General features: G+C 36.4%; 2 protein-coding genes across 3 annotated transcripts; one reads left to right on the plus strand and one right to left on the minus strand.

Moving 5' to 3' along the window:
- Positions 1-6,102: 6,102 nt before the first annotated feature.
- On the plus strand, positions 6,103-14,057 carry LOC136027316 (uncharacterized). The gene is made up of 2 exons (XM_065704436.1): positions 6,103-6,803; positions 8,389-14,057. Exon 2 carries the CDS (start codon positions 8,870-8,872, stop codon positions 10,457-10,459), a length of 1,590 nt encoding a protein of 529 aa, XP_065560508.1. The 5' UTR covers positions 6,103-6,803; positions 8,389-8,869; the 3' UTR covers positions 10,460-14,057.
- A 24,250-nt stretch (positions 14,058-38,307) lies between these two features.
- Positions 38,308-113,904, minus strand: LOC136027317 (17-beta-hydroxysteroid dehydrogenase type 6-like). Of its 2 annotated transcripts, none has more exons than XM_065704439.1 (6): positions 113,792-113,904; positions 94,073-94,326; positions 88,449-88,592; positions 63,534-63,686; positions 43,161-43,362; positions 38,308-38,659 (listed from the first exon to the last, which is right to left on the minus strand). In XM_065704439.1, exons 2-6 carry the CDS (start codon positions 94,281-94,283, stop codon positions 38,344-38,346), a joined length of 1,026 nt encoding a protein of 341 aa, XP_065560511.1. In that variant the 5' UTR covers positions 94,284-94,326; positions 113,792-113,904; the 3' UTR covers positions 38,308-38,343. The 2 variants fall into 2 exon arrangements, with proteins under 2 accessions (XP_065560511.1, XP_065560510.1); XM_065704438.1 differs by lacking the exon at positions 113,792-113,904 and adding an exon at positions 111,254-111,489.
- Between the last annotated feature and the right edge of the window lie 4,101 nt (positions 113,905-118,005).

Consider the following 118,005-nt stretch of genomic DNA (forward strand, 5'->3'; position numbering starts at 1 on the left):
TAAAATAAGAGCTCTGAGCCACGATATCCTTCTAAATATCAAATTTCATTGAGATCCGATCACCTGTTCGTAAGTTAAAAATACCTCATTTTTTTTTCAGAAATACCCCCCCCCCCCAACTACCCAAAAGAGAGCGGATCCGTTTCGTTTATGTCAATCATCTATCTAGAACTTGTGTTTATTTTTCCCACCATGTTTCATCCCGATCCCTCCACTCTAAATGTTTTCCAAGTTTTAGGTTCCCCCCCCAACTCCCCGCCCCCATCACCATATCCGGTCGGAATTTAAAATAAGAGCTCTAAGACACGATATCCTTCTAAACATCAAATTTCATTGAGATCCGATCACCCATTCGTAAGTTGAAAATACCTCATTTTTCTAATTTTTAAGAATTACTCCCCCCCCAACTACCCCAAAGAGAGCAAATCAGTTCCGATTATGTCAATCATGTATCTGGGACTTGCGCTTATTTTTCCCATCAAGTTTCATCCCGATCCCTCTACTCTAAGTGTTTTCCAAGATTTTAGGTTTTCCCCCTCCAACTCCCCCCAATGTCATCAGACCCAGTCGGGATTTAAAATAAGAGCTCTGAGACACAATATCATTCCAAACATCAAATTTCATTAAGATCCAATCACCTGCTCATAAGTTAAAAATACTTCATTTTTTCTATTTTTTCCGAATTAACCGGCCCCTACTCCCCCCCCCAGATGGTCGAATCGGGAAAATGATTATTTCTAATTTAATCTGGTCTGGTCCCTGATACGCTTGCCAAATTTCATCGTCCTAGCTTACCTGGAAGTGCCTAAAGTAGCAAAACCGGGACTTTAGGTTTTCCCCCTCCTACTCCCCCCAATGTCATCAGATCCGGTCGGGATTTAAAATAAGAGCTCTGAGACACAATATCATTCCAAACATCAAATTTCATTAAGATCCAATCACCCGCTAATAAGTTAAAAATACTTCATTTTTTCTATTTTTTGCGAATTAACCGGGCCCCCACTCCCCCTCAGATGTTCAAATCGGAAAAACGACTATTTCTAATTTAATCTGGTCCGGTCCCTGATGCGCTTGCCAAATTTCATCGTCCTAGCTTACCTGGAAGTGCCTAAAGTAGCAAAACCGGGACCGACAGACAGACCGACAGACCGACAGAATTGCCGACTGCTATATGTCACTTGGTTAATACCAAGTGCCATAAAAAAACACGCATCCGTTATCTGTCTTCTGGCAAAAAAAATACAAATTCCACATTTTTGTAGATAGGAGCTTGAAAATTCTACTGTGGTGTTTTCTGATACGCTGAATTTATGATTGTCGTTAAATAACTTTTAGGGGGTTTTTCCCCCTTTTTTTTAAAAATAAGGTAAATTTTCTCAGGCTCGTAACTTTTGATGGGTAAGACTAAACTTGATGAGACTTATATATTTAAAATCAGCATAAAAACTGTAGCATAAAAACTGTAAATACTGATGTAGCTATTGGTATTAAAATTCCGTTTTTTAGAGCTTCGGTTGCTATTTAGTTGGGTCGCTTCTTACTACAGTTTTACGATCTGTTTCATTAGTAAAACATGAGAAATTCTGAAGTTGTATTTAAGGAGTATTTCCTGGTAAAGAACAGAGCCTAGGGAGATATTTGTGAAAACCATAAAAATGATTGAAATAAATCTCTCTGGCATGGACTGTCCCAAGACTTAGACTTGTGTGGTGCAATGTTTTCAATTTAACCTAGTAGCGTCTTGGTTAAGTATGGTTAAGTGTGGTAATTTAACCATACCTAACCATATGTTATGGTAACTTATTTTTTTTGCTGCTTGAAGAAAATGTACCCTTGAAGACTTAGGGTAGCAACATGCCACCTTCACTTTTTTTCAATGAGTGTACAGTATCCATTACAAAACCATTTTCAAGAACATGTGTTCAGATATCTAAAGAACACATTTACGCTTGTGTTTTTCAAAAATGTTCCAACATCTCTTTCCCTTGAAGGGTATTACATGCCCATTAACTCCGTAAATGTAGCACCCCCTCTTGCCCCCCAATAAAAATGTTGGAGCTACACTACTGCCAGTTATTAAGAATATGTAAGAAATAAATTTTTCAGAATCTGTAGTTCACCTTGAAGCTCAAAATTACTTATGGCTTTCTGGGTATTAATTCTTAAATGAGTTCTTCTTAAATGATTTTCACTTGATTTGGGAAAAAGGGTTCCATCTTTGCTCTCCCCAGGATTTGACGAAATTACGTCCCTGCAAGAGAGTGGGGCCGAACTGCATCTTCAATAAAGCTTATTATTTGACTTACAGTCAATGAAACGAGGTCCGTAACCTTTTGGAAATGGAGGTTCTTATTCTTTTCTTATCTTTGCAAACATAACAACTTGTAGGGTGACAAAAGGAAGAATTGATGCGTAATAAAAAAGAATACATGAATTGCGTCATTGCAGACAAAGAAATTGCGAAACATGAACAGGTTATAAATCAATGAGCAAAACATGAGAAAGGCTGAAGTTTAAAATAACGTTTTGTTTCGAAGGGCAAAACAACTTTAGCATGTAGGTGTCCAATTACTAAATATTTCTAAGTAATTGTATGAGGGTCGCTGAAGCAAATGCTATGGGCATGTCCAGAGATGTAGCTAGAGAGGAAGCCGGTTTTAAAGACCTCCTCCCCCTCTGTCTGAGGAACTTAAAAAAATAACGAAAAAGGAGGGGAAAAGAAAACGAGAAAAACTGCAGATTTGACATTTTTCGAAAGGAAGGTCCAAAAGACCCACCCTAAGGAATGCTTCGTTTTTTGTCTTATAACTATAAGATCTTGCTCCGAGAAAAATTATTTGTAGGAATAGCTATATATGTTTCTATAAGATCATTTTCTATAAGAAGTTTCTATAAGAATGATGTCCAGGCCAGGATTTACACATAGGCCCACTTGACCTGGGCCTAGGGGCGCACAATCCCTAGGGGCACAAAAAAGAAGACAGAGCGATTTTTTTCTCAACAAAAACTGGCTAATGTGATTTATAGTCAAAGTGTCAGGTGCACTTTGCTGCTGCGCCACCTATTATCAGAAAAGTGAGTTTAAAACAATACAGGAATTCCGTCGCCACTTATACACTGTCCCCCAAGAATGGCAGCTGAGAGCTCGGTATCCCCTCTCTCTTGCATTACTTTTGGCTCATCACTCATCGGTTGCCTTCTGTTTGGCACTTGCACTATCCCCGAATTTTTGGGAATTTCCCCATAACCTTTGTGTCTTCCCGAAAAAATTACTTGGGCCTAAGGGTACCAAAGATTTAAATCTGACCCTGATTCTGTGTATGTTCTATGAAACAAGACATATCAATAGAGTGGCTTCTGGAATCACGGTTCACCTGATTTTCTGATGATTATCTTCAAATCTTTCTTTATGACATCCTTCCATCCCAACCGTGGACGACCTGCTTTCCGTTTAGCCCTAGACGGTTAGCCAAAAAGGACAATCTTTAGCCACCTATCATCCTTCATCTGCAGATTGTGTAACCTAACCATGTCAACTTTTTTCTCATTATAGCCTTGGAAAGCAGGATTAAATCAGACTTTTCCTACAGCCTACTGTTTGAAATATGATCCGTTTGAAATACGTAGGCAATTTCTCTGGAAAACATGTAGCAAATCTTTATCTGCTTTTCGGAGTGCCCATGCTTCAGAGCCATACTTGAAAACTGTCATCACTGTAGCTTACAATATTCTAATCTTAGTTTGCACACTTATCTTCCAATTTTTCCAAACTTTTTTTATTGTCAACAAATGCCCTGAGTCTTGGCTATTCTACTTTTAACATCTTCACTGCTCTCACCGTCTTTACAAATGATACTACCAAGGTAAGTGAAGCTGCTCACCTGATCAATCATTTCGTTGCCCAACGTCAACTTTTCATCTTCACTTATTCCTAGTTATTTAGTCTTCTTAACATTTATTTTCAAACCTATTCTAGCTCTCTGAACTCGCAAAACCTCAAAAAGTTCATTCATTTTGCTCACACTTTCATCTAGGATGCTTAAATCATCAGCACAATCTAAGTCAAGAGGAATTTTTCCTTCCCATGTTGATTCGTGGTCTCCTATTGCCTTTCATGTGCTTCTTAAGACTAAATCCCTCCATATTATTTATATAAAGGAGGATAAAACACAACCTTGCTTAATTCCTGATTAAACACGAAACCAGCTGCTTACCTCATTTACTACCTTAACCACAGCAGTGTTATTCACGTACATAGCACTGATCACTTTAATGTATTTGTCTGGTTATACCATACAAGGATAAAACCTTTGCTAAAGCTCTTCTATCAACAGAATCAAAAGTTTGCTCCTGATCTCTAAAACTTAGGAACAAAGGTGTTTGATAACTCAGGCACTTCTCAATTATTAACCTAAGAATGGAAATTTGGTCGACACATACTCTACCTTTTCTATAACCGTACTGTTCTTCTCTTAAAACTTTGTCTACACCATCTCTCAGTCAAAAAAGTCTTTCAGTCTTAGTATCTCTCAATCATATTACTAAGTAATCTGCTACCTACAGAGAACATACTAATGCCTCGACAATTACCACATTTACTCTTATCACCTGTATTATAGAGTGGTTTGATTAAGGTTTTTCTAAAATCGCTAGGTACTTCCTCTTTTTCAAAAATCATATTCTTAATGTTCAGAAACTTATTTCTAATCTCAGAGCCGCCATATTAAGAAACTTATTTACCACATTATCAGCACCTAGAGCCTTATTGTTCATCAATCCATTTAGTATTGTCGCTAATTCTTCATCACAAAACAAATCTTCCTTCACATCCAAAGTATCACAAACATTTTTACTCTCCTCTATATCTTTTTCTGTAACTCTACCTGATTTAGTAAAGTTTCCGCTGAAATCTAGCGTAAAATTTCCGCTGAAAAAAATCACTCCCTTCAAACATCCCTCTTCGTGAAAATTATCCCCGAGGAAAATTCACCAGTAGAAATCCCCCCCCAAAAAAAAAAACATGTATGCATGTAAACTTCCCAATAACAAATGCTATAGCCTACGCAAGCAATAGGCAAATTTTTTAACTTACAGACCTATCCCCAGGGGCTGTGGCAGGGTCATGATATCCCCAAAAGCATAGTTATTCGGCTTTTCAACTATGCTCAACAAAATTGTTATTTCAAAATTTTGATCGCGACAATTTTGAGAAAAAAGTGGTGTGGGAGAGGGCCTAGTTGCCCTCCAATTTTTTGTCACTTAGAAAGGGCACTAGAAATTTCAATTTCTGTTCGAATGAGCCCTTTCACGATATTCTAGGACCATTGGGTCGACACGATCACCCCTGGAAAAAATAACAACAAATAAACACTCATCCATGATCTTTCTTCTGACAAAAAATTCAAATTTTCACATTTTTTTTAGATAGACACTTGAAATTTCCACAAGAGGGTTATCTGATACGTCGAAACTGACGGTGTAATTTTCATTAAGATTCTATTACTTATTAGGTTTTTTTCCCCTTTTCCAAAAATCAGACATATTTTCTCAGGCTTTTAGCATTTGATGGGTAAGATTACACTTATTAAAGCTTATATAGTTGAAACCACCATAAAACCCCGTTTCTTTTGATATGGGTTAATTAGAGGGTTAATTGATAAACATTAGTAGGTTACCCTTTTTAAACAATAAAATGCCACAACGAATTACCATGTACCAGCATTTTGGCGTGTAAAACAGTAATTTAACGTTAAACAGGCCAAAAATTATCATGAAACAAAAACACTGGGAAATGTTGAAGGTGTAGTTATTTAGCCCCTCCGCCCTAGTCTCAGAGGCCAAACCGGCGTGCAGTATACCACTTTACCCTAAACATAAATGCAATGCACCAAAACGTACTTAAGTCCCAAACAAGTATTTTAGGAGTTAGTTGATGATCTTGTGGAGAAGAATAAGCACAAGATAGTAGGTTGAACAGAACATTAAGAGAATATACCCTGCGTAATTGAAAGACTCTATCTTGATAAATCGCTCACTGAATCAATAATTGTGTCCTGGGAATTATTCCGAATGAAATTCTATCGTTCAAATGGCATATTTAAGGCTAATGGTCTTAATTTGTGTCCAATGCTATTTCTCCTATGATAGAAAATCATGAATAACTTCTGCGATTTTGGTGATTTTGAACTGATTTTTTTTTTGATGACTCTCGAGTTAAAAAGGAAAAAAATGTTGGTTTCACTTTTTCTGTATATGCTTTACCTATTGTGCAAAAAAAAGAAATCAAGTTATTTTAGTTTGGTGAATAAAAATTTAGTGGATGGGAAATGACGGTAGATTTTTTTTTTAGTTCATCCTGCCAGTATTTAAAAAAAAATGTTGGTTGCAGAATTGTTATATTTTTATTTTTAACGGTGCAAAAAATTATTTTAATTTTCAACATTTTTCTTGCTAGAAGGTATGAAGTTGGCTCCAGAGGGTAGAATTTTGGATCATATGTAGATTTTATAATCTACAACCATTACAGAAAATTTCTGATGTCTATCATAAATAGTTTGAAAGCAAAATCAGAAAAATACAATTTCAAAATGTGCTTACTTTTTACTTATTTTACCCCTGTTTCCGGCTTAATAGCGTTGTTCATCAGCCAATAGAAAAAAAGGCGGGATTCTTATCCAATTTTAGGCATTACGCCTCCAAGGCATTGTGTCTCTGATTAGTTGACTTGTCAACTGAAGTCAATAAGACATTTGAGATATGAGGAAGAAAATTATCAACAAAAGGTGGCTGAATTTAAAATACCGGTAAGTAAAAATTACATATACAAGTTTCATTCCCTCTTGTCCATTAAATAAAAAAAAACAAGTTTTTTTTAACTGCATGTAAGGAGCGACATTAAAACGAACAAAAATTATTCCGTTTATGAAAGGGGGTAGTCCCTCAATGTCCCGCTCTCTACGCTAAAGTTTGACTCTTTCTCACAACTATACTTTTTAAAACAATAAGAAACTTTAGCGTAAAGAGCGAGGCGTTGAGGAGGGGACTACCCCTTTCATATACGGAATAATTTCTGTTCGTTTTAAGTTTTAATGACGCTCCTTACTTGAAGTTAAAAAAAAACTGTTTTTTTTATGTAATTTCTGAACGTTTTTAAATTAATGCATGTTTTGATTTGGCTAACCGTTCAACGAAATTTGCATATCTTTTTTTGTCTAAATGGCTTTCTCATATTTTCGTTCTGACGATTTTGAAGAAAATGGGGTGGGGGAGGAGGTCTAGTTGCCCTCCAATTTTTGGTAACTTATAAAAGCACCTAGAACTTTGTATATTTGTATTACATATATGAGGGGGTTTGCCCTTTCGTCAATACCTCGCTCTTTACACTAAAGCTTAAATTTTCTCCCGGTTCTTTAAGAATGACCCTAGAATCACCAAGTCCGTAGAATATATAGTTGAAATTACTTTAACGGAAAGAGCGAGGTATTTAGGAGGAGATGAACCCCTCATATGCGTAATAATTTCTGTTCGTTTTATGTTTTAATGCTGCTCCTTACTTTCAGTTGAAAAACTTCTTCATTATTATTTTTTCAGTGTTTTTTTTAATAATGCTAGAAAATTCTATGCCCCTTCATTGAATTTCTTTTCCCCCGTGACAAATTCCTCTAAGTAAAGATCCTTCAACGTAGCTCCCTCCCCTCTACCCCCCCCCCCTCAGCCAAAACCCCTCAACCGTTGACTTTTAATTAAAAGGAATAGTTGTGGGAAAAGTCAAGTCATGGCCAATTGTAGAAAAAGCCAAGACAGATTGTCCAATTAAGTGGGCATCAGGTCAGGGTAAACACTGATCAAAGTTTATAACTTGTAGCCCCTCCCCCGGGAACTATGGGGGAGTAAGTCGTCCCCAAAGACATCTTATTATGTTTTTTGACTATGCTTAAGAAAATGGCTATCTCAAAATTTTGATCTGTTGACTTTGAGAAAAAAAATGAAAGTGGGAGGGGGCCTAGGTGCCCTCCAATTTTTGGTTGCTTAAAAAGGGCACTGGAACTTTTCATTTTCATTAAAATGAGCCCTCTTGCGACACCCTAGGACCAATGGGTCGATACAATCACCCCTGGGAAAAAGAAAACAAAAAACAAATAAACACGCACCCTTGATCAGTCTTCTGGCAAAACAATTCTATGACTTTTAGGGCGTGTTTCCCCCTTTTTTCCAAAATAAGACAAATTTTCTCAGGCTCTTATCTTTTGATGGGTAGGAATAAATTTAATTAAAATCCGATTCTTTTGACGTATTTATTAGTATCAAAATTTCGTTTTTTAGACTTTTGTTTACTATTGAGCCGGGTCGCTGTTTTGTTTTTCTATGGTTCTTTTCATTTTTTTTTAGAAAGGTGCTGCTTGGAGAACAAGATAAAGATAATTTGTCAAATGGATCGAAAATTTCAGAAGAATTTTCAGCAAATCCTCTCATAGACGATTCAAATAAATTGGGAAACGGTAGTGGTTCTCACGGTGTTGATTGCCCCGATACGAATACTGAGATAGACTTATCTGGAATTCCAGATGGAAACTGCATTGTGAATCTAAGGTATTTCCTTGCTGAAGTAATTTCAGCATTCAGACACAAATCAGTTGCGATCACGGAAAATTGATTATAAAGCAATTAGAAAAGAAAGGCCTGAAAACTGAACTGAAAGTTAAGTGTAATAAGTGTAACTGGGAAAAGAGGATTAAAGGTGAACCAGAATGTCCAGCAACAAGCGTAAAAGAATATCTTTCAAGTTTTACGGACCAGACACAGGTTGCTTTTTCCGAAAAAAAAATCAAGTCTTAAAGGCTGCTTGAATTCGAAGGCTGTTTGGGGAGCCATGGGTAGTGGAGGAGGGTATTCTACACTGTGTGAATTCTTCGGGGTGCTTGGAGTGAAACCAATGTCACGAATAGTTTATTCCCGTATTGAAAGGCAGCTTGGTAATGCTTGGATGAATAGTTTATCGGAAATTTTACTAGAAAATGGACGAGAGGCCTTAAAATCAGCCATTCATGATGATAGGTATAAGGAGGACTCATACTGGACAAAAGTGATATGTGATGGAGGCTGGAATAAGCGTAGCAAAGGACACGATTATTCGGCCAAAGGATGTGTTGCAGTTATCATAGATGCATTTACGAAAAAACTGTTATATGTTGGCATAAAAAATAAATACTGTTATATATGTTTTTCTTCTGCAAATGCCAAAGTAATTCCCAAAGATCATTTCTGCTTTCTGAATTATAACGGAAATTCAAGGAGCATGGAAACAGATATTCTAGTTGAAGGCTTTCGTTCCAGTGAGGAGATGCACGGATTACAGTTTTTAGAGTTTATCGGTGACGGTGATTCCAGTGTTTTTTATAAGCTAAAACAAAGTGTTTCCTACGGTTCCAACATACGGAAACATGAATGTGCAAATCACGTCACAAAAAACTATACAGCCCATCTATATAATTTGTGCAAAAATAAAAAAGGTTTGTACACAAAATGTCTTCCCCGAGGAATTATCCAGCAACTGACAAAAAATTTAAGGGGTGCGATAAAAATAAATTCTGAAAATAATGGAACAGCAGAAGAATTGAAAATCTTGTTAAAAAGAGGTCCGTACCATGTTTTCGGAAACCACACAAAATGTGATTCTGGATGTCCTAAGATTGCTGAATTGACCGTGAATAGTAAAATAGAAGATCGGTGGAATAATTTTCCCCTGCACGTGTTTGAAGATGTTATGACAGAGGTCGATATTGTGTGTCGAAAAGCAGAGCAGCTTCGAAATGACGCAACTACAAACTTAGCTGAAAGCTACATGTCAGTTGTTGCTAAATTCATCGGAGGAAAGCAAATAAGCCGGTCTAAACGAGGTTCATATCATGCAAGAGTTCATGGAGCAAGTCTTGCTTATAATTCAGGTCCAAAATGGCATCAATTAGCTTGGAAAAATATTTTTGGGCTTAGTCCTTCTAGCGTAACAAAAAAATATTGTAATAAAACGGCTAAACTCCGTGTAATATCTAAACGAAATTTGACCAGTTATTATAGTGCTCTTGGAGGAAAACACGTTGCTAAGTTAAAAAATAGAAACTATAACTTTGGTAATCGTGACTATGGACCAAATTGCAATAAGCCAGACATGACTTCTGATGAAATGAATTTGGCCATACAAAAATATACTGACGAGAATTTAAAATTGGATTTTGCCAGTATAAGCTGTTTGTTCAACAGTACCAAGGGCCAATCCAAAAATGACACTTGTGTTGAAGAAAGATCTAAGAGAATAACTAGTAGTTACTTCCACAGAATTGCAACCAGAAAAAACAGCACCAGAGTTGCCCCAATTGTTAAGCAAATTCGAAACTTGGGACCTAGATTATACTCAGCCGCAATGAAAAAGGGCTTTAGAAGTAATGGCACTAGAAGCATATGAAAACAAATTCAACTTAAAAGTCGTAAAGGGAGATCAAATAGGACTCAGTGTGCATCCACAGTATCAGTATCTTGCTGCATCTGTAGATGGGCTGCTCCCTAATGGCACACCTATAGAGATAAAAACGGTGCATAATATACCAGAGTTCAAAACCATTTATGATGTGGCCCAGTCAAAAAATTTAGTTAAAGCATTTTTTCTTGAATTATCCAGTGAAGGTCTTCAGCTAAAAAAAAATCACAGGTATTTCGCCCAGATACAAGGCCAACTCGAGATACTGGATAAAATGGTATGCCACTTAATAGTTTATAACTCTATTGAGGATTGGGAAATAATTACAGTTCACCGATCGAAAGACTACTGGGAAAAAATATTTCCGAAGCTTGAAGCCTTCTGGAATGAATCCTTACTTCCTGAAATTTTAGACTCAAGGGTTGCAAGGAATATGGAAATCAGAGAACCTGTGTCTGTAAAATGTACAACAGCCCACCAACCGAAGGACTCAAGCTTGTCTCAAGAAATAAAAAGAGGAAAAAAAAGAAGGTTGAGTCGAGTTGAAGTGAACAGCAAGAAAAAAAAACGCACAGAAGGGATCGGGGGAGAACAGTGAATTTACCAGGAACTCAATGCATGAAAACAGTGATTTTGAAGAAATAATTTGGTCTGATTTGGAATAGATAAATCTTCGTGTTTGATAAAAAAAAAATGTGTTAAAAAATATTGGCAAGGAAAATTATTTTTTCCTCCATAAATTTCTGTCTCATTCTTCGTCAATGTCCAAAAATAATGAAGTTTCTTATCTGGTCTGAAGTATATTAAATACATTTAATACAAACAATTTAGTTTTTTTCTTATAAATTTCTTGTATGTTACTTGGGCTTAGTATTTGTGATTTTTATAGTTTTTCCTACAATTATTACGTTTTCTGTACAATTCGTTCATTTTTGGTATTTAATTAAAGCGTCTTTAAGTTTTTTTCCGAAATCTTGTGCATCTCGCCCTAACACAAAATAACGTTAATGCCCTAATCTTATTACAAGGAAAATAGCTTTCATCTTATTAATTCCAAAATACTGACAAAAAAAAACCACTATAAAAATCAAGGTGACTGGAAAGATATTGAAAATGAACTGAATGTGTAATGTATAATTATTTAGTGTTTAATATACTAATTACAGGAAACATCAACAATTAAGGTTTACAGATTCTATTTAGCGACAATTTTTTATTTTGGTTTACGGTTAGAACGGAACTCTAGTCGAACTCCTATGGGCAGTAATTTGTGTCCTTTTTGGTTTAACTTTAGCACTCATTTTAATTTTTAATCGTTTAGGATTTAATTATTTGTATATAGCAGTACCCATTTCTTTTATGTTTGGTATAATTATTTATTTTTATTTCTCTTCATTTTCAGTCAATTATGCATAGACAGTAATGTTTGACCGTTTCACATTTAGATCATTGAAGGATTTTATTTTCTGTCCGTCTGTTTCAAATGGCTCTTTAATTTTCAATTACTTAACTCACTAGCCTAATTGTATAATGTACATTCCCAGATTGCTATGAAATCACGATCTTGTATCAGACTTAGCAGACATCTGCCATGCTTGGGATACTTATGTCATGCTTGGCACAGATCATTCACTCTTAGTACTGTTCTCACAGTTCCGCTATGCTTGGCACACTTCTGCCATGCTTGGTACTAGCCACCTGAGGTATATGATTTCTGAGAGTGAAAAACCTCTCAAACATTCATCCTTTTTCTTTGGGTAGTTTACTTTTGCATGTGCGGACTGTTTGTTTTCGTTGTTGTATTTTAATGGGGGCAGATACGATGGACAAGGGTTTTTAAATTCCTTTTGGGAAATCCCAAACTTTTTACTGTTATCGCTTTTCTTCTATTTCAATAAAAATTCTTTTTTATTTGCTTTAACCCGTATGCGCCTGAGAGGCTATATTTCTTCCAAAATAAGTTCATTAGTACGGGTATGCATTGAGTTTTTCGTTTTACACAAACTTTTCCTCTTGTTATCTTCCCAATAAATTAGTTTTATTTCCATCAATTCTGTTTATGTGCTACTTTTTCATAGTAAATTTATGATGGAATGGCGGATTAGTCTTCTTAGTTATTTAGCAGGATGAGATTGAGGAGCACAAAAACACAAACGTACGCAAACACAGGAACAAGTCTACACACACACATCAAATTACCAATTACGCACTTATTGTTTGATGCAAGCTGTGCTAGAGTTTTGTTCGCAGGAATTCTTCAATTCAATTCAATCATATATATTTAAATAAAAACACATAATTACATGTACATAATCTGCCAGTCAAGCACAAAAGTGCTTGACTAGGGCAGAAACTTAACTAAAGAATAATTAAACAATCAACTAACAGAAACAACGAATCAACTGGATTTATCAAAAAAGAAAAAAAAGAGAAAAAAGGGGAGTGACGAAGAGAAAGAAAAGAAAAAAAAGAAAATAAAAGAAAAGATCGAAAAGAGGAGGACCGCATGATATTCAAATCTAAACAGTATTTCTGGAACGACCCTTCACTGCTCGCTTGAAGGTAGTAAGTTTATTTGAGTTCCGGATTTCCAAGGGGATTGAATTCCAGATAGCTGGTGCATATCCGTAGAAAGTCCTTTGCGAAAGCCAAGTTGGGTATCGCACAGAAGATTCTACTCCTGGAGGTAATCATACATTCTTTCATGGACTACTTTCTCATAAATCTTCGAAAAAAAGGTAAAATAGAAATGGATCGGTAATTACTCGGTTCATTTTTTGACTTCCCTTTGTGAAGGGGTAGCACTCAGGCTAATTTAAGTCTTTCTGGAAAAGTTCCCTCTTCAAGTGATAAATTAATCAGATGAGTCAAAATAGAAATAACAATTGTTTTTGTTGCTTTAACGATACTTCATCTACTCCACAGGATTGTTATTTCATACACATAATTATTTCATTTATTTCATTTTCATCACAATTTGTAAAAAGGAATTCAGAAGTAACATGACGAGGTTTAAGTTTGGGGACTGGTGGACTTCGAGAACTGAAGATTAAAAGAAAATAGCCAGGTGGGTGTTTCACCCACCTGGCTAACTGCTTGCAATTCTCAATACCCAAGGGTTCTCCCAATAGCCAAACAATTTTCATTTCCAAACGGACTCGGTCTCGGTTGAGGTTTGGGAGAGTTCACGCTTTACATTTCAAAACAGACACCCATCTCGAAAATAAAAGATTTGTCTACTTTTCGTACAAGTTCTACCATTTGCATTCAATGCACATCGAATCAAAATCTCTGAGCGAAAAAATATAGGATTACCCTTTAAATTGATGTGCAAAAGAAAACACTATTTTTAGCTCAGCAGTGGGTATATTTTCTTTTACATAACCTGTTCATTTAAATTAATCTCCGTAGAATCTAACGTGCTTTTGCTAAACAAACATCTTTTGTTTTTTTTCTCCCACTTGTTTATGTTTTTGTCAAGTCTCATAAACGAGTTTGCTATCGAATAGATACTAGCAGTGGCGTTATTAAGATTCTTAGAATCTGTTTCAGAAATTGGGCGGGAACAAAAAAGACCATTAGCCTTAAGTGATAGGTGTCAAAAGCTCTCGTGGATTTTGATTCATCCGAAAATTAAAGCGAGTCTTTTCTTGTCTATACTGAGGCATTAACTCTTCTCTCTTATTCATCATTATATGTGTTACTTTTCGTCTGTGTGGATCTCTACATTTCCTTTTTTACTTGTATCTGTCTTTCATCTTCAAGAGAAAGTGGCAAGTCCTTCCGTCAACTACGGTGGCCGGCGCCTCCCCCTGGAAGCTATCCCCCGTGGAAAATACCCCCCCGCAGAAAATACAAGCCCTCCCCCCGGAAAATACATCCGTGGAAAATAGCACCCCCCGGAATATACCCCCGTGGAAAATAAGGCTTTCCAAATTATGAGAATTTTATTTGAGTTTTTTTTTTTATTTCCGTAGGGGGAAGAAATTTTGGTGCTTCTGTATAATGCGCCGCTCACTCGAGTTTACGCGGTGTTAAAAACTCGATAACAAACCGGTTTTTTCGTTAGTTTCTTCGTTGCTTTAGAAACAAATTTGGGCTATCGATTTGCACATTAGGGGGAAGGATATAGCGGTTCTGCATGTAGAATGTGTTATGTACAATTATTCTATATATTATGAAGTAAGAATTGTTTTCTGATTTCAAAATATCCAAATAACTTATCCTTCCCCCCCCCCTTATATCCAAATATATATTCTGTCAATTGTCGTTGTCTTGTCTCGCGCTGTTCTGGAGTTTTACACAGCGTAAACTTGAGTAAATGGCGCATAATACACAAGTACTAAAAAAATTTTCCCCTACGGATATCAAAAAACAGAACTCGAATAAAATTTTCAAATTTGGAAAGTCTAATTTTCCACGGGGTGGGGGGGGTATTTTTCGGGGTACATTTAAACGGGATATTTTTCGGAGGGGAGGTTTTTCCGATGGTGGTGTATTTTCTCCGGGGAAGGGTATTATCCGCGGGGGTATCTTCAGGGGGTAATCTTGGGAGGTGAACTCCAAGGACCGTCAACTACACACACTCCTGTGGTCTCCTGAACATGAAGAATAATAACATTTTATCCTTATCTTCGCTGGGATATCAAAACTTCTACTGAGAGCTCCAATGCTGTTTTTCTGGACTTCTTAACTTGTAATGGAAGTAAATCTGAACACAGTTCCTTATGGATAAAGTGTACTGATTCCAGCTACTCCCTCAGTTCGTTAAGACTCCAGTCTGAGTATGGCCGTGACTGTGGGGCGTGCTAGGAACTTCATTCCTGCTGAGATCTGGCAGTAAGAACGCTTGGTCCCTTTAAGAATGGGATGAAAAGTTCTTTATTAAGAGTAAGTATTAAGTAAGTTTTAGTTATTTTAGCATTTTAACATTTCTTAGGTGTTATTTAGTCGGCGCTGGATCCTCGATGACGTAGTCAAAGTTTAAATTTTGATTTTGATTTTTAGGTGATGGGAAGATCGCCCTAATCGTGGGAAATGTCACTGAGTTCATTTCTTATTCCTTATCGATTTAAATTCAGGCATACTTTAGTATGAATATGCCCATCTTTATTGTTAATTAGCTATTGTAAGTTGTATCCCAAATAACGGGTCATTGAGCCCTCTAGGATATTGTTTTTGTTATTGCTTTTTTATTGAAATAAATGGAACTTGAACTCTGCCGTGCTCCTCCATTTATCGACTAAAACTTAAGTTACAAGGACTACACAAACCGAATCAAAAGAGTCGTAAGGTAGTGGGTAATGGTTGATTCGAATAAAAACTGCAAGCTCCAGCCCATGTTTTGTATAGTGCCCATTCTGGAGTGTAACACTGCCCCCTCCTGAAAGTTTTGACTTGGGGTCATATTCTGGTCAAACTTGGTGTGAGATTGAATATCAGAATTATTTTTCCAAAGAAACAGATGGAAAAAAGCAGGAAATTATTTTCTGGAGTCAAATTCTCAGAAATATCTTGGACATGACGCAGAGAACAAACTGAAACGAATTAAGAAATTAAATAAGCATTCCACCTTTCAATTGGATCGAACGAGCAGCATTAGAACTCAGAGCGAAGGGAAATTGGCCTGTATATGAGTGAACTGCTGCTCTCCTCAACTCACTACTATTTACACTAAAGTATAACTGTTTCTGTCAATAGTCCAAGAATGGATGTTCTAACACAAGAGTAATATCAAACAGTTCGTGGTAACGAACTGTAAGTAAGGAGCGACTCGATCCAATAATAACCAAAACTCTAAAAGCAGAATTTTAATAACAATAGATACATCAAAAGAAATTGATTATTAACCTAATACCAAATACATTAAGCTCATTAAGTTTCATATTGCCCATTAAAAGCTACGAGACAGAGGAAATTTGCCCGATTTTTCCGAAAAGGAGGAAAAACCCCTAAGTAGACAAGTAATTCCAATGAAAATCATACCATCAGATTAAGCATGTCAAAGAACATGACTCTAGAGGTTCCAAGCTCCTATTCCACATTAATGATGAATTTTATTTGTTTTGACACAAGAAAGATTACGGATGCGTTTTTTTTTTTTTTTTTCCAGGGTTGATTATCCTAAATAAATCTTCCTAGAAGATCTGAAGAGGGCACATTCAAACAGAAGTCAAAATTCCTAGTGGTTTTTCTAAGTGACCACAAAGATTGGAGGGACAATTGTCCCCGTTTCAAGCCTCTTTTTTCTCCAAAAAACATATGTTCAAATTTTTGAGATAAACGTTTGATCTAGCATAGTTGAAATAGCCAGCAACTATGCTTTTGGGGATGACATGATACCCCAGAGTACTTAGGTAAGGGCTGTGAGTTACGCAGTTTGCGTAAAAGGTATGTATTGTTTGGAAATATATGGATTTTTTTTTTTGGGGGGGGGGGTATTTTTACGGGATGAGGTGGGGTATTCCGCAAGTAGAATTTTCTATGGGAAGTAAGGCTACCTGGGGGAATTTAAAACTTAAGGGAATTTTCTGGCATGATTTAAAAAACAGTCAGAAGTTAAATAAGAAACAAAAGTTTTATTCCGTCGAAAGTAAGGAGTTATATTAAAAATTAAAACGAACAGAAATTGTTTCTCATATGATGTGGACCTTCCCTCCTCAAACGTCGATATTTACGCTAAAGGTTGAGTCTTTGTCATAATTCTTTAAGAAAGACTGCTCTAGCAAAAATTTGAATGAGAATAATTTGAATGAGCTTTAAGACTTCTGCGTAAAGAGCAAGGGCTGAGGAGGGGGCAGCCCCTTTCATATACGGAATGATATCTGTTTTTTGAAGTTTTAATATGCTCTTTATCTTGAGCTAAAAAAAATTGTTCTTTTTTTCATTTTCAAACAGGTCGTAGTAACGAACTTGTAGTAAGGAGCGACCCGGCTCAACAGTAACCAAAACTCTAAAAAACCGAATTTTGATACCAATAGTTACATCAAAAGAATCGCAATTTAATGCTGATTTTAAATATATAAGTTTCATCAAGTTTAGTCTTACCCATCAAAAGTTGCGAGCCTGAGAAAATTTGCCTTATTTCAGAAAATAGGGGGAAACACCCCCTAAAAGTCATAGAATCTTAACAAAAATTACACCATCAGATTCAGCGTATCAGACAACCCTACTGTATAGGTTCCAAGCTCCTATCTGCAAGAATGTGGAGCTTTGTATTTTTTGCCAGAAGACAAATCATGGATGCGTGTTTATTTGTTTGTTTGTTTTTTTTTGTTTTTTTTTTCCCTGGGTGATTGTATCGACCCAGTGGTCCCAGAATTTTACGAGAAGGCTCATTCGAATGGAAACGAAAAGTTCTAGTGCCCTTTTTAAGTGACCAACAAAATTGGAAGGCACCTAGGCCCCCTCCCACGCTCATTTTTCCCAAAGTCGTCGGATCAAACTTCTGAGATAGCCATTTTATTGAGCATAGTCAAAAAATCTTATAACTATGTCTTTGGGGACGACTTACTCCCCACAGTCCCCGTGGGAGGGGCTGCAAGTTCAAGATTTTGACCAGTGTTTGCATATAGTAATGGTTATTGGGAAGTGTAGAGACGTTTTCAGGGGGATTTTTTGGTTGGGGGGGATGAGAAGAGGAGGCTATGGGGGGGAAATTTTGCATGGAGGAATTTGTCATGGGGGAAGAAGATTTCCATAAAAGGGACGCAGCATTTTTTAGCATTTTTTAAAAAAACAATGAAAAAATAAATATGAAAAAGTTTTTTTTTCAACTGGAAGTAAGGTGTAGCATCAAAACTTAAAACGAACGCATATAAGGGGTTCACCTCCTCCTAATACCTCACTCTTTACGCTAAAGGATTTTTAGTAATTTCAACTATTTAGTCTACGGCCTTTGTGATTAAGGGTCAAAATTTAAGCTTTAATGTAAAAAGTTATTGACGAGGTATTGAAGAGTGGGCGAACCCTCTCATATACGTAATAAAAATATACGAATATAGAAGTTTGTTACGTAAGCTAAATCGTAAGTTACGTATATCTTTTACTAATGAAAACGTTCGTAAAAAACTAAAAGTTCTAGTTGCCTTTTTAAGTACCCAAAAAATTGGAGGGCAACTGGGCCTCCTCCCCCTCCTTTTTTCTCAAAATCATTCGATCAAAACTATGGGAAAGCCATTTAGCCAAATACATAAATATGCAAATTTCGCTTTAATCATTCATCTGTGGAGAGCCGAAATCAAAACATGGATTAACTAAAAAACGTTCAGAAAAAAAACAAAAAAACAAGTTTTTTTTAACTAAAAGTAAGGAGTGACATTAAAACTTAAAACGAACAGAAATTACCCCGTATATGAAAGGGGCTGCTCCCTCTTCAACGCCCTGCTCTTTACGCTAAAGTTTTTACTGTTTTAAAAAGTAGAGTTGACAGAAAGAGTCAAACTTTAGTGCGAAGAGCAAGGCGTTGAAGAGGGAACAGCCCCTTTAATAAGTTCAAGTTCAAGTTCCTTTTATTACCAATATCCATCCATTTATAAATGAAAAATATCCCAAAGGGCTCAATGGCCCGTTATTTGGGAAAAAAAAACAAAACAAAACATAAATAACTATTAATTACATTCACACTTAAAATATATTTAGAGTCTACTCACCAATCCTCACCCGAGTACAACCGGTCTCCGCACCACCTACTTACAAAAAATAAATAAAAAAAAAAAATATATATATACATCGAGGATCCAACACTCACACCACCCAAATCTAAATAAATAAATTCAATCTAAATAGTTAAATAAATAAATTAAATCTTGATAACTAAACAATATAAATAACTGATCAATATTATAATTTAATTTATTTTTTTTTTATTAAAAAATTCTTCAACCGTTTCTTGAAGGATCCTATGGTACAGGACCGTCGAATCCCAACAGGAATGGAATTCCAGGCACGTCCGACAGCAACTATCAGACCAAAGTCCGAGCGCACTGCAGGGGTGGATGGCACTAGCACATCATCCTTGTTTCTAGTTTCATAAGGACTGACATTTCGAACAATTTCAAAAAGCCCGGAAAAACTTGATGGAAGGTCTCCACGGAAATACTGAAACGCAATGAAAGAGAGGTGTAATGTATGAATATCTTTAATCTTCAGAAGTTCAACAGAAATATGGGTGGTAGACTGAAGAACTTTTGCTGCTTTCAGTTGGAGATTATGTAAAGGTGTAAGTACAGATGGAAATGTTGACATCCACACTGACGAGCAGTAGCATAAATAAGGGTAAATAAGAGAGAAATATAATAGACGAAGGATAGAGAAAGGAAAGACTCGCTTCAGCTTTCGAATAATTCCAAGGCCTCGAGAAACCTTTAATCTCATTGACTCAGTATGCCGTTTGAAAGATAGATTTTCATCCAGAAGTATCCCAAGGAATCGAATAAACCGGTCAGCTGGGCGGGATATGGATCCCTTAGATGTTTTAAGCTCTGTCACTGTAGGGCAGCTTTTGCCTATGCGGGAGAATATAAGAAGAAACGATTTTTTTACATTCAAAGCTAACAAATTTGCATCAAACCAACGATATATATTTTCTGCCATCAATTGTAGCTTGAGGATAAGAGATAATAATATACAGGGCAATTTCTGTTCGTTTGTTGCTCCTTTTTTAGTTTGCTCTAAGTTTTACTGTTGCTCCTTACTTTCAGTTAAAAAAAACTTGTTTCGTTTTATTTAATCAAACAGTTCGTGGTAACGAACTGTAGTAAGGAGCGACCCGGCTCAATAGTAACCGAAAGTCTAAAAAATGAAATTTTGATACCAATAGTTACATCAAAAGAATCGCATTTTTATGCTGATTTTAAATATATAAGTTTCATCAAGATTAGCCATACCCATCAAAAGTTCCGAGCCTGAGAAAATTTGCATCATTTTAGAAAATAGGGTGAAACACCCCCTAAAAGTCATACGATCTTAACGAAAATCACACCATCAGATTCAACGTATCAGAGAACCCTTTTGTAGAAGTTTCAAGCCCCTATCTACAATAATGTGGAATTTCGCATTTTTTGCCAGAAGACAAATCACGGATGCATGTTTATTTATTTTTTTTTTCTTTCCAGGGGTGATCGTATCGACTCAGTGGTCCTAGAATGTTGCGAAAGGGCTCATTCTAACGGGAATTAAAAGTTCTAGTGCCCTTTTTAAGTGACCAAAGCAATTGGAGGACACCTACGCCCCCTCCCTCGCTCATTTTCCCCCAAAGTCACCGGATCAAAATTCTGAGATAGCCATTTTATTCATCATAGTCTAAAAACCTAATAACTATGTCTTTGGGGACGACTTACTCCCCCGCAGTCCCCGTGGGAGGGGCTGCAAGTTACAAACTTTGACCTGTTTTTACATATAGTAATGGTTACTGGGAAGTGTACAGACGTTTTCAGGGGGATTTTTTGGTTTGGGGGTAGAGTTGAAGGGGTGGGGGGTTACATTGGATGATATTTCCATGGAGGAACTTCTCATGGGGGAAGAAACTTTCAATGGAGGCGGCGCAGGATTTTCTAGCATTATTTAAAAAAACAATGAAAAATAAATATGAAAAGTTTTTTCTACTGAAAGTGAGGAGAAGCATTAAAACTAAAAACGAACAGAAGCTATTACGCATATGAGGGGTTGACCTCCTCGTAATACCTCGCTCTTTACGCTAAAGTATTTTTAGTAATTTCAACTATTTATTCTACGGCCTTTGTGATTCAGGGGTCATTCTTAAGGAATTGGGACAAAATTTAAGCTTTAGTCTAAAGAGCGAGGTATCGACGAGGGGTGAGCCCCCTCATATACGCAATAAAAACATACGAATATAGAAGTTCGCTACGTAAGTTAATTCGTAAGTTACGTATATTTTTTACTTATGAAAACGTTCGTAAAAAATATAAAAAGTTATAGTTGCCTTTTTAAGTAATCCAGAATTGGAGGGCAACTAGGCCTCCTCCCTCGCTCCTTTTTTTCAAAATCTTCCGATTAAAACTATGAAAAAGCCATTTAGCCCCCAAAAATTAATGTGCAAATTTTGTTTTAATTATTTATGTGCGGAGAGCCAAGATCAAACATGCATTAATTAAAAAACGTCCAGAAATTGAACAAAAAAATAAGTTTTTTTCTCCGTATATGAAAGGGGCTTTTCCTCGTCAACGCCCCGCTCTTTACGCTAAAGTTTTTTACTGTTTTAAAAAGTAGAGTTAAGAGATACTTTAGCGTAAAGAGCGGGGCGTTGAGGAGGAAAAGCCTCTTTCATATACGGAGTAATTTCTGTTCGTTTTAAGTTTTAATCTCGCTCCTTACTTTCATTTAAAAAAAAACTCGTTTTTCTGTTTAATTTTAAAAAGGAACCACAATGCTTCGACAACAGTAGAACATTTGCGATGTAGCAAAACAGCTATATTTTTGCACTCTAAATACTTTTAATTAAGCGCTAGTTAAGCTATAACATATTCAGACGTGCTAGGTTGAACATGCCACCTGGTGTACGGGGTTTCTGAAAGTGGGCGCTCCTTGTTTTAATCCAGGCATATACACATATATAAATTTTGGTTCAAATTTTGGTCCAAATCGTGAAGGCAATAATGAAATTACACCATTGTGTGGATTGATTTATTATATTTTGTTATCAATAACCTGTGTAATAAATAAGAGTCATGGCCATATCATGCTATAGAGACCCTCGTGGATTCAGTTAGCAACATGCGATTAAGATGCAGTTCACAAAAAATTGATTTTCTTATCATCTCGAAACAAAGTTGCTAAATTGACGCTTTTGGTGCATATGGCACTTTTCGGACTCCTTATTCAAAAAAAAAATGCACCTTAAAAATGCGCCTTCATACAGGATTAATAATTGCGCAAGCATCATAGGTTGGAGGTAGAACTAGGTATTTAAAAAAAAATTCAATGCCCTAATTTTAGCAGAATATCTATTCCGTAAAATTTTATTCTTATGTAACATCTTTCCTAGACAGTAAAAAGATCCTAGACTGTATATATTCCATTTATATATTATATATTCAAAAAACAAAAAAAAAAACAAAAAAAAAACACCAAGCTGCAATGATTGTAAAATGTCATGTGCCAGTTTGAAACAGTACGTCAAACAAGCTCTTTTTAAGTTGCTCGAGGGGATTCCCGTCTTGTTGGAACCTAGTTTTCGGAGTTGTCCATGATCTGTACTTCGTCGCACTCAATTGCGCAATTCATTTCTTTTTGTTGCGCAAGAGAATAAGATTCTAAACCGGCTCTAAATGTTCAAACTTGACATGATCCCCAATTTCCTATTTTGAAAATACTCTTCTATATTGTGCTTATGTCTTATGAGAAAGACTAGTACAGAACAATATTAAACTTAAGCCGGCCCCTCCAGGTTCAACCGCAAGGCGGACGGAGCTGTTACATCCATCCTCCCAGCTATTGACATGTTTTCAATGTTTCTATAAATTTTCTTTTAATATAACATCTCTAGTTTTTTCTTTTTTAGATCCCCCCCCCCCATTTTTTAGATTCCTTTCTCCCAGTAAAAATAACAAACTACTGTCACTCCCCCCCCAACATAGATTCCTGTGTATGCGTTGTGTCCCAGCCTATGTAATACCAGACTTTTATACTTAAGTAAAACAAATAAAGAGGTGTAGGTTAAAACAGGACACAAAACAGTTATTCAGCCAAGTAGGTATTACGTAAAATCACATTGTCAAGAGGGAAGTGCAGGGTTGCCACCTCTAGTGATTGATCACTATTTCTAGTGATTTTTGTGCTTCTAAAACCAAAAATTTCTAAATTGGCGCACAAATCACTATGTTATTGAAGAAAATCACTAAATCAACCGGAAAATCACTTAAATCTATTAATTTTTTGTAACCGGGCGGCAACCCAGGTGAAGTGATTCAGAAAAAAAAAAAAAAAAAATGAAAGCACTAGTTATGCAAGAGAGGCCTGCATTTATAGGTGAACAAAATAATTCAAGCCCCCAAAAATTGAGGAACTATAGACCTACAATAAAACAGGGGAAAAAAAAATCTTGACATTTCAGAGTCCCGACTCCCCAACAGTTTGGAAAAAAAAAACTATAACCTATTAAGTAGCTTTAAAACTATTGCTTGTTTTAAGAGTCAGATTGGCTCTTTATTTTGAGCAGATAATTTTTTTTTATTAATAAGTGTAAGAAATTAAAGTAAAAAAATAAATGTAAAAATTAATAATTATTTTTTAAAATTGATTTAACCTAAGCAAAACGAGAAAAATAGCTGCCCATTACGCTTCATCAAATGTTCCTTATGAATATTTTTCCAAATATACCGCCTTTGAAACCTTATAATCAGGTAAAAATGAGGGCCTAGTTAATAACAAAATTATGTGTGTTCAAGGCTTCCTGTTTCGCCACATTAGCTCAGGTCATTTTTTTCCAGATATTTAAGGTGCTTTTACTTCCTAAAATCTATTAGTTCAAGATATGATTCTCTTGTTTTAAAACTTTAAAAGTGGAAATGAACACACCCTTTACATCTGCAAATAGGAGAGAAATGGATTCATTAAAGAATAAGAAGGTAGATATACAGTTGATATAATTTCCTGAATGAAAAAGAAATCATTAAAACACAAAATAAGACTTAGTGTTTTTTATGATAATATTCGCACTATAAATATACAGGTAAACTACAACCAAATCGGTTGTAGTATGGTCATGGAATTTGGTAGGGTGGGATCCGCTCCAGGAATCATTTAATTCCTTTAGTTTTTATATTAAGCATTTAATTGAAACTCCAATTTTCTTATTTGTCAGTGAAATGCCTAATAAGCGCTGATAAAGTCCTATTCCTTGCGTTTTGGATTTACGTACTGACGCATAAATATTGAACTGCCTCTATGTACAATACCATGCTGACTTCTAGCTATTTTTGCTTCTCTAAATATTTCTTTTAACTACCTCCAAAAAGACTGATATAAATGTGCTAAGAATTATGCCTGAAATTAGTTGAATTTCACAGAACCCCAGCGCCACTTTTGAAACATTTATCTCTGCATCAGCATGCTGTACGAAATATCTGCTGAAAATAGAATAAAGCGAATTTAGACAAAATATGTCTATTTTTCTCACAATTTAGAAAATTCGTGAGCACGTATAGTCGGTACCAATCCATACTTTTTTTTATTGTTCAGTTTTATCATGTCGCTCAAGGAGACCAGGCTTTACTTGTGAACTGATTTATGGACATACAAACGATATTAAGTGTAACCCCCTCAGGAATTGTGTACCCTCCATACCCTGATTTACAAAAGCTAAATTTTTACGTAATACTTTATAGAATAATTTTTTTTAAACAAAGATGCAAAGGGGAAGGTAATTTTCAAACTCTAGGAGTCAATTTTCCCTTCCAGTTGGCATTCCTGGCAATCTCTATATATAAAAATAAGTTGTCTGTCTGTGTGTCTGTCTGTCAGGTGACGTCATGTTTCTGTGTCGAATGACGTCATGAAGTTAGTTGTCGTCATTTTAGCTATGACGGTGACGTCATTAAAGATATTTAATCATGAAGTTAGTTGTCGTCATTTTTGCTATGACGGTGACGTCATTAAAGGTATTTAAGACATATATGTTCACGTAGAAATCTATTAATGTTTAAGTTTAAAATGACAGATGAACTTACAATGGCAAAAGCCGATGAAGATGCTCAAAGAATCTATGCCAAAAAACTTGCTGCTGATAGAGAAAGTCAGAAAAGAAAGCGTGCCGAGGAATCAAAAGAACAGCAAGGAAACAGGCTTGAGGCTGATAGAGAAAGAAAGAACAGAAAGCGTGCCGAGGAATCAAAAGAACAGCAAGGAAACAGGCTTGAGGCTGATAGAGAAAGAAAGAACAGAAAGAGTGCCGAGGAACTACCAGAGCAACGCGAAAGCAGACTTGCTGCTAAAAGAGAAAGTGAAAAAAGAAGGCGTGCCGAGGAATCACAAGAACAGCAAGAAATCAGGCTTGCTGCTGATAGAGAAAGTAAGAAAAGAAAGCGTGCCGAGGAATCAGAGCAACCTGAAAGTTATCGCCTGGCATTCAGGTACAGCCCAGTCGATGATTATAGCTTGAGTAGATGTGTTCAAATTGGGACAATGTCTAAAATTTGTCCCTATTGCAAGGCCTTGAAATTCAATGGTGAAACAATGGGAATGTGTTGCGCCTCAGGAAAAGTTAAACTTCCTCTATTGGCTGCACCACCAGAGCCATTGAAGACTTTCCTTACTGGAACTACGTCAGAATCAAAGCGTTTTTTGTCAAAAATCAGAAAATACAACTCATGTTTCCGAATGACGTCGTTTGGAGCCCAAATCGAAAATCCAGATCAATTTTTGTCTACTTTCAAAGTAAAAGGGCAAATTTATCATAGAGCAGGGTCCCTTCTACCATTCTCAGGCGAGAATCATAAATTTTTACAATTGTACTTCATCAGTGATAGAAATTCTGAATTGAATGCACGTTGCGAAATTTCTCCCAACGTTGAAAGGACAATCGTTTCCCAATTGCAACATCTTTTCCACAAAAATAATAATTTAGTGCGTCTGTTCAAAACAGCCATCGATTTGATGCCTACTGATACGCATAAAATTGTTATTTCCGCTGACCAAACGCCTCCTGACCAACATGTGCGTAGATACAATGCTCCAACTATCGACGAAGTGGCAATCGTTATGGTCGGTGATCAGTTTTTACCTCGAGATATTATTCTTCATAAGCGAAACGCTCAGTTGTTAAGAATTGCTGAAACTCATCGATGCTACGATGCCCTACAATATCCTATAATTTTTTGGGATGGAGCCGACGGCTATCACTTTAATATTAAATTGATGAATCCAGCCACTAACAAAGAAATGAATAAGAAATGCAGTGCAATGCATTATTATTCCTGCAGACTAATGATTCGGCAGGATGAAGAAAATTATATTTTAAAATACCGAGAATTGTTTCACCAATTTGTCGTTGATATGTATGCTAAAATTGAATCAGAACGTTTGCTATATATCCGCCTGAATCAGACCAAGCTCCGCTCTGAACAATACATTCATTTGCGAGATGCAGTTATAAATGACGGTAATACCACAAACGTTGGAAGATTAACAATTTTACCTTCGTCATATGCTGGCAGTCCCCGTCATATGCATGAATATGCTCAAGATGCTATTGCGTATGTTCGTCTCTATGGTCGTCCAGATTTATTTATTACATTTACATGTAATCAATCTTGGGACGAGATACTGCAGCTTTTACTTCAAGGACAATAGGCATGACATTACGGCCCGTGTCTTCCGGCAAAAGTTGAAATCACTGATAAACTACATAGTAAAACTTGAAGTGTTTGGGTCAGTGCGATGCTGGATGTACTCAATGGAATGGCAAAAACGAGGTTTGCCACACGCACATATACTAATCTGGCTACATAAAAAAATTACTTCGAACGAAATTGATGATGTGATTTCCGCTGAAATACCTGATAAAAATGTTGATAAGGGGTTACATGATATTATTGTAAAAAATATGATACATAAATTTTTACAATTGTACTTCATCAGTGATAGAAATTCTGAATTGAATGCACGTTGCGAAATTTCTCCCAACGTTGAAAGGACAATCGTTTCCCAATTGCAACATCTTTTCCACAAAAATAATAATTTAGTGCGTCTGTTCAAAACAGCCATCGATTTGATGCCTACTGATACGCATAAAATTGTTATTTCCGCTGACCAAACGCCTCCTGACCAACATGTGCGTAGATACAATGCTCCAACTATCGACGAAGTGGCAATCGTTATGGTCGGTGATCAGTTTTTACCTCGAGATATTATTCTTCATAAGCGAAACGCTCAGTTGTTAAGAATTGCTGAAACTCATCGATGCTACGATGCCCTACAATATCCTATAATTTTTTGGGATGGAGCCGACGGCTATCACTTTAATATTAAATTGATGAATCCAGCCACTAACAAAGAAATGAATAAGAAATGCAGTGCAATGCATTATTATTCCTGCAGACTAATGATTCGGCAGGATGAAGAAAATTATATTTTAAAATGCCGTGAATTGTTTCACCAATTTGTCGTTGATATGTATGCTAAAATTGAATCAGAACGTTTGCTATATATCCGCCTGAATCAGAGCAAGCTCCGCTCTGAACAATACATTCATTTGCGAGATGCAGTTATAAATGACGGTAATACCACAAACGTTGGAAGATTAACAATTTTACCTTCGTCATATGCTGGCAGTCCCCGTCATATGCATGAATATGCTCAAGATGCTATTGCGTATGTTCGTCTCTATGGTCGTCCAGATTTATTTATTACATTTACATGTAATCAATCTTGGGACGAGATACTGCAGCTTTTACTTCAAGGACAATAGGCATGACATTACGGCCCGTGTCTTCCGGCAAAAGTTGAAATCACTGATAAACTACATAGTAAAACTTGAAGTGTTTGGGTCAGTGCGATGCTGGATGTACTCAATGGAATGGCAAAAACGAGGTTTGCCACACGCACATATACTAATCTGGCTACATAAAAAAATTACTTCGAACGAAATTGATGATGTGATTTCCGCTGAAATACCTGATAAAAATGTTGATAAGGGGTTACATGATATTATTGTAAAAAATATGATACATGGACCTTGCGGTGCACTGAACGAAAATTCACCATGCATGGCCAAAGGAAGGTGCACAAAGCAATATCCTCGACTTTTAGTATCAAACACAATTACTGGCAATGATGGTTACCCACAATATAGAAGAAGATCTACTGAAGATGGCGGTAAAACAGCAATAATAAAGAAGCGTAACGGTACCACCATCGAAGTAGATAACCAGTGGGTTGTTCCATATTCCCCATTATTATCAAAAACATTTAATGCACACATAAACGTTGAATACTGTAACTCCGTAAAGGCAATCAAATACATATGTAAATACGTCAACAAAGGCAGTAACATGGCAGTTTTTGGCTTGCAGCCCAAAATCAAAGATGTCGACGAAATCGTACAATATCAGGCTGGAAGATACATAAGCAGTAATGAAGCTATTTGGCGAATTCTTTCATTTCCGATACATGAACGTAGTCCAGCTGTTGTTCACTTAGCGGTACATTAACAGAATGGTCAACGTGTTTATTTCACGGAAACCAATGTGCAACAAAGAGCCCTGAATCCACCGGATACAACATTAACAGCTTTTTTTCGCTTTGCAAAAATGATACTTTTGCAAAAAAAACTGCTGTATACTGAAGTGCCTTCGTATTACACGTGGAATACTAAAAATAAAGTATTTGAACGTCGAAAACAGGGTAAGTCAGTCGACGGCCAACCTACCATCTTCAAAGATACCACGATAGGAAGACTCTACACCGTTCACCCCAATCAACATGAATGCTTCTTTCTACGCCTGCTTTTGGTGAATGTACCCGGTCCGACATCCTTTGAGTATGTGAGAACTGTAAACGGTACTATACATGACACTTACCGTAGTGCATGCCAAGCTCTGAATTCATTGGAGAATGACCAACACTGGGATAACTGCATCAATGACGCGTGCGAAACGTCAACCCCAAGTCAAATTCGTGCATTGTTTGGCATCATTTTAACAACTTGCTCTCCATCAGCTCCTACAGAGTTATGGGAAAAATATAAGTAAAAAATGTCCGAAGATATACTCCATCGAAAACAGTTAGAGACGTCAGATATGACTTTTGATTTTACATCAGAAATTTATAACTACACTTTAGTTATTATAGAAGATTTGTGCGTACGTATGGCAAACAAACCTCTTCAGGATTTGGGAATGCCTTCACCTAACCGTATCGCTGCTGTTTCGACATGGGTAGAATTGGATCGTGAACAAAGTTACAGTACGAGTGATCTATTGTCGTATGTACAAAATAACATTTCCAAGTTAACGTCGGAACAAAAAGACATTTATGATACGATAATGCATTGTGTCGATAACAACGTTGGAGAAATTTTCTTTTTGGATGCGCCAGGAGGTACTGGTAAAACGTTTGTGATAAAACTGATTCTGGCATCAATTCGATCAAAAAATGATATAGCGTTGGCAATTGCGTCGTCCGGAATAGCCGCAACATTGCTGCCTGGTGGAAGAACTGCTCATTCCGCTTTGAAATTGCCTCTGAATTTGCATTCTACAGAAACTCCCACGGGCAATATTTCCAAATCATCTAGGATGGGTAAAGTATTGCAGCAATGCAAACTTATTATTTGGGATGAGTGCACAATGGCACACAAAAAATCGCTCGAGGCTCTGGATCAATGCTTGAAAGATTTGAGAGGGAAGTCGAAACCCTTTGGCAGCACATTAATATTGCTTGCGGGAGATTTCAGGCAAACATTACCTATAATACCTAGATCAACTCCTGCAGACGAAATGAATGCTTGCCTGAAAAATTCTAATTTATGGGCACACGTAAAAATATTAAAATTAACTACAAATATGCGTGTCCGATTGCAAAACGATGACTCTGGTCAAACATTTTCAGATCAATTGCTGGCAATTGGAAACGGAAAGCTCCAAGTAGACTCATTTTCAGGACGTATACAACTACCTGCTGATTTCTGTAATTTAGTGACGTCCAAAAATGAATTGATTGAAAAAGTATTTCCGAATATTCTAAAAAATTATAAAAATAATAAATGGCTAAGTGAAAGAGCGATTCTCGCACCCAAAAATATAGACGTCCACGAAATCAACAATATTGTTTTGACCAAGATTCGAGACCAGGCAGTCCTTTACAAGTCAGTCGACACAGTTTTGGAACCAAATGAAGCGGTTAATTATCCATCTGAATTTTTAAATTCCATAGATCTTTAAGGGTTTCCACCACACGTGCTACAACTAAAAATAGGCGTACCAATAATACTTTCAAGAAATATCAACCCACCAAAGCTTTGCAGTGGCACGCGACTTGCCGTAAAAAAAAACAATGGAAAACCTAATAGAGGCCACAATCTTGACAGGGCCTTTTGAGGGTGAGGCTGTTCTTATTCCTCGCATTCCCATGATTAAACCTTAATAAATTTAAGGTTTCTGCCGCAATATTGCCAAGATTTGTTCAGATTTTCTGAATATTCTTTTGTCAAACAAAACCCAACGGATAAGTTAATAATTCTAACTTATCTTTCCAATACTTTCAAATTTAAAATACGGTCGTTACTGAATTGTGGGGTTATGTCACAATATAATGTCTCAAAATCGGAACTATACTTTGACTTATGCTGTATCTTTACTTAGCGCTATTGTGCTGCCTATGATTTTGTTTCAGTCTTGGCCCGCTGAAATCAAGACTATTTATTAATATAAATCGAAGAACCCCAGAACAATTCAATTGAATAAAAAATCGTAAATGATAATTCAAAAAATCACGTATATTAAAAATCCATTCAAGATTCAAAATCCAGAGTCAAAATCCATACATGATTCCTAGGAAATGAATAGCGTGATACCCGGGGTAATTAAAACAGAGCTTAGTTCAATTATGAGATTGAATAAAAAAAAAGTTTTTTCTACTGAAAGTAAGGAGCGACATTAAAACTGAAAACGAACATAAATTATTTCGTACATGAAAGGGACTGTCCCTTCTTCAACGCCTCGCTCTTTACGATGAAGTTTTTTTTTTATTTTAAAAAATAGAGCTGTGAGAAAGAGTCAAACTTTAACGCAAAGAGCGAGGCGTTGAGAAGAGGGCATACTTTTTCATACACGGAACAATTTCTATTCGTTTCAGATTTAATGTCGCTCCTTACTTTCAGTAGAAAAAACTTAGTTTTTTTTATATTTAATTTCTGATCAGACGATTTTAATCAGACGATTTTGGGAAAAAGTGGCGGGGGAGGTCGCCTAGTTGCCCTCCAATTTTTGGTCACTTATAAAGGGCACTAGAATTTTAAACTTCCTTTCGAATGAACCCTTTTCTGATATTCTAGGACGACTGAATTTTTACGGTCCCCCGTGGGGAAAACAAACAAAAAACAAAAACAAAATAAAACAAATGAACACGCATCCGTGATCTTTCTTTTGGCAAAAAAAATCACAAAATTCCACATTTTTGCAGCTGAAAACATACAATATCTTTGGTTTATTATCACATAAAATCATAGTTAAGATGCTGCTTAAGATAATATTAAATGCTAAGATTTGTCAAAAAATAGCACAAACAAATTATTGTTTATATCGGCCATTATTTAACAAAATTCAAATTTTAGCGTAAAGACCGAGGTACTGACAAGGGGAGCAAAATACCTCACATACATAATGTGAGGGGGTTCGCATCCTCGTCAATACCTTGCTCTTTACGCTAAAGTTCGAATTTTGTTCCAATCCTTTAAGAATACCCCTGAATCCCAAAACACATTTAATTAGAATAACAGTTCTTTTGAAATTACTAAAAATACTTTAGCATAAAGAGCGAGATATTGACGAGGAGGCGAATCCCATCGTGTACGTAATAATTTTTGTTCATTTTAAGTGTTAATATTGCTCCTTACTTTCAGTTGAAAATACTTGATTTTATAATTTGATTTCTAGCATACATACATTATTTAAAATACAATACATTTTAGTTTTTTAAATAATGCTCAGAAAAAATAGAAAAGATTTTTCAACTAAAGTAAGGAGCAAGTTTAAAACTTAAAATAAATCTAAATTACTCTGTATATAAGGGTGACTGTTCCCTTCTCAGTTTGTTCATGAACCAAAGTATTTTAGTGCTTCAAAAAATCTTTTTTTCCAATTGTATATTTTCTTACAAATTTGGAAAAGAGCCAAACTTCACAGTAAAGAGTAGGGAACTAAGGAGGAGACAGCCCCCTCTTACAAAGAATATTCTGTTCAAATAGGTTCCAAATCTGTTCCTTACTTTCAGTTGAAAAAGCTCTTTTTTTATTTAATTTCTTATTGCTTTCCAAATCATACCCAGGCCTAACTAAGATATAATTTGAGGCATCTGTTCCTTGTACCGCCTTACGTTTAAATTTGCGATTTCAATGTTGGATAAAATTTGAATACACTTAAAAAATTGACGATTAATGTTAATTTTGGTGAAAAGTCGTTGTTAATATTAATACTAAAGAATGTCTGTTGGATGAAAAAGAGTATTATTGTTTGTATGGATGGAAATTTTTTGAGACTTCTGATCTTCTACATAACTAAAGCCAGAACAACCTCTAATAGAGGATTTTCTTATCGATAAATACACTACATACATTCGTTTAAAATACATTCAAGTACTTCATATAAATAAAAAATATCACCATTTAAAATTGCTGAAAACTAAGTTCTTAGCAGTATTTGCCACCCCAAAGAAATTTCCTGGCGGGGCTAATGATGACCTGCCTTGCCTTTGCCACCTATGTGCTTTTAGATATGGGAATTTGACATTTTATCTATATAGAGAAACATTTTAATTCATTCCTACTCTCCCTACCTCTTTCAACATTTATCTGAAGCCTCAGGAAGAGAAAGCGGTTTGTCAATTAAAATATACTTTTGTAGGAATCTAACCTACCCTTACCTAAATAAATAATTAGCCCCCCATATCGTAATAGTCTTGCCACCATTTGTGTATTACTGTATTACTTCTTTTGCAACTGGGAAGCCTAAAATATAGTTGTTGATAACTTTAAACCAATTAGCTTCTCAGAATTTCAAGTTGATTGCAAGTTCGTCCTCTTCGGGGTAAAGTCATGCTTTGGTGCCCTAAACCGCACAAAAACTGTAACCCAACCACCACTGCTATTTTGGCGTCTGCCTTCCCCTTGGAAAATTTTCTGCCGGCGCCCTTGTTGGCAAAAATTTCTCAAAATTGTATGAAAATAATTGATTTCACTTTTTGATAGATAGTCCATAATCCATCCTAGGACAGTACTAAGGTAGATAATCATAGAGTAAGGATAAGTCAAATAGTCTATCTGTTCTCTGAGCCATTTGAAGGCCATTGGTTAGGTTACCCCTTATGTTAGGTAGCCTACGTTACAAGTACAAAAAACGGTTTATGATTAGTCGGCTGAAAATAATCAAACAGTTCATGGTAACGAACTGTAGTTGATAACGAACTGTAGTTGATATATCAAAATTGAATTTTGATATCAATAGCTACATCAAAAGAATCGCATTTTAATGCTGATTTTAAATATATAAGTTTCATCAAGTTTAGTCTTACCCATCAAAAGTTACGAGCCTGAGAAAATTTACATTATTTAAGAAAATAGGGGGAAACACCCCTTAAAAGTCGTAGAATCTTAACGAAAATGACACCATCAGATTCAGTGTATCAGAGAACCCTATTGTATAAGTTCCAAGCTCCTATCTACAAAAATGTGGAATTTTGTATTTTTTGCCAGAAGACAAATCACGGGTGCGTGTTTATTTGTTTGTATCATTACTATAAGAAAACAATGAGAAATAAACATGAAAACTTTTTTCAAAAGAAAGGAAGGAGTAGCATTGAAACTTAAAACGAACAGAGATTATTACGCGTATGAGGGGTTCTAAAAATACTTTAGTATAAAGAGCGAGGTATTTAGGAGGAGATAAATACCTCGCTCTTTATGCTAAAGTATTTTCAGTAATTTTAACTATTAATTCTACGGCTTTTCTGATTCAGGGGTCATTCTTAAAGAATTGAGACAAAACTTACGATTTAGTGTAAAGAGCAAGGTATTAACGAGGGTACAAACCCCCTCGTATACATAACAAAAATATAAGATTATGAGAGTTTGTTACGTAAGTTAATTCTTAAGTTACGTATATTTTTATACTAATAAAAACATTCGTTAAAAATTAAAAGTTCTAGTTGCCTTTTTAAGTAACCGAAAAATTGGAGGGCAACTAGACCTCCTTCTCCACCCCTTATTTCTCAAAATGGTCTGATCAAAACTAAGAGAAAGCCATTTAGCCAAAAAAAGAATTAATATACAAATTTTATTTTAATAATTTATGTGCGGAGAGCCAAAACCAAAAATGCATTAATTCAAAAACGTTCAGAAATTAAATAAAAAAAACTAATTTTTTTAGCTGAAAGTAAGGAGCGACATTAAAACTTAAAACGAAGAGAAATTACTCCGTATATAAAATGGGTTGTCCCCTCCGCAATCCCTCACTCTTTACGCTAAAGTTTGACTCTTTGCCATAATTCTACTTTTTAAAACAATTAAAAGCTTTAGCGTAAAGAGCGAGGGATTGCGGAGGGGACAACCCATTTCATATACGGAGTAATTTCTGTTCGTTTTAATTTTTAATGTCGCTCCTTACTTTCAGCTAAAAAATTAGTTTTTTTTTATTTAATCACCATTCAGAAACAAGGTTACAGTCCTAGAAACCCAATGAGAGACCAGCATTAATATACACGACTTAGGACTAATAATTATAGATGGCAGTAAATAACAAGGCTAATATGCTATCAATAATAATGATAAGTAACCAGAAGATTGTATCAGCAGAGGACCCCAATCCGTACACATATACACATTATGCCTCTTTTAAGCCTTTATAATCCACGGTTGTACTAACTTTGCGATTTAACGAGCTTTAATTTGTTTGCGTGTAAGAGTGTCAGAGTAAGTGATAGAGTAAAGGGAACTGTCAGTATTATTTCATGAATGAGTTCCATTACAAGAAAAAAAAATAGACATATAAGTGTAGAAAAGGTTTTTCGGTGGGGAGGGAGGAACGGCTCATTTGGTAAACTGACAGTTCTGACAAGCTTCAGTCGATGGATTGCTCTGGGCACACTCTTCCGTAGGTAGAACCTTTCCAGATTTAATCTTCCAGTCGTAATTTTGTTTGGTTTCTATCATCCTAAGACCACACTGTAAAAAATAGTTTTTGGTTAAAAAAATATTTTCTAGTTTTTTCACTACGAGTTTTTGCGCTGAATGCAAAAAACTAATCAAAATTTCTTAATTTTAGTTGCGTTACCGTTTCTTAACGTTTTTCGGCATAATTTAAGTATTTTGCATCAAAATAAAAATATAAAAAAAGTTTTTACTATTAAGTGATTCGTAAATTTGCATTTCGCGTAGTAAAAAAGAAGAAGTATCTGAATGAAAGTAGAAAGCGATCTTAAAACTTAACAAACAGAAATTAACCTAAGAACGATGGGGCTATTATCGCACCAATAACCTCATTCCATATGAGAAAGTTTAGCTTGTAATATACTGAAAATGTATTAGAATGTAAATAAACGTAGTGAGTTAGTAATTGAAAGTGTTTGAATAGTATTACATCCGAATTAAAATTATAAATACAATAAAACTCAACACTTTGCTCCAAATACAGGTAATTGAGCATAATTATCCTCTGTGAGCTCAAGTAAAAAAAAGAAATTGAAAACAAAAAATAAATGTAAAAGCACAAAAATCTAAATTAGTTCCAACGAAACGCAAGTTAAACATTAGTGTAGGAGCACACATCTCTTAAATTTGTAATTAAATGTAAAAGCGGGAAAGGGTAGTGGTATTCAACTCTTCATTATCTGTCCCAAATGCTTATACTGAACATACTACAAAAAATTAAAGGGTAACTTTATACATATGCTAACTAAGAAGCTTTCTGGCGCGCAAACAAACCCTTGCATCTTCATAGAGGATAAAAGTGGGATTGGTGCTTACCAATTAGGTAGATGTCCAAAACTGTTGTAGCGAATATCTCTCAGATGTTCTGAACCAGGCAATACCCCATGAGCCACTGTTGGTCCCTGACGTGCCCCTATTTAACTTGGATATCTATTCGGGCCCCATCCTCTTTCGAAAGTTGTTATAGCCCTGAAGTTACTAAAAAATGGAAAGCAGCCAAATGTGATGGTGTCCCTCCAGAGCTGTTGAAATATGAAAAAAAAGCTCTCGCATGACCACTATTTAAGCTGCTTGGTAAGGTGTGGGACGACGAGGCTGTCCCTCCTGACTGGAATAAAGGCATTATCGTGAAACTTTTCAAGAAAGGTCGAAAAACATCATGTGATAACTGGAGAAGTATCACACTCCAGTCAGCCAGAAGTAAAGTTCTATGTCAGATTATGCTTAGTAGAATTCAAACTAATGTGGACAAAATTTTAAGGAATGATGAACATGGTTTCCGCCCAAATGTCCTTGCTGTGACCTGATATTTTGCTTACGTGTTCTACTGGAGGAATCAAACAAATGGCAAGTGCTGATTATTTTAGTGTTTATAAACTTCTTGAAAGCATTTGATTCTGTGCACCAAGAGGCAATGTGGAAAATTCTCCTAGCGTATGGAATGCCTCCGAAAATGTGACTTTGATTAAATCCCTGTATGCTGCACAGGTTTGTGTAGTCCAGAAGGAAAATGGGCTGTCAGAGTGGTTCCCTGTTGAGTCCGGTATGCGTCAAGGATGTTTACTATCTCCAATATTATTTGCAATACTTATTGATTTTGTTCTTCGAGCTTGCCACTTTAGAGGAGGCATGCAACTAAGCCCTGAGTGGCAAATACATGACTGCGATTTCGCTGACGATATTGTTATCATAGCTCACTGCCAAGAGGTCATTAAACGTAATCTTAATGAATTAGAAGCACAGCTGCCCCTAGGGGCCTGAAGATTAATATAAATAAAACGAAAAGTATGTCAAATGCAGTTGTGACGACGATTGCAGCTGGGATTCGAAACGAAGGCACTGATAGAAGAGGTCAGAGAATTTAAATACCTTGGTAGTACAATTACCCAAGATGGAAACTTCGAAAAAAAGGTCTTGCTACGCGTAGCATATACAGATGGAGCATTTTCTCAGTTGAAGAATATTTGGAGATGCGGATACTTCTCTCAGAAGTTAAAATTGCGATTGTTTAAGATTAATGTACTCTATGTACTTTTATATGGATGCGAGTCCTGGAGCCTTTCAAAGGATGCTGAGAAAAGACTACTTGGATTCGGGAATAATTGCCTGCGTAGAATCCTTGCGGACCGATAGAGTAATAAATGCCCAGATTAGGGCTGATACCGCAAAACAACTGGTGACCGACTAGATAAGAATGAGAAGATGGAAGTATTGGGTGCACAAGACCCACATGAGCGAAGGACGCCTCTCACACGATTTATGGTATTGGACCCCACCCGGCATTCGAAGGAGTAGAAGACAACGCAGAACATTTGGTAGATTCCTGGAGAAAAAGCAACGAATCTCCGAACCACTCTGAATGAACTTTGGTCTTTGGCACAAGATCGGTCAAGTTGGAGGTCAATCGTCGCTGCCCTATGCACCCCAGATGTGGGAGGATCTAAGTCTAAGTAAGTCTAATAAACACCCATACTCAACGACCCATCCAACCTTGATTCGAAAGACGCTTCATAAAAATGAAACATATTGACCCAAAAAGGGAAATCTGAACTTTAGAGACCCTCCGAACCAAGAAAAAAAAATTCATCTCCCCTCAAAAGCTGATGTGCAACTATGGAATGCTATAAAAAGGATTCACGTACTCATAGAAGTCTTTAAAATTAATAACGAATACTTTATATATTTTATATAACTAGGCATTTCCAAGCTAACTTGGAAATGCTCTGATATTTTGCTCTACTAATTGAAGCAAGTTCAGATTAATGCATGTACTATTAGGCTCAAATTTTTATTCCCCTATAGGGAGCCCTTTAGACTAAGCTTAGTGGGATAAACTTCATTTATCGTCCATGTATGGAAATACAAGGACTTCACTACTTAAAAAAAAACAGATACTGTAAAATTAATTTTGTTCATGTCTTTACAGAATATAGAGTTATAAGATGTCTGAAAGCAGGTCTTGTAACTATATTTTTATTATTAAAGTAACACATAATCAAACAGCACTTGTACACAATACATTTTCGTTATAAAATCTTTTAGTATAGTAAGAAGAAATAAAAGGTACAGTTTTGAGCAGAACCCGTTTGAACCTGGCGCCCAGTCCAGGAGCACCAGAATAACGTGCCAACGGCTTTTTGTCAAGAATTGCACACTCAAAGGCGTCAGTTATATATTCTGGTATTGGTATGGATTCATCTCTGTCATATTTATCAATACTCTTAGCCATGTTATTGTGATATGCAACAAAGAATGGTTCGTTTTCCTTCCTTTGTTCAACTGTCATACGGTCCCACATCTCGTTCATTTCCCTGTAAAGAAACAATACCCGTTTTACATAACAATTGTATTAAGAAAGCAGAGAAAATAGAATTAGAATAAATATGCAACTACAGACGTTTCTTTAATGATAGTTCTGATTGTTCGAATTTGAAACCAAAATTTATATATGTGTATATGCCTGGATTTAAACAAGGAGCACCCACTTTCAGAAACACCGTACACCAGGTGGCGTGTTCCACCTGGCACGTCTGAATATGTTATAGCTTAACTAGCGCTTAATTAAAAGTATTTAGAGTGCAAAAATATAGCTGTTTTGCTCTACCCTGTGAGGAAAAGAAATGAAAAAAAAGAAGGTTTTTTTTAGGAAAACTAAAAACGGATATGATATACTTAAAAAACTACTATAGAATAAACATCCCTCACAACAACCTCAAGAGAAAGCAACAAAACGCCTGATAAAAGGTGGCTACAAACATTTCACTCTCAACTGATTGTTTATTCATTTAAATAACAACAAAACCCTCTATCCCATCATACCTTTTTCAAATAAAAAACCAAAATAGTAAACTATATTTCTTCATTCGACAATTACTCCTTTAATGTATTTTTGGGTTCTTACAAAAAAATAACATTTTTTGTAGGCCTAGTTTCTAACTTAAAACAATGAATCATTTGAACAGTATAAGACTAATTTAAGACAGAAAACTGTAAAGTGGCTAATCAAAACGTCTCATTCCTCTATGAGCAGGAACATCCATTACAAAGAATATAATTTCACATGAAATAACCTATATTATCTCAATATTTAAGATAACTTGTTAAGAAATTACACATGGTAATGTTCCCATAAATTTATTACCATTTTTTTTTAATATGAAAATGCTTTACTAGCCAAAATAGCAACGCTATTGCAGGTATATCAAGTATACAGTCAAATGAAAACTGTAGCATTCAAAGACAAACATCACGCGAATCCGTGTAATAATCATAATCAAAAATTTCCTAAAGCCTTATCATTTAAGTTTTGATTTAAATAAAGGACAAATGATCCACAATGTCTCTCGATACTAGAAGCTGGGTAAATAGCTAAATGTGGACAATTCTGATGGATTTGTCGGAGTCAGTCTCGCGTTTGGTCCTACAGCGGGGGTGTCCAAGGACGGGTAATAAGCCATAATGAATCGGAGTCCAAAACGATGCATGAACTAATGTCTACGACAATCAAGGGAATTTAAGCTGAGCCTTTTCAGTACATCATCGAATTTTGAGTAGTTTTGTCCAAGTATATAATCTAGATACAAAGATCAGAACAATACATAAATACAAAAAATAAATAAATAAAAACTACAAAACAAGAACAGATGAACATGGATTGTTAGTTTAATATACATATACAAATATTTATTCCTTAAAGTCTCAATATTTTTTTATTTATTAAAGTTAAGAAAGTGTACATTCAATATGTATTTTGCTTTCAGTAAAGGGCAAATTATGTTCTGGTCTTGAGAAGGCATGGGGGTTGTCAACCCGACTCATGTTATTTTCTCCTCATTTTGAGTGTGACTCGGTTATTTATTGTAATTTCTGTTCGTTTTGGGTTTTATTATTTGTATGAGGGACGATCTACAATGTCTCCCGGTACTACAAGGTGGGTAAATAACTAATTGTGGACAATTCTGATTGGTTTGTTGGAGTCTAGTGTTTGGTCCTACAGCGGGGGTGTCCAAGGACGGGTGATAAGCCATGATGAATTGGAGTCCAAAACGATGCATGAACTAATATCTCAACTATTATGAAGAGCTCAACTATTACAAGTATTTTTATCGTTTTTCCCGTCGGTGGTAAGGAATGATAGGAAGTGTGGCTGTCAACTTTTGGGGAAGAAAAATTCATGGAAGAGCACTTAGAAGAGCTCAGGTATTCTAAGTATTTTAAGTGTTTTTTTTTTCATTGGTGGTAAGGAATGATAGGAAGTGTTGCTGTCAACTTTTAGGGGGGAGAAAAATTCATAGAAGAGCACGTAGAAGAGAAAAAATCATAGAAGAGCTCAATTATTACAAGTATTTTTAGTGTTTTTTCCGTCGGTGGTAAAGAAGGACAGGAAATGTGGCTCTCAACTTTTAGGAAAGAATAATTCATGGAAGAGCTCTTAGAAGGACTCAAGTATTCCTAGTGTTTTAAGTGTTTTTTTCGTCGGTGATAAAGAATGATAGGAAGTGTCACTGTCAACTTTTAGTGAAGAATAATTCATTGAAAAGCACGTAGAAGAGAAAAAATCATAGAAGAGGTCAATTATTACAAGTATTTTTAGTGTTTTTTCCGTCGGTGGTAAAGAAGGATAGGAAATGTGGCTGTCAACTTTTAGGAAAGAATAATTCATGGAAGAGCTCTTAGAAGGGCTCAAGTATTCCTAGTGTTTTAAGTGTTTTTCTCATCGGTGATAAAGAATGATAGGAAGTGTCACTGTCAACTTTTAGTGAAGAATAATTCATTGAAAAGCACGTAGAAGAGAAAAAATCATAGAAGAGGTCAATTATTACAAGTATTTTTAGTGTTTTTTCCGTCGGTGGTAAAGAAGGATAGGAAATGTGGCTGTCAACTTTTAGGAAAGAATAATTCATGGAAGAGCTCTTAGAAGGGCTCAAGTATTCCTAGTGTTTTAAGTGTTTTTCTCGTCGGTGATAAAGAATGATAGGAAGTGTCACTGTCAACTTTTAGTGAAGAATAATTCATTGAAAAGCACGTAGAAGAGAAAAAATCATAGAAGAGGTCAATTATTATTAGTATTTTTAGTGTTTTTTCCGTCGGTGGTAAAGAAGGACGGGAAATGTGGCTGTCAACTTTTAGGAAAGAATAATTCATGGAAGAGCTCTTAGAAGGGCTCATTTATTCCTAGTGTTCTAAGTGTTTTTTTCGTTGGTGGTAAAGAATGATAGAAAGTGTCGCTGTCAACTTTTAGTGAAGAATAATTCATTGAAAAGCACTTAGAAGAGCTCAAGTATTCCAAGTATTTAATTTTTTTTTTCATCGATGATAAAGAATAATAGGAAGTGTGGATGTCAACTTTTAGGGAAGAATAATTCATGGAAAAGCTCTTAGAAGAGCTCAAGCATTCCAAGTATTTTAAATGTTTTTCCGTCGGTGGTAAAGAATAATAGGATGTGTGGCTGTCAACTTTTAGGGGAGCATAAAAGAGCTCAAGTATTCCAAGTACTTTAAGTTTTTCTTCCGCTACTACATCATGATTGCAGCGGTAGCTGCAACCTAGTAAGAAACGAATCATGGCCCATAGTAACCAAAAATTGAAAAACATGTTTTAAAAAAACTGGCAAGTGAGAAAAATTTCCATTCATATAACTATTACATTTACATTGTTATTGCATCATTTCTTTAACTGAAAGGTAACTATTGTCGAAATTAATCCTGATAGTAGAATGTTAGTTTAAAAACAAACTAAGGGGAATTCCGGAAAATGGACTGAAATCCCCTACAAAATGGCGTCGGATTGAAACAAAAAGTATCCCACCGGTATTGCCATGGTCGAAAACTCTATTCAGAAAACTTACACTTGCCTGGCTTGAACAAAAAGAAAAATCAGTTTTTTGCATGGATTTATAGTCAAGACTTTCAACAGCCTCAACTGTGCCTGTGAATAATGCCTCAAAAACACTCCGACATTGCCTCGATATTTTGCGCACATTGTTACCACGTTAAGGCTTAAACGTAATTTGACGTTTTTTAGTTCTACTAATTTCAGCGGAGATATGTCTAACAGGAGGCACGTCTCCGACTCCACTAGGTATACCCTACAGCTAAGGTATCGGACAGTTCAAATTTTTTTAATATCAAAATTCTCAATATCGGCAAGATCCATAGGTTCTTCTGAAGAAAACACTGTAATAACAAAAAAGTAGTACCTTTTGGTTCCCCAGTCAACATTCTTTCCTAATATAATGTTTACTACCGTGATAAAAGTTGCCCCCTTCCCTAGGGGAGCCATATACGGCCGTAGATTATATGCAAAACTACAATATTGTGATTCCTACTTTTTAATTTGCAGAAGGTTTCTATTAATTAGAGTTTTAAATTTCTTTCTAATTCACCCACGTTTTAAAATGATTTTAACTAAAATATTTATTCAAATACTCACATTATTTCACCATGAAGTGAGGTATTAGACCAAATTAAGAATAAAATGCCGGTAATGAAAAGGTGCGCGATGATTCACAATGAAAAACAGTGCATAAATATATTATTTAAGGTTTTATCTGGCACTGTTGGGAGGGGGAGGCATATGGGTTTCAGTTGTCATGATATCAACAGGTCTATGGGGAAAGGACGTTTATTGAGCGGAATTGAATGTTTCTGCTTTTTTATTATTCTATTGTTTCCTTTAGAAGATGTTATGCACTGCAATATTACCAAATTACCAAAAGGAGGCAGCATTAAAAGTAAACCCTCTAAATTTTAGATTTAAGTTTTAAAGTCTGGAAGTTACCAGCACGTGCACAAATCAATCACTGAACTCACTTTTGACGTGCACCAGAGAGCCATCTTTGGGCAAGACATTCTAATCCTCCGGGTCGTACGATAACGACATCTATTTTTGCTTCCATATACTCATGTCGCAATGCCTGGGAAAGTGCCTCAACACCTTGGGCACTAGCACTGTAAACCGGAAGTCCTGGTAATCCCCTACTCCCGGTAATGCTTCCAATGAAAACAATTCGTCCTAAAAGAGAGATAAGACATATTTACACTATAAATATATATATATATATATATATATATATATATATATATATATATATATATATATATATATATATATATATATATATGTTTCATTATATGTACATGTTATCGTGAATATCCAAAAATTGTGAATATCGACATTCACCGGTGAATATCCGAAACACCTTTTTTCTCCTTGGATTTAGTCAGCGTTGCAAGTCGACTTTTTCCGTTCAATACAAGGTTCAGTTAAGAAGAAGAAGAAGAAGATTTGATGATAACAGGTTAGGTTTGGTTAGAATAGCTCAGGTTTCTAACCCATTTATGATTTTCCAAATTTAACCTGACCTAGCCTGAACAAACATAATCTAACCTAACTTTAACCAGGTTCCTACAAGTGCTAGTTTTCCATCCATATAAAACTACATTTATTCCTCGGATTCCTCCAACTCCTGATAATAGGGTGCTAATTTCTGACTACGCTAAACTATTAGTGAACAGAACCTATAATAAGGATAAAATTGATTATTTTATATGTGAATATTTATAAAGTTACAGATTTTTCTTGCATTGTAATTAAAAACAAAATGTTTATGTTTTGTGCATCTAAGAAAGGGCATCTTTAGGCTAGTAAATATAGTGTGCTGACAAAGCGTTAGACAAAAGAATCCATTGTTTCTTCTAGCAGTGTTGTAGCATTTTGACGTTTAGCCAAGACTAATTAAAACTTTAGCAACAACGTCGAGGTTTGATGGATTGGCGGTAAACCTCATTTTCAAAATTAATTTTTATTTGCATAAAGTCTGGTCATTCAACATTGGTTGATTCTTGCTTGGTGTAGATCTCCTTTTTTTATATCCTGGTTTGTGAAAAAAAGAAGATAAAATACTGGAGATTATGATATTTATGCACAGTGAGGTCACTAGGAGAAAAATATTCAGTTTGATCAAGAATTCTATTTATGCTTCGTTCCCATCTATATTTTTCATTAAATTGGCAGAATGTTCTTTTGACTATCATTTCTTTTGCAACCTTTTGGGGTTTTGGGTCGAAAAAAAAGTAAATTGTCGTTGTTTCTTAAAGTTGCGTAATTTAGTTTTTTACATTAAGGTTGATCAGATGATTTTTTGACATCTAGAATTTTGTGCAGTTTTATTTTGCAGTTTTTGGGTCGAATTACTGTCCTTTCAGAAAAAAAAAACTACTTTAAAATTATCATTGGAAAACTGTGAGTAAAGGACAAAAATCTGATCTGTCTTTTTAAATTCAGCGCAAAATTTTTATTATAATCACATGTTGTAAGTTCTTGAGCAAAATCAGTGGCTCCAATTTACGAAAATCTTGTGAGGTTGGGGGTTTTGTTTTCTTTCAATCTTTTCTAATGAAATTAAAGAGAGAGAGAGAGAGAGAGAGAGAGAGAGAGAGAGAGAGAGAGAGAGAGAGAGAGAGAGAGAGAGAGAGAGAGAGAGAGAGAGATGAATTTGTGATTTTCCGCGATCTCTTCTTAAATTACGGGAATAACGGGAATATAACGGCAATACCGGCAATACGGGAATAAGTGTATATATTGCTTTTTTTTTATTTTGTCAATGAATCAAGTCCAGTCAAAATATTGGGGGGGGGTAGGAGAAGTTATCCAGGGCAGTTATTCCAGGGGCTAGGAGTCTGAAAAAATTACCGCCTCTAGTTTTGAGTTTTCTCAAGGAACCCTTTGGATCAGTCTAGGCAGGGATGGTTCAAGGGGGGGGGGGTTAGAGGGAATTATTCATCCCCATATTTTTGTTAAGTCATATAAGTCGTTTATTTTGAAATAATCGAGGTCCATGATGCTCAATTTAGAGATAGTATAAGTTGTACTTTCTTTCTCCTTGAAAGACTTTTGCATGTTTAAACTTCTCGGTAAAGAAATGCCTAGCTTCATTCGTAGATACCGAAAAGCGAATTCACGTGTAAATGGAATAGAGTTGTTTTATTTTATCATTTAATTTTTGTTTCTAATAATGTCGGATTTAAACAGAGTCGTTTAAATTAAACCAGGTTTAAATAGACTGGACTGGTAGCCTACCAGTTCGCCTTAAATACCTGTTTAAACTCACATACATTTATTTCTGTCGGATTGATCAATAATTTAGGAAAATTCAAGTGACGCCTGACTAGATGATATGAACAAACCAAAAGCAAGATACGAGGTTACCTAGATAAAGTGTGGGTGGAACAACTTTGGCTACGAGTGAAAAGAAGGCATGAAATTTTCAAAAAATGGAAAAACAATCCATTTTTGGAAAAAGTCCCGCGAGAAACTTTCAAAGCAAACTTTAAAATCCAGGACACTGGAAAACGCGATTACAAAATGAGGCTCAGACGGACGCAACGCTTGAGAAGGATATGCAAGATTTGGCTATGTACCCAGTTTGTTTCCCAGGACAGGAGGGCTTTTTAAGAGTTAGCCCATTGAAGTCGGGAGGTTTGTTTTGTCTAGGACGAACTAATAAGTAATCTTGGAACTTATAACAGACACAAATTAGAAAAGGAATTATTCCAAATGTGTGTAACCGGTTCCTTACGGTAATTTTTTATGTTACACCATCAATCAACACAAATGATGAGAAGGAGTCAAATATAAGACAAGACATCTTCGATCAAAGACTCAACAAGACATGCGTTAAAAAACTGGAAGACATGTCTATCAGTAGTTGCTGGTTCCAATGCCGTGTTTAAGACTATCTGAGAAAATTCTGTGTTGAATCCAAGACATATATTGGTGGAAATACAATCAACATCATCTCCTGTCTTTGATCTATGTAAAGAGCTAACAGCCGATTGTACTGAAGATCGTCTTAACATTTTACCAATTAATTGACTTGTAGAAAGTTAGTGACTATTCTCAAAGTATAGTTCACAAGGGTCTAGGAATAAGGGCTTTTGGTCTGGAATGGTATGAAGTATACCAGTTCTTAGAGTAGAATATCGAGAAAGATTCTTGTCGCTTGGAGTATTTCCTTTTCTTCAGTAGTCCCGGGAGAGACCAATTCAAAAAAGCCTGAGTGGAAAACTGTGTGCGACGATGACACAAAATGAAGAGAAAAGTAAAGACGAAGAAAGGAAAACTGGCAAGTGATTTCTCTGCCGAGTCACACATAGCAGCTTTGTCTGATTTTTATCACTTTGCAAACAAAAGCCGTCGTGTAGATTTCCTACTCGATAAAAGTACCCGAACTAAAATTTGACAGCAAGCAAAAGATGAAGAGACAAGTAGCAAAATTCAGATTTTTTGGGGCATTTCAAGGACCCTAGCGAGAAAAGGCATTGCCCTTAGGAGAACCGAGGAACAAAATGGCAACTTTGTTCAAATTGTTCAGTTTCTAATGAGATGTGTGGCTGCTTTTGAAACTCAATATAGACCATACCAATGTGCCTATTTAGGCACAATTTCTCAGAACAAGCCAATTTACTTGCTTTCAGTAAAAGTCATGGAGAAGATCCTTGACACTGTCTTGGATTCAAAATTTTATTCTGTGATGGCCAATACGACACCAGAATGCTATCTTAATAAACTTGCGGTCGTAACATGCACTATCAGCTCAGAAGGGACATCTAGAAAAAGACTATTGCAAGGCTAATGACAAAACTGAGCACGGTATGGCATTAAGTATATTAGGGACATTGTCAAGGAGATGAATTTCTTAGGATAAACTAGCTTTCCAATCTTATGACCAATCTTATGACAATCTTATGACAAGGCCAATGTCTGGTCACTCTAATGGAGGCCAGCAGAAAGAATATGAATTTCTTGATTGCTTTGTGCCTTATATTCCCTGCCAGGCCCACAGAATAAACACCGTTATAGAACATAGTACAATCTATGTCTTGGTGGACTGCACTGGCTGAAACCATAAAAGCAGTAGTTATATCGATTGAAGCAATCGTTTCAACCATTGACGAATTTAAACATAAACGCCGATACGAAGACGAAGGCACAGGCTACCTGCCTTCTGAAAAGGATTCTAAACTAAAATTTTATCACGTGTCTCATGCTTATGAAAAATACAATTTACAAGGTCAGGATAGCAACAGACAAACTTGAAGAAAAGGAGATAAACATCATCGATTCATTCGAGATGCTTGAAGCTATGAAGGAACTTTTCGAAAAAATATTGGAAGATGAAATCAATGATTTAATTGACAGTGCAGCTATGTTTCCCAGATGGATGAAATCCACTCAAGGGTAGATTTCATCACACATCTTGTATAGACAGCAGAGCTCAGAGTCAAGCCAAGATCTCAATGTATCATTTCTATAGACAACGTTATAGAATCCTGTTTGATAGGATGACTACAACGATGGGAGAGAATCTCAGAGATTACCTTGTCAACTTTCAGCCATTTTGCTCCTTACTTCAGGTTCCTTTAAAAAAAAGAACGATTTCGGTTGCCTGTGTTGATCTAGCACCAACGTTGTTTCCAAAACCAAGAAAGAACTTCAGATACTACTACTTTTTAAGTAGAGATTGAAGTTCTGTTTCAGTTTTGCCACAGCGCCACTTGCTTCAGACACATCATAGGTGAAGGAAATCACCGGCAACATTAGCATAAGCAAGCTAATCGTCTTTGTAAATTGGCCGATAAATTGGCTAATCGCCTTGTAAATTGGTCTGATTCGAGTGTTTGTGAAGTGAACATTAAGTTAAGCTCTATTCAAAAATACAGCAAATCAATATAAAGCCTGGAATTATACAACATACCAATGGGCCCCATGTCCCGTGAATAGATGTCCTTTTTATTCATCCCACCAGTTGGTGCTTCAAATGGCAGTTCCATTTCAAACACTGGCAGTCAAATCGTCTCACAAGATGTTTTGCATCAATATACCCATTGGACGAGTATCCTTAGTCCTATGAATAGATATCCTTTTTTTGCAGCTGAAGTTTCTGCTCCAGACCAACACAAAACCAACAAGTTTTTCTACTCATCCAAGCACTAAGATCGTTGTCTCTACTGGAAGAGGACCATATATCGAGTCTTAAAATTCCGCTAAGTGTTGCCACTGCTTGACTCTCCCTGTCTAGTGTTGCCACTGCTTGGCTCGAGTCCCAAAGCAACTATTGTGATATGTCGAAACCAAAAAACTATTGTCCCGAGTGCCGACTGCTGGTAACCATAAAATCTGTCCAATGCGTGTCAGGATGCGGCCGTTGGTACCACGCGGGCGTTAATAAATGCGCCCAAATAGGACTAAAGGACCATTCCGGCGAATGGTTATGCATGGAGTGTTTTGCAAAAAAATACCCGTGACTCCGAAGCCGCAAACATCTCAACCCCCACAAAAGCCTAGTGCGAAGAGACCTGTAAGAGGAAGCGGAATCGGCACCTCTTCACCACAAATTATTACGGGACCTAAAACTAACTCTGATATACCGAAAGGGACTAAGCCGTCTGTGGTAAGTGTAGACATTCCCAACTATGAATCCGAAACAACCCGTCTAAGTGAGAAAATTAAGACCCTTGATGCAAGTTTATTGGCATGTAAAGCAGAAAATCTAGAAATCCGGACAAGGCACTCAACGTTTCTGTCAGAAATGGAGGAAAACAACAATCAAATTAAAGTATTGACAGGCCATTTGGAGGATAATTTTCTTATAATTTTCTTATTATAAGACTTTCTTATAGCCCAGCTGAAACAAGAACTCTTGGTGGCTATCGAAACCCGCCCTTGTGACCCTTCGCAAATCCCCCGTGACCAAGTTACCCAGTCAACGCAAACGGACAAAGATATCGCTGTTGCTAACCGAAATGCACCCATTGATAATAAAGTGCAAAACATAACATCTAGCCCAAGCCTAGCCCACGACTGTGCGATCTTGTCAGACGAAATGAATCCTGGTGATACGTCATCAACTAGTGCAAATGCACCCCCTCCGACGCTCGTGGAGAAAAGTGACGTAAGAACTCGTAAATACAACATGTTTTGCCGGTTCTTTGAACGAGGGTTTTGCAGACTAAAGGAAAAGTGTCGGTTTTTGCATATATGCTTAAATTTCCGATCAAAAGGTTGCATCAAAAATGATTGCAGTTTTGACCACGTAGATTTGTGTAGTGTCTTAACTTGTAGCAACAGAGAATGTTTTTTCGCTCATGTCACTCCTGACTTACGGAAAACAAGAGGGTTGTTTCGGAAAACAAGCGCCTCCTCCCTGAATACCCCTACTTCAGTATCCCCTTTTAGTTTCCTCCCCCTCCCATACACACTTTTCCTCCACCAAAAGTAGATGATGTTAATTCTCCTCCCTGGGGCCCTGTTCCAGTGTCCCTGTCCAAAGATAAAAATTGTAAGAGGCACTCATCTCCCTTCCGCCGTCCTTTTTTAGTGCACCGCACTCAAGCAAAAAATTCTCATCAAAGTTCATCAGGCACAGCTCAAAAATTGACAAACCCTTCCGGATCCGGAATTCTCCTCCCTTATCCTTTTCTACCTCCTCCCCCTCCCCGCATACAGAAGTCCTATTTCCTCCCCCCTCACAGTATGCTGCCCTATACCCTCCCTACTCTGCCACAAACCAGCAATTTCTTGACGGACATGAATCACTATTCCCAACTAGACCCCCTTTCCCAGCACCTTACGAAACCCCACCCCCAGCCCATTCGTTTTATCCTTCGTGCCTCCCCTGTCACCGTGATTCAGGTCTGAGACTTTTTAATTGTCTTATAATGAATCCTAATTGTTCTCCTCGTACTTCATCCATATCATTGCCCGTCCCCCCACCCCCAAATCCCCAAGACAAATCCTTTTCTTACTCTGATAATTCATCTTTCGATGTTGACCCTAATAGTCATCCCAAATGTGCTCCATTGGTCCCCTGTTCTGACTACACCACACCCCCTGCACCCATTTGTAATTTAAATAAAGTTAAGTGTAAAAATGGTACCTTTGCAGGTCGTTTTAAATTTCCCACACTTTTGTTAAGCAACGCTGAAAGTTTTAATTTTGAAAAACTTAGTGAATTAGACTCCTTTTCTAAAAATATATAGATTAGACATAATCGCTATTACTGAAGTACACGCTCAAAATACACACATGTTAAAAATGAATAATTTCACCCAGTTTATTAAACTCAGACCCGAAACCCAGCCTCTGGGTAAGAAAGGGGGTGGAATTCTTTTCTTTGTTCGTAATGATTTTTATCCTTCAGAAATATTAGTTCCTTGTCTTACTCCCTTTGATGGAATTTTGTGGGTTTGTGTTCGACCTAAAGTCTTACCACGTCCTTTCAATTTGATTGTCCTGTGTTGTTTTTACTACTCTCCTGGGCAGAGAGCGGCTGAAAAAATTAATTTTATTGAAAAATTGCATGACAGTGCCGACTATGTACTATCTAAATACCCAAATGCCGGAATTTTCCTCTTAGGTGATGCAAATGAATTAAAACTTGAGTCTACATGCAATACTTTTAGTCTAAAGCAAATTGTAAAAGTCCCTACTACCAAAGGCAATTCTACTCTTGATTTAATATGCACCAATATGTCAAATTTCTACAGACCCGTCACCATTCTTCCCCCTCTTGGAGGTAGTTACCACTTTAGCCTACTCCTATCTCAACTAGCTACAGTTAAACATTCCTTTACTATTACTGAAACCGTCTTTAGACCTCTAATTGACTCAGGACTCTACAATTTTGGCTCTTGGATCACTAGTGAAAATTGGTCCCCTGTGTACCAAACAAATGATGTCGACTTCAAGGCTTTGTCCCTCCAAAATTTATTGAGGAGTAATTATGAAGCCCATTTTCCGGTGAAAAAAAATTAAAATATGCTCTACCGATAAATCTTACATTACTGCGACTTTTAAAAAACTAACAAGGAAAAAAAAATCAATTTGTTCAAGCAAGGACATATCACACAGGCTAATGATCTAAGAAAGTTCCTGAAGAGAAAACTGAGAAAGGCAGCTTCTGGGTATTACAATAGTAAGGTTAAGGATTTGTATTCTAACAAACCCAAACAATGGTACAGGAAAATTAAAGAGATTTGCGAAAAAACCCTGTTGAAGTTAATTTTCATCTCCCTGAGCCCCCTTACAAGATAGCCAACGATTTGAACCTGCATCTTGCGTCCATAGTACAAAGTCTCCCCCCCCCTTTCACTGGCTCAGGTCTAACTATTCCTCCCTCCACCTCTTTTCCCCAAATTTCTCCCTCTGATGTTATAAATAAAATCCAAAAGCTCAAAAAATCAAGTACTTGCCCCTTAGACATCCCAATTGACTTGATTAAAGCCTTTTCAGACACAATTGCTAGACCTTTACCTGATATTTTTAACCAAATTACAAAATCTAGTAAATTCCCAAGTTGCTGGAAACTAGGTTTTATAACACCCATCCCAAAGAAATCTTCCAGTCTGACTATAACCAACACGCGTCCTATTACACTCACTCCAGTTTTTTTTAAGCTTTACGAAGGGTTCCTTTGTGACTGGCTTAAAATTAAAATTATACCACGCATTGACATCCGACAGTTTGGTAATTTAAGAAAAACCTCCACCACCCATTACCTTGTACACTTGATTCACACGATCCTAAGTGAACTAGAGAAACCAAATGTTTGGCTAAACCTGGTTTTAGTCGATTTCCAAAAAGCGTTTGACTTAGTTGACCACACTATCCTAATTCGCTTACTACATGATAACTTTGAAATTGACCCATTCTTAGTAAATATTGTTATATCGTTCCTTTCAGACAGATCACAAGTTGTAAAATACAAAAATACCTTCTCTAACCCCCTCCCTAGATACTGTGGAATACCTCAAGGAACCTTATTGGGACCACTATTATTTCTTGTCATGATTAACGAAATTGGCAAGGAATTCTCCCGAAGATGGAAATATGTTGATGACTTGTCGATCCTTGAAGTATGTCATAGGAACATTTATGTCATAGGAGTATGTCAAAAGTGACCCCGTTGAAATCCTAGCCCAATATTCGGATGAATCCAAGAATCTAAATATGACAGTAAATCCCACTAAATCACAGATAATGACAATCAACTTCTTGAAATCTACTCCTGCTTTTTGCGATCCGATCCCAAGCGAAATGTTAGTGAAACATGCTAAGCTTCTTGGCGTCACAATTTCTAATGACCTTAAGTGGGACACAAATGTTTCCAACATTGTTAAACAAGCAAATGTTTCACTATCCATTTTTAAGCTACTAAACAAATTTAATTGTCCTAAGATACATTCCCTCCGTTTTTACTTATCCTTTATCAGGCCGTTATTGGAATATGCATGTCCGGTCTGGCATTCGCAACTTTCAAATGAACTTAGTGACAAAATCGAGTCGGTCCAAAAGCGTTCGCTCAGGATCATTTACAAAGAAGGCAAAATTCCATACTGTTTCCTCCTTAAAGCTGCGCGCATTACCACCTTAAAAGAAAGGAGGGAAAAAATTTGCCTGCTTTTCGCTAAACCAGTCATTTCCAATCCCCGTACTGAGGACTTACTCCCTGATTTTCACAATCCCATTAGACTCCGACTCCTTCGGTCAGCCTCCTTAGCAATCCCAACTTACTCTCCGATCCATGCTGTTACAGAAAGGTTTCGCAAAAGTTTTATACCCTTTATTCTAGAACACCTTAATAATAATACGTGATTATGTAATTGCCAAATTCCCCTTTTCCTCTATTGCCGTTTTTATTCTTTTTTTATTTACTGCAATGTTTTTGTAATTTAATTGTTAAGTTTACTGATTTGCCCTTTATCTTTGATGATTTTGCTTTTTAATTTTAAGTGTTTGACTTAATGTACTGTTTTGAATTTTTTTTTCTTCTTAGCCTTTAGTGACATATAAAGCGAATTCGGCTCTATAGAGCTTGTGATAGTCTTTTGCAAATAAATATTATCTTATCTACCTGCTGCAGTTGCTGCTGCCCAAAGAACATTTAGCAAGCTGAAGTTTATTAATAATTTGCTGAGAACCGTCACGGTTGATTCTCGACTATATTTCCTCTTGTTGTTGGAGAATGAGAAAGACCTCACCGATGCCATTGACTTAAAGAAGATTGTCGAGCGATGGTCCACTTTGAAGAAGAGGCGAATACAAATTTAGCTGTTCTTAGTTGAACATTTGCACATGAAGTACTCCGCTATAGTTCATTGTTTGTCTCCATAAATAAGCATAAATGATAAAAGATTACTGTGTAACAAATTTTCATGAGTCGCATAATATGATCTAGGAGTCGTTTGAATTAGAGGATCTCCCCCCCCCCCTGGGCTGATTGCTTCTAGTCACCCCTCTGTCTAGGAGGGGGATGGGAAGTCCCCTTGTGTGCAGGTACGATTATAGGAAGTACCCCGATCATACTAATACTGAAAATTATGTTTCTGTTGTTGGGGCTTAATAGTGTTTCAATATTTTAAAAACCTTGGAGGATATCAAGAATCGACTAATTCGCGAAAAAATTTATTACATATTTACGATGTTGTTTTTGGCAGCGTCTTGAGGCCAGTTGGTCATGCTCAGCCCCAAGGGTTTTGGTAAGGTTATAATTAACTCCTTAATGATGTAAATTAACAGACACGTCTTCTTTCACATGATAATGTGGATAGGAACCTGTTAATGTTAAACCTGTTATCTTTAGGACTGCCTCACTATTTTGTATTGTTGCTGTGCGAAATGTATAAGTACGTGAAGTTAGTAGTGAGAGTGGCGGGAAAGTGCTCAACTCTAGTGCAATCTTTATTGGGTTTAAAGCAGGGATGTGTGCTGTCACCGAAATTGTTTAGCCTTTATTTAAATGATTCCAATGAATCTTTCGTTAAGAACAATGCACCAATGATATCGATAGATTTTCTTAAACTGTGCTTACTACTATTCGCTGACGACATCGTATTACTGGCTGAAACAAAGGAGAAACTGCAACAATTATTAGAGATTACGGAGGTTTATTTGGAAGAGAAGAAGTTAATCCTGAACACATCGAAGTCAGTGGTGATGGTATTTGGTCGTAAAGCCATGGAAAGTGAATATGTGAATTTTTTCTTTAAAGGTGAAACTATACCAGTGAATAATGAATTTGTTTATCTTGGGGTAAAGTTTACTAGTAATGGGAAATTCAGTGGGCATCTGGATCAAGCGAATGCAAGGGGGAGGTATATTAGCGGTGAAATAGCGAGGAGTAGTCTTAGACGGGTGAGAGACATTAGAGTACATAAGAGGATTTGGACAAGTAAGATAGTACCGGCGATGCATTATGGAGCAGAGATCTGGGGCTATCGGAAAGGTCCGAAACTTGAGGTGGTTATGATGAGATATTATAAGAGGATGTTAGGACTATCGGATTCGTTTAGTAATTTGGTAATCCAGGGGGATTTAGGGCTAGTATCACTGCGATTTATGAGGCTAGTGACCATGGTGAGATATTGGGTTAGGATACTGGGTATGCAGAGATTTACGGTAGCAAAGGCAGCATACTTAGAGGCGTTGAGACAGAACAGTAAAACAGGGTGACCGGCGGAGATTAAGGATATCTTAGATAAGTGTGGATTAGGGGAATGGTGGAATGAAGGAAAGGGGATTATGGCTATGGAGGAAATAGTAATAAGGGAGGTACAAGAGAGGTTGAAGAAACAAGAAATACAGATATGGTGGGCAAGTCTGGGTCGTTCAGGGTCGTTAAAATTGTATAGACAGATAAAGGGTAGTTGGGGGGAGGAGGTATTTTGGAAGTCTGGGTTAAGTAGAGAGGATTTGAAGGCTTATTTGGATTGGAGGGGAAATGGATTTTTGATTGGGGAGAAAAAAGTATCAAGGGAGAAAAGGGGAGAAGGTAGAATCTATTGCTTGTCCTATGTGTGGATCTCAGGATAAAAGTTTAATACATTTTTTGTGTGAATGTGTCGAATTGAATGATTGGAGGCGAAAGATGTATGGTAAAGAAAAATTGAATGAGATATGGATGGTAGATAGAATGAACGAGACAAATTTCCAGAGTATTAAAAGGATAGCAAGATTTGTAAAGATTGCAGCGGCACATCGGGAGCGTTTTCATTAAATAGTATTAATTTAAATTAGTTAATTTGTTGTTTGTTTTTTGTTATGTAAATTTCCTATGGCCCACGGGCTTTTTCTGGAATAAATTATTATTATTATTATTATCATTATCATTATTATTGAAAATCCTTTTACTAAATACATCTTATCAGAGAACCATTAGACCATAGAGGTTTCAAGCTCCAATCTTCAACGTGTGGAATTTCGCTTTTTTTTTTTAGAAGAAACATCATCGATGCATGTTTATTTGTTTGTTGTTTTTTTTTTCCCAAGGATGATTGTACTAAACCAAAGGTCCAAGATAATTGGGAGGGAGCTCATTCAAACGTAAATTTAAAGCTCTTTTTTAAGTGACCATGCAGATTAGGTCAGGAGAAAGTCTTGTTTTCTGCCATTTTAAGACACCAAACTACGACTTTATCCCAAAGAGGACGAATTTACAATCAATTTAATATTCTGAGAAGCTAACGAAGTCACTACTGGATTCAACGAAGTTGATTTGCTTTATTTATAATGAAATTAGGCTGTGTTTGATGATTGTAATTGCGTATCAGCTATAATGAGAGGGGGTGAGTAACTCTTTAGGTTAAGGGTGGGATAGATTCCTAAAAAGAAGATTTTAACGGACGCACTGCTTACTCTTCTTGAGGTATCAGTTAAACGTTGAAAGAGGTAGGGCGGGAGTAGGAATGAATTAAATTGCTTCTCATACAGCTAAAATGTTACATTCTTATATTCACCAGCACAGAGGTGGAAAAAGCAAGGTAGGTTATCATCAGCTCTGCCAGGAAACTTCTTTGGGATGGCAAATACTGCTAGTAACTTAGTTTTCAGGAATTTTAAATGGTGTTATTTTCTTTTTCTATTTGTATGAAGTACTTTGATGTATTTAAGGGATGTGCGTAATGTATTTACCGATAAGAAAATCCTCTTGTAGAGGTTGTGATGGCTTCAGTTACGTTGAAGATCAAAAGTCTCACAGAATTTCCATCCATACTAACAATAATACTCCTTTTCATCCAAACAAAATTCTTTAGCAGTAATATTAACAAAGAATTTTTACCAAAATTACCATTCACTGCCCTTGGCTTTTTTTTTAATTTTACAGAAAATTTGCGATCGGAAAGATAAGATTTCTCAAAGCACTACAAAATTTGTTTAATTGAGCAAGGTGTTGAGAAGGGGGCAGTAACCCTTATATACGAAGTAATTTATAATTGTTTCAAGTTCTAAACTTGCTCCTTAATTTATTAAAAAAAACCTTTTCTATTTGTTTAATTACACATCATGAAAAGGTAAAGTCTTATGAACACAATACCTGTGGTAACGCAGAAAAGTTATTAGCAAAAAATTGTAATGAGTGAAACGGCTCAATAATAACCGAAACTTTAAATGACGGAACTTTGATACCAATAGATATACAAAAGAATTGGTTTGATATGCTGATTCCAAATATACAAGTTTCATTAAGTTTAGTCTTACCCATCAAAAGCTACGAGCCTGAGAAAATTCGTCTGATTTTCGAAAAAAGGGGTAAGGACCCCCTCAAAGTCATAGAATTTTAATGGAAATCGCAAAATCGGATTCAGCGTATCAAAGAACCCTACTGAAGAGGTTTCAAGTTCATATCTGCAAAAATGTGCAATTTTGATTTTTTTTTTTTTTTGCCAGAAGAAAGATCACAGATGTGTGTTTATTTGTTTCTTTGTTTTTTTTTCAGGGGTAATCGTATCAACCCAGTGGGCCTAAAACGTCAAAAGAGGGCTAATTCTAACGGAAATGAAAAGTACTATTGCCTTTTTCAAGTGACCAAAAAAACTGGAGGGCAACTAGGCCCTCTCCTATGCTATTTTTTTCCCAAATTCGTCCAATCAAAATTTTGAGACAGCATTTTTCTTTAGCATAGTTGGAAAGCCCAATAACCATGTCCTTAGAGATAAAATGACCCCCAAAAGCTCCTGGGGAAATGTCAGTTATCAAATTTGCCCGTTGTTTACGTATAGTATTTATTATTGGGAAGTATGCATACATTTTTCAGGTGGGGAAGAGAGGACGAACCTTCTGTGGGAGGATTTTCCATATAGAAAAAATGTTTGTCGAAAACTGGAAAGAGGTCACTCAGTCACAAATTAGAACTTATGTTTTCCTTATTAAGGGTAAAAATCTATTGGTCGGCAGCCAACAACGGAGCAGGACACATTTTTTTCATGGGTTTTTCCTATTCAGCTCTTTTTCCTTTGGCTTCCTTTGTCCAACCCGTTATGCCACCCTTGTTTTCATCCATATCCATAGATTCTCGAAAGAAAAAAAACACTTTCTAGGTTTTAGTCCATTTTGAAAATAAGTCGAAATCTATTTTTATATTTATTACTTTCGACTTTTTATTCTTCTTTACGACTAAAAAGTCTATAGTCATCTCTGAGACAAAAATTGTCTTATCTACGGTTTGAAGTTTAGCTACCACAGCCACAGGCAAGTGTTTTTATCGCTGCACAATCAAGCCTTGTGTAATTGTGTTATTTTTTTTTATTTCTTGTTGAATTAATAGAAGCAAAGGAATTACCTTTTCTGCCACCTGGTGTACGTCTCAGAACTGCATATGTACCACACAGTTCCAATACGCTTGGTACAGTTGCAGTGGTGGAAGCCATGCTTGGCACAATTCGGGCCACGTTTTGAACCCTTCCGCCACACTTTGCATGCTTCACCTGCTGTACTTCAGAAACCAGGGATATATCGTCCATGTTATCAGGCAATAAACACGTATGATTTAATTAAGGAATGAAAGAGGATTCTCTGTATTGAACCAATGAGAAAACGTTTAAGCCTTCGTAAAATAGCAAAGTTGTTGCAAACCATCATTACCATATATTACTTAACATGCTTTCTCTGTCTGTCTGCTGGTCGCCAATATTTGAGATGCCTATTTCGACCCCTTCCTCACATCTGATTTGGCTCAAAATTTGCAAAGAGCTTTGCTTTACCTAGTATTTTAGTATTTTGATATACTTGAATCTAAACAACACTTAGTTATCCTACAATTTAGTCACAATTTAATGATAACAATCAACTCGCGATAAAAGTACTTGGACAAGTATTCTTGTCTTTAAGCTATTTGCATGTAGGAGTTGAGACGACAAAGAAAATAAAGATTCAAACAGTTCGTGGTAACGAACTGCAGTAAGGAGCGACACGGCTCAATAGTAAACAAAACTCTAAAAAACGGAGTTTCGATGCTAAAAGATATATCAAAAGAATCTAATTTCTATGCTGATTTTAAATATATAAGTTTAATCAAATTTAGTCTTTGTCATCAAAAGTTACGAGCCTGAGAAAATTTGCCTTATTTTGGAAAATAGGGGGAAACACACCCTAAAAGTCATGGGATCTTAACGACAATCACACCATCGCATTCAGCGTATCAGATAACCCTATAGAAAAAAATTCAAGGTCCAATCTAAGAAAATGTGGGATTTCGTATTTTTTGCCAGAAGACAAGTCACGGGTGCGTGTTTATTTGTTTGTTTGTCTGTTTTTGTTTTTTTTCCAGGGGTCATCGTATCGACCAAGTGGTCCTAGAGTGTTGCAAGAGGGCTCATTCTAAAAAAAAAGAAAAGTTCTAGTGCCCTTTTTAAGTGACCAAAAAAGTTGGAGGGCACCTAGGCCCCCTCCCACGCTCATTTTTTTCCCAAAGTCAACGAATCAAAATTTTGAGATAGCCATTTTGTTCTGCATAGTCGAAAACCATAATAACTATGTCCTTGGGGATGACTTACCCCCCCCACAGTCCCTGGGGGAGGGGCTGCAAGTTAAAAACTTTGACCAATGTTTACATACAATAATGGTTATTGGGAAGTGTACCGACGTTTTCAGGGGGATTTTTTTGGTTTGGGTGTGGGGTTGAGGGGAGGGGGCTATGTGGGAGGATCTTTCCTTGGAGGAATATTACATGGGGGAAGAGAAATTAAATGAAAAGGGCACAGGATTTTCTAGCATTACTATTAAAAAAAAATGAAAATATAAACATGATAAAGTTTTTTCAATTGAAAGTAAGGAGAAGCATTAAAACTTAAAACGAACAGAGATTAATACGCATATGAGGGGTTCTAAAAATACTTTAGCATAAAGAACGAGGTATTTAGGAGGAGATAAATACTTCGCTCTTTATGCTAAAGTATTTTTAGTAATTTCAACTATTTATTTTATGGCCTTTCTGATTCAGGGGTCATTCTTAAAGAATTGGGACAGAACTTAAGATTTAGTGTGAAGAGTGAGGTATTAACGAGGGGACAAACCCCCTCATATATATAATCAAAATATAAGAATATAAAAGTTTATTACGTAAGTTAATTCTTAAGTTATGTATATTTTTTACTAATAAAAACGTTTGTTAAAAATTAAAGGTTCTAGTTGCCTTTTTAAGTAACCAAAAGTTGGAGGGCAACAAGGCCTCCTTCCCCACCCCTTATTTCTCAAAATCGTCTGATCAAAACTAAGAGAAAGCCATTTAGCCAAAAAAAGGATTAATATGCAAATTTCATTTTAATAATTTATGTACGGAGAGCCAAAATCAAACATGCATTAATTCAAAAACGTTCAGAAATTAAATAAAAAAAACAAGTTTTTTTTTAAATGAAAGTAAGGAGCGACATTAAAACTTAAAACGAACAGAAATTACTTCGTATGTGAAAGGGGCTGCTTCTTCCTCAACGCCCCGCTCTTTACGATAAAGTTTTTTACTGTTTTAAAAAGAAGAGTTGAGAGAAAGAGTCAAACTTTAGCGTAAAGAGCGAGGCGTTGAGGAGGAAGCAGCCTCTTTCATATACGAAGTATATATATTTCTGGTCGTTTTAAGTTTTAAGTTTTGACGTTCGTCAAAGGGTTCATTCTTAAGGAATTGGGACAAAATTTAAGCTTTAGTGTGAAGAGCGAGGTATTGACGAGGGGAGAACCCCTTCATATACGTAGTAAAAACATATGATTATAGAAATTCGTTACGTAAGTTAATTCGTAAGTTACGTATATTTTTACTAATAAAAACGTTCGTCAAAAATTAAAAGTTCTAGTTGCCTTTTCAAGTAGCTGAAAATTAGAGGGTAACTAGGTCCCTTCCCCCACTCCTTTTTTTCTAAAAATTGTCCGATCAAAACTATGAGAAAGCCATTTAACCAAAAAAAGAAGATAATATGTAAATTTCGTTTTAATTATACCTGCGCGGGGAGCCAAAATCAAAACATGCATTAATTCAAAAACGTCCAGAAATTGAATAAAAAAACAAGTTTTTTTTAACTGAAATTAAGGAGTGACATTAAAACTTAAAACGAACAGAAATTACTCCGTATATGAAAGGGGTTGTTCCCTTTTCAACACCCCGCTCTTTACGCTAATTTTTTTTAATGTTTTAAAAAATAGAGTGGAGAGAAAGAGTCAAACTTTAGCGTAAAGAGCGGGGCGTTGAGGAGGGAACGGCCCCTTTCATATACGGAGTAATTTCTGTTCGTTTTAAGTTTTAATGCCGCTCCTTACTTTCAGTTAAAAAGAACTAGTTTTTTTTTTTATTTAATCATCATAAAAACCGTCGCAAATTCCTGAAACGGCTACTGGTCTTCAGAGTGCTTTTGATACACATACTTTAAAATTTTCTGAATATTTTTAATGTGATGAACTCTTCTACTCAAACTTGTTAAAATTTCTAAAAACTTAAACCTGTTGCGCATATCACTTAAATAAAGAACTGTGGATTTTTCACGCATAGCATTCATAAAATTTTTCTTGTATGATGAATAGATATCAGTAAATAGTTAACTGAAAATGTGCATCACGTTTAAAATTTTTACAAGTTTGAGTAAGAGTTCACAACATTTTAAATTTTCCTAAAATTTTGAAGCATATAGCCTATATCAAAAATATTCTTTAGAAACGAAAAACTTATTTTCCCATATATTTATGAAGATTCATACCCAATGACCTGAAGGATTGCCAGTATTCCGTAGGTATATCTGACAAATACCAGTTTTCATATCTTTTTAAAAATTCATTTTGATGGTGCTTAATTGTGAGAAAGTGATGGTCATCAACTGAATAAATATCGACAAGCAGGAAATTGAGGTTCAGTCACCGATAAGTTCCACTGGGTTAAATTCTTAGAATCACATACTACACAAGCATTGAAACTGTCCAAAAAATTTTTATGCTTTACGCCCAAGCCACAGAACATGTTGATAGAAAGTTAAGATTAGTGAACAGTGTTTAATGAACAGTATTTTTTTTAAAGTGTTTTAATGAACAGTGTTTATTCTTTTTCATTTTAATATTACACTTATACTACACAAGCATTGAAACTGTCCAAAAAATTTTTATGCTTTACGCCCAAGCCACAGAACATGTTGATAGAAAGTTAAGATTAGTGTACAGTGTTTAATGAACAGTATTTTTTTTTTAAAGTGTTTTAATGAACAGTGTTTATTCTTTTTCATTTTAATATTACACTTATACTACACAAGCATTGAAACTGTCCAAAAAATTTTTATGCTTTACGCCCAAGCCACAGAACATGTTGATAGAAAGTTAGTGAACAGTGTTTAATGAACAGTATTTTTTTTTAAAGTGTTTTAATGAACAGTGTTTATTCTTTTTCATTTTAATATTACACTTATACTACACAAGCATTGAAACTGTCCAAAAAATTTTTATGCTTTACGCCCAAGCCACAGAACATGTTGATAGAAAGTTAGTGAACAGTGTTTAATGAACAGTATTTTTTTGAAAGTGTTTTAATGAACAGTGTTTATTCTTTTTCATTTTAATATTACACTTATACAACATAAGCTGAAAACTGTAATGGCATCTTATACGGTCCATTATACAGAAAAATTTCATTACTCTTAATAAATTTTGAAACAAATTGTACTGAATAAATTTCATTTCAAGCTTCCATCTTTTTTAATAAAAAAATAATTCATATGATTAATCAATCATAAAAATTCATGCGTGAAAGTTGAACTTAGCCCAATTCAATAAATTACGCACAAAAAAATTGGCGTTTCCTTTTTATTTACAAATGTGACTATATTCTGGCTCTGACATTAGTCAAAGACAATACAAGTGCCGTCAAACTCTTCCCTTAAAAATCATACACTTTGTACATGTCAAACACATTAATCATGGATTTAATTTACTTAAGCTGTTACTGGATTTAATTTATTTCAATTGAATTTAATTTAAATGGATTTAATTTACTTAAGCTGTTATATTTTATTTATTATCTTTTAATTTACTTATAATGTGTTAAAGGTAATTAGTCAGTGAGAAAAAAGAAGAAAAAAAATACTGTTTTCCTACATTGATAATTAAGACAGATATGCACTTGAAAAAGGCCTAATCCAATAACTAACCACCCATCCAATCACCAAGGATAAACAGTACAACCAAACGCAATAAACCAAAAAGAAGGGTCTATAGACATGCAGCGTTGTCATTAGTAAATGTAAGCCTTCATACATTCTAATTCAATTCAGAAAATCTCAGATCTAATTAAATATTCCCAAGTGATCACTTTCGGCCATTGCTCATCCTTGAATCCGGTTTTAACTTCTTTTAATTATATCTAATAAAATTATCAAAATATTTTTTTTTCAAGGCCAAGGGATGAAATTTTGTGATTCAAATTACAAGCTAGCGGTGATTTTATCGTTAATACTATAGACGCAGAATTCAGTTTGGAAGAGGATTGTGCCATCAAAACCATCAGTTAATTTCTTTAAGTTAGGATTCAATAGATAAGTTGGTTACGAAATAGAATTAAATAAAATACTTGGGATGCGGGGAACATCTTTTGTGTCGTCACTACAAACAGTGCAACAAACAAAGTTTTTTGCCGAGGGGTTGCCCCATGCTCCACCACATGCTTTACAAGTTGGAGCACCGAACATGGAACACTCATATACTCCCCTCTTTTTCGCAACATGTTTTCGCACTGCGCATTGTACATTCCTCCGTCTACCCCTTGTGACAGGTGCCAAAAGGGTTTGCACCCAAAAGGGTGCAAAGGGTTTTATAAATCATACTATAAAAAATATTTCACATTTATTACATACATAGTAAATTTTATATAGAAAGATTCGGATTACCTGATTTAGATTTTAGCAGGGGAGCAAATATTTTGGCCACTTTCCAAGCACTATTCAAGTTCACATCAATTTGTTTTTGACAATGTTCAAATGATTGCCATTGAAGGTTCCCTTGAACACAGTCAACCGGAGCATGTATCACAGCCCATAACCCTGAAAGAAAACTTTATAGTCAAAGTCCATCAACTAGGATATACTGTGATTTACCTGTTCAGTATCAAGTGGATCAAATCCATTTTTTACATTTTCAAAGTCGGCCTACCATCAGCATATCTGAAAGCGTAATTCATGATTTCTAAATTGTGGCTTGGTCGAGACTTTCTGCAGTATTTAAAGATCTTTAAAGTACAAGATTTTCTTTCATAACAATTGGGGACGTATCCAAGGCTTTGTTTGTAATTTTTGATCTTAGATTTTGCAGGTAATCACTATACTATTATTGCAAATTGGCTTTATACTAGTTAACTTGCCTTACAAAATTATAGCCAAAAGTAACAGGTTTGATTTGAATATTGAAACTTCTGGGAACATGCCTCAAAAGTTACTTTTCTTCGTATTACTATTATAGTAATGTTCTATTCATATTACAATTATAGTAAATGTTCTATTCATATTACTATTATTATGATATCGTTCTGTTTATATTTCGTATTCATATTGTTCAATCCCATCACCAGCACTTAAAATAACAAGGACAGTGAAAATAGAATGTGATTTTTTGATCGATTAAGTGAAAAGTTTCATAGCCTTCTATATCTTAAAATTTTTTTTTGAAAAGACCGGGAATTCGACTTTCAATGGTAAGACTGTTATATACAGTATGTAGTTTGAGGGAGCAAGGGCACTAACTAGAAATAATGATAAAAAAACGCGGGTGAAAACCAGCATAAAATAAGCTGAAAGCATGGACAAATTTTTAGGAAAGACCAAGAATTCAATCTTCAATGGAAAGACCTTTATATGCAGTTATGCAGTTTTTGGTAACAAGGACACTAAATAGAAATAATAATAAAAAACGCCGGTGAAAACCAGCATAAATTAAGCTAAGGGCGTAAAAAAAAAAATTAGGAAAGACCAGGAATTCAATTTTCAATGGAAAGACCGTTAAATGCAGTTATGTAGTTTTTGGTAGCAATGTCACTAAACAGAAATAATAATAAAAACGCGGGTGAAAACCAGCATAAAATAAGCTAAAAGCATACGGAAGCAAAGGCTTAAGATGTTGCTTTCGGAAGTTAGCAGTTCGTTAGTGTTTCAATGATATGAACGAAAAGTGTTTTCAGTATCGATTTCAACATAATTTATTAAACAAAATAAAAGAACTTAAACTGAGAATTTTGAGAAAGGTCCAAACATCAGAGAATGATGCGTGGGAGGAAAAGGTAAATAAATCCGCAAAAAATCCTTTCAGCTCAGAAGGCATTATTTGGAAAAAAAATTAGCAATAGTAGGATATATCCTTCTACAGTTAAGAAAACACTAAAATCCAGCTTCCTTCCTGACATGCACTACTGAGTGAAAAAAGACAAGAAAAAAAGAAAAATAATAATTTGGTTAATATTCTACCAATTTTAAAAGCAATCAAATGGATCCCCAGAATCAGACAGAAAATAATTCATTTTCTAAAAAGCTTTCAAATTCAATTGCATTACAACTGTTTGCACTGTTTGCAGTCGGCCACCTAATGAATTTCTCAATTAGGAATCTACCAAAGAAAACACTGACCTAAATGGGTCATTATCAAATTTAACTAATCAGTTTGGCTTATTCATTTGCATAGTTTAGCGTGGCGACAACGACAAAAATTTGATGCAGCCTTAAATACTTGACAATTTTAAACAAATAAAAGAAAAATCTCAAGAACCGCGCATTTTAAAATCTAAGTTTGAACAGTTGTAGTTTAAAGTAATAGGGTTCGATAGAAAACAAAGGATGAAAAACAGATGAATAACCTTATTTTAGACCTTAGTCCTTCCAGTGCCTCTGAAGGCACACAGGGCGATGTTGAGTAGCCCCCAATCCTCCCTCATGTGAGCCACTGCGTATATGTCTTCACACTCTGGAATGAGACTCGTCTGGAGGGCTCTTGTGTCACGTTTATACGTCCAGTGGAGCGTGTTCTTTGGTCTTCCTCGGCGACGGGTGCTTTCCGATGGCCAGTGGAGGAGCATTTTTGGAAGACTGTGATCTGGCACGTGGGGGATGTGTTCAAGGTATAGCCATCTACGTTGTCGTACAGCGGTTGCGATACCTGACTGGCCTGTGCGGGTACGGATCTAGGCGTTGCTGACACGGTCTCTCCAACTGATTCTAAGGATTCGACGAACAGTTATTCTCGAAGGCGGCATGGCGTTTCTCCTGTTCCGCAGTTTGCTTACATTCTATAATGTAGCTCAGGATAAACAGTACATTACTCCGAAACAACCTGAGTTTCAACTTTAGCGAATATACGGTGGATTTTTAGACTGGTTGAAGTCTTTGAAATGATGCGTTGGCCAACTGAATGCGTTGGTCGCTACTGGAAGTGACTGTACTCCCTAAGTACTTGAAGTCAGTCACTTATTCGATGTCTTCTCCTCCTAGTTGGATTCCCATGGGTGAACTGCTGATCTAAATAGCTTTTGTCTTTGGGGCGTTGATGTGTAGTCCGAATTTTTTAGCCTACTCTGCGAGTTTGTTCAGGAATTCCTGATGCTTCTGCTTGTCGGCTTCTATGAGCCCAACATTGTCGGCAAAGTTGACGTCCTGAAAAAGTTTTCCTGCAATCTGGATTCCATGCCCATTTATATGTTTAAAGATGCAGTCTACAACTAAGACGAAGAGAAGAGGTGCCAGGACACAGCCTTGCTTCACACCAGACATCACCTTGAAGCAGCGTGTGTTGCCGTCCGATGTTTTAACCCAGCATTCCGTCTCTTCCTCACAAGGCAACTATTAGACGGATTAGCTTCTCGAGAATGTCGCAAACCGTAATACTATCCACAGGGTTTGACGATCTACCCAATCAAACGCCTTTTCAAAGTCCACGAACATTATACACAAGCGCTGTCTGCATTTGCTAGATTCCTCCAGCATGGTGCGGATGGTAAAAATAAGGTTGGCACAAGATCGTTTTGGCCAAAATCCATGCTGTTCTTCACGTAAGTGAGGATCAAGGACAAATTAGTCTTCTTAATATTATCTTCGTGAAGAGCTTCGCGGGGATCGAGAGAAGATTGATTTCTCTATAGTCGCTGCATTCTTTCGCGTCTCCTTCCTGAGCAGTTTGACTAAGGTTCCTGTTCTCCAGTCTTTGGGAAACTTGTGGGTCTGCCAGAGGAGCGAGAAGGATAGCCAGATGACTGGTATTCTACGCAGGTTGAACTTGATCATTTCAGCTGAAATGCGATCTCTACCAGGAGCCTTCTCATTCTTAAATTTTTTTTAGCTACTGAGTATAACTCGTCAGCTATCGGCTTTTCATCACTGATGTGAAGACTGAAGAGAGGTTGGTCTGGTATATCCGGCGGGACCACATGCGTTGGGCGATTAATTAAGGCTTCGAAATAACTCGCCTACCGTTCCTTTTGTTCTTCCGCATCTGTCAGGATCCTTCCATTTTCATCTTTTACCAGGCATTCTTGGATACTTGACTCACTTACTATTTCTTTGGTAAGGCTATACATAGTTCGTGTGTCTCCACGGCTCGCTGCTTCTTCGGCTTTTCTAGCCTTTTCGTTCCTGTATTGCCGTCTGTCGGATCTGGCACTTTTCTTTACATTTATATCAGCTTCTTTATAGTTCAAGCTCTTGATCGCCTCTGAGTGACCATTTTCCCCAAGGGAGCTCGACTTCAGTTTCCTGCGATTTTCTATGAGATCCCAGGTCTTCGTAGATATCCACTGTTGCTTAGATGGTTTTCTAAACCCGATGGTTTTCTTCGGCCATATCCGTGTAGCTTTTGCGGATCGTTCTGCCAAGCTTCTTGGACGTCTTCTGGTAGGTTATATAGGGCTTCAAATTTATTGGGCAGTTTGATGTCAAACGAATATCAGACACCCTTGTACTTAGTTTGTCCACGTCAAAGCTTCTGAGCATGTCCATCTTCGGCTTCTGATTATTGGAAATCAACTTCAATTTCAATGTGGTGACTACTAGCTCGTGGTCTGAACCAACATCGGCGCTTTGGAAACTTTGAACGTATTTTAGGCTTGTTCGCCATCTCCAGTGGATCAGGAAAAGGTCGATTTGATTTTCGGCGGTGCCATCTGGGAATGTCCAAGTCTATTTTTGGATGTGTTTTACGCTGAAAGAGCATAAAGCCAATCAACAAATCATTCCGTATGGCGAAGCTGACAAGTCGAGCTCCATTTTCGTTTAAGGTGCGAAGTCCGTGGTGGCCCATCACTTCAGGGTGGTAGGATCTGTCCTGGCCAACTTTTGCGTTGAGATCACATGCAATACAGGTGACGTCGTGGAGTGGGATTGAATCGATCACAGACTGAAGGTTGTCTTAGAACTCATCTTTAAGGGTGGTATCAGCATCATTTGCGGGCGCGTAGCACACGATGAACGACAGTTTGGCGTGGTTAGAAACAAATCTTGCTTACACTATTCTTTCATTGACCAGTTTCCATGAGCAGAGAGCTTTTGTCACTTTTGGACCTAATATTGCTGCAACCCCGTCAAAGTAACTATCAGTTTTTCCACTGTATATAAGACTTTAAAAATCGTTCGGTCCCCAATGATTTTCTTCTCGCCGCAGCCTTTCCACCTTGCTTACAAAATGGTGACTATGTCAAGTCCAAACTTCTCGCATTGGCGAAGGACTTGTTCTGTTTTTGATAGTGCCGACACGGTTCTAACATTCCATAGGCTGATCTTAAACGGTTTGTTCCCATTCAAAAATATGACCCGGGGGCTTGCATGGGTCGCCATTAGATTTAGAGGCTCGGATTCGAGGCTTATCATTGACATTTCGCTAGCAATCCTTGTTTTACTGGGATAGCTTGCTGGACCAACACCAAACCGGTTTCTTCGGCTTGGCAAGAGGCAGGGATGCCAGCCCCTGACTGTTGAGCCGGAGCCCAACAGGGCTACCCAAACATACAGAGGCCGTTCTCCAAATCTCGATCCTCCTCCCTATTTCGCAATTGTCCTTCTGGAGAGGATCCTCCCACGACGGTATCCTGCAGTACCATACAATTTAACCTTTTCCGGGAAGAAGGTTTGCAACTAACGGGACGTGTCCACATGCCGGTGGACCCTGCTCAGTGTGCATTAGATGGGCCCTACTCCTCCTCCTCTTGTATTTATAGCCGCCGGCCAAGGGTATACCAGTTTCAATTTATGGACCCCCAGGGGCTAGGTCCCCTCTTGGTCCACGCCTCCCTTTATGGGAGGTACCCAACATATTTGTAGAATGTTCCACTACCTGCTATCTGGGGACACGCTGAGTGGCCTGGAGAGAGCCACTATTGAAAAGGGGACTCAGTAGGTGGTCAGCTGAATGAACAGGAGATATATAAATAAAAATAGACAGAAAAATACAGAGGACTTAATTGGTGTGTTAAATTAATTTAATCCACTGTTACAAATAAACGACAATAAGCACAAAATCCTAGTTTAGAACAATTGCATGTCAAAGTAATTAGGTTGGATAAAATATTTTTTGGTATTTTGTTACTTTTGTAAGAGTACTTCTGTTATTTCTTAGCCACCCCCCTCCCCTGGACAGAGTCCAGCTCAAACGTCATTTTTTAACATGATTCTTTCCAAAATATTGTTTATATCATTGATAGTCTTTTCTTGAGAATAAACCAATAAAAGTTACGTAAGTTAAAATTATCGGACCCCCACCCAAATCCAAAACACTTGACTCAAGATTTGTTTCTGTCACAGATTCCCAGAAACGGTCTTTGTGTTCGGGGACACCGTTCCACGAGTAATAACTCAAAATACTAAAAATTGCCACAGCCAAGAACAATAAATTAGTAGTAATGAAAAAGTAATGATGAAAGGGCAAAACTGTGTATAGTGAGCTAAGGTACTAGATCTTTCAATTCCATTATTTACTCTCGTATTATAGCTGAGTTGAAAAGGACACAACAACAGTTAGTATTAATTATTTATACTAGATAATTCAACTAATTGTTGTTATTAATTACTTACAACGTAATGATGTCCATTATCTCGTTTTAATTTTTCTAATCTAAAGATTAAATGCGATTTATTTTACATTTTTTGGCATTTGTTCAAAAATTATTTCTGATCTTAGCGTAAATGCACAAGTGTTGCAATTTGAGCTTGTATAGAGGAAGTGTATACTGTGGTGGGTGTTTGCAGCGTAGTTCCAAACCTGCTATTGGGGAGGGGGATAACTGGATCATTTCGTGTACAAGGGGCTAGAAGCTTCAAAAAATGCATTTTTAGACCCAAATTTTCAAAAACTAGGAAGAGGTCATTTAAATAAACATTGTCAAGGGAATTTCGACCCTATAAACTCCCACTGTTCTACAAATATTTTTGGGCTAAGCCTGCAATATGGGGGCTACAGGGTGACAACCCACTCTAATTACAGACATACTTTATATGTGACATAAAATATTAACTTCATATACTTATTCGTAAAGAAGAAGGAGGGATGGGGGGATTCTCTAAATTAAGAAAGATTTATTTCAAGTTTCCTGATTTTCTTCCTTTTTTTTAGAAAAAATTTCTGGTCTCGTTAGCAGCAGTCAGTTGCTATCATTTTAGTTAGAAGGACGTACGATGTGTGCGTGCGCTATCATGAGCACGCAATGTAATATAGGGATGCGTCCATATACATCTCTGTGTGTTTGAGAATTTGTTGGTTTTTCTTTCATTTCATAACTACAAACTAAGAATTTTATATCATTTATGTCTGTTATGTCAACTATGTCTTAGGATTATGTTGGATTTCCAAAAGCGTGACCGCATCCGTGTAACCCGAGAATTAAATAAAAACATCAACTTCAAATTAAATTTAACCTTGGTGGTATATTTTATGATTGCAAACGAAAGTGTTTTGTGAGAACCACATAAATGACGGAAATACATATTTATGGTTAAACATAATGACCCTTTCTTTTGTTCGGTTGGCTTCCATACCATTGGAAATGGCTAAGAGCCGACTTTTTTAGCTCAAAGTGAAAAAGAGGGCCAAATCAAACAGTTCGTGGTAACGAACTGTAGTAAGGAGCGACCCGGCTCAATAGAAACCAAAACTCTAAAAGATTTTGATACCAATAGCTACATCAAAAGAATTGAATTTTAATGCTGATTTTAAATATACAAGTTTCATCAAGTTTAGTCTTACGCATCAAAAGTTACGAGCCTGAGAAAATTTGCGTTATTTTAGAAAATAGGGGGAAACACCCCTTAAAAGTCATAGAATCTTAACGACAATTACACCATCAGATTCAGCGTATCAGAGAACCCTGCTGTAGAAGTTTCAAGCTCCTATCTACAAAAATGTGGAATTTTGTATTTTTTTGCCAGAAGGCAGATCACGGATGCGTGTTTATTTGTTTGGTTGTTTTTTTGTTTTTGTTTTTGCCAGGGGTGATCGTATCGACCCAGTTGTCCTAGAATGTTGCGAGAGGGCTCATTCTAACGGAAATGAAAAGTTCTAGTGCCCTTTTTAAGTGACCAAAAAAATTGGAGGGCACCTAGGCCCCCTCCCACGCTAATTATTTTCCCAAAGTCAACGGATCAAAATTCTGAGATAGCCATTTTATTCAGCGTAGTCGAAAAACCTTATAACTATGTCTTTGGAGACGACTTACTCCTCCACAGTCCCCGTGGGAGGGGCTACAAGTTACAAACTTTGACCAGTGCTTACATATAGTAATGGTTATTGGGAAATGTACAGGCGTTTTCAGGGGGATTTTTTGGTTGGGGGGAGGGGTTGAGAAGAGGGGGATATAATGGGGGGAATTTCCATCGAGGAATTTGTCATGGGGGAAGAAAATTTCCATGAAGGGAGCGCAGGATTTACTAGCATTATTTAAAAAAAAAATGAAAAAATAAATATGAAAAAGTTTTTTTCAGCTGGAAGTAAGGAGCAGCATTAAAACTAAAAACGAACAGAAATTATTACCCATATGAGGGGCTCACCTCCTCCTAATACCTCGCTCTTTACGCTAAAGTATTTTTAGTAATGTCAACTATTTATTCTACGGCTTTTGTGATTCAGGGGTCATTCTTAATGAATTGGGACAAAATTAAAGATTTGGTGTAAAGAGAGAGGTACTGACGAGGGGGCGGACCCTCTCATACGTGTAATAAAAACATGAGAATAAAAAATTCTTTACGTAAGCTAATTTATAAGTTACGTATATCTTTACTAATAAAAAGATTCGTAAAAAATTAAAAGTTCTAGTTGGCTTTTTAATTAACCAAAAAATTGGACAGCAACTAGGCTTCCTCCCCGCTCTATTTTTCTCAAAATCATTCGATCAAAATTATGAGAAAGCCATTTAGCCAAAAAAAAAAAAAAAAATATGCAAATTCCTCTGCGGAGAGCCAAAATCAAAACATGTATTGATTCAAAAACGTTCAGAAATTAAATAAAAAAACAAGTTTTTTCAACTGAAAGTAAGGAGCGACATTAAAACTTAAAACGAACAGAAATTACTTCGTATATGAAAGGGGCTGCTTCCTCATCAACGCCCCGCTCTTTACGCTAAAGTTTTTTACTGTTTTAAAAAGAAGAGCTGAGAGAAAGATTCAAACTTTAGCGTAAAGAGCGGGGCGTTGATGAGGAAGCAGCCCCTTTCATATACGAAGTAATTTCTGTTCGTTTTAAGTTTTAATGTCGCTCCTTACTTTCAGTTGAAAAAACTTGTTTTTTTTATTTAATAACATGAAAGAAACCAGTTGCGGGCTCAAAAAAAGAAAAAGAGATTTGGCGGCAAAAACAAGTTCTTAAACTTGTCAGTAATGGTAAGTGTAGACACTAAGGAAAGCTAGTTTGCAAGCACTAGGTGCCATAAAACACAGCCTCAACTTGTAATGTGAAGTTACTACAATTGTTACCTCACACCGAAACAAAAGGCTTTTCGATAGGTAAATTACTAACCATTCCAGCCCAAATATCTCCAAACATATACATTTTTCAATAGTTGCAAACTGAACAATACCTTGCAATATCGTTCAAGATATTAGAAAAATCTGAAAATTAAATGCACAAACTCATATGATTCACAAATTGAGAAGCAATAATTTGTGTTCTTTTAAGTTTCAACTTCGCTCTTTACTTCCAACAGAAAAACTTTTTTTTAAATATGCATATTCGTTCTTTCTTTGGTTTTCAAAATATACATAATAAACCTTACAAAAAGCCCTCAACTTTTAATGTTAAGTTGCTACAATTGCTGCTTCACACTGTAACATACGGCTTTTCGTTACAGAACTTAAGTATATAAACTAGTTTTTGACTGGTGGACAGTTTTTTACTGACGATCATTTTTTTAGTTTAGAACATAAAGTATTTCACGAAGACTTTTTTGAGGTATATAGCTAATGCTAGTCCAGTTCTAGACTTTAACCTGCGGATCTTTCTTTACTGAAGTGATTATATGTCTGCATCAGAATTTTTTTTTCAACATGGCCCGACAGCAGCCTGGAAGAATCCTCTTTTGGCAGAACTGCCAAATTCTACACTTTCTCCATTGATTGCTAAAAACTTGGTCAGAATCGTTGACCTCTTAGAAGGGTAAGCCATTAAAATGAAAATGATTGTTGGCAATAAGGGTATGTTTGCAGTGACAAATAATTAACAAATAATAACACTTCATTAGAAAACCGACTTTTTAGTACACTGAAAACAGAATATAAAAAATATGTTTCCTTTATTTTTAACTTCAAAAAGGAAATTGAGAGCCTAGCTTGCCATAACTTCAAAGCCACTCAAAACCAGTATTCAAAAGACGTTAAACCAATTTACAGATTCTAAGAAACTCTATTCGCATTTTTAGAAGAAACATATTTCAAAGCTTCTATTGCATTTTTTCGGGGTATTGCACACTCTTTTCCAGCTGATATACATCTCAGTGTACCAATAGCTTCATCAGGTTTAGCATACTTCCAACATGCATGGCACAATTCTACCACACATGGCATACCTCCAACAAGCGTGGTAAACTTCCACCACAGACAGCGCGTCACGTATCACTTGATGTGCAACATTTTAAAAAGTGGACAAATCTTCAGAAATTTCAATATCCCCAGCTGTGTACTGACTGAGAATTTATCTTTCAGAAATTTCAATTTTCAATCCGTAACAAAAGCTACTGAACCTAATGATTGGTCAGTTACAGATAATCACCCAAACATAGATAATTTTACCTTTATACGGAACAATTCAAATGCTAATCTAGCAACAATTATTCTCATCTTTGAGTATTTTTGTGTTCCCCAAAAGTAACTAAAACTTCAGAAACTGCTTTGAATTTTTTTCGTCAGCCTATTTTTTGTTCACGTGGGTGGCAACCGTGAACTTTAGTCTTAACTACCTTTGGAAAAAGTGATAATAGAATGATCAAATGGTTCACTGAAAATAAAGGTTGTGACATCCCATTGCATACCATATATTTTGTAAGCTGAAAATGATTGCAAATTGTTAAGAATTTTGCCGGCAAAATAAAGACACGCCCGTGATAATGAATCCGAGCTGCGAGACCTTGGAAATTATGCCAACTACCTGCGTTCACACTAAACAAACTTTAATTAGCACAGTATAATGTTACTATACAAATTCACACACTGCATATAAAAATAAGTCGGACTAACAGTATGTTCAATGTATTTCCAAATATCGATATATCGCATTCATGGTTTTTCTCGATGAAATTATCTCCTTCAGGCATCCTATTATAGTCCAGGACTTTTAGGGTTTGACCCGGACAAAATTGCAATATAAACGAAAATGGTACCAAAATGATCAGAAAAAAATTCTGCACAACATACTAAAAGTCCCCATAAATCCGAGTGGGGCGAGTACCCGAAAAACAGGGGAAAAGGGGGAAATGCGGGGGAAAATGGGAAAAATGCCGAACATGCCCAGAAAATAGTTTAAAGTGAGTTTTCTGGGGTTTTCACATACGCTGATTACGAAATTGACATCTAAAATTCAGTATAGAAAAAGAGTACTACGGAAAACGGGGGAACAGGGGAAAGAGGGGAGAAAAGAGAAGAATACAGGGTAGGGGTAGAAAGCGGTTTGAAAGATATTTTCTGGGGTATTCCTATCTGGTGATTACGAAATTGAGAAATAAAATGATATAAAAAAATCGATTAACATAAAACGGGGAAATGGGGGGGGAGGGGAAAAGGGAAATATACAGGGTAGGGGTAGAAAGCATGTGGAAATGTGTTTTCTGGGGTTTTTCTATCTGCTGATCACGAAACTGACCCCTAAAATGAAGGAAAGAAAACGAGAACCATGAAAATTGAACAAAACTGGAGGAAACAACGGAAAAGGGGAAGGGAGGCCTGACTCCTGAGCCAGCTGCTAATGGCTAATAAGTAGGCCTATGGACAAAATAACTCGCTTAAGTATCAAACTTGTACTTTCTTGAATCACAGACATTTCTTACAACCATTTGAATTACTAAACATAAAGAAAACAACCGCTTGGCAGTTATATATAAAATGGCTATTATATGTAAAATTTGCACTTTCGAAGGCAGTATAGTTGACTTGAAAAACACAGCATTGATATCACTAGTCGAGCTCCTCGTCTTCGACAATCTCGTTGTCCCTGTTCAAACAGTTGATACCCTGACATTCTCCGCACGCGAACGTACACGCTAATCCATTTTTCTTGCAGCTGGATCGCGAGTTCTCGCAGCCTGTCTTACAGTTGCATCTCACGACACTCAAAAGAGTCTGAGGTGCGGGCAACAAATGGGTCATCACAGGTGAGTATTTATGGTCTCTGAGGACCCAACCCCAGTCAGCCGGGTCGAGGTCAGCTGGTTCCCCTTTCCAACGGGATACCTGGAGGCGCACTCGCTGGGAGTGGAATGAAGCTGCAGCTTCGGTTGGCGGAAGCCTTTCAGGCTTAACAAACGCCGTAGTATTAGACGAAGAAACTTTTTCCAAGAAAATTCGATGTCGCAGCTTAGTGAGATCTTCGTTTGGTCGTGCTTTATACAAGCTGAGGAGAAGATATTCACCCGCTTTCACAATTTCATCTTTGGACGATGATTCATCCAGAAACACTTTGCATTTTTTTCTGAACACTTCACTCTTCTTCAAAAGAGGTAGCACAGCTTGCTTTCAAAGTCCGAAAACTCGTGAGGTCGTGTCACATCCCAAGAGTGCGTGCCCTACCAGAAGCAGCCTGGATACTTCTCCCATTTTTTTTTGCACTTCGTTGAGGCACCAGAACCGTGTTATCGCTTCTTTTGTATTCGTTGACGATTCGAAGTAAAGTGTTTTTGCATTAGGCGGGAGGTGATACAAGAATAGAATCAGAAGGTCAGTGTCGTTGCCAAGAACTATTGTTTCAGAGTTTTCTGCTTTCGTTACGGCAGTCTTCACGATTAGATAGTCAGCATCGTCCTTCGCATGGACGACTTCAAATCCTTTGGCTCTGAGTTTTTCCCCGATGTAGCTTATAATTCGCTGTTTGTTCTGAGAGTTGCTCAAAAACTCTTCCTTCTTTTTCTGGAGCTTCATCCCTAAACTGAAATCGATCACTTGATGCTGGCTTCCCTTACACCGTCAGTTGTGCGTAGCATCTTTCGTGGTTGGACCAGCGCTGTATCCATCGAAGACAACAGTAGGGGAGGTACAGCGTCGAGTAACGAAACTAACATAGCTGTCACAGATTGAATCATAAGTATCACCAATCTTCCAAGGTACTTGCTGAACCTTCCAAATGGCGCGCCATCTCGAAAGACCGTCTCTGAAAACAAGCTGAAAAACTAGATGTCGCTCTTGCTTAATCTTGACAAAACGCAACTAATAACCATTAATTCGGGCACCCAGGGAAAATAATGAATTAAACTTGGCTTAGTACTGAAAGAAGAGTTGCCGATACGCAAAATTATGCTTGACTTAAAAAAAATCTCGTCGTACCTTGGTTTATCCTGCTACCATGTCACATGTGTAAGCATCCACGCAGACTGGGGACTATTGGATCCGCTAGATGTCATTCCGGCAGGATAGGTTTTGTCGTGGGCACTGGAACTCCGCGGTGACTAGTCTACCTTGCTTCTCTTACTGGATGTCGAATTAGAACAGGATTATGTTGACGAACCCACGCGCTTGTCGATAACGGCGAGGAATACGGAATAATGTAATTTCAGTATTTTTCCGTATTTCTTTCTCGAATTTTTTTTTTGCCTTTTCCGAACCTATGGGGTAGCCGAACCTCTATAGATCTCCTGTATTTGTTCTCGAACTTTGTTTTAGATGTCAATTTTATAATCAGCAGATAGAAAAACCCCAGAAAACACATTTCCACATGCTTTCTACCCCTACCCTGTATATTTCCCTTTTCCCCTCCCCCCCCCCATTTCCCCGTTTTATTTTAATCGATTTTTTTATATCATTTTATATCTCAATTTCATAATCACCAGACAGGAATACCCCAGAAAATATCTTCCAAACCGCTTTCTACCCCTACCCTGTATTCTTCTCTTTTCTCCCCTCTTTCCCCTGTTCCCCCGTTTTCCGTAGTACTCTTTTTCTATACTGAATTTTAGATGTCAATTTCGTAATCAGCGTATGTAAAAACCCCAGAAAACTCACTTCTAAACTATTTTCTGGGCATGTTCGGCATTTTTCCCATTTTCCCCCGCATCTCCCCCTTTTCCCCTGTTTTTCGGGTACTCGCCCCACTCGGATTTATGGGTACTTTTAGTATGTTGTACAGAATTTTTTTCTGATCCTTTTGGTACCATTTTCGTTTATATTGCAATTTTGTCCGGGTTTGACCCTTTTTTGAGCTAAAAGTCCTGGACTATTAGTTTAATTAGATGACGATATCGAGGAATCTGTAAAATTTCTAAGGAAGATGTGTTAGTTGTTTCTGGAAGAATTTTCAAAGTATGGTTTTAGGACTTTGTTTGACTGACTGTATATCAAGAATAATCCGTACGAAGACTCTGATCCAGACCTACCTTCTAGGGCTATAAAGAAAGATAGGTCAAGATTGCTAAGTTACGCGTTACGGACAAGCGATGATAGATTGCCAGCGATTGTGCCATTTGGAGATCTATCTGGGGTCACACAAAAAAAGAGGTCATCACCGAATGGGGCAGCAAGAGGTCTCAGAAAGGATTTGAAGGAAATTGAAGTCCATTGGAGGGGGTAAAGAATAAAGCTGTAGATAGGTTGCAGTGGAAGAGGAGCATACAGAGCTTTGTTGACCTCAGGCGACTTGGTGTTGGAACGAGTTATTTGTAGTAGTTGTTGTAAAGTGAATTCCAATTGCTTAAGCCTAAAGACATACTATACAGCAAATAAAATAGTGCTAACCATACCACAAAAAACCCCTGTCCATAAATTGAGGAATTCATAATCAAGAAATTGGTCTAACTTAATTTCGATTTTAATTCCGTTATCTGAAGTGGTTTAACTAAAAAAAAAGAACAAAAAATAAAACATTTTTGAGCTTGCTATAAAAGTGGCGTTACTAAAAATGGGGCCATATAAAAAACATGACAAATTAGTACCAGCGGTTTTCTACCCCCTTCACAAGACAATGTTTTCCTTTATTTTCTAGAAACTAAATGAAAATTCACATTTTGGTATTTAGTCTGTTTCTCATATTTGAGAAAGTCTCTTTATTCAATACAATAGTATGTGTCTGTCAATGTTCCATTGTATGTCCTTTTTGTATGTTAGTGTACTTTTTTAGATTCCACTATTGCTGCTGACATTTCATTGCAACGCTATGACATCTGGGCCCAAAACAGCTGTACACGCTCCTCCTACATCCCAGAGCTTTGCTTTACTCCCTCCAATCAAATCTCTACCTTTTTTTAATCATTCCTTATGATGACTTTTCCAGCCCCTTTCGATGACCTTCCACCTTCTGTTTCGCCTTAAACGAGTAGTCAAAACTGCCATTCTAAGCAACTTATCGTCCTTCATCTGCGGAGAGTGGCCTAACCGTCCTAAACTTTCTTTCATCATAGCACTTGAAATTAAGATTTTTAGCATAGGTAGTATAAAAATTCCATCCCAGGATGGACGAGGGCTCTAAACCATCATTTCTCTCAGGCTGCAATTACCTTTGACGAGGGAATATAATGCTTGAAAAGTTCTGTTCAGACCTATGGGCATGCAGTAACATTGGTATCTATTTTAATAATGACATGATAAAAGTCATGTTAATATGTTCTAGGGAATGGAAAATATATTCATATAGTTTCTTATCAATAAAATTTCGAATCGTTTTATTTATGCGATCATAAAGCATAACATTAAAAAAATCCCTGTCTTATGCAATCGAAGATATAAGAGTTGTTGTATTTAATAAATATTTCCAAAAACTTGTTTATTAGAGAAATTAAATAAAAAAAAACAAGTTTTTTTAAATGGAAGTAAGGAGCAACATTAAAACTTAAAACGAATAGAAATTACTCTGTATACAAAAGGGGATTCTCCTCCTCAATGCCCCGCTCTTTACGCTAAAGTTTGACTCTTTCTCTTAACTCTAGTTTTAAAACAGTAAGAAAACTGGAAGGGAACCTGTCTAAGATACGTAACTGATATAATCGGACCGGATCTGCTCTCTTTGGTAGGGTTGGGGGGGAGTAATTCGGAAAAACGAGGTATTTGTAACTTACGAAAGGGTGACCAGATCTTAATGAAATTTGAAATTTAGAAGGATCTTGTGCTTTAAAGCTCTAATTTTAAATTTTGACCAGATCCTCTGACATTGAGGGGGTGGGGGTTGGAGGGGGGAACCGGAATTCTTGGGAAACGTGAAAATTGGGGTATTTTTATCTTACGAATAAGTGATCGGATCTTAATGAAATTTGATATTTAGAATGAATTCATGTCTCAGAGCTCTTATTTCAAATCCTGACCAGATCTTTTGACGTTGGGGGGGGAGTTGGAGGGGGAAGTCTTGGAAAACACTTGGAGTGGAGAAGTCGGGATGAAGCCTTGTGGATAGAATAAGCGAATATCCTTGACATGTGATTGACGTAACCGTACTGGATTCGCTCTCTTTGGGGAAGTTGGGGGGAGGCGTTCAGTGATTTGGCGAGTTTGGTGCTTCTGGGCGTGCTAGGACGATGAAAATTGGTAGGCGTGTCAGGGACCTGCATAAATTGACTTGATAAAGACATTTTCCCAGATTCAACCATCTGGGGGCTAAAGGGAGAGGAAAAATTAGAAAAAAATGAAGTATTTATAACTTACGAGTGGGTGATTGGATCTTAATGAATTCTGATATTTAGAAGGACTTCGTGACTGAGAGCTCTTATTTTAAATCCCGACCGACATTAAGCCTCTGATCAAACAGTTCGTGGTAACGAACTGTAGTAAGGGGCGACCCGGCTCAATAGTAACCGAAACCCTTAAAAATGGAATTTTGATACCAATTGTTAGATCAAAAGAATCGCATTTTGATGCTGATTTTAAATATATAAGTTTCTTCAAGATCAGTTATACCCATCAAGAGTTACGATTCTGAAAAAATTTTCCTCATTTTAGAAAATAGGGGGAAACACCCCCTAAAAGTCACACCATCATATTCTGCGTATCAGAGAACCTTATTGTAGAAGATTGTAGGAGCTACATTAAAAACTTAAAACGAACAGAAATTACTCCGTATATGAAAGGGACTTTTCCTCCTCAACGCCCCGCTCTTTACGCTAAAGTTTCTTACTGTTTTAAAAATATAGTTAAGAGAAAGATTCAAACTTTAGCGTAAAGAGCGAGGCGTTGAGGAGGAAAAGCCCCTTTCATATACGGAGTAATTTTTGTTCGTTTTAAGTTTTATTGTTGCTCCTTACTTTCATTTAAAAAAGCTTTGTTTTTTATTTAATTTTCCTTTTAAATCAATCTATTGATTCTTAGAATTTTGTTAGAGCTTATACCATATGAGCTATTGGCTCTTAGCTCTTCTTGCCAAGTCACAAGTGCTATATGAGCTCTTAGCTCTTGTTATTTCTTGGCAAAAAATTAGGAATTAAAATTAACTAAAATTGTATTAATTTTATAATTATAAAATTGTATAATGTTAAATAAAATTAAATAAAATTTAATAATAAATTAAAATACTATAGTTCACAGTGAAAATGAAGAGAAAATTAAAAACTGTTTTCCTTTACAAATTTCTCTAATTTGTGGTGACATTAATTTAGCAATTATAAACAGTACTTAAAAACATAAGCAAAACCCACATTCAAAGTTAATTATGAGGACAATGTTTTTCTTTTTTAATTATCAATGAAAGTGAGACTCACAATGTGACCACTTGGAGGTGTGAATTTCCTCTTTACATTCAATGGAATAGAAACTAGATCTACATTGCATGGGCAACGTGAGGTGCTGCGGCAACCTTTGTCCGGCTTCACCGAGTAAAATGTTGCGAGAGCAACATTTTGGCTTTGTTTCCTCGCTTCAACTAAACGCTGAAGTTGTATCTGTAAGGTTCTTAAAATAAGTACTAGGTGGACCATTCTTCCTTCCTCTTCCCTTCTCTGAAAGGTCTTGGCATGATTCATCAGAAAGGAAGGATCAGATCTGAGGGAAAATTATTTATTTCGCAGTTTTTTGGAGAAAACCATCATTCTTTTAAGGCCGTGATTAAGTGAACTGATGGAACTCGAAAATCCCATGTTAAATTGAAAATTTATTTTTAAAAAGTACTCAAGTATTCATTGGCGGAAGATGCCGCTTTTAATATCAGGCCATAGCTTCTTGAAGATGCTACAAAATGTTTGAAAGGATTTTGCTCTATTTTCTCTAATTGCTTAGAAATCTTAGAAAATGTCTAGGTCTTTTTTGCAAGTGTACTCGATAAAGGATATTGCTTTTAGAACAAAATCGGTACTATCATGAGCAGAAGACAATAACCTGTAAGATGATTGGAACCATTTTTCGATTTATTTTCCTGTTTTCTAACAGGCCCCTAGAATATTTTCAGCTACCTGAAATTTTTACTAGTCGGTTGCCAGAAAGAATCGTTTCAGATCGCCGATAATACCCCCAAGAGACCAAAATGACAAGCTGGTATAATCAGCTGCTTGTTAATACAGTGTGAAATTTTCATAAATTATTTCAATGTAATGAAGAAACCTAGAAATGAGAAATAGCCAGGAGCCTTCAGTAAAGTTGTGCACACAAAGCCGAAATCATGGGGAAAATTAAATCAAAGCGAGGTATACATCTTTAAAAGTGTTACCACACATAGACAGCGCCTTCGTAAAAAGTATTTGGAGCTTGGTAGATGTAAATATCCAAAATACCTAATAATGCGGTACGCTGAAGAACTAGACAAGTCAAGAGATTTAGGTCAAGCGACAAACCTTGAGGCGGAGCAGAACCCCGTAGCTTCTTCCCCGTTTCCCTACCGGATCGTGACTGGTGGTAGAAACTTGGATTGCGACGAATTGAAGGATTGCCGATGGATTTTTGATCCTGCATTTTTCGTGCACGATCTAGAGACTTAAGTTTGGAAGCACAGGTGAGGAGGAAACAACCCGTAAAAATCATAGAACCTTAACGAAATTTACACCCCCAGATTCAGCGTATCAGAGAATCCTACTGTAGTTTCAAGCTCCTATCTAGAATTAAACAAAAAAACAAAACAAGTTTTTTAAAGTGAAAGTAAGGAGCGACATAAAAACTTAAAACGATCAGAAATTACTCCGTATATGAAAGGGGCTTTTTCTCTTCAACGCCCCGCTTTTTACGCTAAAGTTTTTTACTGTTTTAAAATGTAGAGCTAAGAGAAAGAGTCAAGCTTTAGCGTAAAGAGCGGGGCGTTGAGGAAGAAAAGCCCCTTTCATATACGGAGTAATTTCTGTTCGTTTTAAGTTTTAATGTCGCTCCTTACTTTCATTTAAACAAACTTTTTTTTTTTAATTTCTGGACGTCTTTGAATTAATGCACGGTTTGATCTTGGCTCTCCACCTATAAATAATTAAAACGAAATTTGCATATTAATTTTTTGAGACTAAATGGCTTTTTCACAGTTTTCATCGGAAGATTTTGAGAAAAAAGGAGCGAGGGAGGAGGCCTAGTTGCCCTCCTATTTTTGATTACTTAAAAAGGCATCATTTACTTATTATTTTTACGAACGTCTTCGTAAGTAAAAAATATACGTAACTTACGAATTAAATTACGTAGCGAACTTCAATATTCGTATATTTTTATTGCGTATATGAGGGGGCTCACCCCTCGTTGATACCTCGCTCTTGATAATAAAGCTTAAATTTTGTCAAGATTCGTTAAGAATGACCCCTGAATCACAAAGGCCGTAGAATAAATAGTTGAAATCACTAAAAATGCTTTAGCGTAAAGAGCGAGGTATTACGAGGAGGTAGACCCCTCATATGCGTAATAATTTCTGTTCGTTTTAAGTTTTAATGCTGCTTCTCACTTTCAGTAGAAAAAAAAAACTTTTCATGTTTATTTTTTCATTGTTTTTTTTTTTAAATAATGCTAGAAAATCCTGCACCCCCTCCATTGAAAGTCTCTTCCCCCATGAGAAGTTCCTCATGGAAAAATCCTCCCCGGTAACCCTCTCCCCTCAAATATCCCCTAAAAACCAAAAAAATCCCCCTGAAAACGTCTGTACACTTCTTAGTAACCATTACTATATGTACACACAGGTCAAAGATTGTAACTTGCAGCCCCTCCCACGGGGATTGCGGGGGAGCAAGTCGTCCCCATAGACATAGTTATTGGGTTTTTCGACTATGGTGAATAAAATGGCTATCTCAGAATTTTGATCCGGTAACTTTGGGGAAAAATGACCGTGGGAGGGAGCCTAGGTGCCCTCCAATTTCCAATCACCCCTGGAAAAAAAAAACAAATAAACACGCATCCGTGATTTGTCTTCTGGCACAAAATGGGAAATTCCACATTTTTATAGATTGGGGCTTGAAACTTCTACAACAAGGTTCTCTGTTACGCTGAATCTGACGGTGTGATTTTCGTTAAGATCGTATGAATTTTAGGGTGTGTTTCCCCCTATTTTCTAAAACGAGGCAAACATTTTCAGGCTCGTAATTTTTGATGGGTAAGACTATTCTTGATGAAACTTATATATTTAAAATCAGCATTAAAATGCCATTCTTTTGATATAACTATTGGTATCAAAATTCCATTTTTTTAGAGTTTCGTTACTATTGAGCCTAGTCGCTCCTTACTACAGTTCGTTACCACGAACTGTTTAAAAATGTGGAATTTTGTATTTTTTGTCAGAAGGCAGATCACGGATACGTGTTTATTTGTTGTTTTTTTTTCCAGGGGTGATCGTATCGACCCAGTGGTCCTAGAATGTTGCGATAGGGTTCATTCTAACGGAAATGAAAAGTTCTAGTGCCCTTTTTAAGTGACCAAAAAATCGGAGGGTGCCTAGGCCCCCGTCGCACGCTAATTATTTTCCCAAAAACACCGGATCAAAATTCTGAGATAGCCATTTTATTCCGCGTAGTCGACAATCCTTACAACTATGCCGTTTGGGATGACCTACTCCCCCACAGTCCCCGTGGGAGGGGCTACAGGTTACTAACACTGACCAGTGCTTACATATAGTAATGGTTATTGGGAAGTGTACAGACGTTTTCTGGGGCGTTTTCATTTGGTTGGGGGCAGGGGTTGAGAAGAGGGGGATATGTTGGGGGAACTTTTCACGGAGGAATTTGTCATCGGAGAAGAAAATTTCCATGAAGGGAGCGCAGGATTTTCTAGCATTATTTAAAAAAAACAATGAAAAAATAAATATGGCAAAGTTTTTCAACTGAAAGGAACAGAATATCCCTGTTATTATTTTCTTGTAAATATTAATTCCTGTAAATATTCCATAATAATTTCTGTTAAAAGGAACAGAAATTATTACGCATATGAGGGGCTCACCTCCTAATACCTCGCTCTTTACGTTAAAGTATTTTTAGAAATTTCAACTATTTATTCTACGGCTTTTGTTATTCAGGGGTCATTCTTAAGGAATTGGGACAAAATTTAAGCTTTAGCGTGAAGAGTGAGGTACTGACGAGGGGGCGAACCCCCTCATATATGCAATAAAAATATGAGAATACATAAGTTTCTTTACGTAAGCTAATTTGTAAGTTGCGTATATCTTTAACTAATAAAATTTATTTTTACTTAAATTTTAAGTAAAAAATTAAAAAAATTAAAAAATTTTAAAGAAAAATTTAAATCTTAAAATTTTTATTTTACTTTAACTAATAAAATTTAATTTTTACCCAGCCAAATATATTACTATTTCTTGACTGAAACATCTCACCAAAGGAAGCTGTCAATCAAAACTTTTGACAAGACTTGATAATTAGTGCTATTTGAAGTTTTGACAACCAACGGTCTCTAGAGAATTAAAAGACAGAAGGCTACCCTAACTTCAATTTTGAAGCTCGATGTTTTCAAGTTCACTTAATCCCCGCCTTAATGAAGAATGCTAAGATCAGAGACATCACTCCAGCGTTGCCTTAGTAAAAAAGTATAGCCTTCCCATGTATTATTTCGTTCTTTGGAATGAGAGGTCATAGAAAATTTTAAGACAGCCCATTATATTGGATATCGAAAGCTCTAGTACCCACTTTAAGAATCATAAGTGACCGGAGATGAGAGCCAAATTCCCATGGCATTTTCGTCATACTGCTCTTCGTAACGGCTAAAATATTCAATCAGATTTTTGAGCTAGCCATTTTTTTCAGGATAGTCAAATGGTCCAATGATCATGCCTCCAGGAATTAAATGACCCCATAGTCTTTGGGGTGAAAGAGAAAAATAATACAACTTGTCTATTGTTTTCAAATAGTTCTTATAGCAGAAAAGGAGATTAACCAAAATTATTATCCGAAACTCATGAATAGTTCTTTGGGTGATTGGCCCGAATTTCATGGACCGTTCTCTTGGCCAATAGTGTGCCTCCAAATTAGACCAAAAAAGGGCCAATAAACTTTTTTTCTGGATAGAATTAATTTAAATTTGTAAATCCCTGGATTAAGTGGACCCTAACTTACAATAAAAATTCAATTTTGGGATATTGTTCCCTCCCCCAAAACCGGGGCCCAAAAGAGGTAAAAAAAATTCCAAATTAGTTTGAACCTTTTAAGGATCATTTTTGGGCTATGGGGAAAAGACGTTTTTGTTGGGACCTGAAAGGTGTTAAAGGCACCAGAAATATAAAACATCGCGTCTTTCATTAACTTGAAACTTACTGCCGTAAATCCCCAGGCCTAAGGGAGTCTAATGAAAAAAATATATTGGGCTGAGAAATTTTTTCTAAAGCAGATATGGAAAACTAAAAATACTTATTATTTGATCTCCATTGAAGCTACGTTTAGACATCGCCAATAGAATTGTAATAGAACCAAGGAAAATATTAGGTTATAGTTATTTGTGACGTTAAAAAGAGATGCAATATTTTCTGTGTCTGTCCCACAGTCTATCAGTTGACATAATGTACCACGTGTATGGTTAAATATTACATGTTCTTGAAATATAATCTAGAACATATTTGCTTAAATAAAAAGTATGCACTTTTCCATCATTCCAAGAATTCAATTTCAAGTCAAATTGAAATTATTTAAAAGCAAACAAAGCAAACTTATTCAGGGCTTACAGTCCTAATTTCTACTGCTCAAAAAAGGAAGCACATTACGTACTTGAGAGGCAATTTAAAAAAAAAAAAATTATGAAGGCGTAACTTTGAAACTAGTTTTGGCTGTATTGAGGTGACACCTTAATATGGGTCTTAAATTTCATTCGTTTCTTATAAGCCTAAATTTATACGGCATAGATACAGTGTTGAGTACCTCAGAAGAGACCAAGCATTTTGAAAGTTGGTTGTATCCATGTGCGACACCTGAAACCGGGCCGACAAATTTTTGTTTACTCTGATTGGCTAAAACTTACAGAGCAAGTAGAAAGGTAAAAAGGGCCCAATGAAGACATGAATTATGGAATTTTTTTACATTCACAACACCTAAAATAGAACAAAATTGTATAGCTCCGATTGTCTTGCCACTTTCTGGAAATACCCACTGGGAAAAATAAATCTAAGAGGCAAAAAAATCTTGAGCAAAAATGGGTTGTATAGATTCTTGAAACCTCAAAATAGGCTACAAATTGTTTTTCTTTGATCGCCAGGAAACTGTCAGAATAAAAAGACAGGTTAAGGATAACTTAATGAAGACAGCAAATTTTGGAAGAAAATTTGGTAGTACCGACTAAGAGGTGGTATCCCAAATAGTGTGAAAAACAAAATTTTTAAGTATACAAGTCTGGTTGGGTTGACCCGTGACGACCGATTTTACTTTCAAAAATTATCATTTCAATTCCTCTGCACATGGTTAAACGTTGGTTAATAAAGGAACATTTGTGAAAATCAAAACGCTGAAAATACTCACATCTTTTCTTTAAAAACTATTGACATATTTCTATATTATAGATTTTAATTTATATATTTTATTTGACCACCGAGTGCCTTATACTTTCAAGTGTTAACCCTTTGATTTTCAATAACGTGGTCTACACATCTATCTATTTGTTTTGGAGATCAGGATAGTCAATCTGCCTAGCCTCATAGCTCAATTCCAAAAGAATGAAGCTTGCTCCACATACTGTAAATCAGTGGTGTTGAAGACCACTCCTTTGTTAAGTTTGAGGTCCCAGTAGCATCTTGTGCCGCAAAATGCTGAGAGCCTCTAAGTCGCTAGTTTATGTAACCTACCTGTTCCCAGCGGATTACCATTTTACCAGAGCTATCTTAGTCAAGTTTGTTGTTTAGCTTTTATTTATTGTCACGCATTGATAAATCGTTTTGAGTTATTGACACTTTTAGGGTTTTTCATGGTCCCTAGTAGGTGGTTCTTCAACTTTGGGGCAATTAAAAATTAGATGGCAGCATTTTTCACACAGAAAATATGAATTTTCAAAATTTCTAACGTGTGTAATTTCCCATGCTATATGCTCTATGAATTTTAGTAGATACTACGACAGGGTATCTTTATTTAAAGTGAAAACAGTACATGCAAGTACCAGTAATCTGTTCATTACCTAATACTTCTTTATTTCAAATAAAAACTCACCCTTTCACAACCGCTTCAAAAACTAGTAATAGCCAAAGCCCCACTCCCCCTCCACGGTGGCTACCTTAGAGGAATACACAAAGTGCAGACTTTATTGCTGATTTATATTTCAAGTACCAAGGACAGTAAAAAAGGAATCAGATTTTGATTTGGTTATGTAAAAACTTATAGAATCCTATTTGTTTTAGAAAGTAAGGAAAATCGGAAATGCGGTTCTAAGAGGTTCTGCGGTTCTAAGTTTTCGATTCTAAGAGGCAAAAAACATGAGAAAACGGAAATGCGGTTGAAAAATCAAGAGAAGCTTAACACATATGTCATCAAAAAGCTTAAGGAGGAATAGCTTGCTTTTGAAGATGTAGTTGTCTTAGGGGATCAACATATTGCTAACGATCAATGTGGCAGGACTGTCAAAAATGTGATACTACCCTACACGCATCATAGTTTGAAACAACCCAATGAAAAACTAAAGAAAATCATGGTTCTCCCATATGAATAGACCTGGAATGGGTCCAGGGAGGGGGCAAAACGAATTTTAATGTTAATGTGCTTGGCGCTTTAAAAAATTAATGTCAACTTCAAATCATGTTAGATATAGCTACGCTTGTCACACTAACTAAAGGTAAACGTACGTTAAAGGTAATTAAGGTAAATATAATACCTCCTTCTCGTTGTGCTACCAGTGATTCGACAGTTTTTGACTGTTTATCATCCAAGGTTGTCAAATCTAGTTGGATGAGTTTCAATTTGTCTGATGTTTCTGCTTTTAACCGAGAAGTATTAATGCTGGTAATATCTGTAAAACCTGAAATAGAATATAAAAATAAATTGTAAAAGCATAAGGTCACCTATCAAATAACAGAAAAGTGTATTGTCTGGAATCTAGTCGGGAACAATCCAAGGGTTAAAGCAAATACAAGATCTTATTCCCATTCAGCACAGAATATGGCGAGGTCCTCGCTTTTCTCAGTAGGATCAGTTTTTTACAACAACTTACAAAATAAAAGATCAATGGATCTGGAGAGACATATTTTATATTTCAAAAACTTGTATTTTTGAAATATTGCTTCTAAACTAGGACACGAAAATTCTCTATTAGAGTCTCTAGGACTAAAATTGTCTTCGTGGTTGTAGGATTTGTATGACAATAGTTAAGACACTTGTGCCCTTTAATTCTAGAATTTCTTCAACATTTCGCGTCTGTATAAATGGTATGGGAAGGGGTGAGACACTTGCTCACCTAAATTCTGGAATTACGTAAAAATCTAACATCGGAACAAAATATCAATAGACTTTTCGTTGACGGTAAACATTTATTTCCAAGGTATGTAAACTTCTATGTTTTTTTTCGTTTTTTTTTAAAGCTTCAGAAATTTGACCTCAAACCTGTCTAAATACTATGTTCTTCAACATAAAATAAAATACAAAAACGCAACATAATTGCGTTTATACTGTCCATAAGGTCAAAATTACACGCCACTACAGCGTGAATATTGTACGGTATCTCGTCCGTAATGTGTTAAGTTGAACGATGTTCAATTTTCAAGCGTAAACCTCATTGAAGGTTTGTACATTGGCCAAGTAAAATCAAGGTTTAGGGTATTCTCAAAAGAGAATTGGGAACTACAAAAGGTAGATTTCATATTTGCATATGATAGACCTGGCAAATGATGTAAAGACATCGTGATAGTTAAGAGTGTACCCAGGATCTTTGTTCGGGTAGGGGGTGTTATTTTTCGCGGGAGAGGGGATTCCAGAAATATTATAGAAAACGCCAAAAATTTATTTATATGCTTTTTTTACTCTCTGGATAGAGTCTTGATGTTAGTAGACAATACCTGGGGCAAAAGTTTTGATATTGGATTCACATGATGGTTCTTGCCCTTTCAATTATCAACATGTGTAGCATAAATGTGACGTTAAAATCTAATCATTCATAAATCTTGTTTTGCACAGCAGATGTAACTATGATGTTGCTCGGGCATTAGGCTTGCAATGTCGATAAGCGTGTAGCGTATCGTTTTTAGTGATATATCTCTTGCATGATATGCTAAATGCATGCTCTTTCGGGCCAATTATTTAGTGTGGTCTGTGCATTTGGTATGGGCAATTAAACATCTCAGTAATGTTTTTAGGGGTAAAAATGTCTTACTGGGTATGCTTTTAAACATATTTGAAGAGATATTAATACATACTCAGGAATGTTCCCGAAAAAGGCGACAGAAAACCCCTTGGAGACAAGGGAATACTAATAGTTGCCTAAGCATGCATCGACTGCAGCAATTATAAAGGAGTTAAATAAAACTTTTTATAATACTTAGAGTTACTATCTGAGGGTAGGATATAGAATTAACGTTTTGGGGAGGGGGCACCAATAAAATTTTGGCACCCCCGTCGGTATTTTTCGCCCCTCCATCTGTGTAATTAGTTCAACATTCGACCTTCTGGGGGAGAGGCACATACCCCTAAAATCACCCCCTGGATCCGCTCCAGCACGGACCCCACCCTCAAAATAGACAAATAGCGCTTGTTGGCACATTAGGGGGTGGGGGTTAGGTATAGCGGGGCTGTATTCAAGAAGTAACCTTAACCTTAACCGAACCTAACTTAACCAAAATACCAACTAAAATTTAAATAAAATATAGCTAAAATGTAGTTTTCCAGTGAGCCGAGGCTAATTCTCTCCGAGTACAAACAACAATAATCCGGTTATTGTCTGATAAGGCAACCAAATTCTTGTGTTTCCTGAATTATGGACAAGTGTCGGAAAAACCATTGATTTGTTTCGTTGATTTGATCAAGTCTTATTTTGAAGTTTTTCAAAATATTTAGAAGTTTCTGATTTTCGAATGTGCCATACTTACTAGTCAAAATGTGGACTTTTTTTATATTAAAATTGGTATTGGTTTATTTTGTTTCATGCCAGAAAAGCTTCCTTGTACAAACAACAGGCGCGGCAAGCTGAATTATCATAAATTATGTCAAAGACCATGATATTCTTTCTCGGTATGCCGTCCGACTAATTAAAGCTTAAACAAGACACAATTTTATTAACAAAAGTTAGTTTATAACTTGTATAAAAATAAGACCCAAAGGCATACATCCATAAATGGACCATACCAAAATCACAACTAATTCGTTACTAAGGTGGGTTTTGAGCTATATGAAAATTGTTCCTGTTACATCTATCGGTGACTTCTACAGAATCTGTTTTTTATTTATTAATTGAAAAACAACAGCTTTTTTTTAACAAAAGTAAACAGCGAAGCTATGATTTGGGCAGAGCAAAAAAAGAAAAACATTACTAGAAACTAAAAGGAGCAATGAAATAAAAGTTAAAAGAGATAGATATCAGACTTGTAAGAAACAGATATCAGATTAAAAAGAAATGGATATCAGACTACTAAAAATTAAACTGAGATTCAACTTAACTCAAAACGAACATAAATTACTAGATATATGAACTTGGATGTCATCTTCCTTGTACCCCAAATATAGTTAAAAAACAGATATTAAAGTAAAAAGAAACAGATATCAGATATAATATAAAAAATATAAATGCAAAACACACCATTTTTTTTCAATTACTATCGATGGGTTGCCAATTCACCAGCACCTGGTGTATATTACTTGTTACGGCACACGTAGCCCATTTCGACAGTATCGTGCCTCTTGAGGTCACATGTGACACATTTTACGCCATACCTGGTGTGTGCCAACTGGTGCGTATGATTTTTGAAGGTGGATGCCTCTTGATTCAAGGACGTACCCAGAGAGGGGCTTCACTCCCCTCCCAAAGACCCTAAAGTTTCTGAACACTTTTTACTCAAGCCATTAAATAAAAGGTGCTGTTTTATTATTAGATCCCCCGGAATAAGTGCACGTGTACGTGCCTGCCTCAACTGTCATAGCTGAAAACAAATGACCGTGGATTGTCGGTTTAATATATATATATATATATATATATATATATATATATATATATATATATATATATATATATATATATATATATATATATATATATATATATATATATATATATATATATATATACTGATATTCATTCCTTAAAGTCTTAATATTTTTGATTTATTAAAGTTAAAGAAGTAAAAATATTTAATATGTGTTTTGTTTTCAGTAAAGTGTAGATTATGTTCTGGTCTTGAGATGCCATGGGGGTTGTCAGCCCTATTCATGTTAATTTCTGCTCGTTTTGAGTTTGACTCAGTTATTTATGGTAATTCCTGTCCATTTTGGGTTCCATTTATTTATTGATGGTGATCTGGGGTAGTACTACGCTTGGAAGATTATTTGACTTTATTTCTGCTCATTTTCAATTTAATGGAGCTCTTTACTTTTCTTGGAAAAACTTATTTGACAGAAAAAGTTATAAATACCTGTTCGTTCTTATTGGCATAGTCTTTGACATGGAAAACGAAAATAATATTTTATATCTTTTGCGGTTTTTTTTCTATAAGATTCCATAGTTTGGCTTGCCATTTTTATGCAGGAGAACTATTTCAACAATTTTTAACAGCATACACCCTGTTGAAAACCAGAGCAATAGTTTTAGGGGTAGTAATTGTCGTAGTAGTAGAATTAGCAGTAGTGGTAGTTTTAATAGTAATAGTAGCGTGCAAATATTGCCTTTTCGGTCAATTGAACATCTTCTTTATCATTTCCTGAAAATCCTAAATTAATGTATTCAGTCATTCTTGAGTTACACCCTTTTGAGAGCCCGTATGCACATAACGTGTTTGGATTTAGTTCTCTCTCCTTAACTTCCTCTGAAAGTCGTACCTGAATGCCCTTCGTCGTTTTGGAAAATTAAGGTTAAACTTGCCCACCTTTCTCAATAACATATACTCTATGTAAACAATGAACACATTGCGTAACTTTCAGCTTTTGACCTGAGGGCTCGGGGGGGGGGGGCTTGACGTCCCCAAAGGCATAATTACTGGACCTTTCAACAATGCTGAACAAATTATCTGTCTCATAATTTTGATTGGATGTGTTTTGGGAAACGATGGGTGTGGAGGTAGGTTGCCCTCCAATCACTTTTGACTCTTAAAATTGCATTTAAACTTTCATTTTATAGTCGAGTGAGCCCCTTTAAAAGTTTCTACTACAACTCCTTCCATACGACGTGCCTTGGTTAGAAAAAGAATAAACAAATAACACATTATGCCCGCATCGCTCTTTACTTAGGCAGCGCCATTGCGCCAAAGGCGGATCTAGAGCAAAATCTGGGGGGGGGGTCTAATTTGACAAGGGCGCCAACAATGATCAAAATGACAAATTTATTTAAAAAAGAGATAAAACAGGGAAAAAATGTGGAATGAGGACGGCAGAAAAATCCTGGGGGAGGGGCCCCCACGCCCCCATGGGTCTGTCAGTGTATTGCGCTGCCTATGAAAATATATTGCATATTTGCGGATAAAAGATATTGAACTAACAGAAAAAATATGTTATTAGTTCTATACTTGGGGCTATCAGGGCAGAGGCACCATTTGGACCAAATCTCGGGGTGGGCATAAACTCCATCTTGGGCCCCCCGACTCACTTCGTGTCGCGTAATCATCTAGGAAATGTGCATTTGACAGAACTCGAGAATTTTATTATGTATCTTACCTACTTTCAAAGTTTACAATAATTAATAGCAAATAGCGTAATTACCCCAAGGGTCGACAAGTAATTACGCTCTTTGGTTAATAGGCGTGCAGTAATTTCAAATTAATTGGACAGAATGGATTATGTTGGACATAATGGATTATTATGGCCGGCAAAGGGCCCTTTGTGGTGGAAGCTTGGGCCCCCCTGGAAAATCTGGGGTGGGAATTTGCCCACCCTTGACCCCCCCCAAATGGCGCCTCTGTATCAGGGGATGGAGTGCATTCTCAAGGCAACGAATGTTATACTAAACAAGGAGCATAAAATAAGGAATCTATTGGTGCTAGTTTTATTTTACTAAGATGTTTCCTTCACAAGAGTAATACTTTTAGACTGTTACCTTTGCCTGTTTCCATCACTTTTGATCAGGGGCGTAGCTCCAGCATTTTCGTTGGGGGAAAAAAGGGGTCCATATCCGGATAGTCAAGGGGCATGGGCTATATATCAATTTTTCTCTAAATTATCTAGGGGCAATAATTTGCCCCCGTGACCCCCCGAAACGACTTCCCTACCTTTGACCCCACATATAAGTTGTCTCAATATAGCTCTGAAAGGTATAGCAACCTTCGACAGTCTGGAAAAGATGAATTTCATAAAAGATTAAATATCTACCTGCTATCACTCGTAATCCAATCTTATCAAAATGTACTGCTAATCCGAAGCCTAATCCACCATCACAGCCTGTCACTAGTATTGTCCGGTTTAAAGTGTCAACCTTCGATCTGTAGGCTAAATGTTTACCAAGAAAGTAAAAAATCGCACCAAGAATGCAGAGTAGAATGAATATTTGAATTGTACATAATGCTAAAATATCTCCATCCATTCTTATTTTTCGACTGTCTCAGCCCATTTCTGATTCCTATTTCCTAAAAGAAATATTTTTCATGGCATCAATTATTCTACTAATATGTAATAAATATAACCATGTTCCTCTCCTGGGAATAAAGAATTCATTTGGGCTTAAAGCTTAAGTATAATTTGATGGTGAATGGCGTTGGTGAACACTAGTTTTTGTTTTTATCTTCATTAGGGATATTCTTTGTGGGGCAGAGGGAAATAGAAGTTCATGTAGTCAAACAGTTTGTGGTAACGAACTGCAAATTAGGAGCGAGTCGGCCTAATAGTAACCGAAACTCTAAAAATTTAGATTTTGATACCAATAGACACATCCGAAAAATCGAGATATTATGCTGATTCCAAATATATAAGTTTCATTAAGTTCAGTGTTACAAATCAAAGGTTACGAACTTGAGAAAATTTGCCTGATTTTAGAAAGAGGGGGAACAAAAGAGGGCAATTTAATAGCAAAACTGCAATTGCGCTCCCAAAAAGATGGTGATGGATAACATTAAAATCGAAACTAAAATTTCTAGTGCCCTTTTTAAGTGACCGAAAATATAGGAAGGCAACTAGACCCATCCCACGCCTTCTTTTCCCCCAAAGCCACCCGATCAAAATTTTGGACGGCCATTTGTTTCAGCATACTTGAAAGGTTCAATAACTATGCCCTTAGGGATAACATGAACCCCCTCCTCCAATGGTCCTGGGAAAAGGACTGTAAGTTGTAAAATCTGCCTATATTGTTTACTTATAATATTTATTATTTGAATGTATGCATGCCTTATAGCTTAGTGGTTGACCTTTCGACTGCGGATCGAGAGGTCACCGGTTCCTACCCGGTTGTCAAGAAAATTACTGGCTAAATCATCCCTTTCTAGAGCAAACTACACAGTTATGCATAACACGTTTTAAGAAGCTTAAATTTTCAAATAGCGCCACCTAGTTTTTGGACAAGACGGGTTCACAGTTTAAAAATTAACCCCCTCCCTGTATCTAAGTTAAGTACCTTAAGCATCCTATTGACCTTTAACCCTCGTTATGACCCACCAACTTGAACATAGCTCTAACTTTAAAAGCTTTGGTTCGTCTGAGCCTGGTGAAAAAAATTTAAGAATAATAAAAATTCTCGTAAAGAAAAGGGCAAGTGAAAAAGAAAGTAAAAGAGAAAAATAACATGAATGTTTCAATTCGTAAAACCTGGGATCTTCGGCGCAGAACGAAAAAAAAATGTATAGAAGCCAAAAAGTGCAACACGGAAAAAAAAGAATAGAAGCTACAAGCCAGGAAACTAAAAAATAGCAAAAGCAACAAATGTAAAAACAAATACAAAATAGACATTTCAAACGCATCCGAGTAAGAACAGGAGTTACTTGTTGTAACTATTGTGTACGTTTTTATGGCACTTGGTATTAACCAAGTGACATATAGCAATCGCCAATTCTGTCGGTCTGTCTGTCTGTCGGTCCCGGTTTTGCTACTTTAGGCACTTCCAGGTAAGCTAGGACGATGAAATTTGTCAAGCGTATCAGGGACCACACCAGATTAAATTAGAAATAGTCATTTTCCCGATTTGACCATCTGGGGGGGGAGTGGGGAGCCGGTTAATTCGCAAAAAATAGAAAAAATGAAGTATTTTTAACTTATGAGCGGGTGATTGGATCTTAATGAAATTTGATGTTTGGATTGATATTGTATCTCAGAGCTCTTATTTTAAATCCCGACCGGATCTGATGACATTGGGGGGAGTTGGAGGGGGAAACCTAAAGTCCCGGTTTCGCTACTTTAGACACTTCCAGGTAAGCTAGGACGATGAAATTCGGCAAGCGTATCAGGGACCGGATCAGATTAAATTAGAAATAGTCATTTTCCCGATTTGACCATCTGGGGGGGAGTGAGGGGCCGGTTAATTCGGAAAAAATAGAGAAAAATGAAGTATTTTTAACTTATGAGCGGGTGATTGGATCTCAATGAAATTTAATGTTTGGAATGATATTGTGTCTCAGAGCTCTTATTTAAAATCCCGACCGGATCTGATGACATTGGGGGGAGTTGGAGGGGGAAACCTAAAATCTTGGAAAACACTTAGAGTGGAAGGATCGGGATGAAACTTAACGGGAAAATAAGCGCAAGTCCCAGATACATGATTGACATAATCGGAACTGATTCGCTCTCTTTGCGGTAGTTGGGGGGGGGGGGGGGGTAAAAATGAGGTATTTTCAACTTACGAACGGGTGATCGGATCTCAATGAGATTTAATATTTAGAAGGATATGGTCTCTTAGAGCTCTTATTTTAAATCTCGACCGGATCTGGTGACGGGGGCGGGGAGTTGGGAGGGGGAAACCTAAATCTTGGAAACACTTAGAGTGGAGGGATCGGGATGAAACATGGTGGGAAAAATAAACACAAGTCCTAGATAGATGATTGACATAACCAGAACAGATCCGCTCTCTTTGGGGTAGTTGGGGGGGGGGTTAATTCTGAAAAATTAGAAAAAATGAGGTATTTTTAACTTACGAACGGGTGATTGGATCTCCATGAAATTTGATATTTAGAAGGATATCGTGTCTCAAAGCTCTTATTTTAAATCCTGACCGGATCTGGTGACATTGGGGGAAGTTTGGGTTGGGGAAACCTAAAATGATGGAAAACGCTTAGATTGGAGGGATTGGGATGAAACTTGGTTGGAAAAATAAGCAGAAGTCTTGCATACGTGATTTCAATAATTGGAACGGATCCGCTGAATTGGGGGGGGGGGGAATTCTGAAAAATAAGAAAAAATGACGTATTTTTAACTTACGAAGGAGTGAGCGGATCTTCACGAAACTTCATATTTAGAAGGACCTCGTAACTAGAAACCTGTCTAAGATACGTGACTGACATAACTGGACCGGATCTACTCTCTTTGGTGGAATTGGACGGGGTAATTTAGAATATTGAGGTATTTGTAACTTACGAAAGGGTGACCAGATCTTAATGAAATTTGATATTTAGAAGGATCTTGTGCTTTAAAGTTCTAATTTCAAATTTCGACCAGATCCTGTGACATTCGGGGGAGTTGGAAGGGGAAACCGGAATTCTTGGAAAACATGAAAATTGGGGTGTTTTTATCTTACGAATAGATGATCGGATCGTAATGAAATATGATTTTTTTGAAGGAATTCATGTCTCAGAGCTCTTATTTCAAATCCCGACCAGATCTTTTGACATTGGGGGGAGTTGGAGGGGGAAATCTTGGAAAAACACTTGGAGTGGAGGAATCGGGATGAAGCTTGGTGGATAGAATAAACAAATGTTCTTGATACGTGATTGACAGAATCGTGCTGGATTCGTTCTCTTTGGGGGAGTTGGGGGTAGGGGTTCAGTGATTTGGCGAGTTCGGTGCTTCTGGACGTGCTAGAGCGATGAAAATTGGTAGGCGTGTCAGGGAGCTGCACAATTTAACTTTATAAAGTCGTTTTCCCAGATTCGACCATCTGGGGGACAAAAGGCAGAGGAAAAATTAGAAAAAAATAGGTATTTATAACTTACGAGTGGGTGATCGGATCTTAATGAATTTTGATATTTAGAAGGACTTTGTGACTCAGAGCTCTTATTTTAAATCTTGACCGGCATTAAGCTTCTTATTTTCCTTTTTAAATCAATTTATTGATTCATAGAATTTTGTTAGAGCTCACACCATATGATCTCTTGGCTCTTAGCTCTTCTCGCCTCGTCACAAGTGCCATATGAGCTCTTAGCTATTGTTTTTTATTTCAATTACTTTATTTTTCCAGCTTTTAATTTTTCTTCTTGTTTTCCCTTTTGTTCTTTAAATAGTTCTATTGTCTTGCTTCCAACCACGCCGACAATATTTTTGTTTGACACAGACGAATATTTCACGCTTTTTTCTCTTTTCTTGTCTTTTTAACGAGCCTTCATATCTGTTTCTTTGCTAGAATTAAATAAAAACAATATTTTTTGACAAAAGTAAAGAGGAAAAAAACCTAACAGAAATTATGATAAACAATGAACTAAAAGTTAAAAGAGACAGATATTAGACTTAAAATAAACCAATAATGAACTTACAATGTGCTAAAAATAAAGCTGATATTCAACTCAGGGTAAAACCGAATATAAGGTTTTCTGGCCATGTAAATTGACTGGCATTTATTTATTCAAGTATATATCAGACTATTATGGTTTTAGAGCTTTTTTTTTACACTATAAACTACATTGAGCCACAAAATTTACACTTTCATTAATAGTTTTATAGAATTTTTTTCAAATAAAAGTAAAAACACATTAAAACTTACATGGGTAGACACTGGCCCTAAATAAATTTTCATTAATGATAAATTATATCATGCTGCACTTCGTGGGGGGAGGCTGAGTAGGTAGTAGCTCATAAAATTTGGTAATTTTTGCCCCTTTAAAGTCTTTATGGCTGTTATGATGTCTGAATCTGAGTGTTTGTGTAGCTCATGAAATTTGGTAATTTTCACCCCTTTAAAGTCTTTATGACCTTTTTGATGTCTGAATCTGTGTGTTTGTGTAGCCCATAAAATTTGGTAATTTTTGCCCCTTTAAAGTCTTTATGGCTGTTTTGATGTCTAAATCTGTGTAGCTCATAAAATTTGGTAATTTTTGCCCCTTTAAAGTCTTTATGGCTGTTTTGATGTCTAAATCTGTGTAGCTCATAAAATTTGGTAATTTTTGCCCCTTTAAAGTCTTTATGGCTGTTTTGATGTCTGAATCTGCGTGTTCGTGTAGCTCATAAAATTTGGTAATTTTTGCCCCTTTAAATTCTTTATGGCTGTTTTGATTCATATAAAAGTTCTTTTTCTTTTACACAATTAAATATCTAGGATTAAACCGAAGACAAAAATGAGAGATTACTGTATTAATACCTGCATCAAAAAGCGAATATTAATTCTATTGGTTTATTTTCGAGACGCATTTTTACCAGGCAATCACATTATTCTTTATTGCTGGAGAGAAAAAAAAGAAGAAGAAGAAAAAAAAAACAATTCCACCTTTATAAAACTGAATTAACTAATGCTGGATACAAACCTATACAGACAAGTAAATGCTATTTATGGAGAGACAGATAACATCGCATTTTAAAATCTGATTTGTCCTTTTGCAGAAATATTAAGCCAATTAAAAGAAGAAACAGTTTTGACCCACGGCCTTTTTTGTAAGTAGACGCTGTGTTTTTTAGTGATTAAACCGGGTAAAGGCTAAGTGGTATACCGCCAGGTCATCCCTCATGCAAGAGTACCGTCCCGGTGCCAAAGAAATGCAGAAATATGCAATTTGATTCGCCATTCAAATTCATTCCAAACATAATAATCACTACCACATCACTACTGCATCATTGCAAGAAAAAAAAAAAAAAAAAAAACAACAACAACATGAAACTTGTTGGATGGTATTGGGTCGTATCCAGGTATAACCGGGGCGGAGGAAACTGGGTTCCCATTACATCTGCAGCGATTGCTATGTTTGGTGAATCGAATAGTTTACTCGATTCAATTATTTGATAGTATATATATACATATTTAAGCTAGCGAAATAATCAGTTCTCCGAAAAATTCACCAAAACTTATCTTTACGTATTTTTCACACGTATTTTCATTTTACGTATTTATCTTTACGTATTATTAAACGTTGCAGTCCGAATTAGAATAGGCTAATTGAATGGTCTAATAAGCAACCTGCAAGTAAATTTCGGCTTATTTTTGATTTCTGACAATATAATGATTTATACTTTTATAATTTCGCAAGGGAATACATGCGAGGTCACATCGTGCATTCTAAATAACAGAGGCGTCAATAGATTTTTTTTTTTTTTTTTTGATGGGAGGTGACGGATTAACCGACTAGTTGGTAATTTCTACCAACTATTTTTTTTCTTTTATTGTACGCAGTTTTCTTTCGCTATCACGAGTATGATGTCCTATTGTTGCCTGTAGGCAGAATTGTAGCATTTACCGACAAAGGGCAATATTACAACATTAATTTTGTAATATTTAATTAATTTGTCATTAAATTAATTTTTTTGTTGCAACATTACAACGTTACAGTGGCGTTTTACGATGTGACTTTAACTCTTCTTTCTTCACTGACTGGTCAAATCAACTGGGGAGCGTGATCTCACCCACCCGGAGGTGACTAAAGCTCTACTGGAGGGGGTCTCAAAAGTAGATACAGAAAAATATGTACATAACAAAAACCCAATTCCTTATTCTTGACTTTCATTAGGTTCCAAAAGGGGAGGTTGGAAGGCATAATTGCAAAAGAAAAATCAAACGAAGATAGGATTTTCTTATATATCTACTCATATGTCAAGGAATATCCCCCTCCAAGAGCATTGAATTCTTTGCATGAACTGATTTTTTGGTGCTAATTTAGAATTAGACCTCTTCAGAAGGAAATATGTTAAAAACACAATTCTTATTTCATAACATACAGAAGAGTAATAGTTAACACACATTCAAGGAGTTTAAACTTTCATTTACATTTTATTAACTTTTTGAAAAAAAAATCATTAATTTTCTCACCTTTTAATATAGCGTGCCTTCGGACTTAAACAATTCGCTTAAAAATAACTGTCGTATTGTATTGATATCATACAAAGAAAATAAATAAATAAGCAAAAAAGAACAAACAAAATAACAAAATACTGATAAATAAAAATTAGTATTAAATTTTCATTCATCTATTAATAAATAGGTTAATAAAAATTAACCTAACTTAACAGCATAGCTTGCCAACAAACCAACATAACTTAAATTAAGGCCCGACTTGTATCTATAATATCTATAATAAGGCCCGACTATCTATAAATTAAGGCCCGGCTTGTCGCCCAGAATTAATAAACAAAACTGCTTTTCTGCAAGAACTATTCTAATCCAAGGGCACACTATTTAAAAAAAAATAATATGAATATATTTTTTTTTCATAAAAGGGGATAAAAAGTGAACAAAAAAGGAAACGCATTAAATGTGTTAACTACCATTTTTCTGCATATTACGAAGTGGAAATTCTTTTCTTACCATCCTTGCTTCTGAGGAGGCTAATTGTAAATAGTTCCTATTTTGTACAGATAATTGCAACTTTGGCGTATTCCCAATTAACAAAATGGTGCATTCGGGGCATGATCCCTTTTAAGGTTGCACTGCCTAATATTAATCATCTGGTAACACTGTTTCTCATGTGGCTAACGGCTGACAGCAAAGAATGCATGCTAGCGACATTCATAAAAAAGGGCCAAATTCTTAAAGATGGTAAAATTTTCCTAGCATTTTGTTTAAGAAAAAGATGGCACAAACTGTGCAGCACTTTAAGGGATTTCCTGTGCAGATTTCGAATCTGCACAGGAAAAACGTTTTCTTGTTAAAACCGTAATTGAGTCAAAATTTATTTCTAATCTTCCAAAACGTCTGCTGCCACAAAAATAAAATACCTTGCCCCCGAAGCAAGAATAAGGAAAAATTTTATAGATGTGGGTTTATACACTCACTTGCTATGAAATTCACTTCTTTTACATAAAAAGCATAGGTCTGTCTCACTTTTTCCCCGCGGGTGATCGTCTCACCTCCAAGGGGCCCAATGTCCCCTCCCCCAACTTTGGACCCCCCTTAACTTTTTTAAACTTCATTTAAAAAAAAATTAATGTTTTAAAATGACATACAATATACTTATAAAAAAATGTACTTATTTTTTTTGCTATATATAAAAAAAAACAAAAAAAAATCGCGTGTGATATCATAGAAATAATAAAAAATGAAGATGATAAATATGTTAATCGTGAATGATCCTATTAGAAAAATAACGCTTGTAGGGACATTTTTCTTCTTTTTTGATTTTGAATCTTTTGGATTCAGAATTTTAGACTATTAGCAGCTGGCTCTGTCAAGTGATTTTTTTTTTTTGGAAGGGTGCCATACGATAATAGGTTGGGATAATGATACAAATTTTAGCCAAGTATTTCCAAATCTTGTGTGGTATTATCAAAATATTCCCTGGTATTATCAAAACATTTTGGAATACATTATCAAAATCTTGCCTGGTATCAATGAGTCTTATATATTTGGAATATCCGTAAAATCTGATTCTTATGATGTATGCGTTAATGTCATAACTTTTATTTTAGGTTTGGTTGCTAATAGCACTAGTGGCGCATTACTTACTGTTCATTCCTATGAAGTGTTTGATTGCGGAAGGAAAAGGAGAGTGATAATGAATATATTCATCTGCTCGTCAGCTTTACGTATGAGGGGTGGGTGTATCCTCCCAAACGTTTACAGACAGTCGTTAAATAAAATGAGTCAGTAAAAGAGTGGCGCGAGCCCATTTAGGTAAATGAGATGATTGAAACATATGTCGCAAAACCAAACAGTTCGCGGTAACGAACTTTAAATTAGGAACGACGCGTCTCAATAGTAACCGAAACTATAAATCACCGGATTCTGATATCAATAGATGTAGGCCTATCTAAAGAATCGTCTTATTGTAATGATTCCAAATACACTGGATTCATTAAGTTTATTATCACACTTCAAAGGTTACGAGACTGAGAAAATTCTTCATATTTTAGAAAAAGGGAAGAAACACTCCCTAAAAGTTAAATGACCTGAATGAAAATTACATCATCAGATTCAGCGTATCCGAGAACCCTACTGCAGAGGTTTCAAGCTCCTGTCTACAAAATATGGAATTTCACATTTTTTGCCACAAGAAAGATCACGGATGAGTGTTTATTTATATGTTATTTCTCCCTAGGGGTAATCGTATCGAACCAATTGTCCTAGAATATCGAGAGAGGACTCTTTCGACCAGAAATTAAAAGTTCTAGCGCCCTTCCAAGTGATCTAAAAATTTGGCGGTCTAATAGCACTCCTTCCTACGCCCCTTTTTTCCCAAGAAGCGCCCGATCAGAATTTTGAGACAGCCGTTTTGTTCAACACAGTTGAAAGGTCCAAAAACTATGCCTTTGGAGTTAACATGATCCCCCAAAGCTCCTGGGGACAGGTTCTTAATTTACAAAATTTGCCTATTGTTTACATATAGTATTTGTTATTGGGAAGAATACAGATATTTTTTGGGGAGGGAGTAGGGGATTTTGTGCTTGGGGTTGGTTTCTATCTGGATAATTTCTCGTGGGAAGGGAAATTTCCAGGAGGGGGAGCTTTATAAAGGAAACTTTATACTAGAGGGATTGTACCGGATTCCTACATGAATTTCTTTTTATTTGTTTTACTTTCTCTTTGTTAACTCAATTTTGCATGTGTAGATGTTCCGGGGTAATTGCTATCGAGAAATTTTCAGCGGGTTCGGATTTCCTAAGAAAAAATCCACGGAAGGGGGAATTTCCAGAGTGATAGTAAAACGATTAGAAATTAAAATGTTTTTCAAATGAAAGTATGCTAAGGAGAATTTTTCAGGCTGAATCGTCCGCAAAAAAAATTTACGAAGAGGGATTTTTAGTGAGAATGAAATAGCCCGGAGGGAATTTTACAGGGAGGGGGTGTATTTTAAGTGGGAGGAGCTTTGAACGAAAGATTTTTCATAGAGGGTGAGCCAGATTTACCGGTATTGTCCGAAAAACAATCGGAAATTCAATAAAAAAACAAGTCTTTTCAACTGAAAGTAAGGAGCAACGTTAAAACCAAAAAAGAACAGATAACTTTCAATTTTTCTTCTAATGAACATGTTTAATTATCCAGAGAGAATATGGGTGGGAATTATCCGAGGGGATTTTCTCCGGAGGGGAGCTTTCCGCGGTGAATTTTCCGGGGATAGAATTTTCTGGGGGATACAGCGGCGGGGATACACCTAGACTTGTGAAACCCGTGCAAACTGGGATGAGGAAATTACACAAGACAAGATAAGACCTTTTATTGACCGAACTACATAATAAACAATTTTCTAAACTGGACGACGGGGAGCAGGGCTCGATGTGTCGGCCATAAAATAGAGGTAAGAAAATGCTGAAAAACCTAAGAAGAATATTAATATCAACTTGTTCCAAGCGAAGAAGTAGTTGTAAGGACTACTTTCCGGATATTCCTTCAAATAATAAATAGATTAGAGCTTCTTTTAAAGTCAAAATTGAAAAGGAAGAAATGCTTGATCTCAGTGAAAAAGAAGAAAATCGAAACAGATGGATGTCGAACCTAGTTTGAAAATAAAATTAAAATGATCACCTCTGAATTTCAATTTTCATAAATATAACTTTTAATTGGTTCTATTGCAACTGAATAATCGGGTAACTGAACCCCCTTGCAACTGAAGCCCCGTGCAACGGAACTACTGTGCAACTAAACCACCGTGTATCTGAACCCTCATGGAGCTGAGCCCTAATGCAAATGAACCCAATTTCACTGAACTCTCATGCAATTCAACCCCCATGCAAACTCAACCCCATTTAACTGAAACCCAATGTAACTGAGCCACTGTGCAAGTGAACCCCCTTACAACTGAGTTCCCGTATAACTGAACCCCCGTGCAACTAAACCACCGAGCAGCTAAACCCTCGTGTAACTTCACCCTCGTGCAACTGAACCACCGCACTCAGTTTCTCAGTATTCTACTAGTACGAGGCAATTTCACTGGTTAAAACACAATTTGGAATCTTTGCATGTTGGAATTGTTTGTTTTTGAAGTCATGGTATAAATGCTTGCCAAGATGATTCATAAGAAATCTCTGTTTTGTTATCATAAAAACAAAGAATACCGGATGTCACAAAGCATTTAAGCCAGACTTATTTCTCCTTTTCTATGTCTGTTAATGGGGTTCCCTTCGCCCTTTCACTGTCTACGGGTCTTGGCTTACAAACCACCCCCCTACCTAGAAAATACCCGGGTGGAAAAAACGCTCCCCCAATTAAAATACCCTCCCGTAGAAAATATCCCCTGAAACCCTCCCCCCCCCAGCAGTTGATTGGTTTCCAATCACTTTTGACTGAGAAAAGGACTATAACTCTCAATTTCTGATCGAATGAGCATCCTCTGAAGTTTCTACGACCCAGAGATGGAGGTGGAAATAGGGAAGGGGCAGTCCCCCTTCTATACAGAATAAATTCTGCTCATTCGAAATTTAGTATTGCTCTTTACTTTCATAATAACAGCGTTGGTCACAAATATTCCCAGAAATCAAGATGGATTAAATATCAATTTCACGTTTTTGATGTGTTTTTTAAAGTTTTTTAGTCCCCCTCTTCCTGAGAAAATAACCCCCCAAACGAAAGTCCTGAATACGGCCCTGGGGATTACACACCAATTTCTATTTCTATTTCCAACTGTAAGTAAGGAGCGACCTACCATCAATAGTAACCGAAACTCTAAAACACAGAATTTTGATACCAATATATATATATATATATATATATATATATATATATATATATATATATATATATATATATATATATATATATATATATATATATATATATATATATATATATATATATATATATATATATATATATATATATCAAAAGAATCGGCTTATTATGCTGATTTCAAATACATAGATTTGATTAAGTTAAGTCCTACCTATTAACGGCTACGACTATGAGAAGATTTGCCATATTTTTGAAAAAAGGGTGAATCACCCCCTAACAGTCATAGAATCTTAATGAAAATCACACCATCAGATTCAAGGTATCAGAAAACCCTACTGCAGAGGTTTCAAGCTCCTATCTACAAAAATATGGAATTTTGTATCTTTCGCCAGAAGAAAGATTACAAATGCATGTTCATTTGTTTTCTTTTTTTCATGGGTGTTCGCATCGACCCAGTGGTCCCAAAATATAGTGAGAGGGCTCATTCGAACGGAAATTAAAAGTTATAGTGCCTTTTTTAAGTGACCAAAAAAATTAGAGGGCAAATAGGCCTCCTCCCTCGCCCCTTTTTTCCCCAGAGTCGTCAGATCAAAATTTTGAGATAGCCATTTTGTTCATCATAATTGAAAGGCCCAATAACTATGCGTTTGGATATAACGTAACCCCTACAGTCCCAGGGGAAAAGTCTTTTAGCTATAGAATTTGCCCATTGTTTACGAATAGTATTTGTTATTGGGAAGCATGCATACATTTTAGGGTTGGGGGAACAAATTTTCTGGTGGGAGTTTTTCCACGGGGGGAATTCTCCACGGGGAGGGAAGTTTCCAGAGAATAAAATTGTCAGAGAAAATTTTACACTGGGAGAATTTGACAGAATTCCTATACAAAATTCTTGCTTTCTCTTTTCCGTCTCAATTTTACGCGCGGTGTTGTTAAGAGTAATTGTCCTGGGTAAATTATCACCGGGATTGATGTGTCTAGAGAATATTTTCGTGGGGAGGGTGTTTCGCCGTGGAGGCGAAAACGATCGTAGAAAACGATCAGAAATTAAATAAAAAACAAGCTTCTTCAACTGAAAGTAAGGAGCAACATTAAAACTTAAAACGAATAGAAATTATTACGCGGGTTTCGCTCTTTACGCTAAAGTTTGAATTTTATCCCAATTCTTTAAGGACGACTCCTGAAACATAAGAGTTTTTTAATTAAAACAATAAAAAGCTTGTTTAAAAGTACTAAAAAACTTTAGCGCAAAGAGTGAGCTGTTGAGCAGGAGGCAACCCTCTTCATATACGTTATAATTTCTGTTCGGTTTAAGTTTTGATGTTGGTCCTTACTTTCAGTTGAAAAAACTTGTTTTTATTTTATTTAATTTACCTGAACACTCAATGAGAGTCAGGATATTTTGGTATTAAAATACACCCTCTGAGGAATCTCCCTCCTTCGGAGATTAGTGCGGAATTAGTTCTAAGGGAACGACGAGGGAGGGTGGAGATAGAAATTGATATTGAATCCTCATGGTCGTGAAGTCTATATCCCAGAATTGACAGGGTGGAGACATAAAGTGAAAACAGACATAGAAAAGGGAGAAATAAAACTGGTTTTAATGGTTTGTGACGTCCGATTTTCTTTGTTTTTTTGTTTTTTTTTGTTTTTTTTTTTTTGACAAGAAAACAGAGCTTGTTTATGAATCCTCTTGACGGGCTTTTATATCATGAATTAAAAAAAAACAAAACAATTCCAACAAGATTAAACATGAAAAGATTCAAACTTGTGTTTTACCTAATTATATTGCATCATATTTGTAGAATGTTGAAAAACTGAGGACGGTATTTCAATTGCATGAGATTTCAGTTATACGAGAGCTCAGTTACACATGGGTTCAGTTAAATGGAGGTTCAGTTGCATGGTGGTTCAGTCGCAAGAGGGTCCAGCTAAATGGAGTTGGATTTCACGGGGTTCAGTTGCTTGGGGTTCAGTTACACGCACACTATTTTATTATGTAGTTGTTCTGGAATGTTTGTGTATGATATATTCAAGCAAATCACGAAAATTTTATTAAAAAATAAAATCTGTTTCTTAGTAAATGTTTTGTCTGATATGGTGGGTCGCAAAAACTATTGGCAAAGATGAAGCCCAGGGGTCCACTTAAAGAAGCTCCAAAAACTTTATATATTACAATTATTATTTTAGAACAGCGGATGGCAAACGCTAACATTTTACAACAACACTAAATAGTTTATTACAGTCGAAAACAAAATTGGTATCGATCGCTTAAACTGTTTAATATAAGAAAAGAAGTAGTGGAGCCAAATAAAGTCTATTCAATACAACTCTAAACTAATCACATTTGTTGACCTTTTCTAAATAAACGGCCATACACATCTTCACACCAATGAAATATAATGATCGAACAGTTCGTGGCAATGAACTGTAAGTAAGAGGTGACTCGGCCTAATGGTAACTGTAACTTTAAACAGAAGGGATTTTGATAATAATTAGTATATCAAAAGGAAAATATATAAAATTCGTTAATTTTAACATTACCAGTCAAAAGCTACGAGCCTGAGAAATATCTGATTTTTGAAAAGCAAAGTCAGGCGATCTGAAACTCACTCCATCAGATTCAGCAAATTAGAGAACCCTCCTGTAGGAGTTTCAAGCTCCTATCTACAAAAATGTGGAATTTTGTAAAAAAGAAATTTCCCAGAAGAAACATCGCGGACGCGTGTTTATTTTTTTTTATTTTTTTTTGGTGTAAGATTCTGTATATGAAGGAGCTACCCCTTATTCATCCATCGCTCTTTATGCTAAAGTTTGTTTTTTTGTCATAAGCAGTCTTCAAGAGTCTGCTCAAAAACAATTGATTTTGAATGAGAAGTACTTTTAAAGAACCTTTAAAAGTACTAAAAGTGGCTTTAGTGTAAAGAGTGAGAAATGAAGAAGGGTCAAACCCCCATATAAGGAATTATTTTTGTTTCTTTTAAGGTTTAACGTTGCTTCTTGCAAAAAGTTTCAAAAACTTGTTTATCTTTATTTAATACCAAGAAAGTAATGAATGCTTGTTCAAGGCAAAACAGAAAACGCGTTTGCAAGTCACCAAGAACCAGTGGCGTAGCCAAGAAAAGTTTTTGGAACTCAGCCCCTTGCATAGTTTTTCGGTATATAACGGCTAACACCAGTATCTCAGTTGAAAACAGGCGCGTATGCACGGCAAAGGAGGGTCCTTGGAACCAGGCCCCTGAAAGTCCCATGGCTTTAAAATTTTGCCGCAACCGTCTAGTTAATAGCCTTTTCTACGCAAAAACTATAAAACAAATTGCTTACCTCATTACCCTCGGGCGGAGAGGATCCTTAAGAGAGGAACATAATATTTTTCCATTCAACACCCTTTCAAAAAATAATGCTTGCATCAGTGGCGAAAGCCTAGCCACATTGTGGGGAGAGGTGGAGGAGTGGCCCGGAATTACAATGGCAGTAAACATTTTAATTGAAAAGAATGTTCAATTTGGCCTAAAACTCCTTTGTTATTATATTGTTTTCTTCACAGAGGGAATCGTCATGCATAATTATCATACAAATTTTGATGATTTATATTTTTTTTCTAATGTAAAAAAAAATGAACTGCAGTAAGGAGCGACCCGGCTCAATTGAATTTTGATACTAATAGATACATCAAAAGAATTTGATTTTTATGCTGATTTTAAATATATAAGTTTCATCAAATTTAGTCTTACTCATCAAAAGTTACGAGTCTGAGATAATTTGCCTTGTTTTGGAAAATAGGGGGAAACACCACCTAAAAAAACATAGGATCTTAACAAAAATCACACCGTCCCATTCAGCGTATCAAAGAACCCAAACGTAGAAGTTTCAAGCTCCTATCTACAAAAATGTGGAACTTAGTATTTTTCTTGCAAGAAGACCGATCAGGGTCGCGTGTTTATTTATTTGTTTGTTTTTTTCCCAGGGGTGATCGTATCGACCAAGTGGTCCTAGAATGTCGCGAGAGGGCTCATTATAACGGAGATTAAAAATTTTAGTGCCGTTTTTAAGTGACCAAACAAATTGGAGGGCACCTAGGCCCCCTCCCAAGCTTTTTTCCTAAAGTCAGCGGACCAAAATGTTGAGATAGTCATTTCCTTCAGCATAGTCGAAAAACATAATAACTATGTCTTAGGGGCTGACTTACTTCTCCGCGGTCCCCGCAGGCGGGGCTGCAAGTTACAAACTTTGACCAGTGTTTACATACAGTAATGGTTACTGGGAAGTGTACATATCTTTTCAGGGGGATTTTTTGGTTGGTGGGGGGGTTGAGGGGAGGAGGCTACATGGGAGGATCTTGTCTTGGAGGAATTTATCATGGGAGAAGAGAAATTACATGAAGGAGGTGCAGGATTTTCTAGCATTATTTAAAAAATAAAACAATGAAAAAATAAATATGAAAAAGTTTTTTCAACTGAAACTAAGGACCAGCATTAAAACTTAAAATGAACAGAGATTATTACGTATATGGGGGGTTCATTTCCTCCTAAATACCTCGCTCTTTACGCTAAAGCATTTTTGGTAATTTCAACTATTTATTCTACAGCCTTTGTGATTCAGGGGTCATTCTTAAAGAATTGGGAGAAAATTAAAGCTTTAATGTAAAAAGCGAGGTATTAACGAGGGGATAACCCCCTCATATACACAATAAAATATACGAATATAGAAGTTCGTTACGTAGGTTAATTTGAAAGTTACGTATATTTTTAACTAATAAAAATGTTCGTTAAAAATTAAAAATTCTAGTCAGCTTTTTAAGTAACCTAAAAATGGAGGGCAACTAGGCCTCCTCACCAGTTTTTCTCAGAATCGTCTGATCAAAACTAAGAGAAAGCCATTTAGCAAAAAAAAGAAATAGTACGCAAATTTCGTTTTAATTATTCATTTGCAGAGAGCCAAAATCAAACATGCATTAATTCTAAAACGTTCAGAAATCAAATAAATAAAAAAGCTTTTTTAACTGAAAGTAAGGAGCGACATTAAAACATGAAACGAACAGAAATTACTCAGTGTATGAAAGGGGCTGTTAAAAAACAGCCCCTTTCATACACGCCTCCTCAACGCTACGCTCTTTCCGCTAAAGTTATTTACTGTTTTATAAAGTAAAATTGAGAGAAAGAGTCAAACTTTAGCGTAAAGAACGGGGCGGTGAGAAGGGAACAGCCCCTTTCATACACGGAGTAATTTCTGTTCGTTTTAAGTTTTAATGTCGCTCCTTCCTTTCAGTTAGAAAAACTTGTTATTTTTTATTTAATCTGGAAATAGAATCAACTGTGGCGAAACAAAAACTGGAAAAACAAGTTTAGGGTAACAGAATGCATTGAAGATATACAATTTGTGCTATGTAGTTGCACTTTAGGAGGGTTGAGGGTAATGTATAGCGAGGCTGCAATGCAAAATGTGTTAACTATGATTATTCTGCATATTATGAAGTAAGAATTGTTTTCTTAAAATGTTTTCTTTTCTCCAATAAGATCTCTAGGCAAATACCTATATTTGTCAGTACGTGCCTGCGCGGTGTTTCCCGAAACGGAATTCGACCATTCCCCTACTAAACCATGAGACCTTGTACTTACAACACTGTTTCCTCGACACTTTATCCTGATCAAGTCTTTTGCAATGTCTCACTTAAAGGGCTTTTTATTACAACTACACTAGTAGCATTGATTAATATATCTCCACCAAATGGGTCATCCAGGTTAGACACTAAACCTATATAATACAACGATATTCAGATCTCAATGAATCACTTATAAGCCACATATGAAACAAAACGAAAAATGTGTATACAAGTCTGACCAGATTGCTTTACACATCATTGCTGCGCCTTAACCAAAGGTTAACCATTGCTGGCCCGAGAATTATATTACAGCAATTAGCGGTTGAAGATAGACAATCAAATGTTCGATATGACGGAATTTGAATATAGGTCATTTGCTGACCAATTGCGTGTAATAATGTTTTAACAGTAGGTGAAATAATAAATTGAGATGTAATCGTTTTTTATGTATGAGAAATATTATAATGATTTTTTTCTTTTTCTGAAATTTGGTACAAAAAAAGAGAAGGCAATAGAGATTTGATCCATAGTTTGATTTTAATAAGACTTTGCTTGATAGTGACACGAAAGGGATTGTCGCATAATGCAAGAAAGTTTATTTTCAAGTGCATATTTTCTAAGCTTCAGTGGCGTAATTTCATCGAAATCCTCGGGGGGGGGGGGGAGGTGGCAAAGTTGTAGCCAATTTTCCCAAATCAAGTGAAAATGACAGTTGTCCCTCCTGCCCAATAGTAAATAACGCCCCTGCTAAATTCATCAGCAAAAGTAAGCATACAATGCTTACATGAAGACATGATCATCAAGAAACCCAGAGTTTATTTTCACGTGCATATTTACTAAGCTTATCAGCAAGAGTAAGCATACAATTTTAAGATGCCATGATGTGGGGTGAGTACCCCCCTTCTTTTTTGACCATTTGGTTCAAATACTTATGGAAATCAGGTGCCTATAGTGTAAGTGAAACATAAAGAGAAGTAAGGAATCGTACACACTTTTGATTTTAAAATGACAGCCGAAGGGTGCTTTGATAAAGTATGTGACATTTATAAGCAGGAAAATCAAAAATGACCTCAAAACTAGCAAGAATTACCAAAAACTTATTCTTTTCAGTTTTACCAAATTTAAACCAGGCACTTCAAAATGTCTGTTATGGTGCTAGTCCTTCACCTAGTTCTACACTGGATACCTGTGATAAATTTCCAATTTAAATACCGGCAGATGGCGTAAGCAAAATAGCCACCTCATGAAACACGACAGAATTTTCATTATTTTGGTAAAGTTTAAGCTCAATGTTTTCAACTTAGCCTAAACTTTTGGCATATGTTGAACCAGGCACGCCAATTAGATGGGGGGAGGGGCAATTGACCCCGCCCCCTTCAACTTTGAAAAGTAAATTTTATTTCTGTTTCATAGCTATTTTCTGTTTTAGCTATGTGCTTTATTAAAGCAACGAGACTGGCTAACTGGTCGCTATTATTTGTCACCCCTGTGCTTCATTTTTTCACAGGTATTAAATAGGTATTAAAAATCGGAACCGTCTGTCTGAAAACCCTTTAAAGGAAACTTACAGCCCCTTGGCTTGAGTAACAAGGAAATTCCATTGGCATGAAAAACAAGGAAAGTGGCTTAAACCACGATTTTTTGTTGTTTCTTCTTTTCCGTAGCTAACTGGGTACTGGAACATCATAGAGAGCTGTCTAATGGCTTATTTTGAAGGAAATTGCTACATGTAGCGCCTTTTAAAATTAATGAAAAATCATTTTTAGAAATAACTGTAATCTTTGTTGCAGCAGAAGCTGCTACAATTCACTCAATGCTGTTCTGTTTTTTTTCTTCACTAAAAAAAACCTTGCCTCCTCCCCCTACATTTTTGTGAATCGGCGCCACTATGTGGAAGCACCAACTACTATCGTTTCCCAAGTGTTCCCTGTATTCACGTGGGAACTCACCCACAGGGCAAGAGAGGCAAATTAGGGAAAATAATTTTTACATCCTCTGGTGCAGGTGACTGACTCTGTCCTAAAGGTAGCCTATGAAAATGTAGCCTGTGGTAAAGAGAAACCGATAGGGACTTGATCCATAGTTTGACTGAAATAAGATGTTGCTGTATTGCGAAATGAAAGAGGTTGTCGAATAATAAGAAAAAAAAGTTCATTTTCACGTTCATATCTACTGAGTTTATTGCTAAAATTAGCACACATAATATCGTATGACCCTTGCCCTTTTTTGGCCATTTGGTTCGAATCCTTAAGAAAATCAGGAGCCTATTGTATAAGTGAAATATAAAGGAAAGTACAGAATTGTAAATTTGATTTTAAAATGACAGCCGAAGGGTGCTTGGAACAAGGGTAAAAGCAAGTAAAATTTATAGACAGCAAAGCAACTATAGAAAATTGTAAAAAAAAAAATATCCTTCTAAGGTGTGCCAAATTTTAACTAGATACTTCATATAAAGCCTGATATGTTGCTAGTCCTTCACCCAGTTCTAGACTGGACACCAATCGATTATATACCGAATTTCAATACCGACAGATAGCTTAAGCGGAATAGTCACCTCAGGAAAATCCTTTAAAGTGGAGGCACACGACCAAATCTTCAGTATCATAGATCAAGTTTCAGCTTATTGTTTTGAACTTGGCCTAAACTCTTGGCACTTGTAGAAGAACAAACTACTGTTGTTTTCCAGGTGCTCTCACTGCGCACTTGCGGTAGGGCAGGAACTCACCAAAATGGCAAGAGATGCAAATTTGGGAAAACAGTTTTTATATCCTCTTGCGCAAGTGACTAATTCTGTCCTAAAGGTAAAGAATTATTTACTTCTCGGACAACATTTTCTTCGACGTAGTATAGCTTCTTGTATACTCTAAAATGGCAGAATTTTAACCTTTAACACTTTTAATAAATTAAACCATTTCTGGTTTAATAGGATTGGAAATTTTTTTTTGCCTGATAATTAACAAAATATCTCAAATGTCAATACTCTGTAGTATCAAATCGATAGTACTTACTTACTTGTACTTGGGTCATGACAACGGCTGCGAGCCTTGCCTGCCATTCAATAGTTCGTCAATGATTCACCTCCATGTTTGACGGTCTAGGTTCCATTCCTGCGTAATTTCGAGCCAGTCCTTGTCCCACCATCGGCCAAATGGGTGAAATCCCCTTTGATTTCAAGGTCAGCTTTGATGCAGGCAAGCGACGTTTTGCATTGTCCCTCTGGCGTTTTATCCAGCCAGGAGATGCTGGCAATGAAGGGCTTTTTTTTTACAGTGCCTCAAGTAGTCGGCGTTGGATGTGCCCGCACCAGCGCAGACAGTGTTTCTTGATAACTGACCCGATGTCGAGGTACTGGGAGCATGATCGACGGAGGTCTGTATTGCCTGTTCTGTAGCACATTCTGATACCAAGCATCCTCCGAAGACAAGAATGGTCAAAGACTTTTAGATCTTTTACCTCCGATACTTTCAACGTCCAAGAATCGCTTTCATACAGGAGAACCGATCTGACTAGTACCTCGTAGATAGTTTTTTTTGTGGCTGGATTTGACGCTTCCGTCATAGACAACCGTTGAGCTGGGCAAACACTTTTACCACGGATGCCATTCGAGCGCGGACTTCGTTCGAGCTGCTTCCTTTGCCCTCAATCAGAAATCCTTGGTACTTGAATTCTTCCAATACCTCAATTTCGCCAGTCTTCGAGCGTGTCGATACTTTCAACACGCAAATTATACAGTCGTTCTAAATCTGGATATGTCTCCAGTTTTTCTCCGGGCTCTTCCAATGAATTTTTTTTTTTAACTTTCTCAAACATACACTTGAAAACGTTTAAAACAGGCAGCAGAATATAAGTCAAAGAGCTACAGGGAAGTGAAACTCGGATTTGACTAACTAGTTTCTATCATTGTACACAGAGCAGTCATGTCGTTAACCGTAAAACCAACTCTACCTACAGAACGAAGTGGTTGTACTCGAGTCTGGACTGTGGTTGTGTATGAGATGGGATTATTTACGATAAGTTGCACGAATTTAACCTTGTATTGTTTCTAAATATGAGGGACTTCACCCCCCAGTCAATGCCTCACTCTTTACGCTAAAGTTTTTTTTAGTACTTTCAAAAGAGCTATTTATTCTAGTTAAACGGTCATTGTGATTCAGGGGTCATTCTTAAAGAATTGGAACAAAATTCAAACTTCAGCGTAAGGAGCGATGTATTGACTAGTGAATGAAACTTTGTCATTATTCAACAGACAAAAACAGACACTGGGACAAGAAACTTCCCACCCAGACACACAGGCACAAAGAGTGAGCGAGACAAAAACAAATACAAACATACGGATTCAGAAATACAAACAGACAAAGACAGACACTGGGACAAGCAAACACCTGCCCAGATTCAGAAGCACAGATAATGAGAGAGACTAAAACACAAGTAAACACACATATTCAGACGTAAAAACAGACAAAGACAGACTACTATGTTGAGAAGTGAAGTTTGTAGTTGGTTAGTTGTGGAATGATGGGTTAAGCAGGATTGTGATATATCCCCGTTAATACAGATTATTTTGATCGATCCAGTCTTGAGGGACACGGTAAAGGCAATATTAGAACATGACGTAAAATGGGAAGGCAAATTCTCCTAGGTCATGAAGAAAATTTCAGTGTCCTAGGTAGAAATAATAACGAAATGAATGAATCTTTCAGGGGTTCTGAGATTTGAAGGTGCAAGAATAGGTTTGAAAGTTAATGATAAAAAGATGAGGAGGCTTAGACTAGGAATAAGTGAGGGTAAAGAGGCGATGTTATGGAATGAGAAAATTGACTAAGTATATAGCGTTATTTACCTGGGTAATATTATCAGTAAAGACGGTGGTTGCAGCGAAAATGTTAAAAGCAGAGTAGCCATGACACAGGATGCTTTTTCTACAGTTAAAATATTTTGAAGAACAGGAAAATAACTCCTCCGAAATAAGATCGGAATTCTGGAAACTACAGTAATGATAATCGTCAAATATGCTTCTGAAACTTGGGCTCTTCGAAAGGCTAAGAAATTATGTTTCCAAGTTCTATAGAAAACATTGGAAAATATATGGAACACATTTCCAGTCCTATGGAAAACATACTATTTTCTATGGAAAACATATTATTTTTTTATGGAAAACATTTATGTTTTCCAGATGAATTGCAGGATATAGTTTTAGGTACTTAATTGAGTGACCGAATATCAAATCATCATCGAATAACCGAATATCAAATAATAAGTTTTAGGAAAAATATGTTTGATTCCACTTTCTATGACCATAATAAAAGAAAGATCAAGATGTCAAGGCGACATTTTACGGATGACAGTTTGTCATTCAAATCTGTCATTATAGATAATTGATGAAAGGCTGTCCTATTTGGCTATCCACATAGGGCCAATGGAGAAGCGGGTTGTGTCCAAATGGGGTGGGATAAATAGTGAAGCTTTAGATAGCTTTCCGTCACCAATACAGGTAATATTGGGAATATTGACAATATCTTCACAAAAGAAATGACGAAAAAACTTAAGTCTGTTCTACTGAAGATGAACTAGGCACCACGCAGACTGTACCCAGAGTTTTCATTTAGAAGGGGGGTCAACTGCAGGTAAACTTTTTGGGTATTTTCTAGCCACTATTTGCCAGAACTACGAAATTTTATCTTCCACATTGGAGGGGATTGGAGGGAAAGCCCTGTGGGCACGACCTTGAATTCTACCAGTGACTCTAAAATCTAAATATATGCGTCTATTCTAAACACTTGACATTAGGAAAAATATGACACCCTAGTGCAGTTAAAATGTTGCTCTATACTCTTTCATCGTAGACTCAGTGATTACTACCCAAACCCTACAGCATAGTTGATTATAAACTAGGCTTCCTAATTTATTACTTTTGAAAATATTGCCGACACCATATGCCGACAACAGCAAATGACACCGTCGACACCGACACCAGCAAATGGCGTCAAACAAAGCGTTTTCGACGCTAAAAAGATAGATAAAATATCATAACGTTTAATACCCTTAATTCTTGTACAATATCTGTAAGCATAATAAAAAACAGTTTAACAGTTAATAATACACACATCATTACATGAGCTTGCATTACAAACAAAATGAAATAAGCAGTAAGTACAACCTCTGGATAGTGGGGTAGCCATTTATTACTTCATAGAAGAGGGTGCAAGACCTTGTCTAACCCAGATCAAAACAAGTTCCATGTATAAAACATGCTTGGAGAAAACGCACTTTGAACTGCATGGAAAAGTGACGACAAAGTATCGTTTTTAAGATTTATTCATGACTCTAGAAACTTACTCTTTTAAAAGAATAGCCAAGGCAGGTTATCCTTCAAGACAGGCTATCCAAGACAGGTTGGTGCAAGACCTTGTTTAACCCGGATCAAAACAAATTCCATGTATAAAACATGCTTGGAGAAAACGCACTTTGAACTGCATGGAAAATGACGGCAAATATAGTTCTTATCGTTTTTTAAGATTTATTCAAGACTCTAGAAACTTACTTTTTTAAAAGAATCGTATAAAAGTCGTGAGGTTTCGAAGATTCAAGGGAGGTTGAAAACTTCTTGGTTAGGAAACTGTCCGAATCTAAGATAAATACCATAGATGAGAAATGCCAGTACAATTCTATTGATTTATTTTTATTGTGATTAAACTGATTTAGTGAAAGCAGGCATATACATATGAATTTATTTTTTGGGGGAGGTAAATATAAAAGTCTAATTTTATT

The sequence above is a fragment of the Artemia franciscana genome, chromosome 5 (assembly GCF_032884065.1).
Source record: "Artemia franciscana chromosome 5, ASM3288406v1, whole genome shotgun sequence".
NCBI classification, from domain to species: Eukaryota; Metazoa; Arthropoda; class Branchiopoda; order Anostraca; family Artemiidae; genus Artemia; species Artemia franciscana.

Bases quoted from the DNA above. Each gene is read 5' to 3' on its own strand.
- LOC136027317 (XM_065704439.1), bottom strand. From the start codon at position 94,283: ATGGATGGAGATATTTTAGCATTATGTACAATTCAAATATTCATTCTA. The intron at 88,593-94,072 runs GTAGATATTTAA...ATTCTATTTCAG, and splicing joins TGGATTACGAGTGATAGCAG to GTTTTACAGATATTACCAGC. The intron at 63,687-88,448 runs GTATTATATTTA...GTTTTCTTTCAG, and splicing joins GGTAGCACAACGAGAAGGAG to GGTTATGGGCTGTGATACAT.
- LOC136027316 (XM_065704436.1), top strand. From the start codon at position 8,870: ATGGGTAGTGGAGGAGGGTATTCTACACTGTGTGAATTCTTCGGGGTG.